We start from the raw sequence: 144,179 nt of genomic DNA, 5'->3' as shown, positions 1-144,179 counted from the left end.
GATCAAGATGGAAGAGCCAAGTTTTTGGCGAATTTGAATAACATTGTTTTCCTTAAAGTGTTGTATATAGGATCACAAAACTACTTGTAGGTAGAGTGGCTGAAAATGTATTTTCTGTTCATTCGTGATAACTAGAGAAATACCCGTGCTACGCACGGGTGTGAGTCCAGAAGCAAACAGGCAATGCAGATACGGTGAATGCTAAAGCATGAAACCAATAAATTCCACATTCCTGTCGCACCTTCAGTCGCACGTCAGACATGGACAGCAAGTTCGTGAAGGACTTCCATGAAAAACGTACATGTTCGCAAACAAACGGTACATTCACGTAGAGAAGCATCGATCGTGGGTCCGTGGCGAATGTGCATATGGTGATGGCAAAATATCAGAAATTGAAGGCTTTTTTATTTTAAACGATTCATATAAACATCCGTTGAATCATATCACACACAAATCATCAAAATCTAAACAGTATCTTTAGAATTTCAATAAAAGCCACATCACTGTTCATATCGGTAAATATTATTCCATCGTGTTTCAAATCGTGATCGATACACTATGATCGTGATGATCGTGATCGTGAATCGTGATCGATAATCGTGTTCACAATCGCTATGTCGTATGTACTCCCGATACGTGTACCAAATTCCCGATACGTGTAACTGTACCAAATCAACAGTTAAAAGGATTTTGAGCCGACAGGTGTTACGGCCTTGGCAAGATCGATGGAGACAGCGAACTGTTAGATCTGATCCTCCTTCATGCCGAAGTGCAGATCCTCCTTCATGCCACATCCGATCGATGCAGCCGTGCAGCGATCGGTGCAGTCGTTTGTGCGGCACACGGTGCAGCGATCGGTGCAAACGTGGACTCCCCCACTGCCACATCCTGCTGATACTTGCTCCCGCATGACGTTATTTTCCCGGGTGCCGCACAAACGACTGCACCGATCGAGATTTAACGGATGTTTATATAAATCGTTTAAAAGAAAAAAAGCCTTCAATTTCCGATATTTGGCCTTTTAATTTGGGCCTCCCAATTGAAGCCCCGCCCACAGGGCGGGTACCGTTGCTCGACGTAAGAAGACGTCACAATGAACGTCATGCAAACGCGAATGTTATGCGGGAGTCCAAACCTGAGAATGCTGGAGACTAAAGCTGAAATTGGGAAAACAATAAACGCCTATTTTACTCCTGGGGATCCCAGGATTACCCACCCAAAATATCTTTGCGATCGGTTCAGCTGTTTTTACAGTACCTTCGAACGGACAGACAGACAGACAGACATTTAGTGAATTATAGTAAGATAAGCATACATTAATAAAGTGCTTACAAAAATTACATTATGATCTAAAAATTGTATTCATCACTTCTGCAAATATAAATGGGGCTCGCAGGATAGCTCAGAGGCCTTTGAGCTGCCATGTCTGGTTTTTCTTTGTTGTATACATAGTCGAGGCTCGAGGAAGAGCTAGTACACTGAATGGATCAGGAAATAACAGACACTGACAGGACGCAAAACACGCATGCATGGGGTGGACAAAATGGGCACTGAAGGAAACTCCAAGGAGGGAAAACTGGAAAATTGGAAGAAGGGATTTGCGTGGAGTTAACAAGGGTAGAAAAGATCATGGTTTTGGATTGGGGATGATCTGAGATTGTGGTGAACAGATGGCTTGAAGAACTGGAGGGAAGACTTCCACATGTAGGAAAAAGAGGAACAATTGAGTGGAGGTGAGCAATGATCCTGGATATAGGTCGTTTCACCAGAAGGGGGTTGATGGTAGACCATGTGAGCCCAGCAGAAACCTGGAGATGGGACAACGCACGGAAAGAGCAGATGCTGCAATGCCAGAAAGGAAGTGGAAGAAGACAGAGAGATCACCGACCTGTCTGTGATGGCGAAGTGATAATCACATGGACTCAGCTACAGCTGTGTTTTATTTGTGTTTAAACAACTCCAGCCTCATGGAGGAACTAAACTACCGATGACAGCAGGTTTTGAGACTATCATTGGATCAAAGGAGAACAGGGAGACAAACGCCACACACAAAGAGTGTGAGTGGCAAAAATAAAGGGGGTGACGTGGTGGGGGAGGCAGTATTCCATGCATATGGATCAGTGAATGTGCCTTCAGTCCAAGGGATGTTAAGTTGTGTGTCCTGTCTATGAGCAGTCTTTGATATGTGTTGAGGATCTCATGGTGTCTTTCATAAGAGTAGCCACCGCCACCCTGTTGAAATTCCCCAACAGGGAGCCCCAACCTGTAGCACCCTTCAACTGAATGGTGATCTGTCCAAGGTTGTTTCTCAACCAGCAACAATCAGGACTTGCCATGGGCACTGCAATGCTCTGTGAAGTGTATTGATATACCTCGCCTTTACAAACTATATACCATGGGGTATCTCGTAAACTTAACAGTTCAGCGTCTACTGGAAGCAGGATTTGCTGTTGAACATCCAATTTTAAATATCTGGAATTTTACCTCATTATCTGTCACAACCTGAGTGGACAATATCTCCAAGCTGGCACCTAAGGCCGGAGTGGACAATATCCCCAAGCTGGCATCTATGGCCTGAGTGGACAATATCTCCAAGCTGGCATCTAAGGCCTGAGTGGACAATATCTCCAAGCTGGCATCTAAGGCCTGAGTGGACAATATCTCCAAGGGCTGAGTGGACAATATCTCCAAGCTGGCATCTAAGGGCTGAGTGGACAATATCCCCGAGCTGGCATCTAAGGGCTGAGTGGACAATATCTCCAAGCTGGCATCTAAGGGCTGAGTGGACAATATCTCCAAGCTGGCATTTAAGGGCTGAGTGGACAATATCTCCAAGCTGGCATCTAAGGGCTGAGTGGACAATATCTCCAAGCTGGCATCTAAGGGCTGAGTGGACAATATCTCCAAGCTGGCATCTAAGGGCTGAGTGGACAATATCTCCAAGCTGGCATCTAAGGGCTGAGTGGACAATATCTCCAAGCTGGCATCTAAGGGCTGAGTGGACAATATCTCCAAGCTGGCATCTTAGGGGCTGACTGGACAATATCTCCAAGCTGGCATCTAAGGGCTGAGTGGACAATATCTCCAAGCTGGCATCTAAGGGCTGAGTGGACAATATCTCCAAGCTGGCATCTAAGGCCTGAGTGGACAATATCTCCAAGCTGGCATCTAAGGGCTGACTGGACAATATCTCCAAGCTGGCATCTAAGGGCTGAGTGGACAATATCTCCAAGCTGGCATCTTAGGGCTGAGTGGAAAATATCTATTTCCAAACACCTTGAGATTCTCCACAGAGCAAAATACATTCTCAGCCAGGAGGAGCTGCCAACACTGTACAAAGCTGTACCATGTTGTATGTACCATGTTGTATGAATTTCAATTGTGGGCTCGTACAGCTGGTTCCAGTCTTTCTCCTCTGAGGACATCAGTTCCAAAGCTTTTTGTTTTATTGTCCCAGAGTCTGCTTTTCACCAACCAGAGGCAAGTTCTTTGATTCTGATTTCTATCTTTTCACGTTGGGCCTCTCTTCCCTTTGTCTACCCACAGCTTCCTGGGTAACATGTCCTACCAGAAAACTACCCCGCGTTTCCCTCCTCAAATATAAGCTGGATACTAATCTCCATTAGCTCCTTCCTCTTCTCTTTCACCCCCCCCCCCCCCCCCCCCCATGGAAATGACTCACTATATCTACTCTTTCATGCTTCTGCTTTTCTGATCAACCTCCACAACCTGCATGTGTACCAATCTTAACCATTTGTAATACACCTTATAGCTGACTCATTTTGGGCCTGTGATTTATTTTGCTACTTCCTGCATCTCAAGTTTCACTGATGCAGATTAAAGTAAAACCCACTACAGTACTTTATTCAACAATAACACTTTGACACAATCTTGTCATTTTATCCGGTCATGTCAGCAGCTTGCAATCAAAACCTGGTTAAATTTAACGTCGCAATTTTCTCATGACACAATGCACGGTTATAAGGATGACATAATGAATGTGTACCAGATCGATATTAACAAAATCATAGAAACATGGCAATATTCTGCCAAAATAAAGTACAAAAATCCGACAGTGTCCAAAGTCCCGATATTCATGCTCTCCATCTTGTTCTCCCGCTCCCTTTATCATATGTTTTATGTTTTATGTGTCAGTTTCTCTTTTTGTGATCAATGTTAGCTCTTACACGAGCCTCGATCTGAGGTTAGATACCAAAAAAAAAAAAAAAAAAAGTTAGGAGTTATTTTAGTGTAATTTTGTGTACGAGGTATATATACTTCCTGACACCGTTTTATGCATGTTCTAGTTGCAGAGGCCAGAGACAAGGTACACCAAGTGGATGATGAAGTCAACCGGCTGTTGGAAAAGCTGAAACCGATCAAAAAACTGGAATCAAATCTCAACAGGAATATCTCACAGCTCAGAGATCTCATCAAGCAAGCACGCAAGCAAGCTGCCTCGGTGAGTTCTACATATTAAAAAAAAAAAAAAATACAATTAGAGTGTTCATAGAACATGATACCATGCGCAGTGCTACTTCAATTTCGATCAATAATTTTTTTAACAATGGTTAAAAGAAGAAAAATCTGGAAGTTTAGTGCTATTGAAGTAGTCCAGCAGCAGTCCTGAATATCACCGTTATACACCACCCCATTGATCCTTTATTTAAATTGAAGCACTGCAAAACTGAAGGGTCTTGGAAGTCTTACGACAGGTGATTTGTGTACTACAGTCTTCAAGTATATAATCAATTTAAATAAAATAAAGATTGTAAAAGTCGTATAAATAAATTAATTGCGGAATTTACCACCATTTTCGGCAATGTCTACTACATCACCCGATCTAACACATTACAATAGTTATTTGTGCCGGTTGTTTGTGTCCTTTATGATGTCCTTATAAACAGAAAGTTTCCTGTTTGGAACTATTTTAAATTTTGTTTGATTGCCCAGCAGGCAGAGAGAGAATAAATGTATTATCTCACTACTCTCTGCACATGTGCGCTCAAGATGAATTAAGAGACAAAGTACATGAAAAAGAAAGACTTGTCTTCCTATTCATGTTGGATTTGTGTTCAAAATATTACAATCAATTGAAATAAGCTGTTCTTCAATCATAAATTGACGATCATAAACTGATAAGACAGACAGACAGGCGGCCATAAACCTATTGCTTAACCCCGCTTTTCGCTTCGTATGCGCTTTGTCATGTCAGGGAGCTTGTACACAAGTTACATGCAGGAAAAGGAGAATACAAGACGTTGTTGTAAATTTACATCGTACTATGATGATTTGACCATCACACTTGTACTTGGGATTTTAACCCGGCGTTACAGCATCATGGAACAACGCAGATTGGAGTCCCCAAAAAGCTAGCCTGAGGGAGTACATTCTGAAGCGTAACCCTTCAACAGCCTTCTGGGACCTAGCATTTGCAGGATTAGGACAAAACTGGACCTCAAAATAGTGTTCAATACAGTGACGACCACCTTTAGAGGCCATTTTTCCCCACAGAGCAGGGGTTTGCCTTTTTCATGCACCGTGGTCCCCTTTTTGAAGCAATGTTTTATGGCCGGATGCCCTTCCTGCCGCCAACCCTGTTAGTCGCCTCTTGCGACACACAGGGAATTACCAGTGAACTGGTACTCAATTTGCCGACCTCGGAAGGATGACAGGCTGAGTCAACCCCCCTGGCGTTAATTCAGCAATCGATCGGGATTCTAACCCAGGATCCTAGGATCCCAAGCCGGCACCCTAACCGCTAAACCAACACCAGGCTTAGTGTTCAATACAGCGAATGAAATAAATGTCTTAATTAACAAATGAAAAATGAATACTGCTGTTTTTTCACTTTCATTGCCGTTATCATTGGGATGTGTACACTGCACTGTTTTTTGGTGGTATTCTTAGCCATGTGCTGTGTCGCCGTGCAGATCAAGGTGTCTGTGCAGTCAGGCAGTGGATGTGTCCGCACCTACCATGCAAACATCAAAAAAGGAACCTACAACATGGTGACACTCAACGTCCGTACAACTGTCGCCGACAATCTGCTCTTCTACCTACCCAGTGCTGACACGGTACAGAACAGTAGGGCAACAGGCCTTGAAAAGATTGATCAACATGAAGTTCCAGGCCCCATCATATACTTTTTCAAATATTGAAGACCGTACAGTGGTAATTGGAATAATGTCATTGTTATTGCTTCAACGACAATGGGTCAGTTTGAGCAAATTATTGGTAACTATAGCAACCAGCCTATATACCAAAAGATTGTGAACTAGACTGATATATTAGAACACTAGTGGAGTTTTTGCTATAAATATTGATGAGAGCATGCCTTGTGTATTGTGCACCCACTAGTCTGACTTCCTGGCTATTGAGATGCGCAAAGGCAAGGTGTTGTTTCAGTGGGATGTCGGATCAGGCGTGGGCAGGGTTGAGTACCCATCCTTCGAGATCAATACCGGAAAATGGTACCGCATTGAAGCCGAGAGGTGAGTCGCACAACTGTCCTACCCTGATGTACACAAAATCAAATGAATGTACCAGTGATTGATGGCATCCCGTGATTTTGCAGGTCAGGCCGGAATGGCTCGCTGATCATCCGTCCGAGCGAGGGCGGCCCCACTCCCATAAGGGAAGTGGGACAGGCCCCAAAGGGCTACACTATCCTCGATGTGGACAATAAAGCCCCATTATTTGTTGGTGGAATGAAGGAGACTGCAAAGGTATGCATGTTTCTCTACAATTTCGAAATCGACTCATTCCGCAAGTTGTACTTTGTAACATGTTCATCAGAGAGGCTTGATTAGGCCTTGGTTTAATTTTAAAAGGCTCATTCTTCTCTTTAATTGGTTAAGACATCATTTAAAACCTTCAATTTAGGTCAGAGTATCATTATCATCACAAGCACAGAACATGCTGCCAATATGCAGTTCATCACATGGATCACGTAGACTATAACACCAACCAATCACCTGGTTTCAGTTAGGTAGTCGATCTTACAGTCCATTAATGTGTTCTCACTAAACTCCTGTTTGATGTGAAATGTTATTGATTCATCCTAAATATTAAATACCTTCACATTTGCTTATTCAATCCATGTAATTTACGAAGCTGTGAATTTCAAAGTCTTCAACATATTTATACAACTATAATTACAACTACAATTATTATGTATTTATACAACTATAATTACAACTACAATTATTATGTATTTATACAACTATAATTATTAATATAAGTTTTTTAAAATATTTACACAAATATAATTATAATTAACAAGGACCTGCAGAAAATTCCACGTCATGCAAAATGTGACTTCAAGCCCCCAATCCTAGCTCCTTCCCCTTCACCCAACCCCAAGTCCTCAACTCCCCTTTCCCCATCTCTAAGTCCTCAGCCTCCCATACTCAAGTCCTCAACCATACCTCCCCCACCCCCCTCCCCATCCAACCCCAAGTCCGAAGCGCATCCTTTGCCCAAATGGCACCGAAGACCCAAAAGACCCAAAACACCCTGTAGACCAAAAAGACCCCAAAGACCCTTAAAGACCCAGAGGAACCAAAATACACTTAAACCCAAAAGCCCCTGAAGACCCAAAAGAGCCTGAAGACCCAAAAGACAATGAAGACCCAAAAGACCCCAAAGACCCAAAATATCCCGAAGACCCCAAAGACCCTAAAGACCAAAAACACCCCGAAGACCCAAAATATCCTGAAGACCCAAAACACCCCAAAGACCCAAAAGACCCTGAAGACCCAAAAGACCCTGAAGACCCAAAAGACCCCGAAGACCCAAAACACCTTAAAAACCCTTTAGACCCAAAATACCCTTATATAACCCCGAATAACCAAAATACCCCAAAGACTCTTAAAGACCAAGAGGAAACAAAAGACCCAAAAGCCCCTGAAGACCCCAAAGACCCAAAACACCCCAAAGATCTGAAATACCCTTAAAGGCCCAGAGGATCCAAAATAACCTGAAGACCCAAAACACCATGAAAACCCAAAAGACCCAGAAGACACTGAAATGGTCAAAGATGCCTATCCCTCTGAAACGACATGTGGTGAGGCGCGCGGAGCACACCGAGTCACGCTAGTTAATATGATTAATATTACCCACAGTTAAGCCTGTCGGAATTTGATTTTTTTAGTTTTTCACAATTTTCATGAGTAAATGTTTATTTTCCAGCATTTATTTAGATTTTAATCGACTAAAAGTTTTCAGTGTTAGGTAATTATTTCAGTGGGTGATACATCTGGTAATATTACAGTGCCGTTTAATGACCAACGAAAAACGTACTGTAACTGCACATGATGTTTCTCACCTTTAATCCCATGCACACACTGTACACTGAATGCTCCACCCCAAAGCCGGCTGTTTTCACACAGGTGTAAATACCTGCTTCACTCATCGCATTTTTTTTACACAGATGGATCTCATAAATTTTTAGCCATCAATTTTTTTATTTCCTCTTTTCTATACAATTCACCTATTAATGTTTGATTGATTTTTTTTTTCCTTGGTCTGTGAGTATGATCCGAAATCGACGTGTATCGGCACTTACAGATAAAAATCGAATTCTGCCAAGCCTACCTATAATGATGTATCGACTGGAGGTAGGATGGCCTACTCTTTCTCTGATAGAATATTGCCTGAATTGGCCAAAATTATCCACTAATTTGATGCTAGAGGAGCGTCCCACACAAAAGCTAGGGTGCTGTCCTCTCCCCAAGGTAATGGAAAGCTTGCGTAGTCACATTGATAGGGTATTAATCAACTACAGGTAAATATCTCCTGTGATCGACAATATCTTATTATGACGAAAATTGAAGTTTTCCTCAAAGGTCAGTCTGTCTCGTTTGTTTGTCTGTGAGTTTGATAACTCGCGAAAACTTTCAGCTATCTTCGTCAAACTTTACCAGATGATTACGAAGGGCAAAGGTGAGGCTGCCAATGTTTTTTGACTATATAGGTCAAAGGTCAAGGTTAAAGGTCAATGTTCCCTCATTTGTACGGGCGATATCTCAGTCATCCTTTGAGCTAGGAAGCTGAAATTTGGACACAGTAGTGAACAAGTGCTTTTGCCAAAACAGAAATTTTGATTTGATGATTAATCAACTAATCGATTAATTATTTATTTTTTCGATTAATTATGTAATTAATTAATTTTCAAAAAGTTACAGATTCGGATGAAGCAGTGGTGGTTTAGGTATGCTATTAGCCAATTGATTTTAAAAAAAAAATTATTTTACGATTACTATTGATTTATTCGAATTACACAATTAATCAATTCATCAATCAATTTGATTCGATTTTTGTCATACCTGTCAGGCTACCGCCTAATGCCTTCTTGTTTTATTATCTATTCCATCAAAAGAATTGCATTTAATAATTTGATTTAATGACCTTCTGGTGTTTCGTTTTGTCTCTTTTCCCTGATAGCACTCAATTACAGTGTAGCCAGGAAACCACCTCATCGATGGAACCAATTGACAAAGGCCTTACATCAACTGGTGCACATAATGATCATCAGCTGATGCGTGAACGCCAAACCAAACCAAACTCACTAAACCTGTGTCGGCACCGTTTCGTTTTTAACCAGACCCACTATCATTGATGAAAATGTTACTGCTGATGGAATTATCATCAGAGTGAATACGCCAGCATCAGACTCCCATTATCATGCTCAAAGGCCACCGCTGTACATGTGCCTCAAAATGGTGCAATAACTGCATCATATTGACCATATTTCCCAGTCTTTACACACCGTAAAAATCACGAGTATATTTAAAGCTCAAACTTTATATTATACTAGCAGAAGTACCCGGCGTTGCCGGGCAGTGGAGGGGAGGGGCGGCAGATGGGGGGGACAGGGCGGGAATTGGGGGAGGTGGGGGAAGGGGGAGAAGAGGAGGAGGGAGGGGGAAGGGAGGGGGGAGAGGGGGCGGGGGGGATGAGTGAGAGGGAGGGGGTAGTGGGGGTAGGGGAGGGGAGGGGGGAGGCAAGAGAGGAAGGGGGTTCGTATATATGCTGGTGGGTGAATGTGGCGTTCATCACGTTTCTGAGTTAAGTGTGATGCCGATCAGGAAGAAGAAGAAGAAGCTGTACTACCAACTTTGTACACTTCCGGAATTCTTTGATTTATTTGTATTCATATGTCTGGTCATTGCTTTGTATTTATGTATGCGAACATGTACTTGAATATAACTGTCATTAATTTTAAAAAGGCCAAGGCACTATTGACCGAGTTTTTGTTTATTAACTCCAAAAAAACGAACCTGTATAAAAACAATTTTTATTTTATTTTATTTATTTTCCTCTAAAACACTCCCAGGCACTCACTGATGAACCACTGAAAGTTTGACGAAGATCCGTTTGGCCAACTCTGAGAAAAATGGCGACACACACACAGACCAACATCTCTATTATATAGTTCCGTACAGCCAGTTAGTAATTTAAAACTCAAATGTTTGTATTTGTGTTATCAATTAATGTATGATCTGCAAAGCAGCCTGTGAATGTGAGTGAGTCTTGTCATGTTCGCATTAATTTAAAAATAAAATACACGACATTCAAATTAATTTACCTGTTGGTGTTCCAATCCCTTGGCTCATGACGCAAGTAAGCAACATTCAAATCCCATATATCCATTGTGCTTTTCCATTTTCTACCAATGTCCTTTGTAATTCGCGTAAAAGTACTGATGTTACGTACGTTGACTCGTGAATCGACCCCGCAGGTACGTGAACGAGACAGCTAGGGTTATTTTCAACATCCCCCAAATCAGCATCCGTCGACCGCCCAAAACTGCATCATACGACGTCATCAATTTGGGTGTAAACACATTTAACTATCCTAAAAATCAAGGCTACTTATGTCTTTGTATACTACCCCTGCATGGGGCTTATATGTATGGTGCAAGCTCTTTCATGAGTCTGGAATATATATGTAAACAAGTACAAAAAGTTTTAATTAAAACAAAAGCCGCGTCGATGTTACACAATGCCTAGATGCAGCTGTGCCTATAACGTCGATGTTATAGGCACAGGACATTCCTATTGATTCGATTACTTGATGTTATTTTTGTGCAAAGTGAAAATATATCTCGGCAATTTCCCGTGTGTGGCGACGAATTTTTAATATATCTCGGCATTTTCCCGTCTGTTATTTCAGGCGGTGTATGACTGACCATGCCGCGATTTAAAAAATATATATCTCGGCAATTTCCCGTGTGTGGCGACACGTGAACGAAGCTATGCTCCTCTCTCCACATTATTGTGACGACGTATAAATTAAATATTTCATCGTGACGATTGTCATCAAATGGACGAATTTTTAATATATCTCGGCATTTTCCCGTCTGTTATTTCGGGCGGTGTATGACTGACCATGCCGCGATTTAAACAAAATATATATATCTCGGCATTTTCCCGTCTGTTATTTCGGGCGGTGTATGACTGACCATGCCGCGATTTAAACAAAATATATATATCTCGGCATTTTCCCGTCTGTTATTTCGGGCGGTGTATGACTGAGCATGCCGCGATTAAAAAATATATATATCTCAATGGACTTGAAGTTACAGGCCTTTGAGAATTCATTTCGTTCTATAAAGGGCAACTTTCATCGGATTTTCTTCCCGTTTTTTTTCAACCGAGTCTAAAACTATGTTAGCGACTGTGAAAAATGAAATGATATATCGAATTTGATTTGAAAGAAAACTGTGTGAGAGAGGAAGACACCACGGGCCTACAAAACAGGCCTCAAAGCTATGCGAGTTAATAAAATGGTGGATATTTGTTTATATGAAGCCTCTCCCAAAATGGGTGGAGCTATGGTTCCCAGAATGGGTGGAGCTTTGAGGTTTTGTCTTCTCTGCAAGAACAACAACAAGAAGAAGAAGAAGAAGCAGTGGCAACAACAACAACAGCAGAGGGCACTCTATGAGCAGCGTCTGCGACGCGGCTAAAAATTATAAACAATCTTTTTTGTGACTGTGGTTGTGGTTGCAATATTCATAATATATTTTCACTTTTTACTGGAAGTTTATGTACAAAATATATTGTTGTTTCATATTCACACTTTCTGGCACATGCTTTGTCCTGCAGAAACATGACGTTGTAAAGCTAACTACGTTCACGGGGTGCATGGGAGAAGCTTTCCTCGATGGGAAGTCCATTGGATTATGGAATTTCCGAACGACTGGTGGTGATTGCTCAGGTTGCGTGGTCAGGTACATGAGCTCTTTCCTTTGCTCGTTATGCCTTATTTTATTTTGTAGTTCAGTCTAAGGCTATTGCATTATTCCCTAATGAGATAACTTTGAACGATTTTTCACTATACTACAGGGCTGGCAGACTGGCATAGAGGTATGTGCACTCACCTCAAAGCTGCCGAGCCTGGGTTTGAATTTCGACCCAGCTACAGACAGTCATCCTGATGCTTCACAGGCGGGTGGTTTCATCAATGGGTATGCTGTGCTTCGGATGGACGTTAAATTGGACGTCCCATCTGCCAGCATTAGTTGGTGGACGTTAAAGATACTACGGTATCTTTTGTGAAAAGTAGGCAGGCTATCGCCGGCACCACGGCCAAATTACAAATTCCTGCTCTAACCTACAGGGGGAATTCCATCTGTGGCACAGCTACGCTCCCATAGCCAAGGATGGTACCACTCAGTCTTATACTCCATAACAAATAAGAAGAAGAAGAAGAAGAAGAAGACTGTACTGCAGAACGAGATTTAACTGTGCTCCTAGGATAGGACATTCCCCACTGCTGAAAAGAAACTGAAGGCTCAAGCGAAACGAATTTACTACCACGTTGCTGGGACTTTTATCACCTCAAGCTCAATCTCAATGATGATATTTTCACATGGATATATTTTATTATCAGACTGGTGAGTTGGCCTGGCAGTATGCGCACACATGTTTGCACTGTCTACTGTGGGTTCGAATCTCGCCATAGCTATAAACCGTCAACCAGGTGCTTCAAATGCAGGGCAATGCATCAATGGGTGTGCCATCCTTAAGATGGATGATAAGCTGTGGTCCCCATCTTCCCACATTGGCCATTGTTGGATGTTAAATATGCCACAGTGTATTTCAGAGTAGACGAGTTTCTGGCAAATTACAAATTCATGCCACAGTCAAATGTCTCGCCTGGCCAGTGGTTTCATGAAAGACTTGGGCCAGAATTGTGCTCTCAAATCAATCCCATAAGGTGGGAATAATTGTTGCAGTTAAAGAAGAAGAAGTTTAAAAAAAATTTTTTTGCAGAATCTAAGACTTGTAGTGGAGCTGCGAAAACCAGGGGCGTCGAGAGGCAGCACGAGCCCCGAGTTAACCAACCGCGGGGGCCCAGCCCCACCCTCTCTTTTATAACTTTTTAAGGAACTTTCTTTGAGGTAGATCCTAAATTAGAGTCGCAACAATCTCATAAATAAAGCAAAATCACAGCAGCAGCCTTTTTAGATCACAGTACAAGTGTTGAAAAGTAAATAAATAAAGTATTAACAAATATATTATACAAGTTGAAGTCGTAAGACCTCGTACATCTTGCAGAGTACGGAACATACAGTGCAGTCCAATTGTCCAAAGCGTCATGATTGCTCCAGACAAACGGCATCAAACAGTATATCATAAAATCCACACAAAGACAAACTTATTATTTATCCGTGTCATTTACCTGAATATTTTACCGAGAAAAACAAATGGTCACTTTTATTTAGCCGTATGATCGAAAATAAAGGAGATAGCGGGACGTTTGGACCGATCGAGTCAATTCGCACCATCAATTGTTGAGCATTATTTCTCCCCAAGATTGGCCAAAAAATATGCAAGAAAATGTTTTGTTTTTTTAATTATTATTATTTTTTGGACAAAGGGGATACAAACCCATTTCTTTGTAACGCACATTTCTGGTTAATAACCATTTTCTGTAAAGTTTGAAACTGTACCATAAACAGCGGTAAAGGTTGTTTTGTTTCCGGCAAGAAAGCAAAATCAGCTTCTGGGTTTAAATGTAACGATGAGGAAGTGAGGATGAGCCGATGAGGGGTTTCGCCGTACTGTTTAAAAAAAATTACAGAAGCTCGGGCCCCGAGACAACGACTCACCCTGACCTGACCACCCTCTCGACGCCTCTGGCTACCACGCACACATAGACATACAGACGAATACACTAGACACAACATGAGACAAACACATTCACTGAGCTTGGGGGAAGTGCCACCACTTGCTGGGGGCACTCTGGGTATCAATGACGCCCCCAAAATGGTGCCGTCTTTCCTACCGCACTCACTGCAGCATTTCCTAAGGAGGAATTTCCTCCACCCCATAGATGACAACCTTTGGAGATTGCCCACGCTCTTATTCTTTTAAATGCGGAATATCAAGCAAGAAAGCAGCACGTATCATTTTTTTAAAGTCTTTGGTTTGACCCAGCCAAGGGCTCGGAGCGGGCGCTCTCTAACCATCACGCCAACAAGTCTGGTAAATTATATTTCCAATCGATTGCCATTGTAACCACCTGATATGTATTGCTTCCCCACCATTGGCACTCCACTCCAAGATAAATTGGTGTTCAATTTCGGAAATACCACCATTTCTTGCTAACAAATTTCAGAGCCCTTTGCCAACTATCTTGAGTGAGCCAATTTCAGAGTCAATTGTCATATAATGCACCAATGCCAGACCTATCAAACACACCAAACACCCAATGGGGCACAATCTCACAAGACATGCTTTTTTTAGCTTTTTTTTAGATTCAGACCAAGCTTCTCATTTTCTGAAAAAGTATAACTTCCTGCTTATGATCATCCTCTGTTTTTCATGATTATGAACTGCTTATGATCATCCTACTTCAGCAAAACATCAAGGACAGCCAAACACATTGCTGCCATTGTTACACCAAAAGACTAATTGATGTAAGCACACTTCAAGATGATGCAATAACACCCTAAATTTGGACATCATGCCCCCATTCTTTCACCAACTTATTGTTTGTGATTACAGGGCTGGGGTTGCAATTGAAAAATATTTCAAATATACCTGGCATGGTGATATATTCGATATTAATTTGCAATATTGTTATGTTTATAGGTGGGATTCAGATTCGAGTTGGACTAAAGGAGTTTATTCAAAACTAGCAGAAGTACCCGGCATTGCCGGGCGGGGGAGGGGAGGGGAGGGGAACGGGGGGGAGGGGAGAAGAGTGGGAGGGGGAGGGGGAGAGGGGAGAAGAGGGGGGGATGGGGAGGGGGAGGGATGGGAGGGTGAGGGATGGGAAGGGGGAGAGGGGGGAGGGGAGGAGGCAGGGGGAAAGGGGGAGGGGGAGGGGGGGAACCGGCAGAAGTACCCGGTATTGCTGGGTGGGGGGGGGGAGGGGAGGGGAAGGGAGGGGAATGGGGGGGGGAGGGGAGAAGAGGGGGGGAGGGGAGAAGGGTGGGGGAGGGGAGGGGGGAAAAGGGAGGGGGAGGGGAGAAGGGGAGGGGGTAGGGTGGAGGGGAAGGGGGAGGGGGAAAGGGATGGGGAGGGGCGGGGGAAAGGGAGGGGGAGGGGGAAAAGGGAGGGGGAGGGGGAAATGGAGGGGGAGGGGTAGGGTGGAGGGGGAAGGGAAGGGGGGATGGAGGGGGAAGGGGGAGGGAAGGGGATGGCCAGTCAACAATGACGTTGCAGTTCTCATGGTCGGAGAGCAGCACAACAATCGGACATAGTCCTGCATATTCGCAACAGCACGAAGCGGATTTTGGAGACTCACCGATCCTGTGACGTCCTCCAGTACTGGCGTTGCCGGGCGGGGGAAGGGAGACCCGTACATTCCCAACCCGTACATTCGCCCTCTCGACTCAAGCTCACTCGGACAAAAGCCTCGCATAAATTACACCGTGAAGGCCCAATGGTCATGTCTATGCCACAAATCACAGGCGCACTGAATTGAAAATATATAGAACGCTCATACTCCGTGAAAAGTGAAGCCGCCGTGTCGCCATCTTGGTCAGCACGACTCGACCAACTCGCTTCGCGGATCTCGTTTTGTGCGGCAAGAAACTGCTCCAATCGGTTACGGAAGGGTTGTGGAAAGACGTTTCACAGCTGTTTCAAAGACATTTAATTCATATCGCACAAAATCGATACAAAACACGATCGCATAAAAGGTGAAGTGACGTGTGACGGGATGGAACATCACGTGATCGCTCTGAGTGAATCAGTCTGGCGGCGGGAATGGAACATCACGTGATCGCTCTGAGCGAATCAGCGAGCTGCTCTGGAACCGGCTGAGATTAGCGGGTACTTCGCTGAAATGCGCTGAGGTAAATATGAATAAAAAATATGGATCGTCAAATATTTTGAGTTCGGCCATGTTCGTCCCACGCTCAATGGCCATGTCTATGTCAAATATCAAGCACGTAAGCCTCTACGTTTAGGAGTCTATCGGTAACATTACACACACACACACAAACTGATGTGATGATGGTGTTACCATCATATAACACCATATAGATGGTGTTAGGCGTCATCGTTCATATGCAGCACTTCGCTGCAGGTTAAAGCATCGGTTTTCGCAGGTGTGCGGCTGCGCCACTGATATGGTGCCCTCTGTAGGATAACTCACCTATTATTTGCAAAGGACACTGGGGTTTTTAACATCCTGCAACTAATGCTGGCAGACAGGACGTCCAGTTTAACATTCATCGGAAGGACAGTGTACACACATTGATGAATCGCCCTGTCTGCAAAACATCAGGATGACAGTTTATACCTGGGTCTAGATTCAAACCCAGGCTATGCAGCTTATAGGTGAGTGTACATACCTCTTGGCTTTGCTGCCAGCCCAATACTGTTAGTAGACTAGACCGATTTATGAAAAAGGCCATGTATAAGCTTCTAGGTGCATTTTGGGGTAAAAGTTGTAAAGTTAAAGTAAAAAAGCTGCATGTATATACATGATATATAAATACTTGTTCAAATAAATTGTCCAAAAATGGCAATTTGGCGGCCATTTTGTTTATGCTAATTAGAAGGTCAAAAACTCCAAATTCGGCTTGGGAACCGGGTTAATCGAATTCAGCATACCCTAATTATGTTAAAAAGTGTGGTTCCCAACTTTTACCCAAAAATGCACCTGACATTCACATTTCTCAGAAATCCGTCTACTCTATAGTAAGCAGGATGATTTTTTTTTTCCAAGTTGCTTCAAGACTTGAGAGTAGGCAATGTTGAATAATTCAAATTTCCTGTTTAGTTTTTGCCTTGAGTGCTACTAATCTTTAAAAACCTTCTAAAGTCCCCAACCGAAGGAGGATGAAGGAACAGTCCAGTTTGATGGAGAGGGATATGCAACGAGCAGCCGACCAAAACGCTGGCACGTCAACATCACCATCATTTCATTTCGCTTCCGAACCTTCTCGTCCGATGCCATCATTCTTTACAGTGCCACCAATGATATGGTAAACGGTTCGCAATGGCTCTACATCATTACTGTTTGATGGAAATTATCGTTTAAAGATTGCAAATCAGACATTGTGCAGAATGTTCCCAAATCCAAATGTAATTTGAAACAATGCATTTTCATGACTTCTTTCTCATCAGTTAGTGAAGGTTCTATGTTTGGCTGGAGCATTATATGTGTATCAGCATGGGTCTCTGTCTTGTTCGGAACTTTCCCAGTTTATAACTCTCAATGCCCGAATGAGCTTTCCCTAAATAATGAACCTTAAGCAACAGGTTAAATCCAAAAAATGTAGAGGTCATTGTGATACGTGGCAATGCAATCAGCTTTACCAGGTGGCATAACATGCATGGAAACATCACATATTGTCAATACTGAGTTGCTTAACTCGTGTCTAAGTTGGAAGTGAAAGTTTCACATTTTGCTGATCTTATTTATGCAGTCAGGAGCCTGGTGTTGGCTAAGCGGTTAGGGTGCCGGCTTGGGATCCTAGGATCCTGGGTTCGAATCCCGGTCGATCGCTGAATTAACACCAGGGGGGTTGACTCAGCCTGTCATCCTTCCGAGGTCGGCAAATTGAATACCAACTTGCTGGGATGAATGATCCCGGTGTGTACCCCGATTTAGAATAGGAACACCGTATCCCTGCGCATCGTAAGAGGTGACTAAGGGTTGGCGTCAGGAAGGGCATCCGGTCATAAAAACATTGCCTCAAACAGGGAACCATGATTGTCATTGGGCCCGCAAGGCTAACCCCCGCTGTAGCAGGGAAAATGGCCTTAAAACGATCATTCATTCATTCTAGTTATGCAGTCAGGACATCCGAATCTGAATACAACCAGATATTTGACCATTTTATAAGTGTCCAAAATTTTACTTAAATAATCCTCCTTTGCAATTTGCAAGTTTTGCAATCTTTTGCAATTAATTTGCAATTAGTCACTGGCTCTGACACTGATGCAAATTTTTATTATGGAACCTAGGCTTCAAAAAGCCATATATATCGAACAAACAGTTTCAAATGGAGAACCCTGCCACCGTTAGAGCATTTAAATTACATCAGATGTGGCAAAAATTGTGAATTGTTACTCCCGGCTTGCCGGCTCGATGACAGAAGACGCCATTTGCATTTTTGCCGTCTCCATTCCTACCCCGTTTAGAACCTCGTGCCGGCACGGGCAACTTGCTAGGAGATATAAAGTGTTAAAATGTTTTGGTTAAACTTGTCTATAAGATAGGCAAAGTGAACACAACTCATCGGTAATTCTCCTAACGCTTTTGATAGCTCAATCAAATTGTAAAAATCACTCATTATTTGCCTCCAAAACACTCACATACGTTAAACTAAAATTTTGACATTTTACCAATTTAATCTAATGTTTAGATTTCACAAATCAGGAGTTGGATCACATTTCTTGTTTTAGGATGAATATTCACAGGTGTGTATCCAGTGTGTACCCCGGTTTAGAATAGGTACACTGTATCCCTGCATGTCGGAAGAGGCGACTAAAAGGGTTGGCGTCAGGAAGGGCATCCGGCCATAAAACATTGCCTCAAAAAGAGAACCATGACAATTACAACTACAAATGGGCGCCCGAAGTACCCCGTGCAGGACCCCACTCCCTCTCGTCAAAACTCAAGGTGGGGAACCCGATCGAAGTAAGGGTCGAAATCACTCCATTTATGACGACGAAACGTCTGATGCCAGAAGTGGAGATCGGTTTCTGAGGTTTGCGACATGGAATGTAGGGACAATGACAGGGAGATCAGGAGAAGTGGTGGAAGTATTGGTCAGAAGAAGAGTGGACAGATGTTGTGAGCAGGAGACGAGATGGAAGGGAAGTGGTGTGAGAATAGTGAAGGGTAGGCAGGGACAGAAATACAAGTTTGTGTGGCAAGAGTGCCCGGAGGGCGTGAATGGTGTTGGTGTCCTGTTTTCTGAGGAGTTTGTAGACAGTGTGGTGAGTGTGACGAGAGTGAGTGAAAGGTTGATGATGGTGAAAATGATGATTGGAAAGCTCTTGGTGAACGTCATCTCGGGATATGCTCCGCAGGTTGGTCGGAGCGATGAGGAGAAGGACACGTTCTGGTGTGCTATAGAGAAGCTGATGGAAAATGTGAAAGATAAGGAAGTTGTTGTGGTAGGAGGAGACCTAAATGGACTTGTCGGAAGGAGTATGGACGGTTTTGAGGGAGTTCATGGGGGTTACGGATATGGTGTGAGAAATGGAGAAGGTGAAAGGATTTTGGAGTTTGCTGATGGAGCTGATTTGTTGATTTGTAATACTCAGTTCAAGAAAGAGGATAATAAGCTTGTTACATACACGTCAGGTGGGTCGACGACAACCGTTGACTTCCTGCTGGTGCGAAGGTGAGATAGGGGGCACCTCCAGGACACAAAGGTGATCCCGGGGGAGGAGGCTGTTTCACAGCAAGACTTGGTTGTCTGCGACATAAGGGTGAAAGGTGCGAGGAGAGCTCGGCGGGTGAAGTAACAACCGAGAATGAAGGTGTTGAGGTTGAAAGAGGTGACAGTGAGGGAGGCATTAAAAGAGAGTCTGAGTAGGGTAGAGGATGATGTGGTTGAGCTTGAAAGTGGTTGGATGTCAATGAAAGATAGTCTGTTGGAGCCGTTGGTGAGGTATGTGGATGGACAAAAGGACCACCGAGGCACTCGGAAACATGGTGGTGAGATGATGAAGTTGGAAAGAAGATTGACGAGAATAGGAAGAAGTTCAAGGAGTGGCAGAAGGCGAAGGGTACGGGAGCAGAAAAAGCAGAGCATGAAAGTTATAAGGCAGCCAAGAAGGCTGCAAAGAAAGAGGTAGAAAAGGCGCAGGAGACATGTAGGAAAATGTTCGGAGAACGCTTGGATTTGGAAGAGGGTCAGAGAGCGGTATTCAGGATTGCAAAGCAGATAGCGAAAGAGAGGTGTGATGTGATGGGGGTGAGTTGCTTGAAGGATGAAGTGGGACAAATCATTGTGGACCCAGATGGAATTAAAGGAAGATGGAAGAGATACAGTCACGTGAAAAAGTAAGTACACCCCATGTAAAGTTTTGACTTTTTCAACATATTTCAACATACAGCTATTTGATCTTCATTTCAACAATATTTATAGATAAAGGTGATATAATATAACAAATATCATGAAACATTTACATTTTGTCGTCCATTGTATAATTTAAATAAACATAAATGCAAATTTCACATGTGGAAAAGTAAGTACACCCCTACATTTATCACTACTTCAAATACCTAAAATTCGAATCAGGTGCACCAGCTCAGGTGCAAATGATTAGAACATTGTTCGAGAGGATCTTGGAGGAACCTGTCTTATTTAAACCTCAGACATTTAGTTTGGTTTGCTCTTTGTTGTTGAAGTGTGCGGCGTCACCATGCCTAGATCAAAAGAGCTCTCTGAGGCCTTCAGAAAGAAGGTTATAGATGCCTACGAGTCTGGGAAGGGATTTAAAAAGATCTCCAAACAATTTGAAATTAATCATTTGACTGTCCGGAAGATCATCTACAAGTGGAGAAGATTCCAAACAACTGCCACTTGTTCAGGCCAGGCCGCCCCTGCAAGTTCAGCCCGAGAGCAGACCGCAAGATGCTGAAAGAAGTCTCTAAGAACCCCAGAATGTCATCATGGGACCTACAGGTAGCTCTTGCCACTGTTGATGTCAAAGTGCACGAGTGTACCATAAGAAAGAGGCTGCACAAATTTGATCTCCATGGGAGGTGTGCCAGGAGGAAACCTTTGCTGTCCAGAAAGAACATCAGGGCAAGACTACAGTTTGCCAATGAACACCGAGGCAAAGTCCAGCACTTCTGGAACAATGTGCTCTGAACAGATGAGTCAAAGGCAGAGCTATTTGGCCACAGTACCAGAAGACATGTTTGGCGAAAACCAAAGACAGCATTTGACCACAAGAACCTGATACCAACTGTAAAGCATGGTGGTGGAAATATTATGGTTTGGGGCAGCTTTGCTGCATCAAGGCCTGGGCAGCTCACCATCATAGAATGCACTATGAATTCTTCATTGTACCAGAGGGTGCTTGAGGATAATGTGAGGCCATCTGTCGGAAAGTTGAAGCTCAACCGAAGGTGGACCTTGCAACATGACAATGACCCTAAACATACCAGTAAATCCACAAAGGAATGGCTGAAAAGAAAGAAATGGAGGGTTCTGGAATGGCCAAGTCAAAGCCCGGATCTAAATCCCATCGAGATGTTGTGGGGGGATTTGAAACGAGCTGTGCATGCAAGAAACCACTCAAACATCGCACAGCTGAAAGAATTTTGCATGGAGGAGTGCGGAAAAATTTCTCCCAGTCGATGTCAGAGACTGGTAGACAGTTATAAGAAACGCCTACTTGAGGTTGTTTCTGCCAAAGGGGGAAATACCACCTATTAGAGCCAAGGGTGCACTTACTTTTTCCACATGTGAAATTTGCATTTGTGTTTATTTAAATTATACAATGGACTACAAAATGTAAATGTTTCATGATATTTGTTATATTATATCACCTTTATCTGTCAATATTATTGAAATGAAGATCAAATAGCTGTATGTTGAAATATGTTGAAAATGTCAAAACTTTACATGGGGTGTACTTAATTTTTCACGTGACTGTATATGGAAATACTGTTGAATGCAGAGAATGAATGGGATGGCAACATGGAGAGTAAGCCAGTTTTAGGACCGGTAGAGAAGATAACTGAGAAGGAAGTTGAGGAAGCGATAAAAGCAATGAAGAGTAGAAAAACGGGAGTTGTGGGAGATATGTTGAAGGCAGCGGGAAATTAGGGTGTGAAGAGAATGACAGAGATCTGCAATCTGGTGGTGAAAGAAGGCCGTATTCCAGTGGATTGGGAACTGAGTACCCTGGTCCCGCTATACAAGGGGCAAGGTGACCCTCTGGACTGTGGCTCGTATTGAGCGATAAAGTTATTGGAGCATGGAATGAAGGTATTGGAAAGGGTGTGGGAGAGAAGGATAAGGAAGAAGGTGAAGATTGATGAAATGCAGTTTGGATATATGCCAGGAAGAGGAACGACAGACGCGCTTTTTATTGTGAGGCAGTTGCAGGAGAAGTACATGAGGAAGAAGTTGTTTCTTGGGTTTGTTGATCTGGAGAAAGCATTTGATAGGGTTCCACGTGAAATAGTGACATGGGCATTGAGGAAGTTAGGAGTGGAGGAATGGTTAATCAGAGTAGTGATGGCAATATACAAAAGAGTCTTTACAAAAGAATTACCACAGCTGCAAGGACGAAGGATAGGAACAGTGGTGAGTTTGAGGTGAAGGTGGGAGTGCATCAAGGGTCGGTACTAAGTCCAATACTATTTGTAGCTGTGATGGAGGTGCTGGCTCGGAACGTAAAGGAGGGTTTACCGTGGGAGTTGTTGTATGCAGATGATCTGGTGTTGATTGCAGAAAGTATGGATGGACTGAAGGAGAAAATGAACTAGTGGAAGAAATGTATGGAGACAAAAGGTCTGAAGGTGAATATCGGAAAAACGAAGGTGACATGGGATTATCAAGTGGTAAAGTATGTGGTGAGTTGGAGAGAACTGGGAAGTGGCCGTGTGCTGGGTGCAGGAAGGGTGTCGGAGTGAATTCCATTCAATGTACAATGTGTGCTGAGTGGGTTCATCAAAAATGTAGTGGTTTGAGAGGATCATTAACCAATGTGGCAGCTACATTCAAGTGTAAGGTGTGCACAGAGGGAGCTGCAGATGGAGGAAATGTTGAGTTGGATCTTGGAGACGGCGTGAAGCTGGAAGGTGTGAAAACATTTTGTTACCTTGGAGACATGCTGAATGGAGAAGGTGGATCAGACTCGGCAACGGTTGCTGGAGTGAGATGTGCATGGAAGAAGTTTCGGGAACTGAGTGGCGTGCTGACGAGGCGGGGAGTGTCTTTGAAGCTGAAGGGAAAGGTGTATGCTGCATGTGTGAGAAGTGTTATGATTTATGGGAGCGAGACATGGGTAATGAACGTAGAGCAGCAACGAAGGCTGGAAAGGGTGGAAATGCGAATGGTTCGGTGGATGTGTGGAGTATCGTTGATAGAGAGAGGAAGACAAATGATGAATTGCGAAAGATGATGGGAATAGAGCCTGTGATGGATGCTGTGAAGAGAAACAGTTTGAGATGGTTTGGTCATGTGTTGAGGAAGGATGAAAGTGACTGGTTGAGAAGAGTGATGGAAATGAATGCAGAAGGAAGCAGAGGACGGGGAAGACTGAGAAAGACTTGGCTAAAGTTGGTCGAAGAAGAAATGCGGGCAAGGGGGTTAACAAGGGGAGATGCAGAAAAAGGGCAAAATGGAGAAGATTGTCATGGGGACCGCAAGGCTAACCCCTGCTCTTGCAAGGAAAATGGCCTTAAAATGCCTGTTGTTGTTGTTTTGTATTCACAGGTCTCATCAGTTTACTACAACATTTATATACCAGGGAAGGTTCTGATGAAGGAAGGTCAACCCTTAGACTGAACCATTACAGGGAATATGGACAGGCCCAAAGGTCTGCCCTTGCAAAATAGTGTGGAATGTTTAACAGCAGAGACATCCGGCTTTGCTCAACCCATCATATCCAACATGCTCCACAATGTCATGACCCCTAAAGGTAATTTAAGTCAGGTCTTATTACCTTTCTATATCAAACTCAGCTCTTCGGAGAGCTTGTTATGAAGTTTTAATCCATCTCCATTCTACTTCTAAGTGGAGGTTTTTAATTCCCCTTGCCAAGTGTGAAGACCAAATGCCTTAAGGGTGTTAGAGGAGAAAGTGGGAACAAATGGAAAATACCTGTGAGTTTGCTTTTTTTACTTTTGGGAAAGTTGAGACTCCGTGAGGAATGAAATGGCGAAGGGCTAGACGTTTACAGACTGACGGAGGATGAAAGGAGAACACAAAGAAAATGCCCGACACAACGCAAACAAGTTGTTGAGTGGTACAAGGTTATACAAAAAGCTTTGATTCAGGAGGACGACATTTGGCCTGAATTGGGTTCAACACTGCCTGAATTTAATCTCTCAGTATATCATGTACAATGCCTTCAGAAAGTATTCACACCCCTTGACTTTTTTCACATTTTGTTGTGTTACATCCTGAATTTAAAATTGATGAAATCAAGATTTTTTTGTCACTGATCTACACATGAGACCACCTTTAGAGGCCATTTTTCCCCACAGAGCAGGGGTTGGCCTTTTCCATGCACCGTGGTCCCCTTTTTGAAGCAATGTTTTATGGCCGGATGCCCTTCCTGCCGCCAACCCTGTTAGTCGCCTCTTGCGACACACAGGCAATTACCAGTGAACTGGTGCTCAATTTGCTGACCTCGGAAGGATGACAGGCTGAGTCAACCACCCTAGCGTTAATTCAGCGATTGATCAGGATTCGAACCCAGGATCCTAGGATCCCAAGCCAGCACCCTAACCGCTAAGCCAACAACAGGCTTACTGATCTACACATAATACCCCATAATGTAAAAGTGGATTTAAAAAAAATAAAGTTTACAAAATAATTAAAAATGAAAAAAAGAAATATCTAATTTATCGAAGTATTCAACCCTCTTAGTCACCACTTTGTAGTAGCGCAGCGATTACAGCTTCGAGTCTTCTTGGGTGTCTGTATCAGCTTTGCACATCCGGATTTGGGAAGTTTCTCCCATTCTTCCTTGCAGATTTGCTCAAGCTCTGTCAAGTTGGATGGGAAGTCTTTCCACAGTTTTTCTTTCATTCAAGTCACAGAATAATTTACATGGCAATTTCCCAATTGTTACATCCACCACCAAAGGTGGATGGAGGTTATGTTTTCACCCCTGTCTGTTTGTCCGTTTGTCCGTCCGTTTGTTTGTTTGTTTGTGAACAAAATATCTCGAAACGTTGTTGACGGATTCGGACGAAATTTGGCAGAGATGTTGCGTATGTGACAAGGACGAAATGATTAGATTTTGGTGAAGATCCGGATTCGGATCCGGCTACAAGAATTTTTTAAGTGATACTTCACCATTGGGAGTTCAGGCCAAAACGATACATAGCAGGATATCTCAAAAAGTTGTGGACGGATTTGGACAAACTTGGTGGACTGGTCAGGTGTCTGACAAGGACGAATCGATTCGATTTTGATGAAGATCTGAATATGGATTCGGAAATGAGAATTATTTAATTTTTAAGTGATTCGTCACCATTGGGAGATAGGGCCAAAGACGATACATAGCAGGATATCTCAAAAAGTTGTGGACGGATTTGGACGAAACTTGGTGGACTGGTTGGGTGTCTGACAAGGACGAGTCGATTCGATTTTGATGAAGATCTGAATATGGATTCGGAAATGAGAATTATTAAATTTTTAAGTGATTCTTCACCATTGGGAGATAGGGCCAAAACGATACATAGCAGGATGTCTCAAAAGGTTATGGACGGATTTGGACGAAACTTGTTGGACAGGTTGTGTATGTGACGAGGAAGAATCGATTAAATTTTGGTGAAGATCCGGATCCAGATCCAGATAGAAGAATTATTTAAGTGATTCTTCACGATTGAGTGATATGGCCAACCAGGCAGAGGTATACTCTCTACTGAGTGCCGTTCTAGTTTATTTTTGAATTTTTGATACTTTCAGGAATCAGATCTGACAAAAATCTGCTTCCGGGGACTGTGCCAGCTGGGAGTAATACATTGGGAAGCATACCATATTTCAGATAAGACCTTACAATCCAGCTCTATAAAAGTAGTTTATAAAATGAATTCACAGTTTTTAAAAACAAGCTTGTATTAGTTTGATTTGTCACATTCGTTTTGACATTTGCAGAAAGATTTTATTGCGGTTCAGCTAAAAGATGGCCGAGTTCAGGTGCTGTACGATCTTGGAAGTGGTGTGGGAGTTGTCAGCACTGACAAACGTTCCAACGATGGACTTTGGAAGGCCCTGAGGTTTATCAGAAAAGGAAGAAAGGGTATGCTATTTTTTCATTTCGTGTTTATTTTATTCCATCAAACGAGTAATACCCGCTCCCTCTGAGAGCGATATATGATTTCAATGAATCACTTGCATTGTGCCATGTCTGTCGTCATTTCTTCACCACCGATATCCCATTCTTCCAGCAGGGATCAGTGGTTAATGGACTTATGTCATGTGTACTAGCCATAAATGCATCTACCCACCCTCACAGGAGGCCAGGAGTGGGGGAAGGGGTTATTAAATGTACATGACTGACCGTGGGCACGTACAAAAAACATGAAGGAAATTGGCCAAGCAGTTGTTGATTCATATATATATATAGATATATATATATATATACATACACTACATGGCCAAAAGTATGTGGACACCGAACATCACACCCATATGTGCTCATCGAACATCTCATTCCAAATCATGGGCATTAATATGCAGTTTGTCCCCTCTTTGCTGCTATAACAGCTTCCAATCTTCTGGGAAGGCTTTCCACTATATGTTGGAGCATTGCTGTGGGGATTTGCTTCCATTCAGTCACAAGAGCATTGGTGAGGTCGGACACTGATGTTGGGCAATTATGCCTGGCTCGCAGTCGGCGGTCCAATTCTTCCCAAAGGTGTTCGATGGGGTTGAGGTCAGAGCTCTGTGCAGGACAGTCAAGTTCTTCCACACCGATCTCGACAAACCATTTCTGTATGGAATTCGCTTTGTTCACGGCGGAATTGTCATGCTGAAACAGGAAAGGGCCTTCCTCAAACTTTTGTCACAAAGTTGGAAGCCCACAATCCTCTAGAATGTCATTGTATGCTGTAGCGTTAGGATTTCCCTTCACCAGAACTAAGGGGCCTAGCACAAACCATGAAAAATAGCCCCAAACAATTATTCCTCATCCACCAAACTTTACAGTTGGCACTGTGCATCTGGGCAGGTAGCGTTCTCCTGGCATCCGCCAAACCCAGATTCGTCTGTCAGACTTCCAGATGGTGAAGCGTGATTCATCACTTCAGAGAACGCGTTTCCACTGCTCCAGAGTCTAATGGCGGCGAGTTTTACACCACTCCAGCCAACACTTGGCATTGCGCATGGTGAACTTAGGCTTGTGTGCGGCTGCTCAGCCATGAACACCCATTTCATGAAGCTCCCGACGAACAGTTGTTGTGCTGACGTTGCTTCCAGAGGCAGTTTGGAACTCGGTAGTGAGTGTTGCAACCGAGGACAGACGATTTTTACGCGCTTTATCACTTGGCGATCCCGTTCTGTGAGCTTGTTTGGCCTACCACTTCGCGACTGAGCTGTTGTTGCTCCTAGATGTTTCCACTTCACAATAACAGCACTTACAGTTGACCGGGGCAGCTCTAGCAGGGCAGAAATTTGACGAACTGACTTTTTGGAAAGGCGGCATCCTATGACGGTGCCAAGTTGAAAATTACTGAGCTCTTGAGTACGGCCCATTCTACTGCCAATGTTTGTCTATGAAGATTGCATGGCTGTGTGCTTGATTATATATATATATATATATATATATATATATATATATATATATATATATATATATATATAATAACTGTCTGCAATGGATGTGGCTGAAACAGCCGAATCCACTAATTTATAAGGGGTGTCCGCATATTTTTGGCCATGTAGTGTATATATATATATATATATATATATACTAGCTTGGCTCAGCTCGCTGCGCTCGCCTCAAGCCGCTGTCACACCTTGACGTTTTAGCCAGCGTATGCCGACATATGAAAAATTTGGCTACGTTAAGAGCACGCTGAAGCATGCTGGCATACGTCGTAGTACGCCGAGCTCGTCGACAAATTTTGTGCATGCACAAAATTTGTCGACGTATGCCAGCGTATGACTCACACCAGCACTCAATTTTGATACGTCGGCATACGCTGGCTAAATCGTCAAGGTGTGACAGGGGCTTCACCAAGCGTCGATACTAAGGAACGGGCTTATTTTAACTGAGGCTAATGACTGTACCTGAGTTGCTGTGTTGTCATGATTTTCACCAATCATAATACAAACAATTACTTTGCACAAATGTATTTGTTGTGTTTGTGATATTACATTTTTATAGGCAATTTAGGTTGAAGATTTAGGTTGAATGTTTTTTTTTCAAGAAAGAACCCCTCCGCACATACATAGGGGAGGGGTAGGTGCAGACTGTAAGTTTGGGACGATTACACCTCACCACCACGTTATTCAAAACACCTCACCACCAAGTAATTCAAAACACCTCACCACCACGTAATTCAAAACACCTCACCACCATGTAATTCAAAACACCTCACCACCATGTAATTCAAAATACCTCACCACCAAGTAATTCAAAACACCTCACCACCAAGTAATTAAAACACCTCACAGCAATAAAACACGTAATAAAAACACCTCACAGCCATAAAACACGTAATAAAAGTACCTCACCACCACGAAAGTAAAAACACCTCACAGCCATAAAACACGTAATAAAAACACCTCACAGCCATAAAACACGTAATAAAACACCTCACAGCCATAAAACACGTAATAAAAACACCTCACAGCCACAAAATTAAAAACACCTCACCACCACGTCATTTAAAAACACCTCACCACCAAGTAATTCGAAACACCTCACCACCACATAATTAAAAACACCTCACCACCACGTAATTATAAATACCTCACCACCAAATAATTCAAAACACCTCTCCACCATGTGATTTAAAAACACCTCACCACCATGTGATTTAAAAACACCTCACCACCACGAAATTAAAAACACGTCACAGGCATAAAACACGTAATAAAAACACCTCACCAACACGAAATTAAAAACACCGCATCTCAGTCAACGGAGCATCTTCTCTTCTGGACTTGGTTATGACTAACTTCCCTGAAAATGTCTGCTGCTCTTCTTCTGCTCCAATCGGCTCATCTGATCATGTGCTTGTTAAAGTGGACATCTCTCTGACCATTCTCAGGGAGCCTGCTCAGCGTCGACGAGTCTGGCATTTCACTCAGGCCAACTGGCACGGTCTTCAAGCAGCCATCAATCATCTGGACTGGTCTGCCATCTCTACCACCTCTGACATCAACTCATCCTGGGAATTCTTCCAAAGTAAATTGCTCTCTCTCATGCACAGATTTATCCCATCTCGTCTTCAGTTGTCATACCCTTCCTCCCGTCCATGGTACACGGAATCTTGTGGTGAGGCTGTTGCCCAGAAACAACTTGCCTTCGTCTCCTGGAAAGCAAATCCAACGGAAGGAAATCTCATTTCCTTTCACAAAGCCCGAAACAAGTGTGTGTCCACCCTCAGGAGAGCCAGGAAACAATATCTCTCCGTTCTCAAGACCGAACTCTATCTGTCTCCCTCTTCCAAATCCTGGTGGCGTCTGGTCAAATCTGTTTCTGGTGTTTGTTCCCCCTCTATCCCCTCCCTTACCTTAAACGGCTACACAGCTGACTCCGCACGTAAAAAAGCTGAATGCCTCAACTCTGTGTTTGCCTCTAAATCTTGTGTCCCAAACCCATCCCTCTCTGTACCCACCATACCCAGTCGTACCCAGCCTGCTCCTGGACCTTCGTGTCCTTTCCTCCTGACAAGGTGGAAAAGTTTCTGTCAACCCTCGACTCTGATTCTGCAACTGGACCTGACTGCATCAGCCCACGGGTCCTAAAATCCTGTTCTTCCACTCTTTCACTCCCTCTCTCTGTTCTCTTCACCCTCTCTTTTGCTCAAGGTCAACTGCCATCTGCTTGGAAATCAGCCAACATCACCGCTTTGCACAAAAAGGTGCAAAAACAGATCCTAGCAACTACAGACCAATCAGCCTTCTCCCAATTATCAGCAATGTCATGGAATCCATCATTGCTTCGGATATGAAATCTTTCCTCTTCTCCAATGGCTTGATCTCTGATCATCACTTTGGTTTCAGACCAGGTCACTCTACTCTGGACATGCTGCTTCTGCTGTCTCAACAATGGATGGAGGTCCTCAATGCCAAACAGGAAATTAGAGCTGTCTCCCTCGACATATCACGTGCCTTCGATACGGTCTGGCACCCCGCTCTGCTCACCAAACTCTCCTCCTTTGGTATCCATGGAAATCTCCACGCATGGCTGGTGGACTTCCTCTCTAGCCGTAGTCAACGTGTGGCCCTGAATGGGTTTCTCTCATCTCCTCTTCCTGTTCAGGCTGGAGTTCCCCAAGGCAGTGTTCTGGGCCCTGTGCTTTTTCTGGTCTTCATCAATGATCTCTCTGACTCTCTTGAAAATCCTCTCTATCTCTTTGCTGATGACTCCACTCTCTGCCGCTCCATTCCTCATCCCTCAGATCGGCAGTCTGCAGCATCCTCACTCTCTGCAGACCTGGACAAAATCACAGACTGGGCAAACAAGTGGAACATGTCTTTCAATCCTGACAAATCTCACACTCTTACGATGTCTCTCCGAAAAGACCGACTGGACAACCCCCCCATCTACTTTCTGAATAATCCTCCACAAGAAGTTCTGTCACTCAAGCTTTTGGGTCTCACTATCTGCCATGATCTTTCCTGGGAAAACCACATTTCCAAGCTGGCCTCCAAAGCCAGTCGCCGACTGGGCATCCTCCGTCGTGCGAAGTCCTTCCTTGGCACACCTGAGCTCCTCACCACATACAAGGCTTTCATCCGCAACTCAATGGAGTACTGCTCTCCCCTCTGGGCTGGTGCTCCTGCCTCACACCTAGCTCGTCTTCACGCTGTTGAAACCAAAGCGTTCAGAATCATTGGAATCTCCCGCGATGACGCTATCTCCGAGGGCCTTTCACTTACTCACCGCAGGCAAGTTGGTGGTCTTTCCGTCTTCTACCGACTCCTCTCCGGCCTTGCTCCCCCAGCTCCCCCAGCTCTCTCTGGGCTCTGTCCCCCAAATATTCCTACAGGTCGCACAAGATGTGCCTGCAACCCTCTTATGGTTAAACTGCCAAAATCAAGACTCTCTGCTCACCTTCACTCCTTCATTCCTCTTTTCTCCCGCCTCTGGAACAAACTCCCTCACTCTCTTCAATCCCACTCCTCCCTCCAGGTCTTTAAAATGGCTGTTCACCACCATCTCTTATCTTCCCCAATCCAAAACCTTGATCTTTTCTACCCCCGCTAATTTCACCCCAAATCCACTTTTTTGTGGTGACTTTTGACTTCTTTCCTGGAAGTCCTTGGTGTCCTTGTGTTTTATACCTATCCTGCCTCCCCCCAGGCCCTCTCCCTCCCACACATCTCCCGATGTCCCTGCTCTCAAATGTTGTGTTTGTGTGCTTCCTCCCCTTCTCTCCCCATCTTGTCGACCGCTCCCCTTTTTATATACTTTGTTTGCTTGTTTGTTTGATTTGTTTGTTTGATAAATGTTAGCTCTTTCACGAGCCTCGACTCTGTATACAAAAAAATAAATAATAATAAACACATCACAGCCATAAAACACCTAATAAAAACACCTCACCACCACAAAATTAAAAACACCTCACAGCCATAAAACACCTAATAAAAACACCTCACAGCCATAAAACACGTAATAAAAACACCTCACAGCCATAAAACACGTAATAAAAACACCTCACAGCCACGAAATTAAAAACACTTCACCACCACATCATTTAAAAACACCTCACCACCAAGTAATTCAAAATACCTCACCACCACATAATTCAAAACACCTCATCACCAACTAATTCAAAACACCTCACCACCACATAAATAAAAACACCTCACCACCACGTAATTATAAATACCTCACCACCACGTAATTCAAAACACCTCACCACCATGTGATTTAAAAACACCTCACCACCATGTGATTTAAAAACACCTCACCACCACGTGATTCAAAACCACCACAACCTTATTAAAAACACTTCACAACCACGGAAACAAAAGTTTGAGGGAGTCGTTAAGTGACAACACAGACACTGCCCAGATGTGTAGATATATAGATAAATGACTGCACCCGAGTTGCCGTTTTGTCATGGTTTAAACCAATCATAATTCAAACAATTATTTTGCACAAATGTATTTGTAATATACGTGATATCACATTTTATAAACAATTGAAGTTGAAAAAAAAAATTCCCCAAAAAATTCCAAAAAAAAAAAAAATTGTATAATTTTTCAAAGAAAATACCCTTAGGACATACCGACGGGAGAGATATGTGCATACCAGAAGTTTGGTACGATTTCATAGAAGTTTGAGAAAGTAGTTCAGTGACAAGACAACACAAGACAACACAGGACAGGACAGGACAGACGCTGCATAGATATATATATGTATAATATATTTATTCATATACAGTATATCCTACAATTGGACCCCTCCTCCCCAGGAGTGAGTCCCCAGGACTTCAACACTAAGCCATCCCGACGACGGCTTATTTGCACTCTTTTCAACGCACCTTTTTTACACAAAAAAAAGGTTTTAAAAATCAAAACATTTAAACACAACTTGAGGCGTGTACTCTCACCCCATGACCAAAGCACCCAGGCCATCAAGACTGTCCCATTAGCATACTCATGCACCTCAGATCAAATGCTGAAGCACATGGTTAATCAAAACACATACATCCTAACCCTGGAAGGGTCAGAATCCATGGTCATATAATTGGACCTCTCCTCCGCAGGAATGAGTCCCAACGACTTCAACGGCATTCCATCTGAGGAGGGCTTATTTGCACTCATCAGGACGGCACACCTTTCTAAAATCGAACCAATGACCCACACTTTGTTGATTAGTTCTTTCACGAGCCTCGATTCAGTATACAAAAATAATTCTACCCCCTCTAATTTCGGTCCCCTTGTGTTTTATACCTCTCACCCCCCCCCCCCCCTTCCCACGCCTCCTCCCCCCAAGCCCTCTCCCTCCCACACTTCTCCCTGCTCTCAAATGTTGTGGTTGTGTGCTTCCCATTCTCTCCCCATCTTGTCTTCCGCTCCCTCTTTTTGTATATTTTGTTTGTCTGGTTGATTTGTTTGTGAAATAAATGTTAGCTCTTTCACGAGCCTCGATTCAGTATACAAAAAAAAAAAAAAAAAAAAAAATGGAAATGGTACTTCCTGACATTATATATACTAGGGCATGCCCGTACTATATCTATATCTAAAATTATATCCCCCCCCCCTCTATTTACATGAAATGGTTTGGTCCAAAGCGAACGGCTTGCGAGTACGGTGACAATCCCCCCCCCCCCCCTCTATTTACATGAAATGGTTTGGTCCAAAGCGAACGGCTTGCGGAGTTTGGTAAAGAAATCGCCATAGCATGCACAAACGCGCAGGAAAGCGAAAGAATCGCAAATTAGTTTTAATTAGTTTTAAAACATCGTTTAACGCCAACATAGCGGCAACATAGTTTGCCAACGTGAAATAAATGAATACGCTCTCAAATGTGCCGTCCGAGGCAGAGTCTGTTCGCCACGTTCAGCACACGTGATAGCTCGCTGCTCTCTGATTGGTTGAATCGTTTTTTGGACATAGCTCCGTAACTACTTCTCCGATTAATATGAAACCTTGAAAAGGCACATCCTCGGGTCCCCAGCAATATACCTGGCAAGTTTCAAGTATATCGGACCCGTGGTTGTCGAGAAACAGCGGTCACAGACAAACATACATACAAACATACAAACATACACACAGAGATTACTGGAATTATAGATAGACTAGGGCATGCCCGTACTATATATATATCTAAAATTATATCCCCCCCCTCTATTTACATGAAATGGTTTGGTCCAAAGCGAACGGCTTGCGAGTACGGTGACAATCCCCCCCCCCCCCCTCTATTTACATGAAATGGTTTGGTCCAAAGCGAACGGCTTGCGAGTACGGTGACAATCCCCCCCCCTCTATTTACATGAAATGGTTTGGTCCAAAGCGAACGGCTTGCGGAGTTTGGTAAAGAAATCGCCATAACGTGCACAAACGCGCAGGAAAGCGAAAGAATCGCAAATTAGTTTTAATTAGTTTTAAAACATAGTTTAACGCCAACATAGTTTGCAAACGTGAAATAAATGAATACGCTCTCAAATGTGCCGTCCGAGGCAGAGTCTGTTCGCCACGTTCGGCACACGTGATAGCTCGCTGCTCTCTGATTGGTTGAATCGTTTTTTGGACATAGCTCGGTAACTACTTGTCCGATTAATTTCAAACCTTGAAAAGGCACATCCTCGGGTCCCCAGCAATATACCTGGCAAGTTTCAAGTATATCGGACCCGTGGTTGTCGAGAAACAGCGGTCACAGACAAACAAACAAACACACACACAGACACACACACACACACACACACACACACACACAGAGAGATTACTGGAATTATAGATAGATAGATATATATATATATATATATATATATATATATATATATATATATATATATATGTGTGTGTGTGTGTGTGTGTGTGTGTGTGTGTGTATATATTGAAATCCGGCAGACTCAGTTTAACGTCCATCTGAGGGACGGCATGCACATTGATGAATCTGGAGTCATGTCAAATCCGAGAGGGTGGTCTAACTGGGGAGATCGTAGATATTGCCACGCACAATACACAGATCTGATACAAATGACAAAACTAGCTGGTGCAAACAGCTGCACAAGGTGAGCAAAAAACAACACTCGATCACTCATACCATGCCACACATGCACAACACCCAACAGAACCTCAACCATTCACGCAACCCACAGGTCACCGTGTACAACCCGGACAAGAAGACAGCCATGTTAGTGCTCTGCAAACACCAAAACAGCAACGAACACACATTTACCCACTCCATACACACAATGCCAGATCACAAGTAATTCAAAGGAACAGAGCAGACCATCGATGATGTGATTGGTGTTTTTCCCAATAAAAACACTCCCTAATTGACCGCTCGCACTGGCACGCGACTGGAAATGAATCGTCGCCTCGGGAACTATTGAACTTAGAAAGCGGGTGAAATGTCACCTGAGACTGGATCTGCTCTTGCTTATTTATTACTCGATTAGTGGTGTATATTGAGTTATTTTTTTGGTTGGATGCCCATTTTTTCTTTTTAAAAAAAAGTCATGCATATTAAACTCTTCATATTATTTTGCAAAGCTTTCGTTGACTTTGATGTGATGTGATGGTTAGAAGAAGAAGATGTCTGTGAGATTCTTGCTTAACCACTTAACCTTTTGTTGTTTCTTCACCCGAAGGAACCCTCATTGTTAATAATTTTGATGATGATGATGATGAAAATAAGGAGAAGGTGATTGGCTCCTCCCCGGGTCGTTCCACTGGCCTAAATCTCCAAAGCAATAGCAAGATCTACTTTGGAGGTTTCCCAGCCAACCATAATGTCAGGTGCAACTGATTTATTTTATCCTTTTTTTTCAGTGTTTTTCCATAATATGAGGTTACCTGATACTTAATGTGATGTTTTTATTCGAGAAAATGAAATTGTAGAGGGAAGATTATTAATTTTAACCTATTTCTCAAGGTATTCCACTGATACATTATCCCATTCTTGTGGTGTTGTCATGACACAATCACACTATGATTCCAAAAAATTTCAAATCAAATGCTCGAGATATATCCAGAAAGATGGCCATGATCTCATATCTGACGTTGAGGGCTTCTATCCATTTATTGGAGAACAGAAGTAGAATGTCCAAGGTAGAGTGACCTGGTCTGAATCTGAACTGATGATCAGAGAAGAAGAAGGATTTGATGATGGCAGAAGAAGAAGAATTTGATGATACTTAATGTAGTATCATCGTGCGAATGTGATGGTTTGGCACATTTGTTAGTATGGCGAATGTGTTGGTTTGGCGCTTGTGTTAGATGGCGAATGTGTTAGTTTGGCAAATGTGTTGGTTTGGCGCATGTGTTAGTTTGGCAAATGTGTTGGTTTGGCGCATGTGTTAGTTTGGCGCATGTGTTAGTTTCGCGAATGGGTTGGTTTGGCGCATGTGCTAGTTTGGCGAATGTGTTGGTTTGGCGCATGTGTTAGTTTGGCGAATGTGTTGGTTTGGCGCATGTGTTAGTTTGGCGCATGTGTTAGTTTCGCGAATGGGTTGGTTTGGCGCATGTGCTAGTTTGACGCATGTGTTGGTTTGCCGAATGTGTTGGTTTGGCGCTTGTGTTACTTTGGCGGATGTGTTGGTTTGGCACATATGTTAGTTTGGCGGATGTGTTGGTTTGGCGCATGTGTTAGTTTGGCGGATGTGTTGGTTTGGCGCATGTGTTAGTTTGACGAATGTGTTGGTTTGGCGCTTGTGTTAGTTTGGCGGATGTGTTGGTTTGGCGCATGTGTTAGTTTGGCAAATGCGTTGGTTTGGCACATGTGTTTGTTTGGCGGATGTGTTGGTTTGGCGCCTGTGTTAATTTGGCGAATGTGTTAGTTTGGCACATGTGTTCGTTTGGCGAATGTGTTGGTTTGGCGCTTGTGTTAATTTGGCGGATGTGTTGGTTTGGCGATTGTGTTGGTTTGGCGCTTGTGTTTGTTTGGCGCTCCTGTTCGTTTGGCGGATGTGTTGGTTTGGCGCATGTGATAGTTTGGCGAATGTGTTGGTGAGGCGCTTGTGTTAGTTTGGCGGATGTGTTGGTTTGGCGAATGTGTTAGTTTGTCGCATGTGTTAGTTTGGCGAATGTGTTGGTTTGGCACATGTGCTCGTTTGACGAATGTATTGCTTTGGCACATGTCTTGGTTTCGCAAATGTGTTGGTTTGGTGGATGTGTTAGTTTGGCGCATGTGTTAGTTTGGCGAATGTGTTGGTTTGGCGCATGTGTTAGGTTGGTGCATGTGTTAGTTTGGCGAATGTGTTGGTTTGGCACATGTCTTGGTTTGGCACATGTGTTAGTGTGGCACATGTGTTAGTTTGTCGCATGTTGGTTTGGCGAATGTGTTGGTTTGGCGCACGTGTTAGTTTGTCGCATGTGTTAGTTTGGCGAATGTGTTGGTTTGGCACATGTGTTTGTTTGGCCAATGTGTTGGTTTGGCGCTTGTGTTAGTTTGGCGGATGTGTTGGTTTCGTGAATGTGTTGGTTTGGCACATGTGTTCGTTTGGCGAATGTGATGGTTTGGAGCATGTGTTAGTTTGACGAATGTGTTAGTTTGGCGAATGTGTTGGTTTTGCGAATGTTTTGGTTTGTCACATGTGTTAGTTTGGCGAATGTGTTGGTTTGGCGCATGTGTTGGTTTGGCAAATGTGATGGTTTGGCACATGTGTTGGTTTGGCGAATGTGTGGGTTTGGCGCATGTGTTATTTTGGCGAATGTGTTAGTTTGGCACATGTGTTCGTTTGGCGAATGTGTTGGTTTGGCGCTCATATTAGTTTGGCACTTGTGTTAGTTTGGCGGATGTGTTGGTTTAGCGCATGTGTTCGTTTGGCGGATGTGTTCGTTTGGCGGATGTGTTGGTTTGGCGCATGTGTTAGTTTGGTGAATGTGTTGGTTTGGCACATGTGTTATTATGGCGAATGTGTTGGCGAACGTGTTGTTGTTGGCGCTTGTGTTAGTTTGGCGAATGTGTTGGTTTGGCGAATGTGTTGGTTTGGCGCATGTGTTCGTTTGGCGCATGTGTTGGTTTGGCGCATGTGTTAGTTTGGCGCATGTGTTAGTGTGGCACATGTGTTCATTTGGCGAATGTGTTGGTTTGGCAAATGTGTTGGTATGGCGCATGTGTTAGTTTGGTGCATGTGTTAGTGTGGCACATGTGTTCATTTGGCGAATGTGTTGGTTTGGCAAATATGTTCGTTTGGCGCATGTGTTAGTTTGGCGAATGTGTTGGTTTGGCGCTTGTGTTCGTTTGTCGCATGTGTTAGTTTGGCGAATGTGTTGGTTTGGCACATGTGCTCGTTTGGCGAATGTGTTGGTTTGGCACATGTCTTGGTTTCGCAAATGTGTTGGTTTGGTGGATGTGTTAGTTTGGCGCATGTGTTACTTTCACGAATGTGTTGGCTTGGCGCATGTGTTAGGTTGGCGCATGTGTTAGTTTGGCGAATGTGTTGGTTTGGCACATGTCTTGGTTTGGCACATGTGTTAGTTTGGCACATGTGCTCGTTTGGCGAATGTGTTGGTTTGGGGCTTGTGTTCGTTTGGCGAATGTGTTGGTTTGGCGCATGTGTTAGTGTGGCGCATGTGTTGGTTTGGCGCATGTGTTAGTTTGGCACATGTGTTAGTTTGGCGAATGTGTTGGTTTGGCGCTTGTGTTAGTTTGGCGGATGTGTTGGTTTCGTGAATGTGTTGGTTTGGCACATGTGTTCGTTTGGCGAATGTGATGGTTTTGAGCATGTGTTAGTTTGGCGAATGTGTTAGTTTGGCGAATGTGTTGGTTTTGCGAATGTTTTGGTTTGTCGCATGTGTTAGTTTGGCGAATGTGTTGGTTTGGCACATGTGTTAGTTTGGCGAATGTGTTGGTTTGGCGCTTGTGTTAGCTTTGCGGATGTGTTGGTTTCGCGAATGTGTTGGTTTGGCGCATGTGTTCGTTTGGCGAATGTGTTGGTTTGGAGCATGTGTTATTTTTGTGAATGTGTTGGTTTGGCGCTTGTGTTAGCTTTGCGGATGTGTTGGTTTCGCGAATGTGTTGGTTTGGTGAATGTGTTAGTTTGGCGAATGTGTTGGTTTTGCGAATGTTTTGGTTTGTCACATGTGTTAGTTTGGCGAATGTGTTGGTTTGGCACATGTGTTAGTTTGGCGAATGTGTTGGTTTGGCGCTTGTGTTAGTTTGGCGGATTTGTTGGTTTCGGGAATGTGTTGGTTTGGCGCATGTGTTAGTTTGGCGAATGTGTTGGTTTGGCGCTTGTGTTCGTTTGTCGCATGTGTTAGTTTGGCGAATGTGTTAGTTTGTCGCATGTGTTAGTTTGGCGAATGTGTTGGTTTGGCGATTGTGTTAGTTTTGCGGATGTGTTGGTTTCGTGAATGTGTTGGTTTGGCGCATGTGTTCGTTTGGCGAATGTGTTGGTTTGGAGCATGTGTTATTTTTGTGAATATGTTAATTTGGCGAATGTGTTGGTTTTGCGAATGTTTTGGTTTGTCGCATGTGTTAGTTTGGCGAATGTGTTGGTTTGGCACATGTGTTAGTATGGCGAATGTGTTGGTTTGGCGCTTGTGTTAGTTTGGCGGATGTGTTGGTTTCGGGAATGTGTTGGTTTGGCGCATGTGTTCGTTTGGCGAATGTGTTGATTTGGAGCTTGTGTTAGTTTGGCGAATGTGTAGGTTTGGCGCATGTGTTAGTTTGGCGGATGTGTTGGTTTCGTGAATGTGTTGGTTTGGCACATGTGTTAGTTTGACGAATATTTTGGTTTGGCGCTTGTGTTCGTTTGGCGGATGTGTTGGTTTCGCGAATGTGTTGGTTTGGCACATGTGTTAGTTTGGCACATGTGTTAGTTTGGCACATGTGTTAATTTGGCAAATGTGTTGGTTTCGCGCATGTGTTAGTTTGGCAAATGTGTTGGTTTGGCGCATCTGTTAGTTTGTCGCATGTGTTAGTTTGGCGAATATGTTGGTTTGGCACATGTGTTCATTTGGCGAATGTGTTGGTTTGGCGATTGTGTTCGTTTGGCGAATGTGTTGGTTTGGCGCATGTGTTAGTTTGGCGCATGTGTTAGTTTGGCGAATGTGTTGGTTTGGCGCTTGTGTTAGTTTGTCGCATGTGTTAGTTTGGCGGATGTGTTGGTTTGGCGCATGTGTTAGTTTGGCGGATGTGTTGGTTTGGCAGATGCGTTGGTTTGTCGATTGTGTTCGTTTTGCGAATGTATTGGTTTTCCACATGTGCTCTCTGGCGAATGTGTTGGTTTGGCACTTGTGTGAGTTTGGCGAATGTGTTGGTTTGGCGAATGTGTTGGTTTGGCGCATGTGTTAGTTTGGCGCATGTGTTCGTTTGGCGCATGTGTTCGTTTGGTGCATGTGTTCGTTTGGCGCATGTGTTAGTTTGACGAATGTGTTGGTTTGGCACATGTGTTCGTTTGGTGAATCTGTTGGTTTGGCGCATATGTTAATTTGGCGAATGTGTTGGTTTGGCGCATGTATTACTTTGTCGCATGTGTTAGTTTGACGAATGTGTTTGTTTGGCACATGTGTTCGTTTGCCGAATGTGTTGGTTTGGGGCATGGGTTAGTTTGGCGAATGTCTTGGTTTGTCGCACGTGTTAGTTTGACGAATGTGTTTGTTTTGCACATGTGTTAGTGTGGTGAATGTGTTGGTTTGGCGCTTGTGTTAGTTTGGTGAATGTGTTGGTTTGGCGCTTGTGTTAGTTTGTCGCATGTGTTAGTTTGACGAATGTGTTTGTTTGGCACATGTGTTAGTTTGGCGAATGTGTTGGTTTGGCACATGTGTTGGTTTGGCGAATGTGTTGGTTTGGCACATGTGTTGGTTTAGCGAATGTGTTGGTTTGGCGCATGTGTTAATTTGGCGTATGTGTTAGTTTGGCACATTTGTTCGTTTGACGAATGTGTTGGTTTGGCGCTTGTGTTAGTTTGGCGGATGTGTTGGTTTGGCGCATGTGTTAGTTTGGCGAATGTGTTGGTTGGCGCTTGTGTTAGTTTGGCGGATGTGTTGGTTTGGCGCATGTGTTAATTTGGCGAATGTGTTAGTTTGGCACATGTGTTCGTTTGGCGAATGTGTTGGTTTGGCGCTTGTGTTAGTTTGGCGGATGTGTTGGTTTGGCGCATGTGTTAGTTTGGCGAACGTGTTGGTTTGGCGCATGTGTTAGTTTGGCGCATGTCTTAATTTGGCGAATGTGTTAGTTTGGCACATGTGTTCGTTTGGCGAATGTGTTGGTTTGGCACTTGTGTTAGTTTGGCGGATTTGTTGGTTTGGCGCATTTGTTAGTAAGGCGTATGTGTTGGTTTGGCGAATGTGTTGGTTTGGCGCATGTCTTAATTTGGCGAATGTGTTAGTTTGGCACATGTGTTCGTTTGGCGAATGTGTTGGTTTGGCGCTTGTGTTAGTTTGGCGGATTTGTTGGTTTGGCGCATTTGTTAGTAAGGCGTATGTGTTGGTTTGGCGCATGTGTTAGTTTGGCGCATGTGTTAGTTTGGCGCATGTGTTAGTTTGGCGAATGGGTTGGTTTGGCGCATGTGCTCGTTTGGCGCATGTGTTGGTTTGGCGAATGTGTTGGTTTGGCGCTTGTGTTACTTTGGCGAATGTGTTCGTTTGGCGCATGTGTTAGTTTGTCGCATGTGTTAATTTGACGAATGTGTTTGTTTGGCACATGTGTTAGTTTTGCGAATGTGTTGGTTTGGCGCTTGTGTTAGTTTGGTGAATCTGTTGACTTGGTGCATGTGTTAGTTTGTCGCATGTGCTAGTTTGACGAATGTGTTTGTTTGGCACATGTGTTGGTTTGGCGAATGTGTTGGTTTGGCGCTTGTGTTAGTTTGGCGGATGTGTTAGTTTGGCGCATGTGTTAGTTTGGCGAATGTGTTGGTTTGGAACATGTGTTGGTTTGGCGAATGCCTTGGTTTGGCGCATGTGTTACTTTAGCGAAAGTGTTGGTTTGGCACATGTGTTGGTTTGGCGAATGTGTTGGTTTGGCGCATGTGTTGGTTTGGCGAATGTGTTGGTTTGACGCATTTGTTCGTTTGGCGAATGTGTTGGTTTGGCGCACGTGTTAGTTTGGCAAATGCGTTGGTTTGGCACATGTCTTGGTTTGGTGCATGTGTTAGTTTGGCATATGTGTTGGTTTGGTGAATGTGTTGATTTGGCACATGTTAGTTTGGCCAATGTGTTAGTTTGGTGAATGTGTTGGTTTGGCGAATGTGTTGATTTGGCGAATGTGTTGGTTTGGTGCTTGTGTTAGTTTGGCGGATGTCTTGGTTTGGCGAATGTGTTGGTTTGGCGCATGTGTCAGTTTGGCGAATGTGTTGGTTTGGTGAATGTGTTGCTTTGGCGCATGTGTTCGTTGTGCGCATGTGTTAGTTTGGCGAATGTGTTAGTTGTGGGCATGTGTTAGGTTGGCGCATGTGTTCGTTTGGCGAATGTGTTGGTTTGGCACATGTGTTAATTTGGCGGATGTGTTGGTTTGGCGAATGTGTTGGTTTGGGGCATTTGTTAGTTTGACGAATGTGTTTGTTTGGCACATGTGTTAGTTTGGCGAATGTGTTGGTTTGGCGCTCGTGTTAGTTTGGTGAATGTGTTGGTTTGGCGCATGTGTTAGTTTGTCGCTTGTGTTAGTTTGACGAATGTGTTTGTTTGGCACATGTGTTAGTTTGGCGAATGTGTTGGTTTGGCGCTTGTGTTCGTTTGGCGGATTTGTTGGTTTGGCACATGTCTTAGTTTGGCGAATGTGTTGGTTTGGCACATGTGTTGGTTTGGCGAATGTGTTGGTTTGGCGCATGTGTTAATTTGGCGAATGTTTTAGTTTGGCACATGTGTTCGTTTGGCGAATGTGTTGGTTTGGCGCTTGTGTTAGTTTGGCGGATGTGTTGGTTTGGCGCATGTGTTAGTTTGGCGAACATGTTGGTTTGGCGCATGTGTTAGTTTGGCGAATGTGTTGGTTTGGCGCATGTGTTAGTTTGGCGAACATGTTGGTTTGGCGCATGTGTTAGTTTGGCGAATGTGTTGGTTTGGCGCATGTGTTAGTTTGGCGAATGTGTTGGTTTGGCACATGTCTTGGTTTGGCGAATGTGTTGGTTTGGCGCACGTGTTAGTTTGACGAATGTGTTGGTTTGGCGAATGTGTTGGTTTGGCGCATGTGTTAGTTTGGCGCATGTGTTAGTTTGACGAATTTGTTGGTTTGGCGCATGTGCTGGTTTGGCGCATGTGTTATTTTGGCACATGTGGTAGTTTGGCGAATGTGTTGGTTTGGCACATGTGTTAATTTGGCGAATGTGTTGGTTTGTCACAGGTGTTAGTTTGGTGTATGTGTTGGTTTGGCGCTTGTGTTCGTTTGGCAGATGTGTTGGTTTGGCGCAAGTGTTAGTTTGGCGAATGTGTTGATTTGGCACATGTGTTGGTTTGGCACTTGTGTTCGTTTGGTGAATGTGTTGGTTTTGGCTCTTGTGTTAGTTTGGCAGATGTGTTGGTTTGGCGCATGTGTTAAAATGGCGCATGTGTTGATTTGGTGAATGTGTTGGTTTGGCGCATGTGTTAGTTTTGCGAATGTGTTGGTTTGGCGCATGTGTTTGTTTGGCGAATGTGTTTGTGTGGCACATGTCTTGGTTTGGCGAATGTTATATCACTGTTATTATTTCTTCCCACATCACTAGGCCAGAGGTTATGAAAAAAGGCTTTTCTGGCTGCCTCCGGGATGCAGACTTCAACAGGGCTTACATGAACCTCCTGCAAAGCCCAGACACGCTTGGTGTTCGGAAAGGCTGCACCCTCGATGTGTGTAATCTTTAATGCTGCCTCACTCCCCTCTTTCTGCTCAATCCTGGTTTAATTTCTTTTTAAATCTCCTCTCACCCTCCCCTTTCATGGACAAACGTTATTTGGTGGGTTCTTTGTCACATCATGTGGATACCAAGAAGTTTGATGAAATTTTTCTGAGAATTTTAACATACTCCAGAGTTGGTAGGTATTCTTTGACTTGGGAAATTCCAGATAATCTCGGAGAGACTGTGCACAAAACTGAGTTTGACATTTTACGTATTTGCTGACATCAAATGACATCAAAATGGCTTATATAGTAAACAAAATAATCACCCGTCTGTGTTCTATTAAGGTTTGATTTGTAACTGAATAAACAGAATAAACATCCTTTTCCTCAGTGGGAGCCAAAGTTTTAGCATGTGTTTATGCATTGCTTTATGTAAAATCCAAATGTGTGACCTCATTTCATCTGCATTATTGGTTTGCATTGTGGCCAAGAAAACTCAGTGGGATCTGTCATCTTCAGACAGCTTAGCAAACAGAATCCCAACATCAGGATATCATCACAATGAGGGATAACCATCTGCCAGAAATCCCACCCCTTGCCTCCAACTGCAGTCAGAACAACACAAGCAAATATGAGAACTGCACATTGAAAAATGCATATTATTATGCTCCAGAATTAGTTTCCATCCAAAATTCATTCATCCAGAATTACAAACGGATTAACTCCTCCAGATTTACAAACAGATTAATTCCCCCAGAATTACAAACGGATTAATTCCTCCTGAATTACAAACGGATTAATTACCTCAAAATTAGTTTCCATCCAGAATTAATTCCTCCACAATTACAAATGGATGAATTCCCCCAGAATTACAAACGGTTTAATTCCCCCAGAATTACAAACTGATTAATTCCCCCAGAATTGCAAACTGATTAATTCCCCCAGAATTGCAAACTGATTAATTCCCCCAGAATTGCAAACTGATTAATTCCCCCAGAATTACAAACGGATTAATTGCTCCAGATTACAAACGGGTCAATTCCCCCAGAATTACAAACTGATTAATTCCCCCAGAATTGCAAACTGATTAATTCCCCCAGAATTACAAACGGATTAATTCCCCCAGAATTACAAACAGATTAATTCCCCCAGAATTACAAACGGATTAATTGCTCCAGATTACAAACGGGTTAATTCCCCCAGAATTACAAACAGGTTAATTCCCCCAGAATTACAAATGGATTACTTCCCCCAGAATTACAAACAGAATAATTCCTCCAGAATTACAAATGGATTACTTCCCCCAGAATTACAAACGGAATAATTCTGCAAGAATTACAAACGGATTAATTCCTCCTGAATTACAAACGGATTAATTACTTCAAAATTAGTTTCCATCCAGAATTAATTCCTCCACAATTACAAATGGATGAATTCCCCCAGAATTACAAACGGTTTAATTCCCCCAGAATTACAAACTGATTAATTCCCCCAGAATTGCAAACTGATTAATTCCCCCAGAATTGCAAACTGATTAATTCCCCCAGAATTGCAAACTGATTAATTCCCCCAGAATTACAAACGGATTAATTCCCCCAGAATTACAAACAGATTAATTCCCCCAGAATTACAAACGGATTAATTGCTCCAGATTACAAACGGGTTAATTCCCCCAGAATTACAAACAGGTTAATTCCCCCAGAATTACAAATGGATTACTTCCCCCAGAATTACAAACGGAATAATTCCTCCAGAATTACAAATGGATTACTTCCCCCAGAATTACAAACGGAATAATTCTGCAAGAATTACAAACGGATTAATTCCGCAAGAATTACAAATGGGTTAATTCCGCAAGAATTACAAATGGGTTAATTCTGCAAGAATTACAAATGGGTTAATTCTGCAAGAATTACAAACAGGTTAATTCCCCCAGAATTACAAATGGATTACTTCCCCCAGAATTACAAACGGAATAATTCCCCCAGAATTACAAATGGATTACTTCCCCCAGAATTACAAACGGAATAATTCCTCCAGAATTACAAATGGATTACTTCCCCCAGAATTACAAACGGAATAATTCTGCAAGAATTACAAACAGATTAATTCCGCAAGAATTACAAATGGGTTAATTCTGCAAGAATTACAAATGGGTTAATTCTGCAAGAATTACAAACGGCTTAATTCCCCCAGAATTACAGATGGGTAAATTTCCCCAGAATTACAGATGGGTTAATTTCCCCAGAATTACAGATGGGTTAATTTCCCCAGAATTACAGACGAGTTAATTTCCCCAGAATTAGAGATGGGGTAATTCCCCCAGAATTAGAATTCCCCAGGTTAATTCCCCCAGAATTAGAGATGGGTTAATTTCCCCAGAATTACAGGTGGGTAAATTTCCCCAGAATTTCAGATGCGTTAATTTCCCCAGAATTACAGATGGGTTAATTTCCCCAGAATTACAGATGGGTAAATTTCCCCAGAATTACAGATGGGTTAATTTTCCTAGAATTAGAGATGGGTTAATTTCCCCAGAATTACAGATGGGTTAATTTCCCCAGAATTACAGATGGGTTAATTTCCCCAGAATTACAGATGGGTAAATTTCCCCAGAATTACAGATGGGTAAATTTCCCCAGAATTACAGATGGGTTAATTTCCCCAGAATTACAGATGGGTTAATTTCCCCAGAATTACAGATGGGTTAATTTCCCCAGAATTACAGATGGGTTAATTTCCCCAGAATTACAGATGGGTAAATTTCCCCAGAATTACAGATGGGTAAATTTCCCCAGAATTACAGATGGGTTAATTTTCATAGAATCAGAGATGGATTAATTTCCCCAGAATTACAGATGGGTAAATTTCCCCAGAATTACAGATGGGTTAATTTCCCCAGAATTACAGATGGGTTAATTCCCCCAGAATTACACATGGGTTAATTCCCCCAGAATTACAGATGGGTTAATTCCCCCAGAATTATAGACGGGTTAATTTTCCAAGAATTACAGACGGGTTAATTTCCCCAGAATTATAGATGGGTTAATTTCCCCAGAATTACAGACGGGTTAATTCCCCCAGAATTAGATGGGTTGATTCCCCCAGAATTACAGATGGGTTAATTTCCCCAGAATTACACATGCGTAAATTTCCCCAGAATTACAGATGGGTAAATTTCCCCCAGAATTACAGATGGGTTAATTTTCCTAGAATTACAGATGGGTTAATTTTCATAGAATTAGAGATGGGTTAATTTCCCCAGAATTACAGATGGATAAATTTCCCCAGAATTACAGATGGGTTAATTTCCCCAGAATTACAGATGGGTTAATTTCCCCAGAATTACAGATGGGTTAATTTCCCCAGAATTACAGATGGGTTAATTTTCCTAGAATTACAGATGGGTTAATTTTCCTAGAATTAGAGATGGGTTAATGTTACGGACTCGGCCTTAATGATTGTGGTTATGAGTATTGTTGCTGGTTCGAAGTATTCTAGATATTATGCTTATTGTGATTTAAGGGAAAGGGTTGTTGTGAGTAAAAGATTTAAAAGCGCTCTTGGTAAAATGTGGCCGGAAATCCAGATCGAGACCGGAAGAGGTGGAGCGAAGAAAAGGAGGTGGGAGGAGATCGAAAGGAGAGGTGGTGTTTGAAGCTCCGGGCCGAGCGTTCGACGTACTGGGCGAAGGAACTTTGCGTCCTTGAAGGGAAGTTCGGTCGATAAGAAATATCGCCGGAGTGCGTGGAGCCGGTGTCGTCGGGTATTTTCCTTGAGGTTCCGGAGGATCCAGGCCTTGAGAAGCTGGGTTGGAGCTAAAGCCGTCCGTCATCTTGGCCACGCGAGCACCCGGCCGTGAACCGGCTTTCGTAGTGTCGGCTGGACATTATTCCCTGGTGGATTGCCGGGAACGGCTGTGCCAGAAAGGGACACGTGAGAATTATACGGAGGCTCGCGGGTGGAACCGCAATGTGTACGTCGGAGCGCATCTTTGTGAGGTCCTCGCCACCGCTGTGCTGCTGGGGGCGGAGCACATGACCTCGGGGTCGTCTCGCTCGTCCACGCCTCAATTGACCACCGGGCCTTGACCACCGGGAGGTCAATTGACATTGACCACCGGGAGGGACCGCACCTTTGGGAGGTTCCTCGCCCCGCTGTGCTGCTGGGGGCTGAGCACGTGACCTCGGGGTCGTCTCGCTCGTCCACACCTCAATTGACCACCGGGCCTTGACTCCCCGATCGCGGGAGCGCACAGAGACATTGGGACTTCGCCTTGGAGGAGAGCAGAGACATTGGGGGAGGTGCCGTGAGTGGGGTTAAGGGGCTTGACAAGGATATTATCGTAAGATTTGAAAGTAGGGGTGATTGCCCCATTGCTGTATGGCTTTGTGTGTGATTTACAATATAGTATGGTTTGCTTATAACTTGGTGTGGTTGCATCATTGGTTCAGCTGTTTCATTTGCTGGTTCCATTGAGGGACGTTATCTGCTGGGTTTCAACCAGGGATAACACATCTTTCTGCCGGGGACCCTCTCGGGGTTCGGAGATCCACCGAGACCGGGGGTAAGGGGGTGGGACCCCGTAACAGAAATTGGGGGCTCATCCGGGAGCTTAAAAAATTCCTAAATTTAGTCCGGGAAAGAATTCCCAAGTTTGGAACTTTTTCCAACATTCCCAAATTTTTTCCAAAAACAAACAACAACAAAAATAATAATAATAATACTTTTGTTTTTGTTTGTTAGAAATTTCTTGTGTGAAGGTTAACAGGTGTTACCAGTATTCACTATGGCGTTTGACGCAGAGAAGTTTGCGGTGACCCCGAGTGAAGCACAGTTCAGAGCGTTCGTAAAATCGGACCTCTGGAAATTGGCCAAACATTTTAGCTTGGAGGTCCGAACTAATATGAAGAAGGCAGAGTTGCAGACAGTGGTGATACAATCTATGGTGGGATTAAAAGCATGGGAAGAGGTAGCCTGGGATTGGTTACCAGAAGAACAGGAAAATGTGGAGCTCCGGAAACTGGAGATGCAATTACGGCGCCAGGAAAGGGAAAAAGCACTGGAAAGAGGACTCCAGGAAAGGTTAGAAGACAAAAAAACAGAGGAAAGGAGAGTGGAAAGAGAACTCCAGGAAAGGTTAGAAGACAAAAAAACAGAGGAAAGGAGAGTGGAAAGAGAGGAAAGGAGAGTGGAAAGAGAGGAAAGGAGAGTGGAAAGAGAGGAAAGCAGAGTGGAAAGAGACCTCGAAGCAGAGGAGAGAAGAGCCGAAAGGGAGTTAAAGGACCGTGAATTGCCGCGTCAGCAGGAAATTAAAGTCAAGGAGCTGGAGTTAATGAGAGAACGGGGAGAGGTACCATCCCTGCTGACTGGTCCGACACCTAGTCAGAACACCTGGGATGTTGGCAGACATGTGAGGCTGGTCCCACCCTTCAATGAGAAGGAGGGAGCCAAGTTTTTTCCACACTTTGAGAAAGTGGCTCGACAGTTAAACTGGCCTGAGGTGTACTGGTCCATACTAGTGCAAAGTGTTCTGGTGGGTAAAGCTCAAGAGATTTATTCGGCTTTACCGATTGACCAATGTGCAGATTACGAGGTATTGAAGAAACACATTCTCAAAGCCTATGAATTGGTCCCGGAAGCTTACCGGCAAAAATTCCGGAATGCCAGGAGGAGGGAGAGTGAGACCCATGTGGAGTTTGCCAGATTGAAAGAAACCATGTTTGATAGGTGGTGCGATTCAAAAGGAGTTGGGAAAGACTTCGAACTATTGCGACAATTGATCCTGGTGGAGGAATTCCAACAGTGTGTCCACGAGGACATTAAAATACACCTGGAGGAAAGGAAAGTACCAAAGTTGTATGAGGCAGCGACCATGGCAGATGACTATGCTTTAACCCACAGGATGGGGTTCCGCAACCCTAACTTCTCGCCTAGACTTAGCCAGGAGAGCTATGGTACGGCAGGGGCGGAGAACGAAAATTCATGGGGGCGGTCTCGAGAGGAGGACCACTCTGGTATCACGACTTTTCGAGGTCAGAAGTCAACGGTTTCAAGGCAGACGTATCCTCCGTGGGCCTCGAGGCAGACCACGAGGTTCTCCTCCGGGCCTACTTGCGCTTTTTGCCATAAACCAGGACACTTGATGTCCCACTGTCATGCTTTGGGAAAGGAAAATCAGGAGCGGAGTCCGACAAGTACAACTCCGAATGCGATGGCAAACGTGAGAAATCGCCCGCAGAAGAGTTACCAACCATTTATTTATGAGGGGTTTGTCTCACTGGAGGGAGACTCGACTAACCCAAGACCAGTTATGGTATTGAGGGACACAGGAGCACATCAATCCTTAATGCTTGAAGGCATTTTGCCATTGTCAGAGAGTACAGCAACTGGTGATAGTGTTCGGTTACAGGGGATCGGGGGCTGGGTTAGCGCTCCCCTTCATGTCATCAATCTAGAGTCTGATTTGGTGTCAGGACCGGTCACCGTGGGGTTGCAAGCCACTCTTCCTGTAGAGGGAGTATCAGTTGTGGTTGGGAATGATTTGGCCGGGGGTCAAGTTTCTAGTAACCTGATGGTTGTGGAAAAGTCCGACATGGGAAATAACACCACACCAGTCAGGGATGGAGGCAAAGTTGGCAAGCTTTTTGTAGGTGGACTGAACTTCAAAACAAAGGAAGAGGTTCTGGAGTCTACCTTCAACAAATATGGACCGCTTTTGGAAGTGCTGCTGATAAAAGACGGGGAGAGCCAAAAGTCAAGAGGGGTTGGCTTTGTCACATTTGAAAACTCAAAGGATGCCAGAAATGCAGAAAAGGATCTGAATAACCAGGAGTTGGAGGTCGGACCATAACAGTAGGGAAGGCATTTCGTCGGCGTCGAGGGGGCTACAGGAGAGGACAACTTGGCGGTAGTGTTGGTGGTGGCCGCAGCCGATATTGCTATGGAGGCTCACAGAGTTACGGCAACTCCCGAAAGGACGGGTATCAGGGTAGCGGCCGAGAAGGAGGCCGTTATTCACGTGACTACAGTGACAGGTGGTCCAACCATGAATCTTAGGGAAGTTAGAAAGGGGTGAAGCACTGAATGCTGCGGAGCAGCCGAGCCAAAATTCCGACACGGATCAACCGTGAACGCCACGTTCCTAAAGGCGTCCAGGTAGTGACTTTTCCAACACGGATTAACCGTGAACGCCACGTTCCTAAAGGTGTCCATGCAGTAAACGTTCCTGCACGGACTAACCGTGAACTTCACGTTCCTAAAGGCGTCCATGTAGGAAATACTCAGCTCGGCCGCCCGGGGAAAAAGTGCTATCAGGAGGCAATAGATGGTTTGTTGACAAGTTGGCCTGCAAAGAAAGTTTTCGCTGGGGTCAAACTTTCTTTCCTGAAGGGGGGAAGTGTTACGGACTCGGCCTTAATGATTGTGGTTATGAGTATTCTTGCTGGTTCGAAGTATTCTAGATATTATGCTTATTGTGATTTAAGGGAAAGGGTTGTTGTGAGTAAAAGATTTAAAAGCGCTCTTGGTAAAATGTGGCCGGAAATCCGGATCGAGACCGGAAGAGGTGGAGCGAAGAAAAGGAGGTGGGAGGAGATCGAAAGGAGAGGTGGTGTTTGAAGCTCCGGGCCGAGCGTTCGACGTACTGGGCGAGGAAACTTTGCGTCCTTGAAGGGAAGTTCAGTCGATAAGAAATATCGCCGGAGTGCGTGGAGCCGGTGTCGTCGGGTATTTTCCTTGAGGTTCCGGAGGATCCAGGCCTTGAGAATCCGGGTTGCAGCGAAAGCCGTCCGTCATCTTGGCCATGGGAGCACCCGGCCATGAACCGGCTTTCGTCGTGTCGGCTGGACATCATTCCCTGGTGGATTGCCAGGAACGGCTGTGCCAGATAGGGACACGTGAGAATTATACGGAGGCTCGCGGGTGGAACCGCAACGTGTACGTCGGAGCGCATCTTTGTGAGGTTCCTCGCCACCGCTGTGCTGCTGGGGGCAGAGCACGTGACCTCGGGGTCGTCTCGCTCGTCCACGCCTCAATTGACCACCGGGCCTTGACCACCGGTTGGTCAATTGACATTGACCACCGGGAGGGAGCGCACCTTTGGGAGGTTCCTCACCACCGCTGTGCTGCTGGGGGCTGAGCACGTGACCTCGGGGTCGTCTCGCTCGTCCACACCTCAATTGACCACCGGGCCTTGACTCCCCGATCGCGGGAGCGCACAGAGACATTGGGTCTTTGCCTTGGAGGAGAGCAGAGACATTGGGGGAGGTGCCGTGAGTGGGGTTAAGGGGCTTGACAAGGATATTATCGTAAGATTTGAAAGTAGGGGTGATTGCCCCATTGCTGTATGGCTTTGTGTGTGATTTACAATATAGTATGGTTTGCTTATAACTTGGTGTGGTTGCATCATTGGTTCGCCTGTTTCATTTGCTGGTTCCATTGAGGGACGTTATCTGCTGGGTTTCAACCAGGGACAACACATCTTTCTGCCGGGGACCCTCTCGGGGTTCGGAGGTCCACCGAGACCGGGGGTAAGTGGGGGGGACCCCGCAAATTTCCCCAGAATTACAGATGGGTAAATTTCCCCAGAATTACAGATGGGTTAATTTCCCCAGAAATACAGACTGGTTAATTTCCCCAGAATTACAGATGGGTTAATTTCCCCAGAATTACAGACTGGTTAATTTCCTCAGAATTACAAACGGGTTAATTTCCCTAGAATAACAGATGGGTTAATTCCCCCAGAATTATAGATGGGTTAATTTCCCCAGAATTACAGACGGATTAATTCCCCCATAATTAGACGGGTTAATTCCCCCAGAATTACAGATGGGTTAATTCCCCCAGAATTACAGATGGGTTAATTTTCCTAGAATTACAGATGGGTTAATTTCCCCAGAATTACAGATGGGTAAATTTCCCCAGAATTACAGACTGGTTAATTTACCCAGAATTACAGATGGGTTAATTTCCCCAGAATTACAGACGGGTTAATTCCCCCAGAATTAGATGGGTTAATTCCCCCAGAATTACAGATGGGTAAAGTTCCCCAGAATTACAGATGGGTTAATTTTCCTAGAATTAGAGATGGGTTAATTTCCCCAGAATTACAGATGGGTTAATTCCCCCAGAATTACAGATGGGTTAATTTTCCTAGAATTGCAGACGGGTTAATTTCCCCAGAATTACAAACGGGTTAATTCCCCCAGAATTATCGATGGGTTAATTTCCCCAGAATTACAGATGGGTTAATTCCCCCAGAATTAGATGGGTTAATTCCCCAAGAATTACAGATGGGTTAATTTCCCCAGAATTACAGATGGGTAAATTTCCCCAGAATTACAGATGGGTAAATTTCCCCAGAATTACAGATGGGTTAATTTCCCTAGAATTACAGATGGGTTAATTTCCCCAGAATTACAGATGGGTAAATTTCCCCAGAATTACAGACTGGTTAATTTACCCAGAATTACAGATGGGTTAATTTCCCCAGAATTACAGACTGGTTAATTTCCCCAGAATTACAGACTGGTTAATTTCCCCAGAATTACAAACGGGTTAATTTCCCTAGAATAACAGACGGGTTAATTCCCCCAGAATTATAGATGGGTTAATTTCCCCATAATTACAGACGGGTTAATTCCCCCAGAATTAGATGGGTTAATTCCCCCAGAATTACAGATGGGTAAATTTCCCCAAAATTACAGATGGGTTAATTTTCCTAGAATTAGAGATGGGTTAATTTCCCCAGAATTACAGATGGGTAAATTTCCCCAGAATTTCAGATGTGTTAATTTCCCCAGAATTACAGATGAGTTAATTTCCCCAGAATCACAGATGGGTAAATTTCCCCAGAATTACAGATGGGTTAATTTTCCTAGAATTAGAGATGGGTTAATTTCCCCAGAATTACAGATGGGTTAATTTCCCCAGAATTACAGATGGGTTATTTTCCTAGATTTAGAGATGGGTTAATTTCCCCCAGAATTACAGATGGGTAAATTCCCCCAGAAATACAGATGGGTAAATTCCCCCAGAAATACAGATGGGTTAATTTTCCGAAAATTACAGACAGGTTAATTTCCCCAGAATTACAGACAGGTTCATTTCCCCAGAATTACAGACGGGTTAATTCCCCCAGAATTAGATGGGTTAATTCCCCCAGAATTACAGACGGGTTAATTTCCCCAGAATTACAAACGGGTTAATTTCCCCAGAATTACAAACGGGTTAATTTCCCCAGAATTACAGACGGGTTAATTCCCCCAGAATTACAGTCGGGTTAATTCCCCCAGAATTACAAAAGGATTAATTCCGCCAGAATTAAAGATGGGTTAATTGCCCCAGAATTACAGACAGGTTAATTTTCTCAGAATTACAAATGGGTTAATTTCCCCAGAATTACAGATGGGTTAATTTCCCCAGAATTACAGACGGGTTAATTCCCCCAGAATTACAGTCGGGTTAATTCCCCCAGAATTACAAAAGGATTAATTCCGCCAGAATTAAAGATGGGTTAATTTCCCCAGAATTACAGATGGGTTAATTCCCCCAGAATTGCAGATGGGTTAATTCCCCCAGAATTACAGATGGGTTAATTCTCCCAGAATTGCAGATGGGTTAATTCCCCCAGAATTACAGATGGGTTAATTCTCCCAGAATTACAAATGAATTAATTCCAAAAAAATTACAAACAGATTAGTTCCCCCAGAATTTCAGACTGCTTAATTCCCCAGAATTACAAACACATTAATTCCCCCAGAATTTTGAAACACATGAATTCCCCCAGAACTAAGTATGGGTCAATCCCCCAGAATCTGTGTACTGTATTATATATAGCATGACTTGTAATACCTGCTCCTGCAGGGAGCATAGCTGTGTCATACATATTTACGTAGAGTGCAAAGGCTGAATTTTACTTACCACCTAAAATCTCCCCGTGAGCACACGAAATACAACTACCAGTTTTCAACTGATCCCAGTGTCATGAACTGTATTGAGGTTGCACACGCAGACACACACAGACATGCACAAACACACACACAGACACAAACACACAGACATGGGGCATTACAGACAGGGGCGAGACAGGGTAATAGTCTCGCACCACTTCGGGGCGAGATTAAATATGGCTCACACGGAAGAAAATGATGTTTATTATGTTTATTCAATTACACAAATCAACTTGTCGCCTTGGAACGTTATTAAGGCTAATTAAGTGGAAATATTATTCAGATGTATTTGTGGTGTTCTGTCTCATCATTCAGGCGGCGCACTCCAGCAGCATTCGAGATGGAGGTTTTGTGCAGATTCCAGCCGATAATGCAACGCTGGGCGTGGAGTCAGAAATTTCCCTCTCGTTCAGCACACTGAACCAGACAGGCCTGCTACTTGTGGCCCTCGGCACACCGAGCAGTCCCCAACGAAGAGCTCAGGTCACGGTCAGTGATATAGCCTTGAGTTTGATTGTTCTGGAACATATCTGACCTTGCACCTTTTTGCGATAGCTAGCAGGGATTGTCGTACTTGTACTGATGACTTTGATGGTAATTTGTCATACTCAAACCCAGTTATTAGGGAAACACACTGCCTGTTGCATGATTATTTTTCAAACTCACAGCTCCAAACAATTGCATTTTACCCTCAACACACAATGACCTGTGACTACAATATACAAGATAATGCTCATCGTAAATGATGAATCATGCATTACAGAAAGTTTCTTGTTCAGCATAAACCACGCATACTCTTTCTTGCAGCCGCACTACACTATAACGCTCCTTAACGGGCGTGTCCTCTTTCAAGTGCGAGTGGCTACAGGTCGTCTCACCTCTGTGAACGTTGAACCAGCTACTGGGACATACCACGACGGACGCGATCACTCGCTCACCATTAGCCGCCACAGAGGGTATGGCAACCCACAACTTTTGACAGTTTGACACTCTTTCCAAGTGCCTTTAGCAAGGTTCCTTTTCTTACAAGGATTGATTTTGCTCTGACTTAGGCCTTTTAAATCCAACAGTGTTGCTGTTTTAAAGCATCATCAAGATTCATTTTGGTCAGCGTTTCTTTGAATCAACAGGTTTTTTTTCTGCGTCGGCTTTGGAACTCAGCAGCTTTTTTTGTTGATAAAGACATTGAGGTCAAACGATTAATGTCCAAGACTGGGACGGATTCTTCATAAAGTTTTGAAAATCCATGCAACCATTGCACAAGTAGTGGTCTCATGTAATGGTGTGTGTGTGTGTGTGTGTGTGTGTGTGTGTGTGTGTGTGTGTGTGTGTGTGTGTGTGTGTGTGTGTGTGTGTGTGTGTGTGTGTGTGTGTGTGTGTCTGTCTGTCTGTCTGTCTGTCTGTCTGTCTCATTTTGGACTGCTGATAAAAACATTAAATCCAAAACAGTGCTTGACAAAACCGGCTTTGAAATGTTGGCCACTACCTCTTTTCGGGGTAACGCTTATGATGGAGTTTAAAATATGTCAAAAATGCTTGCATTGCAGTTACATCAAGATAGAAGTGGATGAGGTAGATTCAAATGAAGCCAGGTTCCATCTCCGCAAGGACCTGCTTGTTCAAAAGGTATACGTTGGTGGAGTTCCAGCAGATCTTATCATGCCCTCTGATTTGCTCAAGACCCGGCAGAGCTTTGTCGGCTGCATCCGTAACCTCGTCATCAATGCAGTGTAAGTATCTGTAATGGAAGGAGACGAACGTGTTTCAGAAAAAAAAATGTTAAATTAATGCCAAATCAATCGATCAATTTCTTATATTGCGCTTTCATTTAATGAATGAATGAATGAATGATCGTTTTAAGGCCATTTTCCCTGCTAGAGCGGGGGTTAGCCTTGCGGGCCCCATGACAATCATGGTTCCCTGTTTGAGGCAATGTTTTTATGGCCGGATGCCCTTCCTGGCGCCAACTCTTGGTCACGCTCTTATGATGCGCAGGGATACGGTGTAGCTATTCTAAGCCGGGGTACACACCGGGATCATTCATCCCAGTGACCTGGTACTCAATTTTCCGACCTCGGAAGGATGACAGGCTGAATCAACCCCCCTGGTGTTAATTCAGCGATCGACCGGGATTCGAACCCAGGATCCTAGGATCCCAAGCCGGCACCCTAACCACTAAGCCAACACTAGGCTCGCTTTTTCATCTATCTATAATTCCAGTAATCTCTGTGTGTATGTGTGTGTGTATGTGTGTGTGTCTGTGTGTTTGTCTGTGACCGCTGTTTCTCGACAACCACGGTTTCGATCTAATTGAAACTTGCCAGGTATATTGCTGGGGACCCGAGGATGTGCCTTTTCAAGGTTTGAAATTAATCGGACAAGTGGTTCCCAAGGTATGGTCACCGTACTCGCAAGCCGTTCGCTTTGGCTTTGCGAATGGACCAAACCATTTCATGTAAATAGAGGGGGGGGGGGTTCTGTGGTCGTTACTGCCACGTGGTTTCAAAGTTTTTTTTTGTTGTTGTTGTTTGCACGCATGTTTTTTTGCACGCACGTACGGGCGTGCCCGTACGTGCGGGCACGCCCTAGTCTATCTATAATTCCAGTAATCTCTGTGTGTATGTGTGTGTGTATGTGTGTGTGTCTGTGTGTTTGTCTGTGACCGCTGTTTCTCGACAACCACGGGTCCGATCTAATTGAAACTTGCCAGGTATATTGCTGGGGACCCGAGGATGTGCCTTTTCAAGGTTTGAAATTAATCGGACAGGTGGTTCCCAAGGTATGGTCACCGTACTCGCAAGCCGTTCGCTTTGGCTTTGCGAATGGACCAAACCATTTCATGTAAATACAGGGGGGGGATAGTCTCCGTACTCGCAAGCCGTTCGCTTTGGCTTTGCGAATGGACCAAACCATTTCATGTAAATAGAGGGGGGGGATATAATTTTAGATATATATATATAGTACGGGCACGCCCTAGTTTAATATAACTAGGGCGTGCCCGCACGTACGGGCACGCCCGTACGTGCTTGCCCGTACGTGCGTGCAAAAAAACATGCGTGCAAACAACAACAACAAAAAAAAACTTTGAAACCACGTGGCAGTAACGACCACAGAACCCCCCCCCCCCCCCTCTATTTACATGAAATGGTTTGGTTCATTCGCAAAGCCAAAGCGAACGGCTTGCGAGTACGGTGACCATACCTTGGGAACCACTTGTCCGATTAATTTCAAACCTTGAAAAGGCACATCCTCGGGTCCCCAGCAATATACCTGGCAAGTTTCAATTAGATCGGACCCGTGGTTGTCGAGAAACAGCGGTCACAGACAAACACACAGACACACACACATACACACACACATACACACAGAGATTACTGGAATTATAGATAGATGTGCAAAATCAATAAGCTCTTTACAAAGAAGGAACAACACACAACAACAGGCATTTTAAGGCCATTTTCCCTGCTGGAGCGGGGGTTAGCCCTTTCTTTACAAAGCCCCTCACAAAGAAAGAAGAGGTAAGAAAATTAAAAATTAAGAAAATATCTTTACCAAAAAAGATTTTTGTCGAGCTTGAAAAATCGCAATTGTTGAAGCTTTGAGAATTTTAAGAGGTATAAAGTTCCACAGAATAGGTGCAAATCTGAAGAATGCTTAATCCTTGAGCACAGTACTACCAGAATATTCCCATTGTTTGATCACAGCTTTCTTACAAGGATGTAAAAATTAATTGTCTTAAATGTTGGCAGGAACCATTTTGTATATTTTGGAGTGATGTTTGTTTGTAGTTTTGGAGTGAAAAAGTGTTTTGAGGATTGGAATGATGGGATCAAGTCTATGAGTGTGAACTACTATGCCTGGGTGCCATATTCCGAATAAGTTATAAAGGTTTAATAGAATTGGCAGACAACCCTCCCAACGATGAGATGCACGAAATATTAACTAATAATGTGCCAATTAAACGAAAACCCTACAGTTTACTTGTTTTTTATATCACCTTCTCTAAATCATTGCACCTTCGTTTGCAGCCTGACGGACTTTGCCAAGAGGTTGGCATTTGAAAGGACTGACATTGGGCACTGCGTTGCTCTGATGGATGGGAAGGATTCGCCAGGATTGACTGAGAAGCTTGCGGAAATAGATGCAATCTCAAAGCTGCCAGTTCCTCCAGACTCATCGGGACCAAAGTTAGAACCACCGGCTGAGCCTGTATTTGTCAGAATTGGTCCCCCAGCGACGGTCGATTGGGATTCGTTGGAAGTGAGTGGCCGCAAAGATCCCAAACGGTTCATCACTGCTTTATGAACATGCAGCAGGTCGTCATCACTGACCTGCCGTGAAATGCTTTGCATTATGTAGAACATCGGAAACATAAAAGCATCTCGTCACCGATAGTTTGATTCCATTGACATTCCTGTGTAGGATTATTCCAGAGATTAATTTCCACAGCTAATGTTATAAGCCATAACTTACTTTAACTGGGTAAAAGTCCAATTTCAAAAACCGCAAATGTTGAGAGTTGATAATTGTTAGTTTGTTCATTTTGCTTTTTTTTCTATAATTATCCAAGGATCCAAGGATATCGTGGGATTTATTCTGCGTTCCCAGTATGAGCTCAGATGGGACTGCCAAACCTACCAACTCTTTATACGAAGAAACATATTGTTGAGCAGTAAATGCATTGGTGAATTTATCAGTAATTTTTGAAGAAGCAATGATCGAAGTATCACATTTGGCGGAAATGCATATGATGCCGCTTCTGTGTTTCACAGCCAACTGGGATAGTGATGTCATGTTTACAAACCAGCAATCACAGATAAAAATGGCTGCCTCTACATAAATGACTGCGAAATTCACGAAAGTCACATTTGCTGCTTAGGTGATCTATTTACTTTTTCAGATTTCAGACAGCCATTTCAGATTTCAGATCAGATTTCAGACAGCCATTTCAGATTTCAGATCAGATTTCAGACAGCCATTTCAGGTTTCAGATCAGATTTCAGACAGCCATTTCAGATTTCAGATCAGATTTCAGACACCAATTCAAAAATGCTATGAATATCAGATCGAGACATTCACAGTTTTTTAATCTGACTTTTGTTTCACTTTGATAAAGTATATAATGCTTGTTTTCCCCACTTGTGCACTTGTGTGATTAGAAAGACTTGAACCAACATGACCATTCTTTTCCTTGATCTGATTTCAAATAACACCAGAGTGTTTTATGGTGTGCTCTTCATTAAATGTTGCTTTTTCTTCTGCATACCAGGCTGGCTGCGCAGCAGTCATTCCATCTGGAACGCTCATTGGAGCAAAACATTTTGGGCGTTCCAAACATAGCTATGTTGCTCTAACCTTTGATGACACAAAAGTGAAAAAGAGGTATGTATATCTGCCATGTAAAACACAATGTTAGTTTGTGTGTTTGTACAGATGTCTGTCCCCCCTTGTAAGGGTACGTTTTAAAGGCCAATCTTTTAACACGAATGTGTGTTCACTACGTCTATTTTTTGTCCAGTCTGTCTACGGTTTATTTTTTGTCTACGGTTTATTGTTTATTTACGGTTTATGTTTGAAATTTATTAGTTTATTGTTTATCTACGGTTTATGTTTTTTATCTACGGTTTATGTTTGTTTATCTACTGTTTATGTTTATGTTTATCTACGGTATATGTTTATATTAGTTTATTGTTTATCTATGGTTTATGTTTATTATTGTTTATATACGGTTTGTGTTTATGTTTATCTATGGTTTATGTTTATTATTGTTTATATACGGTTTATGTTTATGATTTTTTGTCTACGGTTTATTGTTTATCTATGGTTTTTAGCCGCGTCGCAGACGCTGCTCATAGAGTGACCTCTGCTGTTGTTGTTGTTCTTCTTCTTCTTCTTGTTCTTGTTCTTGCAGAGAAGACAAAACCTCAAAGCTCCACCAATTCTGGGAACCATAGCTCCACCCATTGTGGGAGAGGCTTCATACAAACAAATATCCACCATTTTATTAACTCGCATAGCTTTGAGGCCTGTTTTGTAGGCCCGTGGTGTCTTCCTCTCTCACACAGTTTTATTTCAAATCAAATTCGATATATCATTTCATTTTTCACAGTCGCTAACATAGTTTTAGACTCGGTTGAAAAAAAACGGGAAGAAAATCCGATGAAAGTTGCCCTTTATAGAACGAAATGAATTCTCAAAGGCCTGTAACTTCAAGTCCATTGAGATTTTTTTTTTTTTAATTGCGGCATGGTCAGTCATACACCGCCCGAAATAACAGACGGGAAAATGCCGAGATATATATATTTTGTTTAAATCGCGGCATGCTCAGTCATACACCGCCCGAAATAACAGACGGAAAAATGCCGAGATATATTAAAAATTCGTCCATTTGATGACAATCGTCACGATGAAATATTTAATTTATACGTCGTCACAATAATGTGGAGAGAGGAGCATAGCTTCGTTCACGTGTCGCCACACACGGGAAATTGCCGAGATTTTTTTTTTTTAAATCGCGGCATGGTCAGTCATACACCGCCTGAAATAACAGACGGGAAAATGCCGAGATATATTAAAAATTCGTCGCCACACACGGGAAATTGCCGAGATATATTTTCACTTTGCACAAAAATAACATCAAGTAATCGAATCAATAGGAATGTCCTGTGCCTATAACATCGACGTTATAGGCACAGCTGCATTTAGGCATTGTGTAACATCGACGCGGCTTTTGTTTTATTTTACAACTTTTTGTACTTGTTGTCTATGGTTTATTGTTTATATACGGTTTATGTTTATGTTTTTAGTCTACGGTTTATTGTTTATCTACGGTTTATGTTTATGTTTATCTACGGTTTATGTTTATATTAGTTTATTGTTTATCTACGGTTTATTGGTACCCTGGTGTTGGGCTAGCGGCTAGGGTGCCGGCTTAGGATCCTCGGATCCTGGGTTCGAATCCCGGTCAATCGCTGAATTAACGCCAGGGGGGTTGACTCAGCCTGTCATCCTTCCGAGGTCGGCAAATTGAGTACCAGTTCACTGGTAATTCCCTGCTTGTCGTTAAAGGCGGCAAAAAGGGTTGGCGTCAGGAAGGGTATCCGGCCGTAAGACATTGCTTCAAAAAGGGGACCGAAAAACAACAACAACCACAGTTCCCGAAAAAGGGCCAACCCCCGCTTGCGGGGAAAAATGGCCTCTAAAGGTGGGTTTTTTTACGGTTTATTGTTTATCTACGGTTTATGTTTATGTTTATCTGCGGTTTATGTTTATATTAGTTTATTGTTTATCTACGGTTTATGTTTATGTTTATCTACGGTTTATGTTTATTATTGTTTATATACAGTTTATGTTTATGATTTTTTGTCTACGGTTTATTGTTTATCTACGGTTTATGTTTATGTTTATCTATGGTTTATGTTTATTATTGTTTATATACGGTTTATGTTTATGATTTTTTGTCTACGGTTTATTGTTTATCTACGGTTTATGTTTATAGTTTATCTACAGTTTTTGTCTATGGTTTATTGTTTATATACGGTTTATGTTTATGATTTTTTGTCTACGGTTTATTGTTTATATACGGTTTGTGTTTATGTTTATCTATGGTTTATGTTTATTATTGTTTATATACGGTTTATGTTTATGATTTTTTGGCTACGGTTTATTGTTTATCTACGGTTTATGTTTATTGTTTATCTACGGTTTTTGTCTATGGTTTATTGTTTATCTACGGTTTTTTGTCTACGGTTTATGTTTAGTCTACGGTTTATTTTTTGTCCACTACGGTCTTTTTTGTTTTTAACAGATGTCTGTCCCCCCTCATAAGGGTAGGTTTTAAAGGCCAATCTTTTAACACGAATGTGTGTTCACTACGGTCTATTTTTTGGAATTTAGAATGTGTTTCATGGGGTCATCATAACACACTTTATCAATAGTCCATAATATTTTGAATGCATTTGAAAGGTCAGATAATTTTCCTGTAAGTTTGTTTAGCTTGTTAAATATGTTGCTCATGACCCTTTTGTGCAGTTTCAATGCAAATAAACTATTCCCTCTGATCCGCAAGCTTCCATATGCATTTGCAATGAATTCAGGTTTAACAAACGAAGTGAGTGATCAATATGTTTTTTTTCACACCCAAGCCTGAATATATCACTGGACATCCGCACACATGCCACTGATGGCCTCTTTATGTACATGGCAAGAATCAACCACGCAGACTTTGTGGCTATGCAGCTACACAAAGGAAAACTTCACATCTCTTACGATCTAGGCAGCGGTCCTACAAGTCACACCTTACAAGACCTGGTAAACGATGAGGAATGGCACACGGTGAGTGACTGACTACCTATCCAGACTGTCATGAATAAACATTGTTGTAATATTTGCACCTTGGGGAAATCTTTTTACAGACATACAGGGGGCAAAACTAAGAAAAGAAAGAGGGTGGACTATAGGAGAGAGAAAGGAGCTGTATGGGGTTTGTTAGTGGTGCTAATAGAAGGGAAAGAGGTTTGGAAGGAACTTTGAGCAAATGGCAATATTTATCTTTAGACTTGTTCACTTATGTAATAAGTAGATTCCCCCTGGCCTAACCCTGCCCAATGTATTCATGCTGAAATGAAAAAATAAATGATTCCCTCAACAGGTCAGTTTTGCTCGGCATGACGCGCATGCCAACGTGACCCTGGATGGGAAAATGGTGGCCACGATGTTATCACCGAGAAAGGCAACTATCCTGGATGTTGTAGGCCGCGTATATATTGGAGGATTGCCTCATACATTTTCCACTCGCCGTATTGGCAAAGTGAGTGTTTTATATTTGGCATCAACATTTGTTACTTTTTTTTTCTTTTTTCTTTTTTTGTATACTGAATCGAGGCTCGTGAAAGAGCTGACATTTACTTCACAAACAAATCAACCAGACAAACAAAATATATAAAAAGAGGGAGCGGAAGACAAGAGAAGGGGAAGCACACAAACACTTGAGAGCACACAACATTTAAGAGCAGGGAGATGTGTGGGAGGGAGTGGGCTTGGGGGGAGGAGGCGTGGGAAGGGGGGGGGGGGGTGGGAGAAGTATAAAACACAAGGACACCAAGGACTTCCAGGACAGAAGTTGGTATTTCAAAAAAGTGGAATTGGGGTGAAATTAGCGGGGATAGAAAAGATCAAGGTTTTGGATGGGGGAAGATAAGAGATGGTGGTGAACAGCTGTTTTAAAGACTTGGAGGGTGGAGTGCGATTGAAGAGAGTGAGGGAGTTTGTTCCAGAGGCGGGAGAAAAGAGGAATGAAGGAGTGAAGGTGAGCAGAGAGTCTTGATTTTGGCAGTTTAACCATAAGAGGGTTGCAGGCAGATCTTGTGCGACCTGTAGGAATATTTGGGGGACAGAGCCCAGAGAGAGCTGGGGGGGGGGGGGCAAGGCCAGAGAGGAGTCGGTAGAAGACGGAAAGACCACCAACCTGCCTGCGGTGTGAGTGAGTGAAAGGCCCTCGGAGATAGCGTCATCGCGGGAGATTCCAATGATTCTGAATGCTTTGGTTTCAACAGCGTGAAGACGAGCTAGGTGTGAGGCAGGAGCACCAGCCCAGAGGGGAGAGCAGTATTACATTGAGCTGTGGATGAAAGCCTTGTATGTGGTAAGGAGCTCAGGTGTGCCCAGGAAGGACTTCGCACGACGGAGGATGCCCAGTCGGCGACTGGCTTTGGAGGCCAGATTTGAAATGTGGTTTTCCCAGGAAGGATCATGGCAGATAGTGAGACCCAAAAGCTTGAGTGACAGAACTTCTTGGAGAGGATTATTCAGAAAGTGGATGGGAGGGTTGTCCAGTCTCTATCTCTACTTCCTGTATCAAAGTCCAGCTTACAGGGTCATCATTTCCTTGTAATGTGGACATTTCGTCCACCCAAAGTGTGTTGGTGGAACTGCTGATGTTGCTCTCTATCTCTATTTCCTTCATTGATTTGAATATAACTGAATGCACCAGGCAGCTTTGATGCAAATGTGCAGTTTTGAGTTATAATGGTTCAAAATTGTGATAATTGAGCAGAGTTAAGTCAATGATCCGAAGCACTGTTTCCCCTCTCTCCTTAACTAATTTGAGATGTCGCAGACCCAGCTTATCCTCGCATATTGAATGGTTGTATAAAATTCATTTATTTTTTATTTTTTTTATTTTTTAAAGTCAATGTGCCATTATCTATCTCAAAGCCCATTCCTTAAAATCAAGTGAGCCAGGAAACCTGAGGGGCATTTTCCCTGTGCTTCCAGGTAACGCATAGCATCGCAGGCTGCATCAAAAACTTTATCATTAGTGGGAAGAAGATGGATCTTGACCAGCCAGAATCGAGCAACGACGTGGATGTGTGCTACGTCAACACCGAGAGAGGAGCATACTTTGAAGGGACAGGCTACGCCCAATTCGGTATGCAATTGCTGAAAATATTGGTCGTTAATTTTCTTGCACTAAAAAGTGAAGTTTTTTTCAGTTTACAAACCTGGTGTGGTATAACTGTCTTCTTTAAATTCTGATGAATGCTCACTGACTTTATTTCCTCCAATCACAGTGGAAAAAGGTTACCACGTGGGCACCGATCTCAACATTAGACTTGAGTTCCGCACATTCCATAAGGACGGAGTTATTTTTGGGATCAGCCACGACAAAATGAAAGATTCTGTTGGGTTGGAGTTGGTGAATGGAAAGGTATGGCTTACATAGATGGAAGAACAATAGGAACAGAGGTGCACGCAGAAAAACAAAGCCTTCATATTGGGTTCATGGTAAAAAAAGAAATAATTAATTAATTAATTTTTTTTTAATTTCTTAATTAATTTCTAACCAGGATTTCTCCCAATGGCAAATCCTCCCTTCTGAACTTGGTGATGGCTAACTTCTCTGCACTAACTTTCTATTAGCTTACTTCCAATCTTCTCCAAGGTAATGAGATCGATCATTGTAGTTGATTTGACATCATTCCTTTTCTCCAACAGCCTTATCTCAGATGACCAATTTGGATTCACACGAGGTCACTCTACCTTGGACATGCTGCTTCTACTCTCACCAACAAAGGATGGAGGCCCTCAATATCAAGCATGAGATCAGAGCCGTCTCTCTCGTCTAGACTTTCAATACAGTATGGCATCCTGCCTTGCCACCAAACTCTCTGCTTATGGCATCCAAGGCCGACTCCACACATGGCTTCCTGACTTCCTCTACTCTCGTAGCCAACGTGTGGCTCTCAACGGAATCCTTTCATCTCCTCTCCCTGTCAAGGCTGAAGTTCATCAAGGCATTGTTCTCGGCCCAGTCCTCTAGTTGATCTTCATTAATTATCTCTCTGACTCTCTGGAAAATCTTCTTCATCTATTTGCTGATGACTCCACCCTCTGCCATGACATCCCTCATCCTTCAGACAGGTAGGCAGCAGCCTCTTCCCTCTCTTCAGGTCTTGCAAAATCACAAGCTGGTCAAACTCTTGGAATATGTCTTTCAAACCTGGCAAATCTCACACTCTCACTATCTCTCTCCAAAAGCACCAACCGTCTGGCAAACCCTCCTGTCTGCATTCTTAACACTCCTCTAGGGGCAAGTTCAACTCCTGGGCCTCACTATCAGCCATGATCTTTTTGGGGAAAACCATATTTCAAGGTTGGCCTCCAAAGCCAGCCGATGAATGGGCATCCTCCGTTGTACGAGTACGTCTTCCTTAGCACACATGAACTCCTAGCCACCTACAAGGCCTTCATCTGCAGCATGATGGAGTACTACTCTCTCCTCTGGGCTGGTACCCCTGCCAGCTCAGCTCCTTGCTCTGCTGATGCCATGGAAACCAAAATTATTATTGGAATCTCCCACAATTAAACTTACTCTTTGGGCCTATCACTTTCCCATCGAAACCTCTCACATTACTACTGAAGCCAAACACTTTCCCATCAAAGACAGGTTGGTGGTCTCTCTGTCTTCTACCACCTTCTTTCCTGACTTACACCCTCTGCTCTTTCCATGCTTTGTTCCCTCTCCCCTCCCCCCCCCAAAGTTTCTACACGGTTCACAAACAGGGAACTGCACATACCTAAAATGGGGGGGACTGCACATAAAAAGTGCTATTGTTCTACAATGGTAAAACATACAGTATGTCAATGTGATATTTCAGGTTTTCTTTTTAATAAATTTGCAAAACTTTCTAAAATCCTGTTTTCTCTTTGTCATTATGGGATATTGAGTGTAGATTGATGAGGGAAAAAATGAATTTAAACGATCTCAGCATAAGGCTGCAACATAACAAAATGTGAAAAAAGTGAAGGGGTCTGAATACTTTCTGAATGCACTGTATATGCAGAGAATTACCAAGGAATAAAAGCCGACCTTTCTCTACTCTTGCCATCATCTTTTGATCTCGAATCCAGATTTCTTGAGTATATAGCAATAATAACAAATTTGACTTCACTCTTCCACCACTTACGGAGGGCACTGTACATGTACACACACACACACACACACACACACACACACACACACAGTTTTCCTACAGCAGTCCTGTGGCATCACCCTGGTATTATTTGAGGACAGGACTGATTTTATCTGTTGATTATTTAATAAAGGCTCTTGCCAGCAGATGGGCATTGCCATGGCTCCATGAACTGAGCCTTCCATGGGAGATTGGATTTTTTTTTTGTCAACGCCATCCACATCAGCCCCTCACATATGTTGACTTTTGTTCACAGCTCGTGTTCCAAGCTGACAATGGTCCCGGTGCCTTCGTGGCCATTTCCGAGACCTTAACCTTGCTTTGTGATGGACGTTGGCACACGGTTGTCGCCAGCAAGCAAAAGCACAAGCTTTTTTTGAATGTGGATGGATCTATAACGGAGGCGACGAGTTCTGTTCCACAAAGTACAGCTGTAGACACGAACAACCCCGTATTCATCGGAGGATTTCCCGGTACGGATCAGTGAGATTTTCACAAAGATATTGCTTCCTGTAAATTCAACATTGGTAAGATGAATAAACATTGGTAAGATGGACAAACTCATGTTCTCCCATCTGTCTTGGATTGATGCAGATTCTGTGAAGCAACATGCGCTGCAGCAGCATACGTCATTCCGAGGATGCATCCGAAACATGGAGTTGCAGAAGCCTCACATGAAGAACGGGCTGGTCCTGAATCTCAGCAATGCTACTGTACTACGAGGAGTCGTACCCACGGGTTGCCCAGCAGCTTGAATTTATACAAACTCTCAGTTTTGGGAATTTCTTTACCCTGCACCTCAACCTTCATCCTCCCCAAAACCAATCTTCCATTTTTTTTTTTTTTCTGACTTCAGCTGATGTCAATAATCTGATCAATAGTTGGTTGGTAAAAATTGACCCGCCAGCTGATTTGATTCTAATCAAATCAGCTGGCGGATCAATTTTTACCAAATAATTCAAATAATTATCAAATAATTATATTACATATTCAAATAATTATATGTAATAATTATATGGTTAATTATTATATGTAATAATTATATGGTTAATTATTAAATGAAATAATTAGATGTAATAATTATATGGTTAATTATTATATGTAATAATTAGATGTAATAATTATATGGTTAATTATTATATGTAATAATTCGATGTAATAATTATATGGTTAATTATTATATGTAATAATTAGATGTAATAATTATATGGTTAATTATTATATGTAATAATTATATGTAATAATTATATGGTTAATTATTATATGTAATAATTAGATGTAATAATTATATCGTTAATTATTATATGTAATAATTATATGGTTAATTATATGGTTAATTATTATATGTAATAATTAGATGTAATAATTATATGGTTAATTATTATATGTAATAATTAGATGTAATAATTATATGGTTAATTATTATATGTAATAATTAGATGTAATAATTATATCGTTAATTATTATATGTAATAATTATATGGTTAATTATTATATGTAATAATTATATGTAATAATTATATGGAAAATTGATTATATTCAAATAAATAATTATATGGTCAAATAATTAAATGGGGCCATCTACATATTACATATTCAAAATTGCCCTATTCACCCCCCTGGATTTTTCCATTTACTCGCCTTCTTAACTTAAAACTTCATCCCACTCCTCTTCGCAACTTTTCCTCTTCTCGATTTTATTCCTTTAACACACTCTGTACAAGAAGTTGTACTTTTTTCCACCACTCAGGTGACAAATTAACCATGAATTTTTAAGAGACCACGTCGTTATCATGTGTGAAGTCAGCAAAGTAACACAATGATCTTGTTAGTCTAACATGTCAAAGTACAAGTTAACCACAGCAGCTCACCAGAAATAAACTCCATCTTAACGCAAGCAAGATTATTTAATCAGAGACAGAATTTGAAGTGTTAATGGTCTAAACTCTAAGGGATACAATTCAGAATAGCTCGATTTGGCCATCATTTGATATACAGTTACATCTGAAAATGTTACATTTTTTAAAAAGAATTTCAACCATTCTCCCTGGGTTAATGAAAACCTCGTGTTTTTTCGCCACCCTTGGCACTTGCACTGTCAAACTGATATTTTTGTGAAAATAATAAATAATTCTCATTCATTAACACTCTCAAATTGGTGGCAGTGAACTGGGATTCGAGCACTGTGAGTGATCGTGGTGGCAAAACATGCAAATACAAGCCGCAGGTTAGTGGTGAAAACCACTGGTGTAAATGGTGCACCTGCAGCACCATGACACCGTGAGTTTGATTCGTGTGACATGCAACATATTAGCTCGATGCATTTATTCATCCGCTTTACAGCTGTCAAATCCTTATTTAGCTTCATATTTACATATAACCTTTCTGACCACCAAACCACCCTCGATCAGAAGGCTTCTTCTTATTATTTCAGCACATGTCTGCAAGTAGCCTCATTGGCTGAGGGGGTGTGTCTGTGCCGCTGATGCAGTGCCCCCTGTAGGTTAGGGCAGGAATTTGGAATTTATTCAGGATGCCGTGGGATCTTTAACGCCAACCAACTAATGCTGCTGATGGGCCACCCAGTTTAACGTCGATCATAAGGCTGAAATAATGCATATCTTAATAACTGGTGGATTAAAGGTCGTCCTCGGTAAATTGTGGTCATTTGCAAACTTTGATTGTACCCAACTGATTAGAATGACATTTTGTCCCTAACCCCTACATCTTACTGGATTTTCACATGACATCAAATATCTCCCAATAGTGCATAACTATTAGAACGTTTATTATAAGGTCTCTGCCTTCTGATCTCTCCTTCCCTCTTTTATTGCCTTGCCAAAAGCCACAGCTGCCAATAAATTGCACCAGCCAAAAGATACTTGCTTGGGGGTCAATGAGTATTCAGCATTAAAGTACCAATCTGTCTGGGTGTAGTGAACCAGACGAGGTAAGGTGTGTTCTGGGTGTTCTCTGCTTCATGAGTTTTTTATATAGCAAAAAAAGAAAACCATCTGCCTCTGTCAAGTTGTTAATAAGACTTTTTAACAACTGGTTTTCATTGGAAAAATTGAGTAAATTATAGCAAAATTATTTCTGTAGTGTCTTCTTATCCACTAAGATTGTGCAGAGGAAGCGCACTCCCCTCCGAGTTGTCTAGCCTGGGTTTGATGAAACAGAAAATTCGGTGTCACATCTGCTAACATTGGTGTTAGACATTCAATATTGCACAGCATATTCTGAGAAGAGTAGGCGACTTATCACCTGCACTCTGAAAAAAATATAAAATACGAGTACCTATACCCACGTCAGTTCTAGTTAAATTTGAGGCCAGGCCGGCAGGTTCAGAAGGTGGGACCATTAATTAGTTGTAGTCATTCTCTTTGCTTCTTTTGTCCAATATTCTGGAGATTTTTCATTTGATTTTACCTGCTTTACCATCAACCAGAGCCCTCTGGTGGAGACGTTCACGATACTGAACATATATCCGGGAGGCTCTTCAGAGGAGGGAGGGGGTTGGCAGGAGGGAGGCATGGCATCTTCCACTGATTTCCTCCTGGGGTGTCCTCCTCCACCTTACTCGAAATTGTAAACGTTTAAAAGCTTAAGATTTGGCCTTCCAAAACAACATGACAAATTTTGAACCATTCAGAGACATCATAATTGTATGAAAAGGAAATTACAGATCATGTGAGAAGTCAAAATTTTCGAAAAGTGATTTGAAGACCATATGAGTGTAATTGAATTTATGTATTCCATTTCCTCCTGACAATTGGCACATATCAGGAGCAAAAGCAGCAAAATGGAAATGATAAAAAAAATGTGCGTTAAATTTGAGAATAATCATTTGGAAAGTATTTTCAATTTGTGAGATGAAGCATCCATCAAAAGCGACCAGCCAACAATAAATTTAGGCCGTGCACGCATGTATAAAAACCACCGTGCACGCATGTATGCTGCTTTGAAAACAAAAATTAAAGTTTGAAGAAACTGGGAAACGTTTTTTGCCTTTTATTGTACTCGATTTCTGTTTATTTGTGGAATGTTCATTTTTTTAATGGATGACTTTTGAAAGAGCAGTGTGATGATGTTTTTATATATTTTATACTGAACTGTTGCACTCATTGCACTGATTCCTGCTCCACAAACGTCTCGTAAAGACGACCGAGATGTCACATTAGAGCAAAGTTAAAAAAGAAGTAGAGGTGAATGTCAAAGTATGAATGAAATAATGATAGTGGTTAGAACTGTGGCTATAAATATCAAAACAACAACAATTTTGAATATGTAATGGTAATAGTGATAAAAGCGCGTCTTATAGAACTGGATAATGGGCAATGGCAGAATAGTCACTCAGTGGTTTACTTCATATGCCTATTAGGACTATATAGGAAGAGGGCAAAGCGTATCCGGCACATGTATACGTGCGTGTAACAGGATGAACTACAGACTTGGCATTTAATATGGAATATTTTTTTTGTGGGGGTGAACTTACTTTTCAAGATGACTTAGAACCAAAAGTTCATTGGAATTATGTTGAAATTATTCTAGATTTTGTTAATGTGACCTTTAAAAGAAGCAAAAACCACATTTGACATTTCGAAGCAAGTAAATTGATCCTTGAAAGTGATGTAAACTGATATCGAACTCAATTCACGGACAGTACTGTGTTAAACTTCTGTGCGTTTTCCAGAAGTATCTCTTTATTTTGCACATTAGCCAAAAATTATTTTTAACAAAAACAAGTTAAATCACGACTGGGATTACAGACAGTAAAATTACAGTTCAGTACTTCGTGTAACCCCCACGAGCATTCAGGAGAGCACGTACACGTTGAGGCATGCTGTTCATGAGATTTGCCAAGGTTTGGACAGGAATCGCTTGCCATGCAGTGACAATAGCCTGCTGCAATTCACGCACAGAGGCAGGCTGCTGGTCCAAGTTGTCGATTTGACGCGTTAATTCTGCCCACAAGTTCTCTATCGGATTCATATCCGGGGACATGGCAGGCCAATCCATATGCTCTACACCACAGTCGGCAAGAAAGTGTTGGATCATGCGAGCATGATGAGGCCGTGCATTGTCATCTTGGAAGACAAAGTTTCCTCGATAGGCTGCACGAGCAAATGCAAGCAATGTTTCTTTCAGAATGGCCCTGTGCTTGAACTGGTTCAGGTTTCCATTCAGAACAACCAGGTCAGTTTTGCCCCCTGCATGAAAAGCAGCCGAAACGGTCACCCCACCACCTCCAGCATGGACTCTTGGCACTATACAATCTTCGTTGTAGGCTTTATGCACTTGGCTGCGCACTCGGACGCGGCCATATTGACGATAGACCAGAAACCTAGACTTGTCACTGAAGATCACGTGATTCCAGTGTCCTGGCTGCCATTGACGGTGCTCTCTGGCCTACTGCAATCGACGCTGGCGGTGTTGTCTGGTCAGACGTGGCTTTCTCAGGGGACGCCTGGCACGATAGCCTGCTTGAACCAGTCGTTGGTTGAGTAGCCTTCTGGATACAGGCACATTTGTCAGTTGCTGCCACTCAGCCCGAAGCCGATTAGCTGACTTGGTACGGCCATTGCGGACTAACCGGTGCAGCTGGCGATCATCCCTCCTTGTGGTTCTGCGGGGACGTCCTGACCTCGGTATTGGAGTAGGGACACCCCTCTGAGCATTTCGTTTCAGGATCTTTGTCACCTGACCTTGAGTGATGCCATACTGCCGAGCAATAGCACGCTGTTTCATGCCGGAATTTCGTAAAGCCACCACTAAATGACAAACAGCATTGTCGAGTTGACGGACCATCTCCAGGGGAAGCGGCAATAACTTTTGTAGATGTGCAGCAGTTGTTTTCCACTAATACAGAACGCAACAACCCTTATATACCCGATTGTGAAGCCAATCGTCAAATGCACCTGTCCGTACATTTTGTCACGCCACCTGTGATATAATCCTGTTATTGACTTCTTGCTGGGACAGACAATCAGTGACATGGTTCTTTTAACAAAGAAATCACCGAAGCATAAAAGAATCTCACCAGATTGATATACCGAGTTCAGAAAGTAAACCCAAGTCAAGAAAAAATATATATTCCATATTAAATGCCAAGTCTGTAGAACCACACTCAGTAGAGAGCAAACCTCGCCTTGTATCCCACCGATCTGGATTCGGACATGAACTTGCCACATGCCGTACTTCAATTATTTATTCGACGAGACGATCCAGCATTATCCCGTGTACCCCACCCCAGCCCTCTCCCTTCCACAGATCTCCCGATGTCCCTGTTCCCTACTGTTGTTGTGCTTCTCTCTCTCCCTCTCTCCCTCTCTCCCTCTCTCCCTCTCTCTCCCTCTTGTCTCCCACTCCCTTTATTAGACGTTCTATGGGTTTGCTCTTACACGAGCCTCGACTAAATATACAAAAGTAAAATCTAATTGGCATGGTCTTGTCACCTAACCAACTCATCCAACAAGTTTTGTCATAAGTCGTCCACAACTTTTTGTGATGTCATGCTATATGTCGGTTTGGCACGATCACTCAATGGTGAACAATAACTTGGAAAAAAATTAATTCTCGTATCCGGATCCGGATTTTCAACAAAACTGGATCGGCGGCTTGATGTTTGATGTTTAACCAATGGTCGTAGTCAACGTGTGGCCCTGAATGGGTTTCTCTCATCTCCTCTTCCTGTTCAGGCTAGAGTTCCCCAAGGTAGTGTTCTGGGCCCTGTGCTTTTTCTGGTCTTCATCAATGATCTCTCTGACTCTCTTGAAAATCCTCTCTATCTCTTTGCTGACGACTCTACTCTCTGTCGCTCCATTCCTCATCCCTCAGATCGGCAGTCTGCAGCCTCCTCACTCTCTGCAGACCTGGACAAAATCACAGACTGGTCAAACAAGTGGAACATGTCTTTCAATCCTGACAAATCTCACACTCTTACAATGTCTCTCCGAAAGGACCGACTGGACAACCCTCCCATCTACTTTCTCAACAATCCTCTCCAAGAAGTTCTGTCGCTCAAGCTTTTGGGTCTCACTATCTGCCATGATCTTTCTTGGGAAAACCACATTTCCAAGCTGGCCTCCAAAGCCAGTCGCCGACTGGGCATCCTCCGTCGTGCGAAGTCCTTCCTTGGCACACCTGAGCTCCTCACCACATGCAAGGCTTTCATCCGCAGCTCAATGGAATACTGTTCCCCCCTCTGGGCTGGTGCTCCTGCCTCACACCTTGCTCGGCTTCACGCTGTTGAGGCCAAAGCTTTCAGAATCATTGGAATCTCCTGCGATGTAGTCAACACCGAGGGCCTTTCACTCACTCAGCGCAGGCAGGTTGGTGGTCTTTCTGTCTTCTACCGACTCCTCTCCGGCCTTGCTCCCCCAGCTCTCTCTGTGCTCTGTCCCCCCAATATTCCTTCAGGTCGCACAAGATCTGCCTGCAACCCTCTTATGGTTAAACTGCCAAAGTCTAGGCTCTCTGCTCACCTTCCCTCTTTCATTCCCCTTTTCTCCCGCCTCTGGAACAAACTCCCCCACTCCCTTCAATCGCACTCCTCCCTCCAGGTCTTTAAAACAGCTGTTCATCACCATCTCTTATCTTCCCCCATCGAAAACCTTGATCTTTTCTACCCCCGGTAATTCACCCCAGAGTCCTTGCAGTGTTCATATGTTTTATTCCTCTCCCAACTCCCCACAAGTCCTCCCGTTGTCCCTGCTCTCAAATGTTGTGTTTGTGTCCTTCCCCCTCTTCCCCCTCTCTTTTGTGTCCTTCCCCCTCTCTCCCCATCTTGTCTGCCGCTCCCCTTGTTTTTTGTGTTTTGTGTGTCGGTTTGTCTTTTTGTGTGATTAATGTTAGCTCTTTCACGAGCCTCGATCTTGTATACAAAAAAAAAACAAAAAAAAACTACATATTCAAATCTCTGTTGACAATCTCTATTGGCCGGGCTCATGCCTCTGGGATGCAGATGATGCTTCGGTCTAGGACTTCGGTCCAGAAGAGATCAGGACAGAGATCGCCACATTGTAGGCCAATGATATATATATATATATATATATATATATATATATATATATATATATATATATATATATATTGTCATGTGACTACCCTTGGTGAACACCGCAGGGTAACTTATGACCAAACGAGTTTGGAGTAGAATCTTCCACAGTTGGGTGTACCGGGCAGAGCCAGGTGTAGATTGGTTTCCAAGGAGCAGATGTGTATGGATGGAAGGTACTGGGTGTGGATAGAGGTGGAGAAAATTGGAGGGGGGAGATTGGTTGGGACAAAGGTATGGGAATGGGTGACGGCATTGCTAGTAGCATCGCTGAGAACAGGGGAATGTGTGAGGACATTGCTAGTAGCATTGCTGAGAACAGGGGAATGTGTGAGGACATTGCTAGTAGCATTGCTGAGAACATGGGAATGTGTGAGGACATTGCTAGTAGCATCGCTGAAACATGGGAATGTGTGAGGACATTGCTAGTAGCATCGCTGAGAACAGGGGAATGAGTGAGGACATTGCTAGTAGCATTGCTGAGAACATGGGAATGTGTGAGGACATTGCTAGTAGCATCGCTGAAGCTATTGGTATGGGAATGGGTGAGGGCATTGGTATGGGGCCAAGTGGAGGCATTGGGTTAGCAAGTGTGAAAGAATAGGTGGGGGCATTGTTGAGGTGAGAAAAAAACAGGGAAAAAATTCAGTGCACCCTCCTCATTCATTCCACAACTTTGAATTTTCGGTTTCTCATTGTTTTTGCCTTTTCTTTGAAATATTTCTCTTGGTTTTGCTTTTGTTGAGGAATGGGCTGTATTGTTTTAATCATGTACAGTATTGTTTCGTGGAAAGGGGCGCAGGGGTGGATCCATAGATGGAATGTGATAAGATAGCATGTTTGTGTATGGAGAAGGCTAGCTTTACACTTATAACAGAAGTTTGTCAGAAGTAAGTTGTATTGTGAAACGTGCACCGAGGAGGAGGTGATTGTAAACATAGCGTTTATAGTAAGTTGTAAGTGTTCGACCTTCTGTACAGGCATGGCCAGGTGGAGGACCTGTGGGCACAAATACACCAGAAAAGCACCACGCTTATAACGGAAACACCATCATGGGCTGTTTTGGCCACAGACTGCAGGTCAGGATGGTGCAATGAGTCCCCACACTACCACTGTGGTGTGGGGACTTGCAATACCCTTTCCCACATAGAGGCGGCGCTACACAATACACATTTAAATTGAGAATTTGCATCTCCTCCCTGCCCACCTCCCTACCCGCTCAAAATCTGGATGTAGTCTACCCAGAACTGTAGGAAGAGAACCGCAACAAACAAACACGCAAACAAACACACACTGGTCCATGAATTATAGCAAGGATAATGCAACGACCCTTTAAACAACATCCATGCACCATAAGTATCTCCGTTTTTTTTTGTTTTTTTTTATTGTACACTGAATCGAGGCTCGTGAAAGAGCTAACATTTATTTCACAAACAAATCAACCAGACAAACAAAATATATAAAAAGAGGGAGCAGAAGACAAGATGGGGAGAGAAGGGGAAGCACACAAACATAACATTTGAGAGCAGGGAGATGTGTGGGAGGGAGAGGGCTTGGGGGGAGGAGGCGTGGGAAGGGGAGGGGAGGAGGCGTGGGAAGGGGAGGAGGAGGAGGCGTGGGAAGGGGGGGGAGGAGGCATGGGAAGGGGGGGGGGAGGGAGAAGTATAAAGCACAAGGACACCAAGGACTTCCAGGACAGAAGTTGGTATTTCAAAAAGTGGATTTGGGGTGAAATTAGCGGGGGTAGAAAAGATCAAGGTTTTGGATGGGGGAAGATAAGAGATTGTGGTGAACAGCTGTTTTAAAGACCTGGAGGGTGGAGTGGGATTGAAGAGAGGGAGGGAGTTTGTTCCAGAGGCGGGAGAAAAGAGGAGTGAAGGTGAGCAGAGAGTCTTGATTTTGGCAGTTTAACCATAAGAGGGTTGCAGGCAGATCTTGTGCGACCTGCAGGAATATTTGGGGGACAGAGCCCAGAGAGAGCTTGGGGGAGGCAAGGCCAGAGAGGAGTCGGTAGAAGACGGAAAGACCACCAACCTGCCTGCGGTGAGTGAGTGAAAGGCCCTTGGAGTTAGCTTCATTGGGAAAGCTTTGGTTTCAACAGCGTGAAGACGAGCTAGGTGTGAGGCAGGAGCACCAGCCCAGAGGGGAGAGCAGTATTCCATTGAGCTGCGGATGAAAGCCTTGTATGTGGTGAGGAGCTCAGGTGTGCCAAGGAAGGACTTCGCACGACGGAGGATGCCCAGTCGGCGACTGGATTTGGAGGCCAGATTTGAAATGTGGTTTTCCCAGGAAAGATCATGGCAGATAGTGAGACCCAAAAGCTTGAGTGACAGAACTTCTAGGAGAGGATTATTTAGAAAGTAGATGGGAGGGTTGTCCTGTCGGTCTTTTCGGAGAGACATCGTAAGTGTGAGATTTGTCAGGATTGAAAGACATAAAGATTGAAAGACATCAGTTGTTTATTTTCAGAAATAGTCAACATTGTTAAAGGGGACTCAAATACATTTTCCTTTTCTTATGAAAACCTTTGAAAATCATTCATCAGTCTAATTTGAAGTGGAAAAAAAATGAAATTTTTTACCAATAAAATGGTGCTGAAAAAGGTCCTAAAGTGTCGATTTTCACTAGTGACGTCACACTCAGAACCCACCTTGATGCAAATGGCGGCTGACATGAAGAAACAGTATTTCCAGCTCAGATTCCGATATTGATTCCAACGTCATTAGCAACTCTGATGGTTCTCAGTATATGGTGAAACTGATCAGTGGGATTTTAAAGAAACTATATCGGAGACAAAATTAGTGATGAGAATTATGGAGCCATATCGTTTCGAGCCTTATACGAGCAATTCAGACAAACATGGCAACAATGGACATGTGAGTGAAGATGAAAACGCCAGTCGCACGTTCACTACAGATTGGTAGGTTTTGTTTTTCCGTTCAATTGGCGGTTTATAAGGGGTTTTGTATTCATTGATAAATCAGTTGTATTACTCCAGCAGAAATACCCGTCATCACCTGGCAGCCGACACCATACTCGGACAACGCCGACAAAATGGGTGACGAATGCTTTGTCCCACCATCGCATGTTGTCCAGGTGTCCTGTATGTTATGGGATCGTCCCGTTTCATACTTTCCCGGGATGCCATTCGTGACTGTGGTCGTGCCGTGTCATCTAATGCTTTAGCCTCCTTGGTCAAATCCTCGCAGAGGAGTAGATGATAATACTTTCCCTACACTATAAATAGATGGTGGTTGCATACATTTGTGTTGATAGTTGATAATTATTTCCAGGTGCTCTTATGGTAACTGCCAGGAAATGGCAAAAGGAAGAGAAAGTACATGTGCTGGTAGCCGAGTAGAGATGGTCTTACAGTTTTGAGCGACGGCTGTTTCTTCCGCTCACTCACGGGAATAGCATCCACTCTCAATCGTATATGGTGGTAGATTTCTGAGTGTACATCATGGAATAGAAATGCAAATGCATGAAGAATAAGAAAATTTCGACTTTTAATCGCAAAATTACTTGCTTTATAAACCGCAAATCAGAAAAGGACACATCATATCTATTTTGTAGAGCATCAAGGGATAGATTAGCGTCAAGGTGGTCTGAGCATTTAGGTGCCCCTTTAACAAGCCTGATCTCAAACTAAGTCATGTTTATAATGCACAACAAATACATCAGGAAATAAATCAGAGTGAAGTGAAACTCCAGCAGGTACAGGAAGAGCACACGAGGAGCTCTGCAGCAATCACAGATCAATATGACAAAAATGTGGCAAGAGAGTATGTTAAATGGGGGTGAGAAGGAAGAAATGGAGGGGCAGAGAAAGTAAATAGAGAGAAAAAGAAAGAGAGAGCCATTTAAACATTTCGTTTTGATAACTTGACAAGGACAAAAAAAATTGAGAAATCAATCAAATGTTGATAACTGTGGGTGCCCGAGCTCAATATCAGGGTGATAACCTCTGCTAAAAGTTATCTTCCACGAGCCGCTTCACGATCCACGTTCTTCTTGATCCACTTGAGCATTCGAAACAGGTGCGTGTAGATGCCGTACTTCCCGTCTTTATCGCAGCCTTCTCCCCACGACACAATGCCCACCTGATACCAACGATTGTCCTCTGGGTTCTGGAAGGGCCCAAACAGACGGTTAATGTTTACCGACAATCAGATTTGTCCGCATCCATGTGTGTGTCATATAGGAGGACCGGAATCACATGTAACGACATACAATGTATGAGAACATGCAGGACTCTCATAGGCAGCACAACCAAAGCAATATATGACTGAATTAGCTATTAAGACTTGCATCCTCCTTAGAGAGGATGGGACTCAGGTTCAGAGAGAACACACTTTTAAAACATTGGAATGACCTCCATTGCTATTCTTCTTTTTCTTCTTCTTTAACAGTCACAATTGTTCCCATGCTCTTGTGGGGTTAGCCAGGGGAAGCTTGGCCCAAGTCCTTCTTGGACTGACGTTCGACTGATGTTAGGGCAGGGATTTTGAATTTGGCGAAGATGCCAGCGATGGCCGAGCTATCTCCGTAAAGGACACCATGGGATCTTTAACGTCTACTAACGCATGGCATCAGATGGGACACCCAGTTAAACGTCCATCAGTGGGACATCACACACTGATGAATGACCGTGCCTACAAAACACCAGAATGGCAGTAATAGCTGGTTCAGGGTTAGAAGCCAGACGAGACAGGTTAGATGGGAGTGTGTGTACCTCTAGGCCATCCTGCCAGCCCAATGACTCCATTGCTATTGATATTCCAAAAATAGTTTCCTTTTTTCCGACATGTTCTTGTTTTTCATGCTTAGCGAATGTTTCAACTCGTCCTGTAGTCGTAACTATTCAAATAAACAAGGATGTTCACAGGTACTTAGCAGAGTTGCAAAGTGCGCAACCTTGTTGGATCGCTCTCACCACTGGCATCCATCCATGTGTGCCATCTTTTCTACCTCTTTGTCAGAGCTGTTGCTATCATTATATTTTACTGCCTTTCACGTAGCTTCAGGTTCTGTTTTCAAGGAGTGGGCACTTACAATTACCTTCATGACAAATGGACCACCACTGTCACCTTCACAAGCATCTCCTCGCTTCATGTCCTCAGGTGAATATCCTGCAGACATCATTGGAGTAAACACAGGTCCATCCATCATCAACCTATTTTGAGCATCAACAAAGGTTAAAAAGAACATCAACTAAAAAGAAGCCCCACTTTAGTTGGGTGGGCATCTCATGCAGGGAAGATTGCTTCCTGCAAAGTCCACCTGAACAACTCACTCCGGTTGTAATTGAGGGTTTTTGAGTATACTGTACAACTCCATAACAAGGAACAGTGTTTGCTCGTGTGAAGCATACGGATAAATAATCTACTGACCAGCACAAAACATGTTCTTGGTGATGTGGATGGTGGTGGAACTGTGACAAGTTCGGGTGTCAACAATGGGTAGGTTGATCAGTTGTAGGACTCGGGGGTGGACCTTGCTACTGAGGCTCCACATCTCCTGCAGGTTTCCCCAGCCAGTGACCCGACCTTTGTAACCCGCCCTCATAAGTCTGTGGGTTATATAAGCTCCGTTTAATGGAACCTTTGCAACCTTGAAGGAACCCATTTAAATTGGAGGAAAATCCATTGTACTCACTTCCTGGCCACGGCCAGTTCAGGCAGGCAAACAGGAGCCACGTATTTGGTGAAATAGACTGGGCGTTTGAGCAGGATGAGGGCAATGTCACGGTTTAGATTTTCTTTCCAGTCGTATCTTGGATGAAGAATGATCTTCTTAATGGCTGCTATCTGTTCCTGTTTCTTCTCGTGCCTGTGTTGCACAATAAACAAAAGTGAGTGTAGTCATTTAGTGAGCTATCAATGTGGATTTATGAGTACCGGTACAGTAGAATGAAGAAATTCACCGATCAATTGAGTACGTACATTAGTCGAGCAAGCTGAAAGGGTGGAGTTGGGAGTATAGTAGTTTAGTATACTGTAAAAATGAATGTGTGAGTAAAGAAATTTAGTAAGTTTTAAGCTTGGATTTGTGGATATAAGCGTTTTGTAAGCTGCAACGTGAATTTGTGAGTGGATTAATTTAGTAAGCCACTGGGGTTATGGTTGAGTGTAGTAAGGTGTATGTCAGTGCTGCCGAAGCAATTTCTTAGCAAGGGGGTAAACTGCGTACTTTGCCTTTGCCTCCCCAGCACTGTTTGTCCATGCAACATCCTTTTGAATGCTGAGAACCAAGAAAGGAAGTGGCACATACCAATTATTTTAGTCTTTGGCATGACTCAGCCAGGGTTTGAACCACCAACCTCCCAGACTCAAAGCGGACACTCGAACCATTACACCACCGAGTCTGGTCACCAATGAGTGACACCCATGGAATGTTATGCCATGGAGAGACCTTATGGATAAGCTCTAAATGTCGACAAAACACTCCAATGGCAAAGCGTCTCAAACAGCCTCTGACAGTTGAGCCTCACACCAGCCTTCTTGTGGTGGGCTTGTCCTCACTAACAGGTGTAGAGATTAAGGGCGAATCACTGGTACCTCAAAACCAGTTGTTTTGGGCAGATGGAGCTCATTAGCCTTGGTAGGCAGCTTAAGTTGGAGAAGGTAACGCTGGTAGAACAGATGCCTAAGGGAGATGTTTAAATTATTTTCGGGGATTGGAATGCAAAAATTGGAGAAGGAACACCAGGCATTGCAGGAAAACATGGACTTGGTATCGGAAATGAGCCAGGGGAGTGAATGCTGGAATTTTTTGGTGGAGAATGAGATCCTAATTGCAAACACATGGTTCATACAACCCAAGTCCAGGCTAAACAGTAAGGTTAGAGTTGTGGACATAGTCGTTTACTAAACGGTAAGGTTAGAGTTGTGGACATAGTCGTTTACTAAACAGTAAGGTTAGCGTTGTGGACATAGTAGTTTACTAAACAGTAAGGTTAGAGTTGTGGACATAGTAGTTTACTAAACAATAAAGTTGAAGTTGTGGACATAGTAGTTTACTAAACAATAAGGTTGAAGTTGTGGACATAGTAGTTTACTAAACAATAAGGTTGAAGTTGTGGACATAGTATTTTATGAAACGGTAAGGTTGAAGTTGTGGACATAGTGGTTTACTAAATGGTAAGGTTAGAGTTGTGGACATAGTCGTTTACTAAACAGTAAGGTTAGCGTTGTGGTCATAGTAGTTTACTAAACAGTAAGGTTTGAGTTGTGGACATAGTAGTTTACGAAACAATAAGGTTGAAGTTGTGGACATAGTACTTTACTAAACAATAAGGTTGAAGTTGTGGACACTGGACATAGTAGTTTACTAAACAATAAGGTTGAAGTTGTGGACATAGTAGTTTACTAAACAATAAGGTTGAAGTTGTGGACATAGTAGTTTACTAAACGGTAAGGTTCAAGTTGTGGACATAGTAGTTTACTAAACAATAAGGTTGAAGTTGTGGACATAGTAGTTTACTAAACAATAAGGTTGAAGTTGTGGACATAGTAGTTTACTAAACGGTGAGTTTGAAGTTGTGGACATAGTAGTTTGCTAAACAATAAGGTTGAAGTTGTGGACATAGTATTTTACTAAACAATAAGGTTGAAGTTGTGTACATAGTAGTTTACTAAACAATAAGGTTGAAGTTGTGGACATAGTAGTTTACTAAACAATAAGGTTGAAGTTGTGGACACAGTAGTTTACTAAACAATAAGGTTGAAGTTGTGGACATAGTAGTTTACTAAACGGTAAGGTTGAAGTTGTGGACATAGTAGTTTGCTAAACAATAAGGTTGAAGTTGTGGACATAGTATTTTACTAAACGATAAGGTTGAAGTTGTGGATATAGTAGTTTACTAAATGGTAAGGTTGAAGTTGTGGACATAGTATTTTACTAAACGGTAAGGTTGAAGTTGTGGACATAGTCGTTTACTAAACGGTAAGGTTGAAGTTGTGGACATAGTAGTTTACTAAACAATAAGGTTGAAGTTGTGGACATAGTAGTTTACTAAACAATAAGGTTGAAGTTGTGGACATAGTAGTTTACTAAACAATAAGGTTGAAGTTGTGGACATAGTAGTTTACTAAACGGTAAGGTTGAAGTTGTGGACATAGTAGTTTGCGAAACAATAAGGTTGACGTTGTGGACATAGTAGTTTACTAAACGGTAAGGTTAGAGTTGTGGACATAGTAGTTTACTAAGCACTAAGGTTGAAGTTGTGGACATAGTATTTTACTAAATGGTAATGTTGAAGTTGTGACATAGTAGTTTACTAAACGGTAAGGTTAAAGTTGTGGACATCATCGTTTACTAAATGGTAAGAGCTGAGTTGCATGCATAGTAAATTAGTAAACTATCAGGTGAATCTTTGAGTGCAAGCATGAGGCTGAACTTGGGAATATCTTCATTTTGTAATATATGAGTCTGGAACTTGAGGACAATAGTTTAGTAAACTGTTGGTGTGGTTTTGGGAGTATCGTAGTTTAGTAACGTAGAATGTGTATTTGTAGTTACAGTGGTTCAGCTGGTAGCTGTAAGTATAAAGTTTGTGAGTAGTGTAGGTTTGTATAAGCTCCAAGTAAAAGCTGTTTTGTTGAACTCTTACGCTGCCCTTAGGTGTTTCCCCACACGAACCACCAGGTCATTGTGGCTGAAATTTTTTCCCCACGGAGGGTAGAGGATGCAATGTGCAGCTGTGAGCACCCATTTCTCACTGATCAAACTTGCACCACAGAGCATTCCCTGAGGCCGCTTCCTGTACAGCATCACTTGCCTGTGCAAATACAAGTAAAACACATGGGTTATAGGAGCCCACAAACACACATTCATTATTCATATAGGGTTCAACCCCAATCCCAAAAACCTCACAATATCAGTGGAGGATCTTTAGTTGATTCACTTAATTCACCAGATGGATGAACTCATCAGCGCACAGTTTGACATTCTTATTATAATAGAGCAAACGTATATGGTTCGGTATGTATGTATGTATGTATGTATGTATGTATGTATGTATGTATGTATGTATGTATGTTTATATGCGACGAAAACGTCTTCTTCTTCTTCAAACAAAATTACCACCCTCTTAATTCACCCTCTTAATTGCGTTAAGACTGCTGAGACCCCTCAGACCTTTGAGGACCCTTTAAATCCCCCAAGACCCTTCAGACCACCAAGACCCCTGAAGACCCAAAACACCCCGAAGCCCCAAAACACCCCAAAGACCCAAAACACCCTGAAGACCCAAAACACCCCGAAGACCCAAAACACACCGAAGACCCAAAACACCCCGAAGACCCAAAACACCCCGAAGACCCAAAACACCCCAAAGACCCAAAACACCCCTAACGCCCCAAAACACCCCGAAGACCCAAAACACCCCGAAGACCCAAAACACCCCAAAGACCCAAAACACCCCGAAGACCCAAAACACCCCGAAGACCCAAAACACCCCGAAGACCCAAAACACGCCGAATACCCAAAACACCCCGAAGACCCAAAACACCCCAAAGACCCAAAACACCCCAAAGACCTAAAAGACACCGAAGACCCAAAACACCCCGAAGACCCAAAACACCCAGAAGACCCAAAACACACCGAAGACCCAAAACACCCCGAAGACCCAAAACACCCGGAAGACCCAAAACACCCCGAAGACCCAAAACACCCCGAAGACCCAAAACACCCCAAAGACCAAAAAGACCCCGAATACCAAAAAGACCCCAAAGACCCAAAAGACCACAAAGACCAAAAAGACCCCGAAGACCCAAAAGACCCCGAAGACCACAAAGACCAAAAAGACCCCGAAGACCCAAAAGACCCCGAAGACCAAAAATACCCAGAAGACCCAAAATACCCTGAAGACCCAAAAAGACCCAAAAATACCCCAAAAGACCCTTAAAGACCAAGAAGAACCAAAAGAACCTTAAGACCCAAAAGCCCCTGAAGACCCCAAAGACCCAAAAATCACTGAAGGCCCTTAAGACCCAAAAGCCTCTGAAGACACCAAAGACCCTGAAGACCCAAAACACCTCAAAGACCCAAAATACCCTTAATGGCCCAGAGGATCCAAAAGACCCTGAAGACCCAAATGGCCCTGAAGACCCAAAACACCATGAAACCCAAAAGACACCGAAATGGTCAAAGATGCCTACCCCTCTGAAACGACGTGTGGTGAGGCGCGCCGAGTCACGCTAGTATAAGTGAGAATCCTCGACATACCTACCAAAGGACTATCATACTGTAGTTTCTGTTTCACACCCTATTTACTAAAAGTATTTTAGGGTAACCCAAACACTATTTGGGTAACCCAATTGTCACACAATGTTACCAATCACTATTGGGACAGCAGTATATACAGTAGATGGGAGACTGGAATGCAAAAAGTGGAGAAGCAGGAGCACCAGAGATAGCAGTAGATGGGAGATGGGAGATGTAGATGGGAGATGTGAGATGGGAGATGGGAGATGTAGATGTAGATGGGAGATGGGAGATGGAATGGGAGATGGAATGTAGATGTAGATGTCTCCCAAGATGGGATCCAAGTAGATGGGAGATGGGAGCTCCCATCTCCCAAGTAGATGGGAGATGGAATGCAAAAATTGGAGAAGCAGGAGCACCAGAGATTGCAATATATACAGTAGATGGGAGATGGAATGCAAAAATTGGAGAAGCAGGAGCACCAGGGATTGCAATATATACAGTAGATGGGAGATGGAATGCAAAAATTGGAGAAGCAGGAGCACCTTTCATCCACAGCTCTATGGAATACTGCTCTCCCCTCTGGTCTGGTGCTCCTGCCTCACACCTAGCTCGTCTTCACGCTGTTGAAACCAAAGCGTTCAGAATCATTGGAATCTCCCGCGATGAAGCTAACTCCAAGGGCCTTTCACTCACTCACCGCAGGCAGGTTGGTGGTCTTTCCGTCCTCTACTGAATCCTCTCTGGCCTTGCCCCCCCCCCCCCCCCAGCTGTCTCTGGGCTCTCTCCCCCAAATATTCCTACAGGTCGCACGAGATCTGCCTGCAACCCTCTTATGGTTAAACTGCCAAAATCAAGACTTTCTGCTCACCTTCACTCCTTCATTCCTCTTTTCTACCGCCTCTGGAACAAATTCCCTCACTCTCTTCAATCCCACTCCACCCTCCAGGTCTTTTAAACAGCTGTTCACCGCCATCTCTTATCTTCCCCCATCCAAAACCGTGATCTTTTCTACCCCCGCTAATTTCACCCAAAATCCTACACTTTTTTTTTAAATACCAACTTCTGTCCTGGAAGTCCTTGGTCTACTTGTGTTTTATACCTGTCCCCCTTCCCACGCCTCCTCCCCCCAAGCCGTCTCCCTCCCACACTTCTCCCTGCTCTCAAATGTTGTGTTTGTGTGCTTCCCCTTCTCTCCCCATCTTGTCTTCCGCTCCCTCTTTTTATATATTTTGTTTGTCTGGTTGATTTGTTTGTGAAATAAATGTTAGCTCTTTCACGAGCCTCGATTCAGTATACAAAAAAACAAACAAAAAAAAAAAACCAGGGATTGCAGTATACACAGTAGATGGGAGATGGAATGCAAAAATTGGAGAAGCAGGAGCACCAGAGATTGCAATATATACAGTAGATGGGAGATGGAATGCAAAAATCGGAGAAGCAGGAGCACCAGGGATTGCAGTATATACAGTAGATGGGAGATGGAATGCAAAAATCGGAGAAGCAGGAGCACCAGGGATTGCAGAAAAACATAGACTTATCAGAAATGAGCCAGGTGAGTGAATGCTGCCTGAAGCCCGATATCGTCACCAGCTACACACTGTGGGATCTTTAATATCCACCATGTAATGCTGGAGGACTGGACACCTGGCTAATTGTCCATCCGTCGAGACGACATATTTTGCGATGCAACACTCTGCATGTGAAACACCGATCTGACAGTTTATAGTGAGGTCAGGAATCAAACCATGACGAGACAGCTCAAATGTAAGTGTGCTGCCTCTGTACAATCATGTCAAAGTATGATTTAATTAATTACACTAAAGGTAGATAATTCATGGTTGAAGATTTTTTTTGCCAATTGAAAGATAAGTAAATGACCCTGGTTGAAGACAACTGGTGTATTTTATAATTGCCTTAAAATGACGTGTAGCACAACTCAGGTATTTTTAAACCATATTGCTTCTAAAATTCCTGTCCATAAAGTTCAAAAATGGCCACCACGAAACACTGGACTGAAGACACGTTTATTAAGGTGAACGGAGTTTATGTTTTCACCCCATTTTGTCTGTTTGTCTGTCTAACTGTGAGCATAATATCTCAAAAAGATAATGACAGATTCGGCCGAAACTTGGTGGACAGGTTGGGAATTTGACAAGGACAAAATGATTCGACTTTGGTGAAGATCCGGATCGGGATTTGGATCTGAAAATGATATAATATAGCAGGATATCTCAAAAAGTTGTGTTTGACTTATGACAAAACTTGGTGGATGAGTTGCCTAGGTTACAACAACAAGCGAGTTATGTTTTGATTCAGCTCCGAATCCAGATCCAGCTCATCAGGTGCGATACAAAACGTAAACTGTTCAGCCTGGCGGAGGTTTGGGCGCTACTGAACGCCATTGTAGTTTTCTAACCTGTACTCACCATGGAGCAACACCCAGCTCAGCATCATCTCCATGAACCACACGACCATCGTATGAACGAATTAGCTCATCCTCCGATTCATCGTGTTTATGCTGCAGTTCAAACATCGGCCGCATCCCACACGCTGCACCCAGAAAACACCATCAATATGAACTTGTACTTCACTCCAAACTTGTATTACACACATACATGATCCATCTTCACTTGTACTTCACTCCAAACTTGTATTACACAAGTACATGATCCATCTTCACTTGTACTGTATCACACAATCATGATCCAGTGGTGCACTTACCCAGGTTTGATGCATCCTGTAATGAAAATGTATCTAAGTTGAACCCAGGTGTGATGCTCTCGCTAACCACTGAGAGGCGTCTATAAGAACTCGGACGACCGTCGCTCCGAGACACTCCTGTGACATTTAATCTATGACATGTAGACTCGGATGGTGCGTATACGTAGATAATCTAGACTTGCTTGCATTGATTGATATTACTGAACTTTCTCCATGATTCCATGATCCTGATATATATTGCATGATTGTATTTTTACAGGATGTTGCCAGAGATCAAATTGTTATTAAACCTACTATCAGGTCAATGTCGTGGAATTGATTTTCATTACAATTAATGACAATTTGTCTCGCTGTCCAATTGAGAACAAGAGGCGAACGTGAGCGACATGGCGGGACACAGAATGATTCAGGTGCCGCAATTCGCAGCCGACCCGCAAGCAGCGGAGCTGACACATTGGCTGAAAACCTTGGACAATCAATTCAAGGCCCAGGAAGCCGCCGTCACCAATGAAACGAAATTAGAGGTACTACAAACAAAAGTGCATCATAACATTTACCGGGCTATCGAACCGTGCGTGACATTCGATGCAGCCATGACAGAGCTGAAGCGTATTTACATTAAGAAACGAAGTGCGGTCTACTCCCGGCATCTGCTCACAATACGAAAACAACAGCCCACGGAGACTCTAGATCACTTCGCGCAAGAGCTCTGGCGTCTGCTGACCGAGAGCGCACCAGAGGTGCGTGCACATGAACAAGTTTGTGATGATCTTGTACGTGATTCTTTCGTCGCTGGACTCAAATCCCCAGTAGTCAGACAAAGACTTCTCGAAGAAGCCGACTTGACCCTCGCTGAAGCCCTGCGGTTGGCTCACGTCTATACCCAAGCACGGGAGCAATCCGACGCGTATGAACACCCATACGTCACTGCGGGGACATCTCGGCAAGCTCGACGGGAGAGAGCGACCGCCGAGGACGCGGATGCAGCCACAGCATCGCTGCCGGAATCGGAGACCCCGGCCACTCCCGAGGAGGAGTTTGAACCGGGCTTGACGGCCGCCGCAGCTGCCGGACCCAAGCCCGGACGTAACGCTACGTGCTATTTCTGCGGGAACCGAAAACATCTCAGGTCTGTTTGCCCGGCTCGTGATGCGATATGTCATTTGTGCACAAAGACAGGGCATTTTGCAAAGGTTTGCCGAACGGCGACGCGGGGCAAACGAACCCGCTCGACAATGAATGTGTTTATCGCCGAGCCAACGGGCCGAGCGAAGAGCGGGGCGCCTCGCCCGACTTTGATGAGAATCGCACCTCCTCATGGGCCCCTGGCTGTGCGCTCGACCTTGTGAGATTCATCGCGCTGACTAAACAAGTGGCGCAAACACAACAGAACGCGGTGCGACCGTCCTTGGCCGGCATCCTTCCGCGCCCCTGCCAACTTTCCGGATCGGCCACCCGAACGTCTAATGTTGGCTTTGAAACTCCGCGTGTGACACGAGCGCCATCCGAAGGCTGCTCTTACGAACTACAAGCTCCTGCTACGGCACGGAAAACTCTAGCTGGCTTTGAAACTCCGCGCGTGACACGAGCGCCATCCGGAGGCTGCACGTACGAACTACAAGCTACTGCAGCATGAAAAACTTTAGCTGGCGTTGGATCCACACGCGAGGCGCGATCATCTCACCTGGATGACTCAATACCTGCCGGACCACCTGGCCTGGCTCGGGCTATTATTCCACTTATGATCAAGGGAATTTTTGCTAGTGCTTTGATCGATACAGGTTCTATAGATAGTTATGTTGATTATCGACTGCTGCAAAAACATGGATGGCCGATTCTTGGGACAAGACGTCGGATCTTTATGGCCTCTCAGGGGCTTAGGCTCAGCACAAAAGGGGAATGTCGATTGAAGCTTGTGATTAAGGGATGAATGTTTCTGGATGTGCATCTCATGGTCTTACCAGCATTGTGTGCAGACGTTTTGCTAGGACATGATTTTCTCAAGCGACATGGACGGTTGGAAATGGAATTTGGTGGCACTGATATGCTTGCTGTGTGCGCTCTTGCAAGGATGGAAATTGAGCCGTTGTCGCTGTTCCCCAATATGACCATGGACTGTACACCTGTAGCAGTTAAATCGCGACACTACTCACGAGCTGACGCGCAATTCATTGCGGAAGAAATGGCCCAGCTATTAATGGAAGGTATCATAGAACCGAGTCGGTCGCCATGGCGGGTCCAAGTTCTGGTGGTACGAAGTGAAGCGCATCGCAAACGCATGGTAATCGATTATTCGCAGATGATTAATCGATTTACACAGCTAGACGCCTACCCCCTTCTGGGAATGGACTCCCTGGTTCGACAGGTGGCCCAGTACTCGGTCTATAGCACTCTCGATCTGCGTAGTGTGGATCATCAAATCCCCATCTCCGAGGCCGACCGTATCTATACCGCATTTGAATCGGGTCAGAGGTTATACCAGTTTACCCGGTTACCTTTTCGGGGTCACGAACGGGATCGCGTGTTTTCAGAGGGCTATGGACAACCTCATCGCTAAAGAGAACTTGACCGACGTCTTTGTATATCTGGACAATCTCACGGTTTGCGGGCATGACCAGGAACATCATGATGCTAATCTGAAGCGCTTCCTCGAGATTGCGCAGAGGTATCGCTTAACTCTGAATGAGGCTAAATGTCGTTACTCCGCTCGCACGATAGATCTTCTGGGGTACACCATGACCCACGGCTCTGTCGCTCTGGATAAGGAGCGTCTGCGACCCTTGCTCGACATGGCCCCGCCCTGCGATCGTGCTTTGCTGAAGCATGCTCTCGGGCTGTTCGCCCACTATTCTAAGTGGGTACAAAATTTCTCCGCGAACTCCGCCCACTTGTGGACTGCGAAGCGTTCCCCATGAGCCTTGATGCCAAGGCTGCTTTCCAGGGCCTTAAGTCCGACATCGCTGGCGCTGCTGTGGCGACGATTGACGAAAACAAATCTTTCATTTTGGAAAGTGATGCATCGGATCATGCGATAGCAGCGACTCTCTCCCAAGGGGGGTGCCCTGTGGCTTTCTTTTCGCGAACTCTCACCTCCGCTGAGCGAAGACATTCGTCTGTCGAAAAGGAAGCATACGCGATCGTCGAGTCGATCCGGCGTTGACGTCCCTATTTGCTCGGACCATGCTTCCAAATTATCACGGACCAACAGAGTGTTGCGTTTATGTACGACACCCTGCATGCTCAACGCATTAAGAATGAGAAAATCACTCGTTGGCGCATCAAACTCACCGATTTCTGCTACACCATCAAATATTGCCCTGGGAGGGATAACTTGGTTGCCGACGCCTTGGTTACGCGGCCGGCAACGTGTGCGGGCCTCATATCTTTGGAGGGTCTGCGCGCTTTGCACGACAATCTGTGCCATCCTGGGGGTGATGCGTTTCGCTCATTTTGTGCGTTGTCGTAATCTGCCATAATCGGTTGAAGACATTCGCCAGGTCTGTCGAAACTGTACGGTATGTGCTGAACTCAAACCGCGTTTTTACAACCCTCCTATGGGGACACTGGTCAGGGCGACTCGGCCGTGGGAAAGGTTGGCGATGGACTTCAAAGGGCCACTGCCGGCGTCACCGGCATCGAGTAACTCTCGTTACCTGCTCACTATCGTTGATGAGTTCTCGAGATTCCCTTTCGCTTTCACATGCGCAGATATGACGGCCGCCACGGTTATACGGTGTCTGCAGAACTTGTTTTCTATGTTCGGGAATCCGGCCTACGTGCATACCGATCGAGGTGCGGTTTTCCTGTCCCAGGAGGTGAGGAGCTTCTTACTTCAGCACAATGTCGCTTCTAGCTATACCACCCCGTATAGACCACATGCAAATGGGCAGGTCGAACGCTCCAATGGGATTATATGGAGGGCCGTCACGCTAAGCCTTAGGTCCCTCGGCCGGGGCCTAGATAAATGGGCCTGGTCGTTACCTGCGGTGCTGAACTCAATCAGAACTTTACTGTGTACGGCCACCAACCAGACTCCTCACGAACAGCTGTTTCATCACCCAAGGAGCTCAGGTAGTATCCGATCTTTACCTAGTTGGCTTGCTGAGCCGGGGCCGGCCTACCTCAAATGTACGGTTCGCACGAGCAAGTATGATCCACTAGTGGATAAGGTGCAGGTACTCCAAGCTAATCCCGAGCATGCTCGTGTGTTGATGGCTGATGGACGCGAGTCCACTGTCTCCGTACGCCACCTGGCCCCTTGCGGGGCCATCGACGAACCAATTTACGAGTCTATGGACTCTCCTGTGGCTCCGCCTATGGAGCATCTGCCGTCCATCCCGTCGCCAAATACACCCCTGCCTGTAGGCACTATGGTGCCCCCCCCCCCCCCCCCCACCCCTGTCGCCTGCCTCAGGTGGCTACTCCAACGTGGGGGACTCCGGACTTGGGGATGTAGTACCCGGTAGTTTCCGGACCCGTGCTGGCAGGGAAATTCGCCGCCCTGATCACTACGGATGGACCGACTGACATGGACTGACATCGCTACTCTACTAATGCTGCTGCATGCTTGATTCCTGCCTAGTGGAAGTGTAGTTCTAACGGTGGGGAGAATGTAATGAAAATGTATCTAAGTTGAACCCAGATGTGATGCTCTCGCTAACCACTGAGAGGCGTCTATAAGAACTCGGACGACCGTCGCTCCGAGACACTCCTGTGACATTTAATCTATGACATGTAGACTCGGATGGTGCGTATACGTAGATAATCTAGGCTTGCTTGCATTGATTGATATTACTGAACTTTCTCCATGATTCCATGATCCTGATATATATTGCATGATTGTATTTTTACAGGATGTTGCCAGAGATAAAATTGTCATTAAACCTACTATCAGGTCAATGTCATGGAATTGATTTTCACTACACATCCATCCAAGGTTTGATGTGACATTCCCAAATTTGGTGTGTGTCCTTCTTCCCATGTTTGGCATGTCCTTCCCAAGTTTGGACTATCCTTCCCAGGTTTGGAGTGTCGTTCCCAGGTTTGGAGTGTCGTTCCCAGGTTTGGAGTGTCCTTCCCAGGTTCCGAGTGTCGTTCCCAGGTTCGGAGTGTCCTTCCCAGGTTCCGAGTGTCCTTCCCAGGTTCCGAGTGTCCTTCCCAGGTTCCGAGTGTCCTTCCCAGGTTCCGAGTGTCCTTCCCAGGTTCCGAGTGTCCTTCCCAGGTTCCGAGTGTCCTCCCCAGGTTCCGAGTGTCCTCCCCAGGTTCCGAGTGTCCTTCCCAGGTTCCGAGTGTCCTTCCCAGGTTCCGAGTGTCCTTCCCAGGTTCCGAGTGTCTTCACAGGTTCCGAGTGTCCTTCCCACGTTTCGAGTGTCCTTCCCACGTTTCGAGTGTCCTTCCCACGTTTTCGAGTGTCCTTCCCAGGTTTCGAGTGTCCTTCCCAGGTTTCGAGTGTCCTTCCCAGGTTCTGAGTGTCCTTCCCAGGTTCCGAGTGTCCTTCCCAGGTTTCGAGTGTCCTTCCCACGTTTCGAGTGTCCTTCCCACGTTTCGAGTGTCCTTCCCACGTTTCGAGTGTCCTTCCCACGTTTCGAGTGTCCTTCCCAGGTTTCGAGTGTCCTTCCCAGGTTCCGAGTGTCCTTCCCAGGTTCCGAGTGTCCTTCCCAGGGTTCGAGTGTCCTTCCCAGGTTCCGAGTGTCCTTCCCAGGTTTCGAGTGTCCTTCCCAGGTTTCGAGTGTCCTTCCCAGGTTTTGAGTGTCCTTCCCAGGTTCCGAGTGTCCTTCCCAGGTTTCGAGTGTCCTTCCCAGGTTTCGAGTGTCCTTCCCAGGTTTCGAGTGTCCTTCCCAGGTTTCAAGTGTCCTTCCCAGGTTTCGAGTGTCCTTCCCAGGTTTCGAGTGTCCTTCCCAGGTTTCGAGTGTCCTTCCCAGGTTTCGAGTGTCCTTCCCAGGTTTCGAGTGTCCTTCACAGGTTTCGAGTGTCCTTCCGAGGTTTGGTGCATCCTTCCCCGGTTTGCTGTATCCTAACAAAGTGTGCTGTATCCGAGCAAATTTTGTTGTATCCTGTATTGAGTGTGCCATAGCTAAATTTGTTACAGCCTACCAAAATGTTCTGTGTGCTCCCGAAGTCCGATGACGTGACTATGTGAGTGAACGAGCAATTGGTGAAATTCCCAATTCGTTAAGAGGTCTTACTGCGCACAATTGGTTATCTTTCTCTGTTTTCATTTGAAATGCTAGATTTGGGATTAGCTTTGATAAAAAGTGAAAATTCACACAAATAAATGAAAGTAGAGGACGTTGATGGAACATGAAATGTGACAACAAATCTCACCTTCTTCTCCCATCCCAAATGTATTTGGATCAAAGAATAAGGTTCTTTCTGTCGTCCCTTCAGATCGACCAGAAAGGTGAAACTCGTCATTGCTGTCTTCAAAAATGTCTCCACTCTCTGCCGAAACACACATGACGTAATCGATATCAACAACACAAAACGTCATTAATTTGCATTCCCACAACTAAAAGTTAATCAGAGTATTTTCACTACTGTGGGAATGACGTGAGCGGTGAGAACGATGTTTTGTGCTTTAGCACTTTTTCAGAGCAAATATGTCAAAGCAATTCAATTCACTCGAAGTGAGTGTAAACAGTAAAGAACACAACAGAGGTAAATAAAAGAAGGTAACAAATAGATGAGGTACAGTGCCTTAAGGAATTATTGACACCCCCTTGGCTTTTATCACATTTTGTTGTGTTACAGCCTGAATTTAAAATTGATTAAATTTAGATTTTTTTTGTCAATGATCAACACATAATCAAAGGGAGACACAAATCGCCCTCTCTTTATATAAGGGATCGTTTCTCTGTATGCAGCTTTAACATGGGGACAGAAAATACGTTTCTCGACTTCTACTGGTATATTTTATATATAAACTAGCTGAATGCACCCGGCGTTGCCCGGGTTATTTTTGAATGAATTTAGTCTTCTGTACTAAAAAAAAAAATGAATAAAACGTGGCCTTGCGAAGCAGCGGAGTTTGACTATCCGGCCGCATTTCGTTAATTTACTACTATAATTCAGCTTTTACTCGCGGCCGTAGAAGATTGACTACTATAATTCAGCTCAGCTTTTAATTGCGAAATGGGCCCAGCCCGGCCAAGGCAGCCTCGACCGACCTCGCCACCTAGCCTATAACCTCCCCGTCTCGACATTTTTGGTTCTTTTTGAATGAATTTACTACTATAATTCAGCTTTTACCCACGGCCGTGGAAGATTGACTACGATAATTCAGCTCAGCTTTTAATTGTGAAATGGGCCCGGCCTAGCCTATAACCTTCCCGGGGCCTGTCCCGACATTTTTTATTTTAGAGGTTTCCTCCTCTTTTTCACCGTTCAGGAGATTAGTGCGTGCAGACAAAAAGAAAAAAAAAACTTTCTTTTATATATATAGAAGAAGAAGATATATAGATATACATATATACACACTTTATACCCCTTTAAAATATTTTAAAAATAATTCTAACATGCTGGCTCAATGGCCTAATGGATAAAGCATCAGACTCTCCAAGCTGGGGATTGTGTGTTCAAATCCCATCTGGGTTGATTATTTTTTTCCCTTTACTTTTTCAAGTCTCTTATATCGTCTTGAATAAAGTATTGTACGATGAACAAATGCATTTTTTTTCGTATTTAAAATGTGTCTTGGGAAAAATGCCAGGGGCATAGAAAACGCCCCTTTATATGGTACGTGTCATGCGGCAAACTATAGAAAAGAAGGGACATTCCATAGCTTGTAGAAAATGCCGAACAATAGAAAATAAGGAACATTCAAAAAATCTCTTGTGCATGCTGCACTACCATTGTGTTCTGAGGAGGAACCAAGTAATGCTCTAGAAAAGTTCATATGAAGGGGTGCCCTACATCTGGCAAATAAAATACATTTACTTCTTCATGCAGCTGTATGAATCAAATTGGCGCACCTTCAACAGGCACGAAAGGTCAACAGTATGTGCTCAACCCTGAATGCAGATTTGTAGCCAATTACTCTCAGCAATTTTTCTCCATTGTGTAACACTGTGAATTAGCTGTGTAGGTCATAAGCCGTTGGGAATCCTTAGGATGTGAAATAAAATAAGTAAATATGTAAATGAAAGGATAGGGAGAGGAAAGAGGTGGTTGTGCCAGTATGTGTTTATGCCCTTTGTCTGGTGGGTGAAGGTAGTAATACGACATGAAGAGGATGGGAGGGAAGTATGGGGTGGACATCCACAAGGAGGAATAACAAAAAAACAAGGAAAGAGAAACAGAACAGGAAAGAATCAGTGTGAGCGGAAGAGATAATGGATGTGTATGGGTGAGAGGATTACCTCGTGATGGGCAACACATTTGAATGACTGATGTGAGGAAGATGGGACAACAGACAGTATGATGATTCCACAATCAGGACAATAAGGGCACTAATGGATGTAGGTGGGCAACGAGCCTGAACTTTGGGAGGGTGAGCAGGTGAGGGTTTCTTGTGGATATTGTGTGACCTTTGGTGATTTGGGGAGAGAGAGGTAGGAGAGGCCAGGAGGATCAAGACTGGATGTTGACTTGAATAAAATATATAAATAGAGCCCATCAACCTACCACCTGTGGTAGAACGATGGTCCTTGGGAATCTGCCTCCTGCCTAGAGAGAGCAATGGTGTGGAGGTCCTGATTTTTAACCACCTCATGAGGAGCAAGTGAGGGCTCACCATTTGACCATTTCCCCTCCTGCCCACTCTTTCCCTACCCCAGAGCAAGAGCCCTCTGTCTTGCCTCAAAGAAGGGCTCATACCCGAAAGGTCGTTTCCCACCCTCTACCACAGCGGATAGTGTGCCTCACCTCTCTCAACACTGGATTGAGAAAAAGAATCGTCTTCATTTGTCTGCCAATGCAAACAAACTTCAGTACATTGAAAGACTACTTTATATTGTGTGAAATCAAACTTGCCCTAAAATAACTTTTCTTGCTGCATCGATAATCAAATGAAGACAGAATTGTTATTTACTCCTTGGACAAACAGAAACAATTATTTATAATTCAGGCAAAATCTCTTAAGTTTATGTTCACACAATCATTGAAAAAGTTTTCCACAACAAACCCACCCAAGACCGTTCTATAAAATTTAAAAGGTGAATCTGCAGGTGTTTACCACAGTAGTTCAGTTGGCAGTAGTCCATGTTTGTATCATTTAGACCCCCTGTGTAGCACCACACTCCCTCGCGGTCTCCATCTGGGTTACGGCAGTAGTTGCCCTCCAGTCCGGCCGTGGTAAACTGAGATGGAAGGAAGTCAGAGTAAGAGCCTATCCAGGGCAAGCAAGGCTTGCCATTCCATGTGATGTTAAGGTCTCCACGGTAATCCCGACCCTCACGTCGCACGCACGGCTCATCCTCTGGCCCGGTCAGTGCAGCTCGTATTAAGGGCTTCACAGTTTCTGGTTTCGGGTCTTCTCCTACAAGGGAAAAATCAAAACATGTGTTATCAGGTTAATAAGGACACCACGTATGATGTTTTGATGGCATATACAATTTATTTGAAAATTCATTTATATTTGAAGATCTTCTACTTCTTTTCATTTAGAAAATCTTCGGAGTTCCATTTTGCTCCTTACATTTTATTCTTGCATCTACCTTATATCTTTGTTGAAGGAACTTCTGCATTGTGTTGTTATTTGTATAGAAAATGGTGGCTCATGGAAGAGCGAGCTGGCAGAGGGTAAGCAGGCAATGAACTGACAATGGGGAAGTGGAGCTACAGTTGGACACTATGCAATGGAATGAACTAACAGGAAAAGAGGAAGGGAGGAAATACTGCAACCTGCAAGTAAGAGGGTTTGATTAGGCAGTGTAAACAGGAGTAAAAACAATCATGAGTTTGGATTGGGAATAACATGAAATAGTGGTGCACCACCTGCTTGAAACTCTGAAGGGAACATGGGAATTTAACAGCCATGGGAAGGCACATCCACAAACTTAAGAAAACAGTTGAGGTGTGTGATAAACCCGGATTTCGGAGGTTTACCCAGGAGGGGATTATGGGAAGTTGACGTACATCCTGGAGGAACTCTTTTTGGGATACAAAGTCAAGGATCGTGGACGAGCTCGAGTATAGAACGGACCAGGACTCAACATTACAAAAGGAATAGAAGAAATAGAAGAGAGAAATACCAACAGCATGGCCAGTGGAAGAAATACACAGAGACGGATAAACAAGTGATGCGGGAGGGGGAAAGAGGAAAGGGCCGAGGTTGTCAGACCAGATAGGAGACCAGTGACCTGCTGGCAATGGCAAAGTGAAAGGTCCATAGACTCAGCATTCATGCAGGAGATTCCAATGATCTTGGAGTCCTTAGTTTCCACAGCAACAAGCTGAGCAAAGTGTGAGGAAGGCGCAGCATTTCACTTGCATCAAAGCAGCGTTGCTTACCGCACTTCAGCACAGCACAGGTCTCCCTTTGCACTGTGGGGTCACGCGTGTGGCACCAAGGTCCTTCTGGTGATTCGTCGGGATTGCGACAGAAATTCTCTTCCAGGTCAGGGTAGTCTTTTGGGTTCAACCTGTGAGAACAAAGGCACAGGAGGACATTTCAGTAACATTTATTGAGTCGGTAGAAGGATCTTTGCTGTATAAAAAGTAAACACTTACTTTGGCTGGTGTGGAAACTTGCTATACCAGTGCTGGCATTCAATTCCAGAACGAGTAACGGAGACATTTCCCTTGTAAAATAAACCGATCCCAACAATACAGGTTCCTAGAAGCACAGCAAATTACATGGTCATGAGTAATGGCAAACAGGAGGTGTTGGTGTTGTGCAAAACATCATTTTTTAAATAACGGTGGTCAACCTTCAATGCATCTTTGAAGCCTGTCCTGATTCGCAGAAATACTCTTATCGTTGCAATCTGAGGAGAGAGGAGAACAAGGAGTGAGTACCAGTCACTGTATGCCAACTCGTATCAAATCTTGCCTTTTCATTTATGGCTATTTTAGTTTGTAGCATTTTTGTCACTATACATGGTTCACTTTGCTTTTTAAAGGTCTCCATCTTGAGAAGTTGCGCTCTTCGTTCAAGTTTTTGGAAAAAAACAACAACTGGGAGTGTGCGTGTGATTGTGTTCATACATAATGTACACTGGAGTTGTAACTGACACTGGGGAATGCCATGCCACATGTAGAAAATCCTTTAAAATGACAGTTTCAGTATTTGAATGAAAGTTTGATTCAGTTGTAAGTGGGGTGAACGTGCTGGTTCGTGCACATGTTTTCTCTTCGGTAAGGTGTGCATGATTTAATGCATTATCATACAGGGTCCGCCTGAGGAAGTGGAGGGATTTCATATTGTCATATTTTCTAAAGCATTAATGAAAATCAATTATTTGTTTTCAGATTCAAGAATCAGGGTTAGAATTTTCATGATGAATAGGTGGACAACCCAACAGTGTTGTCTTATTGGTGGTAGACAGAATCTTCAAGAACTAGTGCTCCATCATTGCAGCTCAAAGAGCATAACGTTGAGAACTTCGTCTTAATACTGCCCCTTCTGAACACGTCATCCGTAGGTGAGGTTTAAGATTTCGGGCAAGATGAAGCAGTAACTGATAAACCACGATCAGGTAGACCACGGTCTGGAAGAACAAAAGGAAACATTGAGCGTGTGAGGCATAGTGTGTTGAGAATGGTTCATTTGAATGGGCCTGGTGTTGGCTTAGTGGTTAGGGTGCCGGCTTGGGATCCTAAGATCCTGATTTCAAATCCCGGTCGATCGTTGAATTAGCGCCAGGGGGGTTAACTCAGCCTGTCATCCATACGTGGTCGGCAAATTGAGTACCAGCTTGGTGGGATGATGAGGTCGGCAAAATGAGTACCAGCTTGCTGGGATGACGAGGTCGGCAAATTGAGTACCAGCTTGCTGGGATGACGAGGTCGGAAAAATGAGTACCAGCTTGCCGGGATGACGAGGTCGGCAAATTGAGTACCAGCTTGCCGGGATGGCGAGGTCGGCAAATAGAGTACCAGCTTCCCGGGATGGCGAGGTCGGCAAATTGAGTACCAGCTTGGTGGGATGATGAGGTCGGCAAAATGAGTACCAGCTTGCTGGGATGACGAGGTCAGCAAATTGAGTACCAGCTTGCTGGGATGACGAGGTCGGCAAAATGAGTACCAGCTTGCCGGGATGACGAGGTCGGCAAATTGAGTACCAGCTTGCCGGGACGGCGAGGTCGGCAAATTGAGTACCAGCTTCCCGGGATGACGAGGTCGGCAAATTGAGTACCAGCTTGCCGGGATGACGAGGTCGGCAAATTGAGTACCAGCTTGCTAGGATGACGAGGTTCGGCAAATTGAGTACCAGCTTGCTGGGATGACGAGGTCGGCAAATTGAGTACCAGCTTGCCAGGATGACGAGGTCGGCAAATTGAGTACAACCTTGTTGGGATGACGAGGTCGGCAAATTGAGTACCACCTTGCAGGGATGACGAGGTCGGCAAATTGAGTACCAGCTTGCCGGGATGACGAGGTCGGCAAATTGAGTACGAGGTCTCAATGTCTTTCAATCCTGACAAAACTCACACTCTTACGATGTCTCTCCGAAAAGACCGACTGGACAACCCTCCCATCCACTTTCTGAATAATCCTCTCCAAGAAGTTCTGTCACTCAAGCTTTTGGGTGTCACTATCTGCCATGATCTTTCCTGGGAAAACCACATTTCAAATCTGGCCTCCAAAGCCAGTCACCGACTGGGCATCCTCCGTCATGCGAAGTCCTTCCTTGGCACACCTGAGCTCCTCACCACATACAAGGCTTTCATCCGCAGCTCAATGGAAGACTGCTCTCCCCTCTGGGCTGGTGCTCCTGCCTCACACCTAGCTCGTCTTCACGCGGTTGAAACCAAAGCATTCAGAATCATTGGAATCTCCCGCGATGAAGCTAACTCCAAGGGCCTCTCACTGACTCACCGCAGGAAGGTTGGTGGTCTTTCCGTCTTCTACTGACTCCTCTCTGGCCTTGCCCCCCCCAGCTCTCTCTGGGCTCTGTCCCGCAAATATTCCTACAGGTCGCACAAGATCTGCCTGCAACCATCTTATGGTTAAACTGCCAAAATCAAGACTCTCTGCTCACCTTCACTCCTTCATTCCTCTTTTCTCCCACCTCTGGAACAAACTCCCTCACTCTCTTCAATCCCACTCCACCCTCCAGGTCTTTAAAACAGCTGTTCACCACCATCTCTTATCTTCCCCCATCCAAAACCTTGATCTTTTCTACCCCCGCTAATTTCACCCCAATTCCACTTTTTTGAAATACCAACTTCTGTCCTGGAAGTCCTTGGTGTCCTTGTGTTTTACACTTCTCCCACCCCCCACCCCCCCCTTCCCACGCCTCCTCCCCCCAAGCCCTCTCCCTTCCACACATCTCCCTGCTCTCAAATGTTGTGTTTGTGTGCTTCCCCTTCTCTCCCCATCTTGTCTTCCGCTCCCTCTTTTTATATATTTTGTTTGTCTGGTTGATTTGTTTGTGAAGTAAATGTTAGCTCTTTCACGAGCCTCGATTCAGTATACAAAAAAAAAAAAAAAAAAAAAAACAGCTTGCTGGGATGACGAGGTCGGCAAATTGAGTATCAGCTTGCTGAGATGACGAGGTCGGCAAATTGAGTACCAGCTTGCTGGGATGACGCGGTCGGCAAATTGAGTACCAGCTTGCTGGGATGACGCGGTCGGCAAATTGAGTACCAGCCTGCTGGGATGACGAGGTCGGCAAATTGAGTACCAGCTTGCTGGGATGACGAGGTCGGCAAATTGAGTACCAGCTTGCTGCGATGACGAGGTCGGCAAATTGAGTACCAGCTTGCTGGGATGACGAGGTCGGCAAATTGAGTACCAGCCTGCTGGGATGACGAGGTCGGCAAATTGAGTACCAGCTTGCTGGGATGACGAGGTCGGCAAATTGAGTATCAGCTTGCTGGGATGACGAGGTCGGCAAATTGAGTACCAGCTTGCTGGGATGACGCGGTCGGCAAATTGAGTACCAGCTTGCTGGGATGACGCGGTCGGCAAATTGAGTACCAGCCTGCTGGGATGACGAAGTCGGCAAATTGAGTACCAGCTTGCTGGGATGACGAGGTCGGCAAATTGAGTACCAGCTTGCTGGGATGACGAGGTCGGCAAATTGAGTACCAGCTTGCTGGGATGACGCGGTCGGCAAATTGAGTACCAGCTTGCTGGGATGACGAGGTCGGCAAATTGAGTACCAGCCTGCTGGGATGACGAGGTCGGCAAATTGAGTACCAGCCTGCTGGGATGACGAGGTCGGCAAATTGAGTACCAGCTTGCTGGGATGACGAGGTCGGCAAATTGAGTACCAGCTTCCCGGGATGACGAGGTCGGCAAATTGAGTACCAGCTTGCTGGGATGACGAGGTCGGCAAATTGAGTACCAGCCTGCTGGGATGACGAGGTCGGCAAATTGAGTACCAGCTTGCTGGGATGACGAGGTCGGCAAATTGAGTACCAGCTTCCCGGGATGACGAGGTCGGCAAATTGAGTACCAGCTTGCTGGGATGACGAGGTCGACAAATTGAGTACCAGCTTCCCGGGATGACGAGGTCGGCAAATTGAGTACCAGCTTGCTGGGATGACGAGGTCGGCAAATTGAGTACCAGCTTGCTGGGATAAATGAGCCATTTAGGTATCCTGCATCAGAGTGGCGACCGGCTCAGGAGTGTGTCGCCACTCTGATGCAGGATACATCATCAGATGCATCAGAGTGGCGACCCGCTCAGGAGTGTGCACAATAGCCAAGGAAACTGCTTCGGCAACCCTATGGGGAAAACTGATGATAGTGTGCGACACTGTGCAAAAAGGAATGGTTGTCATCATCATCATCATCATCATCATCATCACCATCATCATTTGAATGGTTTCATCAACAAACAACTGTCAAGTGAGGACCAGAAAATGTGCGGATTGTGCACCCTCAGCGTGTTCCTGTGTGGTGTGGAATAGTGGCAAACAGAATCATTGGTCCATACTTTTTTGAGAACGATGAAGGTGAAACACTAACAGTGAATGGCGAAATACACTGTGGAATGATCCAGTACTCCCTCAGACCATCGTTGCAGGAAATGAATCAACGGGAATTGTGGTTTCAACAAGATGGAGTTGCAGCAAGAGTGACAATGGCAATGTTGTGTGAACTGTTCCCAAACAAGGTAACCTCACAATGGAGACATAAACTGGCCTCTGCAATCCCCAGATTTGGCAGCAGCAGACTTCTTTTTGTGGGGATACTTAAATTAGAGAGTGATACATCAACAAGCTACTTACAGAGGATTTGAAAGACCACAAGGACAGAAGTTAATGGCATAACATGTGAAGCTTTGATCTATTAATGAAAAGAGTTGTTCTTAGAACACGCCAGTGTGTGGCAGCTTGTGGTGAATACCTACCAGACATTATTTACCATATATTACTTAATGGTTCCAATCAATTTTGTTACTTCCACCACTTAAGATGGATGGAGGTTATGTTTTCACCGCTGTCTGTCTGTCTCTTTGTGAACAAGATATCTCAAAAAGATGTTGATGGATTTGAACGAAATTTGGTGGTGATGTTGGGTATGTGACAAGGACCAAATGATAAAAAATTTTGCTGATGATCCAGATTCGTCGCCATTGAGAGATACGGCAAAACACGATATATAGCAGGATATCTCAAAAATTGGACGGATTTGGACAAAAATTAGTGGACAGGTTGGATGCGTGACAAGGAAGAATTGCTTCAATTTTGGTGAAGATCCGTTTATGGTTCTATATAGAGCAATTCTTCACCATTGCGAGACGACAATAGCACCATATCTTCAAAAGTTGTGTACGAATTTGGACGAAAGTTGGTGGACAGGTTATGTGTGTGATAAAGAAGAATTGATTCAATTTTGGTGAAGATCCGAATATGGACGCTTATTCAGGAATTATTTAATTTTTTCAGCAATTCTTCACCATTGAGAGACGACAATAGCACAATATCTTCAAAAGTTGTGTACGAATTTGGACGAAAGTTGGTGGACAGGTTATGTGTGTGATAAAGAAGAATTGATTCAATTTTGGTGAAAATTCGAATTCGGATCAGAGAATTTTTTAAAGGAATTCTTCACCATTGAGAGAATGAATGAATGATCGTTTTAAGGCCATTTTCCCCGCTACAGCGGGGGTTAGCCTTGCGGGCCCCATGACAATCATGGTTCCCTGTTTGAGGCAATGTTTTTATGGCCGGATGCCCTTCCTGACGCCAACCCTTAGTCGCCTCTTACAATGCGCAGGGATACGGTGTACCCATTCTAAACCGGGGTACACACCGGGATCATTCATCCCAGCAAGCCGGTACTCAATTTGCCGACCTCGGAAGGATGACAGGCTGAGTCAAACCCCCTGGCGTTAATTTAGCGATCGACCGGGATTCGAACCCAGGATCCGAGGTATCCCAAGGCGGCACCCTAACCGCTAAGCCAACACCAGCAACACCAACACCAACACCAACTCTCACCATTGAGAGAGATAGGGCAAAATCGATATCTCTAAAAGTTGTGGACGACTTATGACAAACTTGGTGGATAAGTTGCTTAGGTGACAAAAACAAGCCGATTCGATTTTGGTTCAGGTCCGGATCCAGATCGAGCCTATCAGTGGCATACAAACACGTAACCTGGTCAGCATCGCAGAGGTATGCTCTCTACCGAGTGCCGTTCTAGTTTGTATTTATGCTTTTGTCGAAAAATAAATTGTTTGTCATTAATGCTTTGGAAAGGAAAACAATATGAAACCCTACACATATTTGGATGGACCCTGTATGATGTAATGTATGGTGAGAGTTATGAATCCTACTATTCATTATTGCTATTGGTCACTGGCTTAGACAACAATACAAATTTCGATTACGGACCCGAAAGGCATCAAAAAGCTACATTTATCGAACAAAGTTTCAAATGGAGCATCTCGCAACCATTAGTCCATTTCAGCGTCAGATGTGGCAATAAATGTGAATTGTTGCTCTGAGCTTGCCGGCTCGATCACAGAAGACGCCATTTGCATTTTTTTGGTTCTCCATCCCCATACCCCATGCAGGTAAGGGCAGCTTGCTAGTCTGTGATAATACATTAAATCCTCCAGTGATAAATGTTTGATTAGTGATGGTGTATTGATGGGTTGATTGACTGACTACCTGGAGGCAGCTGACGTTATGGATCTTCTGATGTGGATCTATCACCAGGTGGTGGACCGTGGTTTGGAGAGGTTCTGGGCTGTGTGTTTGTGTGTGCACGTATGTATGTGTGTGTGTGTCTGTGTGTGTGTGTGTGTGTGTGTGTGTGTGTGTGTGTATACGTGTGTTTGTGTGTGTGCGTGTGGGTGTGTGCACGTGTGTGTGTGTGTGTGTGTGTGTGTGTGTGTGTGTGTGTGTGCTGTTTATGTGGTGTGTGTGTGTGTGTGCTGTTTATGTGGTGTGTGTGTGTGTGTGTGTGTGTGTGTGTGTGTGTGTGTGTGTGTGTGTGTGTGTGTGTGTGTGTGTGTGTGTGGGTGTGTGTGTGTGTGTGTCACTCGTGTTATGTGACGTAAGTGTAAGTGCCATGTGACCATAAGTGTCATGCGTAATGTGATAAGTACAGGGTGACCCCAAAAAAACCTCCCACATTTCGAAAGGCTGTAGCACTGGCAGTAGTAAGGTGGGAGGGGCGGGGCTAGGGTCTGTTGGTAGCCCAACCCCAACGCCAACCGTCCTCAGTCGCCAACATGGCGTGGTCGGGAGCACACCGTGCGTTCGTTGTCGAAGCGTTCTTCACAAACAACCGTTCCGTGATCGCCGTGCAGAGGGCCTTTCGAAGACGTTTCAGTATTCCACGGAACCAAAACGTTCCAGATCGGAAGACCATCTTGCAGTGGGTTGAGAATTTCAGGGCAACAGGTTCACCTTTAAAAATAAAATCACCTGGTCGACCTAGGAGCGCTCGTACACCTGAGAATATTGAAGCATTGAGGCGATCTGTTGTGCAGTCTCCGAGACGTTCTGCGCGGAAGCATGCTTTAGCTGAAGGGATATCCCGGAAAACTGCAAGGAGAATCTTACACAAAGACCTCCACTTCCATCCATACAAAATGACGGTTGTGCAAGAACTCGATGCGAGAGACTGGATAAGCCGCAGGGAGTTATGCGAGAACATTCTGCAACGTGTTCCGGAAGATGCTGTTCTCTTATGCAGTGACGAAGCTCATTTGCATTTGAGTGGCTCTGTAAACGAACAAAATTTTCGCCATTGTTCTGAAGACAACCCTCGCATGCTACACGAAAGACCGTTTCTCTCCGATCGAGTGACTGTGTGGTGTGCTGTTGCCGATGTTGGCATCGTGGGTCCTTATTTCTTTGAAGAGGGTGGTGTAACTGTTACCGTAACTTCTGACCGTTACATTGATATGCTCGAAAACTCTCTAAGGCCACAACTCGAACACCTCGAGCTTGAAGAACTCGATGTGTGGTTTCAGCAAGACGGAGCTACGGCACACACAGCTCGAAGATCATTGCAAGTGCTGAGGGAAATGTTTCCGGATCGGGTGATCTCGTTGCGTGGCGATGTTGGGTGGCCGGCCCCTTCCCCTGACCTCGCCCCTTGTGATTTTTTTCTGTGGGGCTACCTTAAATCACGAGTGTATACTCATGGACCCCAAACTCTTCAAGCCCTTAAGGTTGCTATTCAGCAGGAGATAGCCGCTGTTCCACCCGACATGACCCGTCGAGCCATGGCAGCCTTCAGAAATCGCCTCCAAGCGTGTATAGACAATGACGGCCACCATTTGGAGGATGTTGTGGTGCTGCGCACACACGACTCGATTGCCAGAGAGGTAGGCCACAACGCGTTGGTATAACAAAGACTTTATTTGAAAGCTCGTACTTCAGCACTGAGCGGGCTCGATCTTAGAGCGCGCATATATATCCCGAGGCCACGCCTAGTCCCCGGGCGTGGCCGATCGGTCGATAGGCTGGGCATGCATTCCAGTTCCCCGCCTGGACGTTCGCGCCACCTGCTGGTGCGCTGAATTCGTGTCCCTTGTGTCCGCCACACGCGCCCCCCCCCCCCCCCAGAATTCCCGCGCACCTGAAGGGTGAGCTTGCGGGGAAGCCGGATGACCCGGCTGAAACGCCCCATGGTGATGGGTGCCGGTCTGGGGGGTGGCGGGACGGCGGGGCTGGTGGGTGCCGGGGGTCCGCCCGCCGGGGGGTGGCCTCGACGCGGAGGCAGAGCTGCTTGTGGGGGGTGGTCCGGATCGAGGTGGGCTGGCTTGAGGCGGTCCACGGAGATGCGATCCGGGGCACCGCCGATGTCGATGGTGAAAAATTTGTCCCCGGTCTCCAGCACGCGGAAGGGCCCGTTGTACGGGGGCCGTAGCGGTGCCCGGTGGGCGTCGTGCCGGACGAAGATGTACTTCGCCGTGCGAAGCTCCGGGGCGACGTGGGAAGGCGGGCAACCGTGGTGTGCCGTCGGCACCGGGGCGAACCTTCGGGCGGTCTCCTGAAGGGGGAGCGCTGTTGCGCCGCGGACCAAGGAGCCGTGGAGTCAGGGATAAATTCACCCGGTACCCACAGTAGTTGCCCGAAGACCAGCTCCGCCGAGGACGCGCGCAGGTTGTCCTTGGGCGCCGTCCTGAGGCCCAGCAGGACCCAGGGGAGTCTGTCGACCCAGCCGCCGTCGCGGAGGCTGGCCCGGAGCGCGGCCTTCATTGAGCGATGAAAGCGCTCGCACAGGCCATTGGCCTGGGGGTGGTAGGCCATGGTGCGGTGTAGTGTGACCCCGAGCCCTTGCGCCACCACGGCCCAGAGCTCCGAGGTGAACTGGGGGCCGCGGTCGGACGAGATGTCCGAGGGGGCACCGAACCGGGCAACCCAAGTGGTGATGAACGCCTGCACCACATCAGCTGCAGACGTCGCCGCCAATGGGACGGCCTCCGAACACCGTGTGGTGCGGTCCACCATGGTGAGGAGGTGGGTGAACCCCCGTGAGGGGGGCAGAGGTCCCACCAACGACATGCACATGGTCGAACCGACGCTCGGGCACCGCAAACGGGGCCAACGGGGCCTGGGTGTGGCGGTGGACCTTTGCGCGCTGGCACGCGAGGCACGTCCTGGCCCAGTCGCGGACATCCTTCCGGAGGCCGTGCCAGACGAACTTCGCCCCGACGAGCTTCTGGGATGCCTTCGTGCCCGGGTGGGACAGGCCGTGGATGGCGTCGAAAACTGGGCGCCGCCAGCCAGCGGGCACGATGGGGCGAGGCCGGCCGAGGGAGACATCGCATAGGAGGGCCGCGCCCGCGGCGTCGAACGGCACCTCGGTGACGCGGAGGCCCGTGACGGCGGTCCACAAGGCCTGGACTCCGGGGTCGGCGGTCTGGTCCTCTGCCATCTGGGAATAGTCGACCCCGAGGTGGACCGCGAGCACGACGGACCAGGAAAGGCAATCCGCCACCGGGTTGTCCTTACCCGCCACGTGACGGATGTCCGTCGTGTACTCAGACACGGCAGAGAGGTGACGCTGCTGCCGTGCCGACCATGGCTCGGCGACCTTGGCCATCGCGAACACAAGGGGCTTGTGGTCGACGAAAGCCGTGAACGGGCGGCCCTCCAGCAGATGGCGGAAGTGTCGGACCGCCAGGTGGAGCCCGAGCAGCTCGCGGTCGAAGGTGCTATAGCGGCGTTCGTGTGGGCGAAGCTGCCGGCTAAAAAACGCCAGCGGTTGCCAAGTACCACACACCCACTGCTCGTGCACCGCGCCCACCGCGTAGTCCGACGCGTCGGTGGTGAGGGCGATCGGTGCATCGGGCGCCGGGTGCGCCAGCATGGTGGCGTCGGCCAAGGCCAGCTTTGCGCCCGCAAACGCCGCGGCCATCGGCGCCGACCAGGCGATGTCACCTTTGCCTGGCTTGCCCCGGAGGGCCTCGTGCAAGGGGCGGAGGAGCTGGACGACGTGGGGCACGAAGCGGTGGTAAAAATGTACCATGCCCAGGAACTCCTGGAGCCCCTTGATTGTGCGGGGCCGTGGGAAATCCCTGACCGCCTCCACCTTGGCCGGTAAAGGGACGGCCCCGTGCCTTGTGATGCGGTGCCCCAAGAAGTCGATGGTGGCGACGCCGAAACGGCTCTTGGCGGGGTTGATGATTAGGCCATGCTGGCCCAGGCGTTCGAAGAGCGTGCGGAGGTGGAGCAGGTGCTCCTCCCGGGACGTGCTCGCGACCAGGATGTCGTCCAGGTAGACAAACAGGAAAGGTAAGTCGCGCAAGACGCTGTCCATAAGCCGTTGGAACGCCTGGGCCGCATTCTTCAACCCGAAAGGCATCCTCAGGAACTCGAAGAGGCCGAAAGGGGTAATGACGGCCGTCTTCGGGACGTCGTCCGGTTGGACGGGGACCTGGTGGTAGCCCCGGATGAGGTCCACCTTGGAAAACACGGTCGTGTTTGCCAACCGGGCGGAAAAGTCCTGGATGTGCGGGACCGGGTAGCGGTCGGGGGTGGTGGCATCATTGAGCCGGCGGTAGTCCCCGCACGGCCGCCATCCTCCGCCGGGCTTCGGCACAATGTGCAGAGGAGAAGCCCAAGCGCTGTTGGAGCGCCGTACGATCCCCAGCCGCTCCAGCATGGCGAACTCCACTTTCGCCACCACGAGCTTCGTGGGCTCGAGTCGGTGTGCCCGGGCATAGACCGCGGCCCGACCGTGGGGATTTGGTGCTCCACCCCGTGTTTAACGGCCACCGCTGAGAAGGTGGGCCGTGTGAGGGCCGGGAAACTGGCAAGGAGGCGGGTAAAGTCGTCCGCTGCCGGAAGCATGCAAACTAAACTCGCCAGGACAGAACCCTCCAACAAGCCGCTTGGCAAGCCGCTCAGTGAGCCGCTCAACGAGCCGCTCAGCGAACAAGCGAGCGAGCTGAAGGTTTCGGCCTGGACGAGCCGTCTGCGCTTCACGTCGACCAACAGCCCATTCGCACATAGGAAGTCCGCACCGAGCAGTGCCATTGGCACGCTGGCGGTCACGAACGACCATTGAAAGTGCTGCCCTCCAAACCGCAGGGAGAGGCAACACTTCCCGAATGTGTGGATGGGTGTACCGTTGGCGGCAAGCAAAGCGGGGCCTTGGCCCGCGATTTGCTTGTCGGACATGGAGGCTGGGAGGACGCTTACCTGCGCTCCTGTGTCACAAAGAAAACGGCGCCCGGACAAGGTGTCCGTGATGAACAGGAGGCTGCCGGAATGGCCGACGCTCAGGGCCGCTAATGAGCGCCGGCCCGGTTGTTTCCCGACCTGTCAAAAGAGCACGGCGGGCGACACATTTTAGCCTTGCGGCCGAACCTGGCGTGGTAGTAGCACCAGGTTTGCGGCGGCGGTGGCCGCGGCGGCCGTGGTGTTGGCAGCGGCGGTAGTGGCCGGGGCGCAGCAGCGGCCACGAGGGAAGCCGGGGGCGCTGTAGCTTCTGTCCCGGGATCCACTACGGCGGCACCGTACACCGACCGCATGTCGCAGGCCGCGAAAAACTTATCGGCCTCTACGGCCAGGGCGCGGGGTTCCTTTATCTTGGAACCGGCCAGCGCGAGGCGTACCTGTGCGGGTATCTGGCGTAGGAAAAGCGCCCGGAATAAGAATCCGGGGGTTGGTCACCAAGCAGCGACAGCATAAAATCCATCCGCACGGATGGTCGTGTGTCGCCGAGTTCGGGAAGGTCCAGGAGGCGGTCGGCCCGTTCGATATCTGTGAGCCCGAACGTGGCGAGCAGGAGACGTTTGAGTGCCTCGTATTTGTTGTTGCCCGGCGGGCGCCGAAGGATGGACACGACTCGGGCGGCAGTGCCGGGCCCGAGGGCGGCGACCACGTGGTAGTACCGGGTCTCGTCCGCCGTTATGCCTCGGAGCTGAAATTGAGCTTCGGCCTGGATGAACCAAACGTCGGCTTGTGCCTCCCAAAACTCCGGGAGTTTAACTTCGACGGCGTTGGTGGCCATGGCGCGTTTGGTGGTCAGCAACGGCTGAACCAATCAGGGTCACCAGTGTGGTGCTGCGCACACACGACTCGATTGCCAGAGAGGTAGGCCACAACGCGTTGGTATAACAAAGACTTTATTTGAAAGCTCGTACTTCAGCACTGAGCGGGCTCGAGCTTAGAGCCCGCATATATATCCCGAGGCCTAGTCCCCGGGCGTGGACGATCGGTCGATAGGCGGGGCATGCATTCCAGTTCCCCGCCTGGACGTTCGCGCCACCTGCTGGTGCGCTGAATTCGTGTCCCTTGTGTCCGCCACAATGTCATCTTTAAAACATGATGAATATAAACTGTATTGAATGAAGTTTCATGTGTGCAAATAATATCTTGATTATCTTTAACCTTTTTTTTTTTCATTTACCTTTGAAATGTGGGAGGTTTTTTTGGGTCACCCTGTATTATTTGATCAGGGGTGGATCCAGGGAGAGGCGCGCACTCGGCACGCGGCCTCCCTAAGCCCCACCACTCCCTTCAAAAACGATCTTTTTTTATCCCTCCGCCGATGAAATCAATGGAGGTATTATTATGTTTTCAGATTGTCAGTCCGGCTGTTCGTCTGTGATAGGTTTTCTTTACCGCGATAACTTGAGAACGGCTGAAGGGATCTCAGTCAAACTTGCTGCAGGTATGTATAACGAGGTAAAGATGAACTGATTAGATTTTGGGGACAAGAGGTCAAAGGTCAAAGTCTGTAATGGGTCTATAACTTGAGAACGGCTGAAGCGATCCAATTGAAACTTGGTACAGATATGTATAATGATGTAAATATTAACCGATTAGATTTTAGGGTCCTCAGGTCAAATGCCAAAGGTCAGAGGTCATGTCAGGTTAAAATGTGATAACTTATGAGCAGCTGAAGTGATTTAAATAAAAACTTGGACCAGGTATGTATAATGATGTAAACATTAAATGATTAAATTAGGGGGTCCAAAGGTCAGAGGTCCTGTCAGGTTAAAATGTGATAACTTGAGAACAGCTGAATGGATTTAAATCAAACTTGGTTAAGTATTATAATGATGTACTAATGTGGGAGGAGGCATATCGGTCGACGTCGTGATGTCGAAGAGTGCCGTTTTAGTTTTAATATGTATTGACGTGTATATGTCGAGATCATGCCTTTTATTGTGCCTTATGTAATTGTGGTTTGCATTTAATAATGGTTGCTTTGTGAAAAGGATTAAGCTTACTATGTTCCCTCTTGTTTTGAACTATGTTTTATTGTCCAACTGTGCCAAAAAATGTAGAAAGATAGTGAAACTGCTTGCTCTGTTAGACCCCCTAGTGAAAACGCGTCTGTCTGTCCTTGACCAAAAGCCAACATGGAAGATAAGTTTTGAGAATGTCACGGTGCTCTTTCTCCCTCCCGCATCTTGCCCTTTGCTCATGCCAAAGAAGATAGGTTCTCGGGGGGGGGGGGGGGATGTCGAGCCAGTTTTTCCTTTGTCCGTGCTCATTTTTCAGCGGAGATTTTTTGTATAATTCTGTGTATATAAAGAAACTCTGGGTTGCCAATTTTCTAGGAGTGTATGTGGCCATGCTGTTCAATTGTGAATGGTATGACTCTTACACCCTCCACAGCGCTGTGATATTGGTTCATCATTAAATCTTGTTATCTCTTGAACTCAAGGTGTGGAACATGGTTCTATTCTCGTCAGTTTTGGTGTCAGAAGTGGGATCCGACTCTGAGCGATATTTGGGAGGCAGACCCTGTGGGGACTCAGCGGAGAGGCTGGCCAGCACTGATTCGATTAACGTGAGTTTTCATACTGAGGGGTCTTTCCAAATTGAGCTCCGTTCACTCACTCAGGCTGTCTGTCTTCCATTTCGTCGTTCCGTGCTTGGATCACGAACAAATTGGAATCTGGTGTGTAAGTACAGGCCTATTTGGCTCGGGTAACAAGTTGTCTATTGATGAACCAAGAAATGGGGGTCAGTTAGCAAAAAGGGGGGACTTCTTGGTAAAGCCAAGAACTTCCCAGGCAGGGCAGTCTAGAGACAAGATGGAGTTGATGGGGTTGATAGTAACCAGAGAAAGTATTGGCTGCGGACTAACGGAGGGGACCCAAGGAGGATGGCCAGGATAAGTGTTAAGCTAAGTTAAGAAGGGAGAACCCCTTTAGGAAAGCCCTGGCATGGGTGATAAGTTAGACAAGTTAGAAGCGCTATACAAGCATTGACCGCGAGTTAGCGCCGCGGGAGGACCGGATTAGGGAAATATCGGCGCGGTAAACTAAAAGGCAGGATTTTTCGGTGGATGGCCTCGGGGCGCTTCCTTGCGCCTTGTACGCATCACGAGCTGCTTCTTGCAAATGGGGGTCGTGCTGCCGTGCGCTGGGAGCGACCGCCTGGGCGCATGGATGGGAAAATGTTCCGTGCACGTTAATTAAATATCTTAAGGGAGATTAAGGTATGTCGGAGTAATACTCAATCTGAAGTAAACTAGAATGATTTGAGTTCTGGAGACGGAGTGCGTGTATTCGACGCATTCGGGTGGCCGAGTCAGGCGAATAAAGGATTAAAATGATGGAAGAATAAGGATAAGAATGGGTAATAGATATTGGTGTTAAGAATACTCCGGCGTGAGTACTGTGTTAAGAGAAGGGTATTACAGATCGGGGGGCGGCCCGATCTTCGACCCGCTGGAGGGACTAGCCCAAGGAAGGTAGGACGATGAGTATTTTAAGTTAAGCTACGCACTGGATGTGTGTATCTGATAACCCCCCCCCGCCCCCCCCCCCCCCTCAAGGCCTTCTTTGTCCTGTCTCAGGATTTAAGGCATGCACATCCGGTGCAGTTTTTACCCAAAGGAAGGAGTTCTGACAATATGCTATAGGCAGGTCAAGTATTAGCTCTTTCTGGACAAGAGATGAGGTTAGATCTGGAGAAATAAAACAGAGAGGATTATAATGTACGAGGTGTGTGGAATCCAGCTGTGAACACGCGAGCCGAGACATGCAGGCAGGTTACCGGGGCAACGGAGTAGCTGCCTCGCGGGGAACAGCGAGGTGGGACAGAATCGAGACAGGAATGCGGACCATGCTGTGCACAAGCAGGGGACGCATTCGTGTGTGTGAACAATGCGAGTGATGAGGTAGCTTGAAGTGATGTGTTGGAGTGAGCACATGTATGTTGTGTGCTGAGTGGAAGCGGTGCTGCATTGTCGAGCATGCTTCCAAGGAAGACTTTGGGATGCTAGAGTTGGAAGCGTTTTGTTTTGTATCTCAAGGGAGATATTGGTTATTTCTTATATGTGGAAATAGGAAATGTTTATGTGATTTTTGGAGAAGGATAAATTAAACTGGAATCAGAAAAGCGCAGGTACCAGATAGGAGAAAGGCAGGAGAAGTGCTGAGACTTCAAGAGCAGAGGAAGAAGCAGATAAAGCACAGGAAGAAAGAAATCCAGGTAGAAACCAAGGGATGGATAGGCTCACATCACAGCAAGGGGCCAGGTAAGTTCACAGGTAGGTAGGATTGGAGTGTGCATGAGTGTGCATGAATTTATACTGTATTGTATGGAGAATGAAGGGTCAGTCACATGGTATGTGTGTATAAGGGAATGAATGATCTGTCATTGCAGCGTGTATTTGTGTTTATTGTGTGTGTGTCATTGATGTGTGTCATTGATTGACAAGGGGTTCCCCAAATTGCCTGCAGGCGTTGGGCAATCCGGATGAGTACTTTGGAATGATATTATTTATATGTTGTGAAGGTGAAAAATTAATTGAGTACATTTAGGAAGAAATAAAAGGTATCAGTTTAGATTTTGAGATGCCATGTGGGACTCAGTCTGCTGGGGAAAATTGGCAGGGAATAATGAGTATGTTATGGAGAGCATGTGTAGACAGGGCTCTAAAACAAGTGTTCAATTACATCCCCACATTAACGGCTCTCCAGATGTAGCAAGGGAGAATGGGAGTAAAAGTCAAAAATGATAGGCTGTCAACCGACTGGGTGTTTATTCAACGGCATGGCCGGGGCTTGTATTTGGCCGACTTGGGATGGCAGAATGCGTTGACTGGGGGTCGAATGTCACTCCCTCAGTGTCTGCAGACTTGTCGTTCGGCAGTGTCGAAAGACAGGTTCGATTGTCGGTCTGTCTGCTTGATTTTCGGGTCTCACTCTGAGTATATGGTATATACTCTGAGTATATGGTCGTTTTCTGTTTTGTGCTTTAATGGTGGTTGATTTGACTTCCCTGAAAGGGGGACAATAAATATTTGGTGTTAGCTGTTGTCATTTCGGATGTTTGCAGTTGTAATGTGGAGCCAGTCTGTCTGTCCGACTGGGTGTGTCTGACTGCGTCTGCAGATATGGATCAAGGAGGAGCAGTGTCTGCGGTGTCTGTTATGGTGTCGAATGTCATTCACTGTGTCTGCTGACATGTCGTGTGACTATGGTGACTATGATGGTGTGTCCTGGCGGGAAGAATCGTGGCAGCCTACAGATTTGAATGGAATGGCCTCTGTGAGGCAACCTGTTAGTACGTTGGGAGTTCGTCTGTCTGTCTGTCTGTGAATGGAAACTCAGAAAATTGAACTGAACTTCGACAGAAGGCAGGTGGGTGGACACCTGCTGTGAATTGTGGTGGAACATTTGTGATGTCCCCTAATACGAGGGGACGAATTGGTTTGTAAATGTGTTGTGCAGGTACTTTCTCTGTAGGTAGCCAAATTCTACCTGGGGTAAGTCAAGGTGGAGGGGAGTTGTCTCTGATGCCTTGCTCCACGGGGCAGTACTATTGTTGTCAAGTCTCATGTAATCTTGGTTAACGTATATCTACGGACAAGAGCTGCACTTTATTTTAGTAAGTGACTGGGAAAGTTTGTTTTAAAAAGTGCCAGTGGAGTTGTTTAGAGTTATGGAGGTCACAGCTCGCTGGAACCTCTTTGTTTATGTTTGGCTGACTTACACTGGCTAGTGTATGGGAAAAGGGGGACTGAAAATGCTTTGAATTTGCAGCCTGGCGGACAAGAGCTGTGTTTGGGAAGGTTAGAATCCAGCATTTTGCAGCCCTGAGCAGAGGGGATTGCCCATTGGGCATGTTTAGGATTTAACAGAGTGGTGGAGGTCTGTGGAAATATGAATCCAATGTTTGATGGATACCGTGTCGGTGTGCTCTGAGTTCGAAGGAAGATGATGCGATTATTTCAGATTTATCATAGTTAAGTTTGAGAAAGTTGATTTGAAGCCAGGATTTATTTCAGTGATGCAGTCCGTCAGGATAGAGTTGAGCAGTGGATTTGTGTCTGTCAGAGGTAGGATTTGAACCAAGAAAGGGCGGTGCCGGTAATGTTAAAGGTGCGATTCCAGGGAGGGCTATTCGGGTACTTTGAAGTGATTTACATTGGAATGCATCTCATGGAGGACTCCCGCTGTTCAAGGAAGGAAAGGTGTGAAATAGTGACGTCATCCTCGCTGGAAATGTGGTTGGGAATGGCAGGATTGACGCGAGAGTCACAGTTGGTGAAAAAATTGACCAACATGAGAATTCGGTCTATTTCAATAAATAGATCAGGTTATTTTATTTTTATTATTTGTTTATTGGGCAGCTATTGGGCCAGAGGCTAAAACAGGTGTCTGCAACAGATGCATGGGATGCTAAGAGAGGTATTAGAGGACATTGGATTAACTTTAAATTGAAATGAAAATTGAAAAGGTGGATTAGGAAAATGAGTTTGTTCAAATAATCGTGGCATCTGTGGGATGCAACAATTTTGTGCCAGAATAGTGTATGGGGAACCGTCATCTGGGAAGCGTCGTTAAATGGCAGTAGGTTTAGACAGGTATTGAAAGGGTTCGTGCAATGTTATTTTGGGCACCACTCGACACAAGAGTGGTAGAGAGCTGAAGTGAATTCTGCCAATATGGTGCAATAGGGTGACAACTGAGTTTTGTTTGGAAAACTATTTGTTTGCAATCTTGGTTCGTACATAAGCTGGCAAAGAGATTATGCCAGTCTGAGGGAGTTTGTGTCCTTTGGATGGGAGCTGGAGCCTTGTAGGGTTGGGGCTTATGGCTCGCCATTGTCTGTCTGCCAGTTATGGTGGGCAGAGGGAAGAAGGAGTAATGATGCTCCTGCCTCTTGCTTGGCAGAAGGTAGAGGTGGTGGTGGGCCGTGGTGGGCCAAGATGGGTCAGAATAGGCCATGGAACAAAATTGAGCTCTCGAGAGCTGATTAACATTAGGATGCATCTCTCAAGGGACCCCTGGCTGGTCCGAGGTGTGAAATATGAAGATTTTGTCTTGTGGACACTTTGTGAGTGGCTAGACACGCGCCTGAAAGGGGAAATTGTATTCATAACTCATGTGGGTCGTGTCTGAAGGAAAGGTTTGGGAGGAAGTGTGAAGAAGGTCGTGGAAAGTGCAAAGATGATTGGATTGGAAAGTCGACTCAGATGGATTATTTGTCAATGACAGGTGACTTTGTTAGGAATTGTTGAGGAAGTAGAGGAAAAGGTTGTAAAATGTTAATGGAAAAGACAGGAAATAAAGGAAAGTGGTTAGTTATGGACTGTTGTTTTTGTGATAAGAAGGTGATACAAGGGGTTGGCTTGCACTGGGGGGACCAATGAATGTAAAGTTTAAAAACGTTGTGTTAGATTGCTACATGCAGAATGACCCCAATCGAGGAGGTGATTGGGGGCTGGTGAAGATTGGATCACGGCTCTGCAGACCAGGTGAACAAACTCCACCAGGTATGTGGGAATCACACCAATTGAATTATTGCTCAAAGGGAGGTGATAGAGCAAAATGAAGAAAATTGTCATGGGGACCGCAAGGCTAACCCCCGCTCTTGCAGGGAAATGGCTTTGGGAGGCTAGTTGTTGTTGTTTTGGTAGACTCTAAGTTCTAAAACCTAAGGCAAAATGCACAGGAGGGTAAAGTTGGTGATTGCGGATGGAGATTAGCTAGATAACTTGGAGACGATTTCGTTATTTTTCAGATAATTTTTCCAGTGGGTTTATACTGGTGTGAAATTCGCGTATCTAGGAAGGAAGGGAAAAAATGTCCAGGTATTGATAGGATAACAGTGAAATTTTGAAGGGGAGAATACCGATTATTTCCATTGACCGATTATGGTTGGGGGGGAAATGGTTGGTAAATCATGTATTATTAGATGTAGGGAAGATGATTAAAAGGAAGGTATTTTCGGAAATTGGTGAAAGTAAATATGGCATTTGAATTTCCAGACACGACACAGGAAATGCGGCTATGAATAAGCCAACCATCTGAGAGATAAGGTAACTAAATGCCAATTGGTGGGATGGGGGGCTAGGAATTTGATCATGGTGTGTGTAAGAAAGTATTTTTCAGGATGGACGATGAAGAAACCGCCGTCGGAAGACCATGATCTTGACCACAGAGGCCGTCGACCTGAATGGGTCCTTCAACAAGGCAGATGTGACCGGCGCTTCAGAAGATTGTATTGATTTTTGTGATGACTGTGATACTTGTGTTGAAAATCCCTTGTGGGAACTGGCTGATGCCTGTATTGATGTTTGTGATGGCTGTGATACTTGTGTGGTAAACCCCTTGCGTGTACTGGCTAACGCCTCTTATGTATTACAAGCTCACAGCTGTACACCCCCTTCCGACCCAACTATGGATCTGATTGCGACGCTGGGTCTGGCAGTCGAGGGACCCGACATGGATATCCTAGACCCGCAAGCCGACCAGGCGTCCATGGGAGACTTTGACATAAAGGAAGTCCCTCTCTTTGCTTCAAATGTTTCGGATCTCTTTGCTTCAAGTGATTCGGATTTTAACGCTCTGTACCCTGACCAGGAACATGAGACACAAGATACTGACAACATTATGTATTCCCCAGAACAGCAGCACGTGAGAGATCTCATGGGCATGATCGTTGATTAACTTCGAAGATCTGCAAGGACCGCATCTGCAAAAGGTGGGGGGAGCAAGTTCCGCAGGGGAGGTAGCAGGCCCCCTGGCGGGGCAGAACCTCATCTGGACCAGACGCCTTCGTTGTGGATCCGAAACGTTAATGGACTTTCATGTTCTGAGCCTTCATGTTCCAAACACGCACAACATGACACCTTTCAAACATGCATGCGAGGTACTTTATGTGCGTGGCATGCCCTGGGAGGACACACATACAACACTCAATAAAGCCCGATGTGGCCACATATAACACTATTCTCTTTTGCTTTGCAAATAAAGCCGATGTGGCCTGGTCTCTGTGATACGTAGTCTCGTAGAGACCAAATGGGGGAATGTCGAGATCATGCCTTTTATTGTGCCTTATGTAATTGTGGTTTGCATTTAATAATGGTTGCTTTGTGAAAAGGATTAAGCTTACTATGTTCCCTCTTGTTTTGAACTATGTTTTATTGTCCAACTGTGCCAAAAAATGTAGAAAGATAGTGAAACTGCTTGCTCTGTTAGACCCCCTAGTGAAAACGCGTCTGTCTGTCCTTGACCAAAAGCCAACATGGAAGATAAGTTTTGAGAATGTCACGGTGCTCTTTCTCCCTCCCGCATCTTGCCCTTTGCTCATGCCAAAGAAGATAGGTTCTCGGGGGGGGGGGGGGGATGTCGAGCCAGTTTTTCCTTTGTCCGTGCTCATTTTTCAGCGGAGATTTTTTGTATAATTCTGTGTATATAAAGAAACTCTGGGTTGCCAATTTTCTAGGAGTGTATGTGGCCATGCTGTTCAATTGTGAATGGTATGACTCTTACACCCTCCACAGCGCTGTGATATTGGTTCATCATTAAATCTTGTTATCTCTTGAACTCAAGGTGTGGAACATGGTTCTATTCTCATCATATATAACCAAAGATGTGGTGTCAGAATGTGGGATCACCCAATATTCCTCAGACCACAGCTGATGTTGACCGCGGCGTTCAACATGGAACCGATTTGTACCATTCAGTTTGTTCTCATGGTGGATACTTGATGATTAACAAATAACCGGAATAATTTGTCATCGGAGATGTTCTATTTTCCTAACCATTCATGAACCAAGAAATGGAATAATATCCCATATTTGGGATAATGAATGTCCCATGTTGTCTCCCAATGTCCTCAGCTTCACCATGAGCCTTTCATCGTTGTATAAAATAAATGTAGTTTGGCAATAGAGCTGTTTGTTTTTGTGTTTGCTCAACGATGTGAATCACTCATAACGAAGCTTGCTTCTCCAACACATTTGATGCCTATTGTACACCTTGGAGAATTTCCCACGGTCAAAATGAATGTGCAAAATGAATGTGCAAAATGAATGTGCAAAATGAATGTGCAAAATGAATGTGCAAAATGAATGTGCAAAATGAATGTGCAAAATGAATGTGCAAAATGAATGTGCAAAATGAATGTGCAAAATGAATGTGCAAAATGAATGTGCAAAATGAATGTGCAAAATGAATGTGCAAAATGAATGTGCAAAATGAATGTGCAAAATGAATGTGCAAAATGAATGTGCAAAATGAATGTGCAAAATGAATGTGCAAAATGAATGTGCAAAATGAATGTGCAAAATGAATGTGCAAAATGAATGTGCAAAATGAATGTGCAAAATGAATGTGCAAAATGAATGTGCTAAATGAATGTGCAAAATGAATGTGCAAAATGAATGTGCAAAATGAATGTGCAAAATGAATGTGCAAAATGAATGTGCAAAATGAATGTGCAAAATGAATGTCCAAAATGAATGTGCAAAATGAATGCCAAATTCAAACAGAATGATAGGGATTCTGGATTCTGTGATATTTGTCTATATTTCACAGAATCCAGAATCCCTATCATTCTGTTTGAATTTGGCATTCATTTTGCCCATTCATTTTGCACATTCATTTTGCACATTCATTTTGACCGTGGGAAATTCTCCAAGGTGTACAATAGGCATCAAATGTGCTGGAGAAGCAAGCTTTGTTATGAGTGATTGACATCGTTGAGATGAAGAAGGCAAATGTTCATCTGATGGCAAAACTGTAATTCTGATCGAAAGTCACTTCCATGTCAATCCTTGTTCAACACATCACAGACATCGATTCGTTTTGATCATCAAGTCATTTGTTTCATTATATGCAATTTCCGATTTTCATTAAATTGGGTTTCTATGGTGAGACAATAATGAAAATAAATGTTGAGTTTTGAGAAAAAGTTTATTCACCAAAGTATTTCTTTTCAAGTGTATTAGAGCGTTATTTGTCTATACTTAGAATAGTCTTCAAAGTTTATGACAAAAAGAAAAACACAAAAATGTTCCCCTCGCTCTGCTCAGCGAAATTATATTTTTCAATGGAATGGAATTTTTTGCGCCAAAACCATGGATCCATGCCTGATTCCCACCCATTCCATTTTACTCTGAATCCGCCCTTTACCCCCACATCCCATCCCTTTTCTTTTCTGCCACCCAGTGGACACAAACTCGTGAGATGTTCTTGTCTCCATCTTTCCCTCTGATCCTTTATCAGTTTGCGAACTTGCTTCCCTCTCCTTTTCGGCTCCCTTTCGATCCTAAATTACTGTATCAAGTTCTTTATAAGCATCCATGCAAATATTGAAAGGAATCCTGAAAGCGATTCTGCGATATGATCGCCTCATGTAGGATTGACCAGCATGCTTTTTAAACGTAATTATAGCATAACGACATCAGCAATGACAAAGACCCAGGTTTGAGTCCAACGTTTCCAAACATTTCATACGATTAAATTTCATACTTACTTTCCAAACACCACCTGAACTCAGATGTCCCAATTCCAAACTGCCTGCACACTAATGTGACAACAGTGGGAATAAATCAGATTCAAAAAATAATCTTTAAAAATTAATGACTTCGCAACGCAGGGAGAGGCCATTTTACCCTTTCTACCTGTGTGGCATCCACACTACAAACCAAGCCAAGAGAGTAGAGCTGGGGACAATATAAATATAAATAAATGGGCACATCATGATGTTTAACATGGGAAAATTGGGCATAGGCGGAGAGTATGTAAGGTAAGTATATATATATTCCTATTATGCAAATACATACCAAAAGGACATATTTCTTACAGGAAGGAGTGTGAGGGTGCGATTCCTGTATCATCAAAATGTTCGTCTCAATGAATGTTCGTTTGTTAAACTTACCTTCATAATATTTCCAAAACTGAGCCTGGAGAAAGGGGGGGGGGGGGGGGAAAGGTTAGTTCACTCTTCAACTTGTACAATAAAGACATCACTGGTTTTGTACACACGTATATATCGATACCATTCCAATTAAAATGACTTGTTTAACTCAAGCTGTTTGTCAAACAAAATTAGATTTTATTCAAAACTTATCGAATATTTACTCAAGCATTACGTATTGACTACATGAATACAAGCCTCATTTCAATAACAATCTTTCATATTTTTACGGCATAGCCATAGGGCAAAGCCGTCTAGAACAGTGTTTGTCTGTCCATACATATTGTTACGTTTGTGGGGGGAAGGCAATTCCATAGTCCAGGTAGAATTGCATAGGTAGTGTGCTCCGACTGTTGTGAAGAAGAAGAAACCCCATGTAATAAGTAGGAAATTTGTGTAGACCGTATGTCGTGGAAGAGCGTGTCTTCGTTCCTATCACGAGGGGTGGGGTGTTAATTAGCGAGGGATTATGGGTAATTAATCCCCTGTATGTAATGGCCTCTGTTATTTTTCCTCTGTTCCTTATGACACACGCAGCACACACACATATAGTAAGAAATCGCCCATTTATGACACTAAATAAAAATCAACCGGAAACAGGACATTGCACACTACCGCGGATAACATCGACCTGGTGAGCACATGGGCACAAAAGGTCCATGAGGCCACACCCCAAAGAGCAGCGATTGATCCGGGATTGATTGGTGCAAAAGACTAGTAAGAAGGGACTATGGGATTAGTTGAGAAGGCACGGATGATGTCAGAGCCTTGGGTATAAAAGAACGCTTGGCCGACATTTTCTCCTCTGGAGCGAGGGACATTGGACATTGCATGGCTCTTGAGCGAAGGATATTCCTTGAGACACCACGATTTTCTCTTCCCCTTGATTTCCTCGCATGTTCTGGGTTTGGTGGCGAGCGGTCGTCTCCCCGACATTTTGTGCTCTTGTCTTCATGCTCTCCTCTTAATTTCCGTTCTCCTCTTCTTCGTCCTTTCGAGTCCTGGCTTTGACAACGAACGGCCGTGTCCCGACATCGCTGCACTTCGTCTTCTCCTGGCTGGCTCGCATTGTCTGGCTTTGTTGTTGGTGTTGGTGAACGAGATCGTGCGGACAAGCGCGGCTGGAAGAGCAAGCTGCACACCAAGGCCTGCTCGCTTCGCGCACGAAGCCAGGAGTGAGCTGACCACGTTGCGAGGCCTGCTTCGTGCCCACCTGAGTTTAGCCTGCGGTGTTTCCGTGCAAGGACGGGGGGGGGGGGGCGGGATGATTCCTGACGAGGTTCAAGAGCCGATTAGAGTTGAGTGCCACGAATCACACATATTTATTTTCCAGTTATTTTTCCCATTGTTTGTATTGGAGTCTGTGTTGGAGGGGGGGGGGGAGGTGGGCTACAGTTAGGACTTTATTTTATCGTACATTCTTTGATACTGGCATTTTCTTTAACTAGGGCATGCCCGTACGTGGGTGCCCGTTCCTTGCCAAAAAAAAAAAAAAACGCTACCCGTACGCTCTACCCCGCCCGTACGCCCGTAAACAAAAAAACAACGCTCTTCGCTTCCGCCCTTCGCTCTGACTGAATTGGGAGAAATAATGCGCATAAGAAATCGAGAAATTATTATTTTCTCCGGAAGAAATCGAATTACGAACCGTAATGGCGCACGCGGTCGGCTCGGCTCGCTCTCACATCGGCCACGCCTACGCAATAACGCGTTCTGTGATTGGCTGCCGGAAGTGCAGTCTTCACTGTCCGGAAGGTCGCAAATCGCAGTTACGATGAATCGCAAATTAGTTTTAATTAGTTTTAAAACATAGTTGAACGCCAACATAGTTTTCCAACGTGAAATAAATGAATACGCTCTCAAATGTGCCGTCCGAGGCAGAGTCTATTCGCCACGTTCGGCACACGTGATAGCTCGCTGCTCTCTGATTGGTTGAATCGTTTTTTGGACATAGCTCGGTAACTACTTCTCCGATTAATATGAAACCTTGAAAAGGCACATCCTCGGGTCCCCAGCAATATACCTGGCAAGTTTCAAGTATATCGGACCCGTGGTTGTCGAGAAACAGCGGTCACAGACAAACATACATACATACATACATACATACAAACATACAAACATACAAACATACAAACATACACACAGAGATTACTGGAATTATAGATAGATAAAGCCTGTATTTTTGTACATTTTAAACCTGCGTTATTTGAGTTATTTTATCCAGGAGCGAAGACGTCGGGTGGAATCCATCCCGGTAAGTTCGTCATCCTCCTTTCCCTCGTGTGTGAAGAATACCATCATTTTTGGATTGAACCATTTTTGGATTTTTGCATCCTCCGTCGTGCGAAGTCCTTCCTCGGCACACCTGAGCTCCTCACCACATACAAGGCTTTCATCCGCAGCTCAATGGAATACTGTTCTCCCCTATGGGCCGGTGCTCCTGCCTCACACCTAGCTCGGCTTCACGCTGTTGAAACCAAAGCTTTCAGAATTATTGGAATCTCCCGCGATGAAGCTATCTCTGAGGGCCTTTCACTCACTCACCGCAGGCAGGTAGGTGGTCTTTCTGTCTTCTACCGACTCCTCTCCGGCCTTGCACCCCCAGCTCTCTCTGTGCTCTGTTCCCCAAATATTCCTACAGGTCGCACAAGATCTGCCAGCAACCCTCTGATGGTTAAACTGCCGAAATCTCGGCTCTCCGCTCACCTTCACTCTTTCATTCCTCTTTTCTCCCGCCTCTGGAACAAACTCCCTCACTCCCTTCAATCCCACTCCTCCCTCCAGGTCTTTAAAACAGCTGTTCACCACCATCTCTTATCTTCCCCCATCCAAAACCTTGATCTTTTCTACCCCCGCTAATTCACCCCAGATCCACCTTGTTTGAAATTCCAACTTCTTTCCTGGAAGTCCTGGCAGTGTCCATATGTTTTATACCTCTCCCACCGCCCCCTTCCCATGCCCCCCCCCCCCCCAAAGCCCTCGCCCTCTCTCAGATCTCTCGATGTCTCCATGTCTCTCGGTCCCTGCTCTCAAATGTTGTGTTTGTGTCCTTCCCCCTCTCTCCCCATCTTGTCTACCGCTCCCGATGTTATATGTTTTATGTGTCGGTTTGTCTTTCTGTGTGATTAATGTTCGCTCTTTCACGAGCCTCGATCTTGTATACAAAAAAAACAAAAAAAAAAACGCCTTGGAGTAAAGCTTGTTTGGTCATCCATGTCGCCCTGCGGTGTTCACTACAGGGCAGTCACACGACAGTATGTTTGTTTGTATGTATGTATGTATGTATGTCCCCTCAAACGTACATCAATCACAGCTGAGGATCTGGTCACATGCAGGGCCGGCACTACCATAAGGCCAACTAGGCAGCCGCCTAGGGCGCAGACATCAGAGGGGCGCATTACTGAACCTTAAAGGGTCACAGTTTTATTCAAATTATTGTTTTAAGACCGGACACAGTATACCGAGTGCCCTTTAGTTCAAAATGATTTGTGTGCCAAAATATTTTCTTTTGTATTCGCGAAAGATAATGAAAGATTGATTATTATTTAAAATTTTGATTTTGCATATCTAAAACTTATTGCTCAAACCAAAAACTGTTTTGTTTATCTGTAATTTCCATTCACACACTCATAAAGGGACCACTTTCTTTATTTTGCATTGCAAACCACATGTAGTGTCATTTTTTAAAAAGTGAACCCATTTGCCCCAAAGCGTGGGGTAACAGGGCCACTGCCATATTTATGGCTATTGCGCCTTTAATATTGGTGCTGTTGGCATCTTACGGTACTTATTCTTGCAAGTTAAAATAAATTTAGCAGTTTCAAGTTTTCTGCTTTTTATTTTTTCTGCAAGACATCTCTTTTTAATAATCGAAGTTGGCAATTTTTTTTGGGGGGGGGGTGGGGGGGAGGGGATGCAAGTAGCTGGCCTTGCCTAGGGCGCAAAATAGTCTGGCGCCGGCCCTGGTCACATGACAGGTGTGATGTGATGTCATTATGGCGGTATGACGGCTGACTCCACACCAATTTGATTCCTATACCGTTCAGACCGGACATATCGTTGAACCTGTCATGTATCACAATCTGCATGCTCTCCCTTTACGTTTTTTCATTCAGTGTGAAACACAAACAAACACGCTTAACACATGAAGTAAAACACGTGGAAATAAGGATCTTTTATAACTGTTTTAGGGCCCCAGTCAAGGCCTGCCTTTTTTGCATGTGAAAAAATGTAAAAAGTCCAAACATTTGAACAGCCTCGGACGTGCACCTTGACCCCATGGTCAAGGCACAACGTCAACAAGGCTGTCCCAATAACAATACACATGCGCCTCAACCCCAAGAGGGAAGCGCATGGTCATTCAAACGCATGCATCATACCCCCGAGGGGCCACAATGCATGGTCATTCAATTGGGACCACTCCTCTCAATAGGAGTAAGACCCCTTGATCCTCCGACAGGGAATTTACTCCTGTCAGGTAACCAACGGCAACTTATCTCAGAGATGAAGCCGCCATGGGTTTTTATAACATCTTTTATCTTTTATAACACTAGGTTGTTATCGTGGCTGTGGTTGTTGTTGTTTGTGGTGTTATTCTGTGGTTTTATATATTTTTCTATTATTTCGCAAAATATCACCAATGTATATATAATTTTGTATGCTAATTCCGTGTCCTTCTAAAGGGTTTCTACTGTTGTAGAATCATAAATGTGTAGCGGTTACCGCTGGATGCACACAATCGCCTTGCACCGGCCAGAACACGGCCAGACGCGCCTCTCCCGGGCATGCCCGGACTCACTGTTCCCGGGCACGCCCGAACCTCCCGGGCACGCCCGGTCTCGTCTTTCCCGGGCATGCCCGCTCTCGCCTTTCCAGGGCTCGCCCAGAGCGTCCGGGCATGCCCGCTATCGCCTTTTCAGGGCTCGCCCAGAGCGTCCGGGCATGCCCGCTATCGCCTTTCCAGGGCTCGCCCAGAGCGTCCGGGCATGCCCGCTATCGCCTTTCCAGGGCTCGCCCAGAGCGTCCGGGCACGCCCAGCCTCGACTTGCCAGGCCGCAGCCAAACACACCCGGGCAGGTCCAGACTCGCCTTTCCAAGGCTCGTCCTTGACACCCGGGCATGCCCGGTATAGCTTTTGCCGGGCAAACTTCCCGACATAAATGTGTATATATATTGCTGCCCGATAAACGGGCTTGTCAGAATACCTGAGCTGTTTTGTTTCAATAAAGCAACTCGGACGAATTCCGTCTTTGGTCGCGTCAATTCTTTCGACTCGCGTTGGAGCGCAGCTCCTTCACTGGTGACCTACCGACATGGATACGGCAGTGACGCTTAAACTGCCTACCTTCTGGGAGGCTCACGCGGCTGTTTGGTTCGCTCAGGCGGACTCTCAGTTCGCCCTGCGAGGCATCACCGCGGACGACACCCGCTTCCTCCATGTTGTGGCGGCGCTCGGTTCCGCCACCGCGGCCCGCGCCTTGAGCCTCCTCGAGCACCCGCCGGCTGCTGACAAATACGACGCGCTGAAGACACTCCTCCTCGATGCTTTCACCCTCTCACCGGCAGCACGCGCACGGCGCCTGCTCGCTCTGCCCGAGCTCGGCGACACGCGCCTGTCAGAGCGCATGGACTATATGCTCTCGTTGCTCGGTGAGCACTCTCCGGATTTTCTGTTCCGCGAGCTGTTCCTTCGCCAGCTGCCTCACCCGGTACGCCTCGCCCTGGCTGGCACGTTGATCACGGATTCCCGCGCCCTTGCCAGGGAAGCCGATAAGATCTCCTCGGCGGGCCAGCACATCGGCGCGGTTACCTGGAGCCCGCCGCCGTCCGAGGCGACGCCCACGACGCCCGAGCGCCCTGCGCGGTTGGAGGCCGAACTGCCGGTGCAACTGGCGGCCGCCACGCCGCACCGCCCATTTCCGACATGACGGCCGGGGCCTCCACCTGACCGTGCGTGGTGTTATTACCACGCCAGGTTCGGACACAAGGCTCGGACGTGCCGGCCCCCGTGCACTTTCGGCAGGTCGGGAAACGGCCGGGCCGGCGTTCATTCCCAGCCATGAGCGCCGGCCACTCGGGCAACTTGCTGTTTATTCGGGACAAAGCGTCTGGGCGGCGTTTCCTGTGTGACACCGGCGCCCAACTGAGCGTCATACCCGCCTCCGAGCAGGACAGGCGGGACGCCGTTTGCGGCCCCTCTTTGGTCGCTGCTAATGGCTCGGCCATACGCACTTTCGGCCCACGCGTCGTCACCCTCTGCTTCGGCAGCCAGCGTTTTCAATGGACTTTTGTGACCGCCTGCGTCCCCATGGCTTTGCTGGGCGCCGACTTCCTCTGCGCGCACGGGCTGCTGGTCGACGTCAAACGTCGTCGCCTTGTCAACGCCGAGACCTTCAGCTCGCTGGCGTGCACGATGAGCAGCTCCACGCCGACCGAACTGGCGTGCGCCCTCCCGGCAGCGAACGAGTTCGCTCGCCTGCTCGCGGAATTCCCGGCCCTCACGCGGCCGACGTTTTCGGCCGTCGCGGTGCGGCACGGGATCGAGCACCACATACCCACTACGGGCCCGCCGGTCTATGCCAGGGCCCGCCGCCTCGACCCGGCCAAGCTCGCCGTGGCGAAGGCCGAGTTCGACGCGTTGGAGCACCTCGGCATCATGCGGCGCTCCAATAGCGCGTGGGCCTCGCCACTGCACATCGTGCCAAAGCCGGGGGGTGGATGGCGCCCGTGTGGCGACTACCGCCGTCTCAACGACGCTACCACCCCCGACAGGTACCCGATCCCGCATATTCAGGACTTTTCCGCCCGTTTGGCGGGACGGGTCATCTTTTCGAAAATTGACCTGATACGGGGCTACCACCAGGTACCTGTCCGGGCGGCCGACGTCCCGAAGACGGCCGTCATCACGCCGTTCGGCCTGTTCGAATTTTTGCGGATGCCGTTTGGCCTCAAGAACGCGGCCCAGGCGTTCCAGCGCTTGATGGACGGCGTGCTGCGCGACCTGCCGTTTCTTTTCGTCTATCTGGACGATATCCTCGTCGCCAGCACGTCCCGCGCCGAGCACCTCCTCCACCTCCGAACACTGTTCGGTCGCCTCAGCGAGCACGGCTTAATTGTCAACCCAGTCAAATGCCACTTCGGCGCGATGACCGTTGACTTTTTGGGCCACCGCATCACCAAGACCGGGGCCGTGCCGCTGCCGACCAAGGTCGAGGCCATCACCACGTTCCCGCGTCCCCGTTTCATCAAGGCCCTCCAAGAGTTCCTCGACATGGGGAATTTTTATCACCGATTCGTGCCCCGCGCTGCTCAGCTCATGCGGCCCCTTTACGAGGCCCTCCGGGGCAAGCCGGCCAAGCATGACATTGTTTGGTCCGCGGCCATGGACGCGGCCTTCGCCAGCGCCAAACGGGCCCTTGCCGTCGCAACGCTGCTGGCTCACCCGGTGCTCAACGCGCCCATTGCCCTCACTACGGACGCCTCCAACTACGCGGTGGGCACCGTCCATGAGCAATGGGTGGACGGGGTTTGGCAGCCACTCGCTTTTTTCAGCCGGCAACTCCGGCCGAACGAGTTAAACTACAGCACGTTCGACCGCGAGCTGCTCGGGCTATTCCTGGCCGTTCGCCATTTCCGACACCTCCTTAAGGGCCGCCCGTTCACGGCTTTCGTCGACCAGAAGCTGTTGGTCTACGCAATGGCTAAGGTCACGGAGCCGTGGTCGGCCCGCCAGCAGCGCCACCTCTCCGCCGTGTCGGAGTTCACCACGGACATCCGGCACGTCGCCGGCAAAGACAACGCCGTGGCCGACTGTCTTTCTTGGGCCAGCGCGAACGCGGTCCACCTCGGCGTGGACTTCGCGCTCATGGCGGCCGACCAGACCACCGACGCCTCGGTGCAGGCACTCCGTGCGGTGGACACGGGCCTCCGCCTGGCCGACATTCCCTTCGCGGGCACCGTCCTGCTCTGCGACGTCTCCCAGGGCCAGCCTCGCCCCATCGTGCCCGTTTCCTGGCAGCGCCGCTTCTTCGCCTCCATCCACGGCCTTTCTCACCCGGGCCGGAAAGCTTCTCAGAAGCTGGTGTCGGCGCGTTTCGTCTGGCACGGCCTTCGACGAAACATCCGCGACTGGGCCAACGCCTGCACGGCCTGCCAGCGGGTCAAGGTCCACCGCCACACCCAGGCCCCGCTGGCACCTTTCGCCGTGCCTGAACGGCGTTTCGACCACGTCCATGTGGACCTGGTGGGTCCCCTGCCCCCCTCGCGGGGGTTCACCCACCTGCTCACCATGGTGGACAGGACCACCAGGTGGCCGGAGGCTGTGCCCCTCGCCTCCACCACCACCGCCGACGTGGCGCAGGCGTTCATCGCCACCTGGGTCGCGCGCTTCGGCGCACCAGCGGATATCTCGTCCGACCGCGGCCCACAGTTCACGTCTGAGCTTTGGGGCGCGGTCGCCCGTTCGTTGGGGGTCACGCTGCACCGCACCACGGCCTACCACCCCCAAGCCAACGGGTTGCGCGAGCGGTTTCACCGCTCCATGAAGGCCGCACTCATGGCCGGCCTTCAGGACGATGGTTGGGCCGACCGGCTGCCGTGGGTCCTTTTGGGCCTTCGCACGGCCCCCAAGGAAGACCTCCAGGCGTCCGCCGCCGAGCTCGTCTACAGCCAGCCGCTCCGCGTCCCGGGCGAATTCGTGCCCGACGCTACCAGTCCCTGGTCCGCCGCTCGCCAGCGCTCGGACCTCCAGGAGGCCGCCCGACGATTTGCCCCCGTGCCGACGTCCCGCCACGGTGGCCCCCAGTCCTACGTCCCCCCGGCGCTTCGCACAGCGGAGTACGTCTTTGTGCGTCATGACGCGCACCGGGGGCCACTTCGGCCGCCGTACGACGGGCCCTTCCGGGTCCTGCGACGGGGCGACAAGTCTTTCATCGTCGACTTCGGCGGCTGGCCGGACCGGATTTCTGTGGACCGCCTCAAACCGGCGCACATGGACGTCGACCGACCACCACGGTTGGCCCTTCCTCCGCGGCGAGGCCGCCCCCCGTCCACAGTTCCCCCTGCTCGACCACCCACCACCACGTCGGACCCCTCCCCACGACCCTCCAGGGGTCGCTTCGGCCGGGTCATCCGGACCCCCCTAAAATTGACCCTGCCGGTGCAGGTCGATTCTGGAGGGGCGTGTGTAGCGGTTACCGCTGGATGCACACAATCGCCTTGCACCGGCCAGAACACGGCCAGACGCGCCTCTCCCGGGCATGCCCGGACTCACTGTTCCCGGGCACGCCCAAACCTCCCGGGCACGCCCGGTCTCGTCTTTCCCGGGCATGCCCGCTCTCGCCTTTCCAGGGCTCGCCCAGAGCGTCCGGGCATGCACGCTCTCGCCTTTCCAGGGCTCGCCCAGAGCGTCCGGGCATGCACGCTATCGCCTTTCCAGGGCTCGCCCAGAGCGTCCGGGCATGCCCGCTATCGCCTTTCCAGGGCTCGCCCAGAGCGCCCGGGCACGCCCAGCCTCGACTTGCCAGGCCGCAGCCAAACACGCCCTGGCAGGTCCAGACTCGCCTTTCCAAGGCTCGCCCTTGACACCCGGGCATGCCTGGTATAGCTTTTGCCGGGCAAACTTCCCGACATAAATGTGTATATATATTGCTGCCCGATAAACGGGCTTGTCAGAATACCTGAGCTGTTTTGTTTCAATAAAGCAACTCGGACGAATTCCGTCTTTGGTCGCGTCAATTCTTTCGACTCGCGTTGGAGCGCAGCTCCTTCAAATGTTTCGTTCAAACTGCTGTGTGAATAAACCATACATTAGCACTTCTTCCTCTTCTTCAAACGCACTAAAAGACTTTCATAACTGACAAATTCGTGATTAGACAAACGATTTTTTACAGCGTAGATGTTTGGTTCCTGAGTTTACTGCATTTGTCTGTCCGTATGTATGTATGTCCCTCACATATTTATCCTTCATATTGGGTGAGTTTTATCGCTGACAATTACGCTTCTGAAAGGTAGAATGTAATACCATTTGCTTTGCCAGTTATGTTTCATTAAACACCCTTTCGGGAATATTCATATATGACGTCAGATACCTGGTTGGGGCAAATTATCACACTTGATGATTGGGGGGAACTGAAATTATGACAACAGGGCGATGATATATGACGGGGGGGGATGCATGCCCCCCAGATCATATATACCGTAATTAAAGCTTTGATTAAGGGCTCTTCAAACATTGAAGTATTTCTTATGACTGCCTCCAACCACATTAAGCCTGGTGTTGACTTAACGGTTAGGGTGGAGGGCTTGTGATCCTAGGGTCCTGAGTTTGAATCCCGGTCAGCTTTGGTTGGCATCCTTCTGAGGTCGGCAAATAAGTGCCAACTCGCTGGATCCTCTCTCAAGGAGGTTGGTGGCAAGATTTGCACTCGGGCCACCGTAAAACACCTCATTCCATAACGCACACAGTGGTGTGTGTCGGGATGGTGCTGAGGTCACTTTGATAGTGTTGACTAACTGACCAACATATAGAATAAACCAGCGTCTCACTGCAATCTCTTCCCTTCCATGGTGACAGAAAGCTTAGAGACTTAGAATACTTCAAAATAATTTAATACTTACATTATCTACTAACTGGTATCCCCACCCAGGCCATACTATCCTCTTCAAATAAAGTATCAAACAAGCCCGGCTACCGCCGCTGTTAGACTTTCGGTCTTGTTAATATATAAAAGCATCCTCATGAAGATAGCCATCAATAATTATAAATATTGTTGCGGATCTCGGGGGTCGGCGCTCCCCTTATCAAGGGGGGGTTAATCCCCTTGTCTTTTTAGCTGGCCGTCCCGAGTCCTGGGAATTATAACGTCCTTCCCGGCACGGTGTTAGGTAGGGTTTGCTAGGCCTAGGGGTTCGTTGCTACCTAAGTACTAACGCCCGCCGGAAACGAGGGAATAACTCCCGCTCGAAACACGGATACGATGGATAATGCCGAGCGGTTAGCAATCCACGATCCGAGCTATTAACAAAGACTAAACCCGATTCTGAGCAGTTCCTAATCGTGCCACAGGTACTCAATTGAGAGAAAGGATGGAGGCGATCAGATTAGGGAAAACCAAGAAAGAACAAGGTAATTTATTTACAAACCAAAAAGAAGAGGAAAGGAAAGAATGTACAAGAAGAAGAAGAAGAAGCAGCACACAGGGCAGTCTTAACTACACAGTCTTAACTTATGACCCCAGACAAACATACGCACTCACACGGGGATTATAGCTGGTAGGGTGGAAGGTCCAGGTGGATGGTCCAGGCGATGGGGTCCAGGCTCCGGTCCCGCGGGCGAAACCCGGCAGGCAGCTCCGCGCGTAGTTGGAACGCGACCGGACCTTACATATGGCGGGGGGGGGGGGGGGAGGCTCGTGTCCTTTGTACGTAATAAACGTATGGTCGAGTCCAACGCTCTCTCTCTCTCTCTCTCAAGTTCTCTATTTCAGCGCCAGTGAGAGTCCTCCTTTGCCAATGTGTGCTCCGTATAGGCTTTCGCAATGAACTCAGCGCTCTCCCATCAAGTCCACCAAAAGAAGGAGTCCATGCAAGTCCGGTTACAAGAGCGCTGCTGAACAAGTCCGTGAAAGGGCTCTGCGTTCACGCTTATATTACGCGAGCCAAGATTACTCTGCGCGCTCCAAAACCACGCCCGCCAGCGATCTCACCTCAGCCCTGGTTGGTTGGCGAGGGCTTACCGGCCACGCCTTTGAGAGCTGGTTGACAGGCCACACCTTGTTCTTGGCATCCCGCCCCCTTTTCCTCGGGCCTGACCGCATGGTTAATGGCGTCGTTTGAACGAGCTTCAGCTCAATTGCAGCGAACGCTGCTGGCAAGGCGCGTAATGGCGGCGCTTGGAGAGAGAGGTCGCAAAATGGACGAAATGAAATGGGACCTACTCCTTATTTAATTGATGCAACGCAGATTCAACTATTGGAAACACGGCCTTATCTAAAACACATAATAATTAAATAACTAAAGTTCTATGGTGGCCTACGTGTTGCTTGTGGACTAACTAGGGGTGCAACCTTTAACCTTTTAATGTCATATTTACAAGTGATTATTTATTTACAAAAGTGTGGGTTCTAAAACCTCAAACAATATATATATATATATATATAATTATTTATTTTAAAGAAACGAAGTAAATTCCTGCGTGGGGCTAGTGTGAAAAAATTCTGACTCAACCCAGGAACCTCATCACTTATGTGGTGACAGCCCAATGAGCTATTGAGTCTCTGGGATATCCTCAGAGATTTCTCACACTAACACTGCGTGCTTTATAATGGCCGATGTCTTACGTGCCTGCTTGGCAGACCCCGGAAGTGAATGTATGTATGTGTATGTAAGTGTGTGAAAGTGCATTGAAGATGAACTCATCTAAAAATTTAATAAACAGGAAGTAAATTCATGCGTGGGGCTAGTGTGAAAAAATTCTGACTCAACCCGGGACTATATATATATATATATATATATATATATATATATATATATATATATATATATATATATATATATATATATATATATATATATATATATATGTCGCTTCATAAAGCCAATGTGGTTGATCCTCACCACTTCATCGGTGTTTTCAAAAACCTCGCGTGCCTCTTCCTGGTCGCATTGTTCCTCGATGCATTCTCTCTCCAGATTTCCCTGCCTTGTCTCCTCAAACAAACTGTTTTCTCGTCTCGTCCTCCGCAGCAAACTCTTCGCTTCCTCACTGTCTAGGAATACTGCAAAGAAACAGCACAAGACAATGGATAACAACCAAACACCTCACAATAGTCTCACCACATGAAAGTGTTTGTGCTGCTTGTAAAATAAAAATCTCATTATATTCCATGCAAAGTTCAATTCTTCATTCCGATGCACCATTGACTGCTGCTTGCATCACTTACCAGAGTGCGGCCATGCCACCGATGCAATGTCTCCTATAGTTCTGGGATGGAATTGGAATTTTGAAATTCAACGAGGACACTGACAACCATCCACTATTTGCGAGTCACCTTGGGATCTTCAACCTCTCGCTCAATGTCCCACTCCGGTAACAAGCTCCCAACTTATCTATATACAAGGATCTTTAAAAACAAAATGGTGCTATCTTCAAGAGGAGAAATTTTCTCCCCAGTTCGTACAAAGCTAAACTAGGTTTCCTGTCAGGGTTGCAGGGCAGTCTGAAAGCTGAACCACCACATCCAGTCAGTGTTTACAACGTTTGCTTCATTTCCCTGCATCACTCAACCCAAGTTAAGAACCCAGGTTCGAGCAGATACAGGTTCTCCCACAACCCATGGTACAGTCGACCCAAGTCATGCAAAAAGCTTCCGTTTCCATGCAACACGGGTTCTTGACGGATGTCAGTGATTCCATTTCCCGAAGCCTTGAGTTAAAAACCAAAGGAATGACGGCCATTGCTCTGCTGAGGCAATGTTTTATGGAAACTTTTTTTCACTAATTGATTTTTTTTACATTGCCTTTATAAAAAGAATATTTTATAAACTATTTTTAAATAATTTGATGCAAACGAGTAAGAAAACCCTTTTTATAATCTTTCCATTTTTAAGCAGCTTTAAATTTTTAAGCAGAGTCCTCTCCGGCCTAGCTCCCCCTGCTCTATCTGTGCTCTGTCCCCCAAATATTCCTACAGGTCGCACAAGATCTGCCAGCAACCCTCTTCTGGTGAAACTGCCAAAATCAAGACTCTCTGCTCACCTTCACTCTTTCATTCCTCTCTTCTGCCTCTGGAAGAAACTCCCTCACTCTTTTCAATCCCACTCCTCCCTCCAGGTCTTTAAAACAGCTGTTCACCACCATCTCTTATCTTCCCCCATCCAAAACATTGATCTTTTCTACCCCCGTTAATTCACACCAGAGCCACTTTTTTGAAATACCGACTTCTTTCCTGGAAGTCCAAGCAGTGTCCATGTGTTTTATACCTCTCCCACCCCCCGCAGCCCCCGCCTTCCCACGCCTCCTCCTTCCAAACCCTCTCCCTCCCACAGATCTTCCGTTGTCCCTGTTCTCTGCTGTTGTACTTGTGTGCTTCCCTCTCTCTCCCAATCTTGTCTCCCGCTCCCTTTATTATATGTTTTGTTTGTCCGTTTGCTTTTTTTGTGATCAATGTTAGCTCTTCCACGAGCTTCGATGTTGTATCCAAAAAAAAAAAAGAAGCTGTGATAGACATGTGAGAGGTATACGACGCAGTTTCCATCATGAGACGTAAGAACTTTCTTTTTACTATTGCAATTACCACCAAAATTTCATACAATTCATCAATTCGAGAATGTCAGAATTAATTAGTAAAACCGTTTTTGTGCTATCAAAGCTATAATTGCAAATATGACAACATACTGAAAAGTCTGGCAGTCTGAGGTCCAGAAGAACGGATCATTGTGCAACTCTGTCCCCATTGTGGAAACATTCTGCTGTTTGTTTCAAACCGATGCACAGCTTGGACCTTAGAGCTGCTAATGTATTACTAAAGAGATAAGGAGAGTTCAGGAATGGGGACATTGCATTCTGACTCATGGAACAGTGAGAGATATCTGCAATGTACCTAAATTATTGAGCACAAGAAACTCGAATTTTATGAAGCTGTTTAACAACCTCCTCATACTAACATCCAATCTGGTATGCACAATCTTCATTATTGAAGTCTAACTTTCATCTGCTCTCCCAGTAGAGGCTGGAGTTCCCAAAGGTGGCGTTTTGGACCCAGTGCTGTTTTTTTATACATTAAAGAGCTCAGTTTGGCCGGGCGGCCAGCTCTAGGAAGAGTCCTGGTTGTTCCAAACTTCTTCCATTTAAGAATTATGGAGGCCACTGTGCTCTTGGGAACCTTCAATGCAGCAGAATTTTTTTTTGTAGGCTTCCCCAGATCTGTGCCTCGACACAATCCTGTCTCTGAGCTCTGCAGGCAGTTCCTTCGACCTCATGGCTTGGTTTTTGCTCTGATATGCATTGTCAGCTGTGAGACCTTATATACACAGGTGTGTGCCTTTCCAAGTCATGTCCAATCAATTGAATTTACCACAGGTGCACTCCAATCAAGGTGGAGAAACATCTCGAAGATCAAGAGAAATGGGAGGCACCTGAGCTAAATTTCAAGTGTTACAGCAAAGGGTGTGAATACTTGCGTTAATGTGATATTTCAGATTTTTCTTTTTAATAAATTTGCAAAACTTTCTAAAATCCTGTTTTCTCTTTGTCATTATGGGGTATTGAGTGTAGATTGATGAGGGAAAAAATGAATTTGAACGATTTCAACATAAGGCTGCAACATAACAAAATGTGAAAAAGTGAAGGGGTCTGAATACTTTCTGAATGCACTGTACATACATATACATACATAGATATACATATACATATATATACATATACATACATATACATATATAGTCATGTGAAAAAGTAAGTACACCTCATGTAAAGTTTTGACTTTTTCAACATATTTCAACATACAGCTATTTGATCTTCATTTCAACAATATTGATAGATAAAGGTGATATAATATAACAAATATCATGAAACATTTACATTTTGTAGTCCATTGTATAATTTAAATAAACATAAATGCAAATTTCGCATGTGGAAAAAGTAAGTACACCCTTGGCTCTAATAGGTGGTATTGCCCCCTTTGGCAGAAACAACCTCAAGGAGGCGTTTCTTATAACTGTCTACCAGTCTCTGACATCAACTGGGAGAAATTTTTGCCCACTCCTCCATGCAGAATTCTTTCAGCTGTGCGATGTTTGAGGTGTTTCTTGCATGCACAGCTCGTTTCAAATCCCCCCACAACATCTCGATGGGATTTAGATCCCGGCTTTGACTTGGCCATTCCAGAACCCTCCATTTCTTTCTTTTCAGCCATTCCTTGGTGGATTTACTGGTATGTTTAGGGTCATTGTCATGTTGCAAGGTCCACCTTCGGTTGAGCTTCAACTTTCCGACAGATGGCCTCACATTATCCTCAAGCACCCTCTGGTACAATGAAGAATTCATAGTGGATTCTATGATGGTGAGCTGCCCAGGCCCTGATGCAGCAAAGCTGCCCCAAACCATAATATTTCCACCACCATGCTTTACAGTTGGTTTCAGGTTCTTGTGGTCAAATGCTGTCTTTGGTTTTCGCCAAACATGTCTTCTGGTACTGTGGCCAAATAGCTCTACCTTTGACTCATCTGTCCAGAGCACATTGTTCCAGAAGTGCTGGTCTTTGCCTCGGTGTGCATTGGCAAACTTTAGTCTTGCCCTGATGTTCTTTCTGGACAGCAAAGGTTTCCTCCTGGCACACCTCCCATGTAGATCAAATTTGTGCAGCCTCTTTCTAATGGTAGATTCGTGCACTTTGACATCAACAGTGGCAAGTGCTACCTGTAGGTCCCGTGATGACATTCTGGAGTTCTTAGAGACTTCTTTCAGCATCTTGCGGTCTGCTCTCGGGCTGAACCTGCTGGGGTGGCCTGCCCTGAACAAGTTGGCAGTTGTTTGGAATCTTCTCCACTTGTAGATGATCTTCCGGACAGTCGAATGATTGATTTTAAATTGTTTGGAGATCTTTTTAAATCCCTTCCCAGACTCGTAGGCATCTATAACCTTCTTTCTGAAAGCCCCAGAGAGCTCTTTTGATCTAGGCATGGTGACGCCGCACACTTCAACAACAAAGAGTAAACCAAACTAAATGTCTGAGGTTTAAATAAGACAGGTTCCTCCAAGATCCTCTCTAACGATGTTCTAATTATTTGCACCTGAGCTGGTGCACCTGATTCTAATTTTAGGTATTTGAAGTAGTGATAAATGTAGGGGTGTACTTACTTTTTCCACATGCGAAATTTGCATTTATGTTTATTTAAATTATACGATGGACTACAAAATGTAAATGGTTCATGATATTTGTTTTATTATATCACCTTTATCTATCAATATTGTTGAAATGAAGATCAAATAGCTGTATGTTGAAATATGTTGAAAAAGTCAAAACTTTACATGGGGTGTACTTACTTTTTCACGTGACTGTACATTTACATACAGGCATATATATATATATATATATACATATATATATATATATATATATATATATATATATATATATATATATATATATATATATATACTACATGTGATGTAACATAGGGTCATAGCATTGAGGTCATTGATCAGATGGGAATGGCAAGCAGAGAAGCTAAATGTTGCACATTGGACTTGATATCATAATTAATGGAATGATCAGCAGTTACAACAAGGACATCCTTGGAGTGTACCTACCCGCATGTCCACAGAGACCGTTCACCGTGATGATGAACAGCACGAGCTCCAAGATCCTCGCCATTGTTGTCGGAGTTGGGAGGGCTCTGTCCCGTTAAATATTACATGAAGGATAAAAAGGCTGGTTCCCACTGATAAACCCAGATAACAACTCGGTTAGTTACATTGGTGAGGATGTTACATTCTAGCCTCGGTTGAGAGGAACACAAATGATACAAGTAATAAAAACATTTTATAAAATGCAAAGGATGTCGGGATATAACTTCAAATAGTATGTGAACAAGGTAAGGATGATCACAAGGAATGATCATGTGAAACCATCCCGATTTCTTTGAATAATTTCTTTGAAAAATAATCCCGAGAAACTTCAACCTCCTCCCTCCCCACCCCTCCTTCCCCTCACCCCTCACCCCTCACCACACCTATATGACCACCATTACTCAAAGATGTAGGGATACTTTTCACATGATCATTTCTTGTGATCATATCCTTACCTTGTTCACATACTTTTTGGAGTAACATCCCTTGTACATCATTTTGCATTTTTCTTCGCCGGAGGTATTATGTTTTTGAGATGTCTGACCTGCTGTCCGTTCGTTCGTTTGTCCGCGATAGGTTTTCGTTACCGCGATAACTTTAGAACTGCTGAACCTGAACGGATCCAAGTCCACCTTGGTACAGGTATGTATAATTGTTACGGGGTCACCTGCAATCTCCTGGTCTCGGTAACCTCCAAACCCCGAGCGGAACCCCGGCAGAAAGATATATATGTTAGTCTGTGTTGCAATCAATCACTAATGAAACCATCCAGGAAACCACCAAAGGAAACAATCCAAATCAATAAGGAAATCACACCCTTGGTTGTCAATGAACAAATATTATTTGAAAAGCACACAAAAAGAACCATATAACAATGGGGGCAATCAACCCTACAATCAAATCTTAAGATGGTAACCTAGCTCAAACTCATGGCACCCCCAGGGACTGAAACAGCGCCCTCCTCAATGTCTCTAGAACACAATGGTGCTCCCGGCGAAGAGGTGATGGCGATGAGGCGGGTAAGGAGATGTAGGTAAGGCGGGACCGTCACGTGGTCCCAGCCAACCCCAATTGGCGGTGGAAAGAGGATTCCCAAAGACGCTATCCAAACGTGCACATACACCGTGCAGTCGCAAACGCACCGTATTCTTCAAAGGCCGCTGTCGCGCACACACATCCTCGGCAAACCACCGGAGGGCGGGACCAGCGGACGCGGCTAACCAAGGGTCCGCAAACGACACACGAGGTCCCCGAAATGGCGGTCGGTTCTTCCTCGGGCCGCAGCCTCTAGGCGAAGATTCTCCGGAATCTCACACCTGTGCCTGGCTTCGCAGGCTTTTCCACGACACCAGCGATAACAACGATCGCACGAGATTCCTTTCCAGGACTCAAAGTTCACTCTCCATGGACGCTCGACCACGCTGGGTACGGAGCTTTTTACAAAACGCCTCGTTTCACCTCTGCCTCATGCGCTCTTCTTCTTTATCGCCTTTTTCTTCCGGGTCACGATCCGATTTCCTGTCTCCTTTTTACCATGAGCGCTTTTACCCTTTTAACCAGAATAACCATTTCCCTTAAACAACAATACCCATGATACTTAGAACCCACAATAATAATAATAACAGCAATAATAATAATAAGTGCCGAATCCGTAACACTTCCCTCCCCTCAAGAAAGAAAGTTTGAACACAGCGAAAACTTTCTTTGCCGGCAAACTCTTTAAACAAACAAAAAAAGCTCACAACCCCAAATCACCAATTCCGGTGAGCAATAATTATATCAACATCTCAAAAATAAAGCAACAAAATTTTACAACCCACAGAGATTTCCAAGGTTAATTGACTCTGGACAAAGCGTCAGCCACAACATTGTCCCTGCCCTTTACATGTTCAATTTCCCCGTTGGACTCCTGCAAAGCCAAACTCCATCTCATCACCCTCTGATTTTACTTTTCGTTTCTTTTGAATGAAGGTTAAGGGGTAGTACTCAAAAACCCGAAGTCAAGCAAATGTACAGCACTTTTCCTGGGAGGCCGAGCTGAAAGCCAGGTTCCATGGTGGTTGGGTGGTGAGGCCTGGAAGTATTCACTACATGGACGCCTTTAGGAACGTGGAGTTCACGGTTAATCCATGTAGGGAAGTTCACTACATGGACGCCTTTAGGAACATGGTGTTCACGGTTAATCCGTGTCGGAATCTTGGCTCGGCTGCTCCGCAGCATTCAGTGCTTCAACTCTTTCTAACTTTCCTAACAATCACGGTTGGACCACTTGTCACGGTAGTCACATGAATAGCGGTCTCCTTCTCGGCCACTGCTCGGATAATCCTTCCTTCGGGGGCTGCCGTAACTCTGGGAGTCTCCATAATAATATCGATTGCGGCCACCACCAAAACTACGACTCCGTGGTCCTCTTCTGTAGATCCCACGACACCTATGAAATGCCTTCCCTACTGTTATGGTCCGACCCTCCAACTCCTTGCTATTCAGATCCTTTTCTGCCTCTCTGGCGTCCTTTGAGTTTTCAAACGTGACAAAGCCAAACCCTCTTGACTTTCGTGTCTCCCTGTCTTTTATCAGCGGTACTTCCAAAAGCGGTCCATATTTGCTGAAGGCCGACGCCAGAACATCTTCCTTTGTTTTGAAGTTCAGTCCACCTACAAATAACTTGCTAAATTTGTCGCCATCCCTAACTGGTGTGGTGTTATTTTCCCTACTGGGGTTTTTAACAACCATCGGGTTACCATAAACTTGACCACCGGCCAAATCATTCCCGATAACAACAGATACTCCCTCTACAGGAAGCGTGGCTTGTAAACCGACGGTGACCGGTCCTGACACCAAATCAGACTCCAAATGGATGACATGAAGTGGAGCTCCAACATAGCCACCAATCCCCTGTAAACGAACACTATCACCAGTTGCCGTCTCCTCTGACAATGGCAGGATGCCTTCAAGTATTAAAGATTGATGTGTCCCTGTGTCCCTCAACACCCTAACAGGTCTCCGGTTAGTCAGGTCGCCACCTAGGGACACCAACCCCCCTGAAATAAATGGTTGGTAACTCTGTTGAGGGTGATTTCTCACATTGGCCATTGCATTCGGAGTTGTACTAGTCGAACTCCGCTCCTGATTTTCCCTTTTCATGGTGTAACACTGGGACATCAAGTGTCCAGGTTTATGGCAAAAAGCGCAAGTAGGCCCGGAGGAGAACCTCGTTGTCTGCCTCGAGCCCCCGGAGGGTAAGTCTGCCTTGGAACTGCTGTCTTCTGATTCCTAGAAGTCGTGGTATCAGAGTGGGCCTCATATTCATCTCGAGGCCGCCCCCCTGAATTTTAGTTCTCTGCCCCTGATGTACCATAGCTCCCCTGGCTAGGTCTAGGCGAGAAGTTAGGTTTGTAGAACCCCATCCTGTGGGTTAAGCCATAGTCATCAGCCATGGCTGCTGCCTCATACAGCTTTGCTACTTTCCTTTCCTCCAGATGAACGTTAATGTCCTCGTGGACACACTGTTGGAATTCCTCCACCAGGATCAATTGTCGCAGTTGTTCGAAGTCTTTCCCAACTCCTTTGGAATCACACCACCGATCAAACATGGTTTCTTGCATTCTGGCAAACTCCACATGGGTCTCATTCTCCCTCTTCCTGGTGTTCCGGAATTTTTGCCGGTAAGCTTCAGTGACCAATTCATAGGCTTTGAGAATGGTTTTCTTCAATACCTCATAATCTGCACATTGGTCAATCGGTAAAGCCGAATAAATATCTTGAGCTTTACCCACCAGAACACTTTGCACGAATATGGTCCAGGACTCCTCAGGCCAGTTTAGCAGTTGAGCCACCTTCTCAAAGTGTGAAAAAATAATTGGCTACCTCCTTTTCATTGAAGAGTGGAACCAGCCTCACATGTCTGCCAACATCCCAGGTGTTCTGACTAGTGGTCGAACCTGGATGGTGCCTCTCCTCGTTCTCTCATTAAATCCAGCTCCTTGGCTTTAATTTCCTGCTGAAGCACCATTTCATATGCCTTTAACTCCCTTTTAGCTTTTTTTCTCCTCTGCTTCGAGTTCCCTTGCAGCTCTCCTTTCCTCTGCTTTTTTCTCTTCTAACCTTTCCTGGAGTTCTCTTTCAACCCTCCTTTCCTCTGCTTGTTTCTCTTCTCTTCTCTCTTCTGCTTTCCTTTCCTCTGCTTTTAACCTTTCCTGGAGTTCTCTTTCCTGTGTTGCTCTTCTTTCCTCGCTCTGCAATTGCATCTCCACTTTCTGGAGCTCCACATTTTCTTGTTCTTCTGGTAACCAATCCAAGGCTACCTCTCCCCATGTTCCTAGTTCCACCAGAGATTCTATCACCACTGTCTGCATCTCTGGTTTCTTCATTTTAGCTCGGACCTCAAATCTAAAATGTTTGCCCAATATCAAGAGTTCCGATTTTAGTAATGCTCGGAACTGTGCCTCAATAGGGGTCGCTGTAAACTTCTCTGC

The 144,179-nt window shown here is 45.4% G+C and overlaps 2 protein-coding genes across 2 annotated transcripts in view; one reads left to right on the top strand and one right to left on the bottom strand.

The window, feature by feature from the left end:
• The window catches only part of LOC137433134 (laminin subunit alpha-2), a 469,485-nt gene extending 401,199 nt beyond the window's left edge, over positions 1–68,286 (top strand). The window contains exons 45-64 of the mRNA XM_078783389.1: positions 4,308–4,462; positions 5,934–6,077; positions 6,361–6,494; positions 6,578–6,728; positions 12,114–12,238; positions 17,293–17,455; positions 26,282–26,426; positions 35,629–35,776; positions 43,621–43,741; positions 55,001–55,174; positions 55,493–55,641; positions 56,233–56,415; positions 58,714–58,945; positions 59,955–60,067; positions 62,830–63,019; positions 63,336–63,494; positions 64,961–65,114; positions 65,257–65,393; positions 67,415–67,631; positions 67,753–68,286. Coding sequence (XP_078639515.1) covers positions 4,308–4,462; positions 5,934–6,077; positions 6,361–6,494; positions 6,578–6,728; positions 12,114–12,238; positions 17,293–17,455; positions 26,282–26,426; positions 35,629–35,776; positions 43,621–43,741; positions 55,001–55,174; positions 55,493–55,641; positions 56,233–56,415; positions 58,714–58,945; positions 59,955–60,067; positions 62,830–63,019; positions 63,336–63,494; positions 64,961–65,114; positions 65,257–65,393; positions 67,415–67,631; positions 67,753–67,913 — 3,155 coding nt within the window. The 3' untranslated portion in view covers positions 67,914–68,286. The remainder of the gene's footprint in view (positions 1–4,307; positions 4,463–5,933; positions 6,078–6,360; positions 6,495–6,577; positions 6,729–12,113; positions 12,239–17,292; positions 17,456–26,281; positions 26,427–35,628; positions 35,777–43,620; positions 43,742–55,000; positions 55,175–55,492; positions 55,642–56,232; positions 56,416–58,713; positions 58,946–59,954; positions 60,068–62,829; positions 63,020–63,335; positions 63,495–64,960; positions 65,115–65,256; positions 65,394–67,414; positions 67,632–67,752) is intronic.
• A 10,415-nt stretch (positions 68,287–78,701) lies between these two features.
• F2 (coagulation factor II, thrombin) lies at positions 78,702–140,002 on the bottom strand. Its single transcript, XM_068124639.2, has 15 exons — positions 139,666–140,002; positions 134,971–135,131; positions 122,317–122,341; positions 121,912–121,962; positions 99,016–99,072; positions 98,816–98,921; positions 98,597–98,727; positions 97,320–97,622; positions 94,472–94,588; positions 87,853–87,976; positions 83,829–83,996; positions 80,873–81,046; positions 80,608–80,786; positions 80,276–80,346; positions 78,702–79,344 (listed from the first exon to the last, which is right to left on the bottom strand). The coding sequence occupies exons 1-15, from the start codon at positions 139,727–139,729 to the stop codon at positions 79,192–79,194; spliced, it is 1,884 nt and encodes a 627-aa protein (XP_067980740.1). The 5' UTR covers positions 139,730–140,002; the 3' UTR covers positions 78,702–79,191.
• Positions 140,003–144,179: the final 4,177 nt, after the last annotated feature.

The sequence above is a fragment of the Myxine glutinosa genome, chromosome 8, assembly GCF_964187855.1.
Source record: "Myxine glutinosa chromosome 8, kmMyxGlut1.1, whole genome shotgun sequence".
NCBI classification, from domain to species: domain Eukaryota; kingdom Metazoa; phylum Chordata; class Myxini; order Myxiniformes; family Myxinidae; genus Myxine; species Myxine glutinosa.
The sequence above is the reverse complement of the archived record's forward strand: the minus strand, read 5'-3'. Positions and strand labels throughout refer to the sequence as shown.

What these genes read in the sequence shown, in the direction of transcription:
- F2 (XM_068124639.2), bottom strand. Translation starts at nt 139,729, where the DNA reads ATGGCGAGGATCTTGGAGCTCGTGCTGTTCATCATCACGGTGAACGGT. An exon ending in ATTTGGGATGGGAGAAGAAG is followed by an intron (nt 87,977 to 94,471) that starts GTGAGATTTGTT and finishes TTCTGGGTGCAG; the next exon opens with CGTGTGGGATGCGGCCGATG. An exon ending in GAGCTGGGTGTTGCTCCATG is followed by an intron (nt 83,997 to 87,852) that starts GTGAGTACAGGT and finishes GTATTTGCACAG; the next exon opens with GCAAGTGATGCTGTACAGGA.